Here is a 121,896-nt window from a genome sequence, read left to right as displayed (position 1 = left end):
CCACCCCACCTTGAAGGCAAATCGATACTAACCTTAATTAAAGTTAACAGAAAACGTGTGGGTCAGCACCCCACTTCGGGTCCCACCTAGGCCAGGTCACCAAAGCCCGCAGGTGAAGTCATGGCTTAGTTTGCGTTTGGTTACCCTGATCACACGTGTGCCAAGTGGGCAAGGGAAGGGAAATGAAGGACTGGGCTCTCTGCCCTCTTTCTTTTCGGTTCTCCTAGCGTGTCAAGTAAGAGCTCGTCGCTACACAGCGCGCTTTACTTGTGCAATTTTCTCATCGTAACCCCACCACAGCCCTTCCAGGTGGGTAGGGGAAGGTATTATTTCCTGGTGACAGAGGTGGAAACTGAGGCACGACCCGCTTCGGCAGGAAAAGAGCTTCGAGGTCTGACTCAGCATTGCGTTGCACCCCAGCCATTCATTGCCCATCCCCACCTCCGAGTCGAACCCAAAGGAGCTCGGTCGGTCCCGGCATACTAGCAAAGACCCCCGCTCTCCCAGCCCTCCCGTTTCAGTCCCTCATTCTCACGCTTTCCCTGCTCTCCCCCGCCTTCTCCTTCCCTCCCCCCCAGATAAGGAGCAGGTGGTAGGGCCCGCGCCCAGCGCGCAGGCGCAAGACGCGGAGGCGGGGCGTGCGCGGCATCGATTTCGGGCTACGGCGGGAGCAGGAGCAGCCGCCAGTCGCCCGTGGAGTGCGCAGGCGCTTGGCGGTTACCGGTCTAGCCATGGAGCGGAAAGGTGAGCTGCGGGGCGGCCTCCGACGGCCCGGGCCACGCGGGGAGCGGGTGGGGGAGGGCAACGGCCGCCTGTCCGGCCCAGGGTGGGGCGAGGGCAGATCGGAGACCCCGAGCTTTCATCGGACCCCCGAAGGCCTTGTCTCGGGGCGTGCACACCCCGCCCCTCCCACCTTTCCCCGGCTCCCTGAGCCGGCGGCACCCCGCTTCCCCTCGCCCCAGTCTCCCGATCCGCCCCGCGGGGTCCGGTCCCCCCGGTCCGGGTCCCCGCCCTCTCCGGTCCTGCGCCCCGCATCTCCCGCACACACCGCCCGCCCGGGGCCCCCTCGTGTCCCCCGTGGGCTCCGCTTCTGGCTGTTGGGGGCCGCCGGCGCGGCGTGCTCACCTGGCCGCCCTTCCCCACCCGGGTCCGCGCTCCACGTCACCTGGGTCCCCACCCTTCCACCGCGCTCCCCTTTCACGAACTCCTCTCTCCCGCAGTGCTTGCGCTCCAGGCCCGAAAGAAACGGACCAAGGCCAAGAAGGACAAAGCCCAAAGGAAGTGAGTCCTGTAAACAGTCCGCCCCTCCCCGCCCCCCGCCCCGCTGCTCTCCCCGTCTCCCGGGCGCCCCGCGGCACATGGCCTACCTAGCCTCCCGAGCCCGCGAGGGGCACGATCTGCCCCGGTTCGTGGCTTCGGGACCTCCGGCTGGGGCAGGCCGCCCGTGTCTTCCGTGGGCATTTGGGGAGGGGGGGGATGTCTTCCCTGACTTTGACCTCGCACCGGGACCTGGCGCGTCCTTAGTCATTCATTTCTGAGGCCCCGCGATCGTGCCACCCTGTGCGTGCCTCCCCTGCCAGCCAGTCTCCCCGGCGTTTTGCGCAGTGCCTGGGTAGAGTAGGCGGCCCAAGGAGATATTTTTAGGGTGAATCTTCAGGGTGGATTCCTCGCCTTGCCGGCGGGAAGGTCGGATTCCCTTCTTTCTGCGGGGTCTACGAAGTTGTCCAGGATAGGAAATTAACCCTTTGGAGCGCGCTCGGGTGCCTAGTACGTGTCTTGTAAGCCTCTTGAAGGCAGGGCCCGCCTTTGGCTTTAGTTGGGCTCCCCCCCTCGCCCTTTATGTGGCTTCTCTTATTATCTTGCAATATATACGTGTGTGTGTGTGTATACATATAGATAGATAGATAGATAGCAGAACTTCAGTATTTGTTTGGATTTTTTAAACTTCACTCCTCAAATACAAAGGACCAAATCGCTCCATATAGGAAGGTCAGTTATGGAAGAGTATCTAGTATGAAAGTTATTAATGAGAAATTTGTGATACTGATTCAGATTGTAATTTTCCCCCACTGGAATAGATAATCCTGGTTTAAACTTGTCCTGGGCAACATGCAGCAGTGTGGCTGCTTTCCGATACAGCTTCTACAGAAGAGGCTTGTTAATGAATTGTCTTGTACTAATATGTCAACGTGAAGGTCCATAAAAATAAGATTTTAAACAATTTGTATTCAGAAAATTAGCTCTTTATGGTGGTGTAGATGAATTCTTCAATATTCATTGTAGTCCTTGATATTTTCGCCATTGATCTTCCTGTTTTCATTTAGCTGGGTTTTTGTCGTTTCTTTGCATTAGTGGTTTTGGGGTTTGAGGTTTTTTGTTTTGTAGACTCTAGTTTTTGGATGATGTGTTGAGAATCCATTAGAGAACTTGTCAAATTACCTTCATACCTTCAGAAGCCCCCCCCCCCTTTTTTTTTTGGGAAGCCGGTAACAACTTCCAATTTTTAATTTGGTGTAGCTGGGTCATAATGATAGTAATCTTAGTCTCTTTGTCTGGCTTGGCTTACGGTACCCAACTTAAGGAGTATTTTCATTTTCCTTTGTGAAGTGCTTTCACTTATTAACACATTGTATACACATTTAAATTTGGTCCATATATGAATTATCAAAAACAATTTTTAACCAAATTGAGCGGAATAAAGTTACTGACACTAGCTGCTGCAGTTATGAGTAGGTGAGTCATTTAACCCTTCCATATTTTAGTTTTCCCAAATCTAAATAGGGATGATAATCATCGTAGATACTTCCAAGGTATGAGGTAAAGAGAATATACCTATGAATTAATCACCAAGCATTTATTAAATGCTCACTGTTTGCCAGCACTCTGCAGGAGATACCAAAGAAAAATAAACCAGCCTCTGCCAGCAAGGAGCTTATATTACTTTTGCGAGTTAGAAGACAAGTAGTTCTAAGGTTCTAGAGTTGCTATTCCCCATTCTACCCAGACTATATCGATGTGTATAGTAGAGCTTCGATATTTGTTTGAATTCAATTTATTTTTTACTCCTTAAATACATTTAAGCCCAAATAACTCTGCACAGGTCAGTTCTGGGTTTCAACTTCTGTTAGTTGGTATGTTGCCCTGAATTACAGACCAATGTTAATATTACCCTGAAAGAAATGTCATTTAATATGTATTCCACATCCTGGTATGTATTTGTCCTGTTATGTACTTATGCCATTATTCTGTATTGGTATAGGCAAATTCTAAGGTTAATTCTGCGTAGATAGCAATTGTTTGCCTTTGATGCAAGACTGTAACTTCCTTTAAGTCAGAGCCCCTGATTTATCTTCGTAACTTCTTCAAGGCTAGCATAGTGCCCTACATGTAAGAGTATACAATAGTCAGTTAAGTTGAATCTATGGAAGAAAAATCCAGTAATCATTATGGTACTTCATTTTATAGAAAGGTGTGAATAAGTACTGTCACTTTCTTATTGATTTAGTTTCAGAAAACTTTAAAAATTTTTGTCTGTAATTTCTCTTTACTTATTAGATACTCCTATCAGTTAAGCTTTACATTTTTATTTCCTCAGTTTTTCTAATTAGTAATGTTATGTTTGGTCTGCATTCCTGGCTCCCTCCAGCTCTATTCCACGTGCTCCATGTATACAGGGTGTGGCAGGACCAGGGGAAAAGAAAATAAGTGGATTAGTGGAAATTTAACGACTCAAAGCTTTACTCTTCTGCCTGTTCACTACCTGCCTGTATCATTTTTTTAAAAATCATTTGAAGGATTAATTTTGTAAAACTAAGAACTCCAGATAGTATAGATGACTGTGTCAGTGTGGTGCAGTGGAAAGAAACTGGATTTGGAATCAGGAGACCCTGGCCTTAATTCCATCTGGGCCACACTACTTATGTGGCCTTGGGCTCTTGTAGGGACCTTAACTTCCTTGTCTGTAAAAGGAGGGTAAATATCATTCACCATACCTCGTAAACATTTTTAAGTTTGAATAACAGCAATGCCAAAATATGTATCTTACTTGTTTGAAAATGAATACAATTAAAAAGGAAATCTTCAGGCTAAATTCTGGTTGGTCTGAAAAATAAACTATACTTCTAAATCAAGATCTCTCCCTTTCAAAAAGGAAAAAAGCATATACTTCAAAGTAAAATTGATAATAGACCAGGACTTGGGTTTTGTGGAGACAAGCTGTGGTCTACAGGTGGACCCTTGTGGGTAATGGAACTACATTGTTAGCTGGGATAATGTAGTGGATAGAGGGCTAGACTGCAAGGACCTGGGTTTGAAATCTGCTTTATATCTCACTTTCCTTTCCTCATTTGTTAAATGGGGAGAATGTCTTCCAACCCAAGGGTTGTTGAGAGGACCATGAGACTGTGTGTGTAATTATATTGAGCTTCCTAAGCTTAAAGCACTATGTAAATATTAACTACTCTTACCACTACTACTAGCACTGTCATCGTCATATGTAGAAGCTGCTGGTAAGCATCCTGAACCACATTAGTGAAGCCTTGGGGGCGGATCCTTGGTAGATAGTGCTCCTGTCACAACAGTTTCTACCTTTAAGGAGCTTATATTCTGCTAAGGGGAGACAACATGTTTGCAGATAAATAGATCCAGGAAGTAGTTTTTTAAAATACACGGTAATTCAGGGAGGCAGTAATAACTGCAAATCCTCTTGAAAGAGACCTCTTAAGTTGCGCCTCAGATGGAGTTAGGTGTTCCATGAGGAGAGCATTCTAGGCATGCAGGTTGGTATGTTCAGAGATAGATTGTTATATACAGAGAAGAAGCTAGCAGGTTCTTTTGGCTAGAGCATAGTGTGCTTTGGAGGGGTGGGTAGGAGAGTAATATGTAACAAGTTATAAAGGTAGGCTAGAGCCAGATTGTGATGGACGTGATGGGCGAGACAGAAGCCTTTGGAATTTATCTCAAAGGCAATGGAGAAGCACTAAATTTCAGTAATTGAGGAATGTGGCGTGATCCGACTCCCAGGTCCAGTCTCTCGCCTTAGTTTCACTCCTGTATCACCGATCCTTTTAGATACTTCCACCTGGCAGTTCCAGAGCCATCTTATACTTGTCGTGTCCATAACTGAACTCATTTTTCCCCCTGAATCTTTTCTTCCAGGCTTCCTTATTTCTGTCAAAGGTACCACCATCCTCACATTCTCTCAGGATCATAATCGTAGCATTATCCTGGACTCCTCTGTTCTCCCTCATCCTCCGTATCTAGTGAGGTGCCATATCTTGCTGTTTCTCCTTTCTCCACATCTCTTGTGGAGTGCCTCTTCACTCTACTCACACAGTTATGATCTCATTTGAGATTTTCCTCACTTCTGATCTAGATTATTGCAACAGCCTCTTAAAATGCTCTTTATTCTCCAGTCCATCCTACAGACTGCTACCAAAATGAATTTCCTGCAGTATGGCTCTGATCATGTAACTCTCTTACTCTGGTAGCTTCCTGTGCCTCTAGGAAGGAACAAATGTAAGCTCCTATTTAGCTGTTAAAGCTCTTCACTACCTCTTTCTAGCCTCACTGGACACCACTCCCTCCAGCACTCTGATTCAACCAAACTGGCATTTTCTTCGTTCTTCACACATGATGCCTCATCTTCTGTTCCCTGTCCTTGCATTTCTTGTTCACATAACTGGAATATACTCCCTCCTTCACTCTGCTGCACAGTCTCTTTTTTCCTTTAAGATTTGGCTCAAGCACCATGTTCTGCTTGAAGCTTTTGCTGGTTCCCTTTCCTCCTGAACCGCTAATACTCCCCCCACCCCTGCCCCACGACCTTGTATTTACTCACTTTATATTTATGCTATGTATTTGTATATGTGATTGTCTCATTAAAATATAAGAGCCTAGTGAACAGGGGTGGTTTTATTCTTGTTTTGTATCTCTTGCACCTAACACAGTGCCTGACTTGTGCTTTAAGACACAGCAGCTGTGTGGAGAATGAATTGGAAAGGAGAGAGAGCAGGATTCAGGTAACCCAATTAGGAGACTGTTGGAATAGTCCAGGGGAGGTGAAGCCTTGACTAGGTTGGTGGGTATGCATAGAGAGAAGGATGGGTTTGAGCCATGTTGGAGAGGTGTAATTGACAAGACTTAGCAACTCATTGGATATGGGGGCAGGCAGAGTAAAGGAGATTGAAGTCAAGGTTGGTGCTGAGCTTGCACACCTGAGTGACTAATAGACTGATGGTGCTTTTGACAGAAATGGAGACATTAGGAAGGATGGACTTAGGAGTAAAGATAGTTTTCTGTTTGAGATGCCTTTGAGACATCCACATAGAAGATGTCAAGCAGTCTGTTAAAGATGTGCTGGAGTTCAAAAATAGATTTTTGATTTGGGAGTTATCTGCTTAGAGATGATAATTGAATCCAAGGAAGGCGATAAGATCACCAAGGGAGGAGAGATTGAGCCCTACAGCTCAATACGCAAACACATCCGATAGGTCGTGGATGATAAACCTGCAAAGAAGGGCAGAAAGTATAAGCATGATATGTAGGAAGAAAACCATGTTAGAGAGTATCCTGAAAATCAGCGGTAGGAATGAGTATGTAGAAGGCAAATTCTGATCAACAGAAGTCAAGAAGTATGGAGACCAAGAAATGGTCATTTGAAGTGGCAGTTAGGAAATGATTGATAACTTTGGAGAGAGTGTTTCCCATTGAATGATGGGGTTGGAAGCCAAACTTCAAGTGTCTGAGAACTGGAAGTACGGAAGTGGAGTCAACAAAAGTTCTACTCCAGGACCTCGTTGTATAGTGGTGGTGAGTGACCGTGTGTCCTTGAGGGTGTGTCAGTAGTGTGCACTAGTGCAGTTACAGCAGTTGGTAGTACTTTATCTGTTTGAGAACCAAATTAGCAAAATTTGGAGAGGTTTGTCCTTGGCTGACTGTTTTTGGCTGCTGAATCTAATGAAACCTATCTGTGGAGATGTAGAGAGGTTGTGCTAGGTATTGGTGCAGGGGTACCCACAGTGAAGACTCCGTAAATCCATAAAGTATCATTAAGCAGTGAGCAAGTCCACGTCTAAATGTTCTGTTTTCAGTCACATGGGCTGTTTATTTAACTTCTTGTCCTTTTCTTAAGGACAGATTAGGAGCAGGATAGAGACCTAGAAGAGAGCCAATCTAGGTGTGACAAGTTTTATCTTCATGCTATAATAAATATTATTTAAGACAAAACTTTATATCTCAAAACTCAAATGCTTTTATCTCCTTGGTTGCTTTTCTTCATCTTTGAATATTTGCTTGTTTGTGCATGTTAACACAGTAGTAATTCTTGTTCTCGGTTTATATTTACCAAAGCATCTTAAGGATGTAACAGGATTTCATCCTTTCAAATTATTTCCCTTCAATCTAATTTCTTTTTTCTAAACAAGGTTACTGTATTTATTTGCTGCTGTAAATTGCATGTGTACTCTGTTCCGTCGATGTGGCTTTTTGTCTCTTAGCCAGTGCCAGGTATTTTTGATAATTACTGCCGTATAGTATAGTTTAAGGTATGGTACTGCTAGGCTCCATGGTATTTGAATGGTTTCTTTCTGGCTGCTTCAGGTATTTTCCCCTTGACCTGAGAGCTTGGGAATTTGGTTATGATATTTCGTTTTTTAAATATTTAATATTTTAGTTTTCAACATTGATTTCCACAAGATTTTGAGTTACAAATTTTTTCCCCATTTCTACCCTCCCCCCCATTCCAAGATGGCATACATTCTGATTGCCCATTCCCCAGTCAGCCCTGCCCTCTTTCACCTCCCCCCCCATCCTCTTTCCCCTTACTTTCTTGTAGAGCAGGATAGATTTCTATGCCCCATTCCCTACATATCTTATTTCCCAAGCAACTTTTTAAAATTTTTTTTAAGCATCTGCTTTTAAAACTTTGAGTTCCAAATTCTCTCCCCTCTTTCCTTCCTACCCACCCTCCCTAGGAAGGCAAGCAATTCAACATAGATCACACATGAATCATTATGTAAAACATTTCTACAATGCTCATGTTGTGAAAGGCTAACTATATTTCCTTCCATCCTATCCTGTCCCCCTTTATTCAGTTTTCTCCCTTGACCCTGTCCCTTTTCAAATGTGTTTGCTTTTGATTACCTCCTCCCCCCATCTGCCTTCCCTTCTATCTCCCCCCCCCCTTTTTTAGCCCCTTCCCCTTACTTTCCTGTGGAGTAAGATACCCAATTGAGTGTGTACGTTATTCCCTCCTCAAGTTGGATCCGATCAGAGTATGATTCACTTATTCCCCCGTACCTACCCCATCTTCCCTTCCAACAGAACTGCTTTTTCTTGCCACTTTTATGTGAGACAATTTTCCCCATTCTCTCTCTCCTTTTCTCCTTCTCTCAGTATATTCCTCTCTCACCCCTTAAATTTATTTCATTTTTTTAGATATCATCCCTTCATATTCAACTCATCTTGTGCCCTCTGTCTATATTCCCTTCAACTCCCCTAATGCTGAGAAAGGTCTCATGAATTACACACATCATCTTTCCCTGTAGGAATATAAACATAACAGTTCAACTTTAGTAAGTCCCTTTGAATTCTTTTTTGTTTACCTTTTCATGCTTCTCTTGATTCTTGTATTTGAAAGTCAGTTTTTCTATTCAGCTCTGGTCTTTTCATTGAGAAAGCTTGGAAGTCCTCTATTTTATTGAAAGTTAATATTTTGCCTTGGAGCATGATATTCAGTTTTGCTGGGTAGGTGATTCTTGGTTTTAATCCTAGCTTCATTAACCTCCAGAGTATCATATTCCAAGCCCTTCAATCCCTTAATGTGGAAGCTGCTAAATCTTGTGTTATCCTGATTGTTTTTCCACAATATTAAAATTGTTTCTTACTGCTTGCAATATTTTCTCCTTGACCTGGAAACTCTGGAATCTGGTGACAATATTCCTAGGAGTTTTCTTTTGGGGATCTTTTTCAAGAGGGGGATTCTTTCAATTTCTATTTTACCCTCTGGTTCTAGAATATCAGGGCAGTTTTCCTTGATAATTTCTTGAAAGATGATATCTAGGCTCTTCTTTTGATCATGGCTTTCAGGTAGTCCAATAATTTTTAAGTTCTCCTGGATCTATTCTCCAGGTCAGTGGTTTTTCCCATGAGATATTTCACATTGTCTTCCACTTTTTCATTCCTTTGGTTCTGTTTTATAATATCTTGATTTCTCATAAAGTCACTAGCTTCCACTTGCTCCAGTCTAATTTTTAAGGTAGTGTTTTCTTCATTGGTCTTTTGGACCTCCTTTTCCATTTGGCTAATTCTGCCTTTCAAGGCATTCTTCTCCTCATTGGCTTTTTGGAGCTCTTTTGCCATTTGAGTTAGTCTATTCTTTAAGGTGTTATTTTCTTCAGTATTTTTTTGGGTCTCCTTTAGCAAGTCATTGACTTGTTTTTCATGGTTTTCTTGCATCACTCTCATTTCTCTTCCCAATTTTTCCTCTATTTCTCTTACTTTCTTTTCCAAATCCTTTTTGAGCTCTTCCATGACCTGAGCCCAATTCATATTTTTCTTGGAGGCTTTTGATGTAGGCTCTTTGACTTTGTTGACTTTTTCTGGCTGTCTGTTTTGATCTTCTTTGTCACCAAAAAAAGATTCCTGAGTCTGAGTCCTTTTGTGCTGCCTGGCCACGTTCCCAGCCAACTACTTGACCCTTGAGCTTTTTGTCAAGGTATGACTGCTTGCAGAGAGTACTTTGTCCCAAGCTTTAGGGGCCTTGTGCTGCTGTTTTCAGAGCTACTTCTACTCCACCCGTCACCCCAGGCTCTGTCCCAGCAGCGCTCCTCCTCCCCCAAGAAGCGCCAACCAGGACCGCAATACAGATCCAAGCAGGGCCCAGCAAGAGAATCTGCCTTTGTGCCCACAAAGCGCCCCTTGCACTCCTGCTCTGATCCGCTGCTAGATTCCTCCCACTGTGTGAGCCAGGGACTCGGGAAGCAGCTGACGCTGGAGTTTTAGGAAGCAGCCTGAGGAGCTTCCTGCTGCTGCTACCACCACCGCTGCACCACCTCCTCCACCCCCCACCCCACCCCAGCTGGCAGCCCCACCGCTCTGAACTTGATCCCACAGTTTCCCCCTAACCTGCTCTTTGGCATTTGTGGCCTGAGAAGTCTGGTAACTCCCACAGCTCACTGTTTCATGGCCCCAAGGCCTCTTCCACCTGGCTGATTCCAGGTCTGTCCCGGGGCTGGGCTGCCCTCTGCTCTCGGCACTGTGAGATAGACCCTTCCCGGGACCGTCCAGGCTCTCATGGCCTGGAGACCTGTTTCTGTCTGCTATTTCATGGGTTCTGCAGCTCTAGAATTTGTTCAGAGCCATTTTTTACAGGTATTTGGAAGGATTTGGGGGAGAGCTTAAGCAAGTCCTTACTTTCCAGCAGCCATCTTGGTTCCCCCTTCTCAATCTAATTTCAAAGTGGAGTTTCACACCCTAATTAAATTTTAAGTAGGCCCTGAAAGCAGTTTGACCAATAGTGTATTTTGCAATTAAAAAAGCTTTAGGTTCAAGTGTAGTTGTTATAAACTTGTTACAAAACTTCTTCTCCTAATCCCTTTGTGTCATTCTGTGATTGGACTAGGAAAAGTGATAGTGAAGATAGTTTATCTGAATTGAAGAAAGGCTGTGCTTTCTAGAAATCCTCCCAGGTCACACAGCATTGGGGAAAGTTTTAGCTTTTAAAAAAGAGTAGTATATGACAAATGAATTTCATATTTTTAATACTCATTTTTTAACCTGCAAGGACCCAGTATGGAACAGATATGCAATAATTTTACTACAATTATGGAGCCAGAATCAGCTTAACCTCTTTTTAAGAATGGAAGACTGGATAAGATAGAGCATGGTCTTGTTGAAAAAGATCTTCATTTATGTATTACCACACCTAGAAGCTCGAAGTTACTGTTTGGAAGAGAAAATTAATTCTGGCGAGATTCAGAAGATAAGGGCTGAAGAAAAGAGGAATTTAAGAGGGCCAATTTGGTATTTATCTATTTTATTTACAGATTTTTTGAAATGACATTTCTTTAGAAGGGGCAGAAAGTTCTAGCATACTAGGAAATAATAGCCAAGATATATATAGATATATATATATGTATGTACAGGATAGAGACCTAAAAAAGAGCTAGTCTAGGTGTGACAAGCTCATACTGTAATAAATATTATTTAAGACAAAACTGTTCATATCTCAAAACTCAAATGCTTTTATCTCCTTGGTTGCTTGTCTTTGAGTATTTGCTGGTTTGTGCAATGTAACATAGTAGTAATTCTTTTTCTCAGTATACATATACACACTTAAGGAGAACTTAATGCCATTGCCTTCTTTAATGTAAGTGGATACTGACTATTCAAAACTAATTATAACGTGTCCTCGAATTCCACACAGTTTTGTTTTATAGGTTAGGACCTGTGATTTTGACAGTTTAGGAAACTTCCAGTGTGGAAATTCCTTCCACCAAATATAGCTCTGTAGCATAGCCTGTAAACTTTACTCTGAGAATTGCGTGGTACAAGTGACTTGCCCATGGACACACAGATAGTGTGTCAGAGGCAAAGCTTACACCAAAGTCTTCCTGACTCAAAGCCTAGTAGGCCTTTTGTCTACTATCCTGTACCACCTTAAACAGTTTTTGTTTTATTTTGTGGGGTGGGGGTGTGGGGTCCAAAACTGTAATTTCAGTGGCTTAAAGAACTCGTATTGAGGAAACTTCCTTGTACCTTTACAGATCAGTAACAATTTCTAGTTTCAGAGGATTGCCTGGGGTCACACAGCCCTACATGTGTGAGTGGTGGAACTTGAACCTAGGTCTTCTCAGTCAGTTCTCTACCCATTCTGCTCTATTGCCTGTCCATGCTGAAAAGTTGTTAAATTACTGCCAGAACGTTTTAAAATCTAACAGTATGCATTTTTAGTAGCCTATAAAATTGTTGTGCTTACCGTAGTGAAGAGGAATATTACTGCATTGAATATTAGTGACTGAAGAAATTCAGTGCTTAGTGCTGTCATCTTTTAGACTTCTAATAAAATTCTGCTCTGCATAGATTTTAATCTTATTCATTCCTTGGACCCGAAGTTCATTGTTAAGTTCACAGGGTGGAATTCTATCGCTTTTAAGACCTCTTTTGATTTTACTATATAAGAGGTCTCTACTGTGTTGACCTTTTTTCCAAACACTGAGGGTAACCTATTTTTCAAGCCATTATATCACTAATGAAACAACCTGAAGGCAGCCAACGGTCTTCCACTTTGCTGTTGGGTCATGTTCATATTTTTCAGAGCTTAAAAGTTTATTTGGAATGCCTCTCATTTTATGTTTATTTATTTTTGAATTTAAATAAAATTCAAAACTTAAACACCAAGTTAAATGAGCATTTCCATATCTAATAGAACATAAAAAGGATCATAATATGAAACTGTAGATGTGTTATGTGAAACCTGCTTTTATTTTAAAGTATATAATAAACTCACCACATCACTTTAAAAGCTGGCCTACTTGTGGTTCCTTCTAGAATTGGAAGAACTTTGTTTTACAAAGGAGTCTTCTATGTTTCTGAGGGCTGTTGTTTCTAGGCCTTTGCAAACAATCTTCCATCTCACTCTGGATTTCTTTCTTACACTTCCTGGATTAAGAGGTTAGCAGGAAGTATGCTTTATAATTTCTCCCTTCTAGTGTTAACATTGTAAGAGTAATATTAAGTAACTTTAATGTTTCTAGGATTAGGGTACAATTATGTATCAGTGCTTCCTATCCCCAAAATAGACTTCATTTTTTACATATTTGACATATCTTATTGTCTTACAGGGTTCACGTTTCTTATTCTTCTCTTCATATGTTCTTAATATTGTCAAATCCCACATCTGTCTTAGACAGTAAACAAAGAGAGAGCAAAGACAGTTTTTCTGTAACTGTCATCTTATAACACAAATAGGCACTTAATGAATATTTTTGGGTTATGGTGTGGTTTTGCATTTTTGCCTCAACATAGGGCCCTGTAGTGAAATCATTTTTAAGTTATTTTCTGGAAGTTATCAACTGGAAAGGAGAATATGGTCCCTTTAAAAGAAGATTTTTCTCTATCAGAGTTTGCATTTAATCCTGTCTACTAGCTCATTCAGCAAAGTTATTGAGGACCTTCTATAAAAGTGTAAGGAAATGTTACTAGAGATACAAAGATGAATAAGACACAGTATCTCACCTCAAAGTTACAATCCAATATGAGAAGATAAGTACACAAATTGGTTAAGTGCACTAAGACAGGGCTGTCCAAAATATAGCCTGCAGGCCCACAGTGCAGATTTTATGCAGCCGGCCTGTGGGTTTTAATTTTCACGAGTGAAAAAATAAAATAATAATTAGCATGGCGTGTGTGTATTGGTTTTTTTAATTCCATCACTAATAAATAATCTTGTTGACATTAATTTTCTTTGGTATTTTTAAGCAGTATTACAGGTGGAACATATCGCACAGAATTTTCAATCCATCTGTGGGATGCCCACCTACCTTTATGCTGTTGTGTTGTCACTTTGTTTCCCCCACTTTCTAAGATAACCTAAGGTTGGACAGCCCACCATGCCTTAGGGGCACGGAACAGAAGAGGTCACCAGTTGGAAGGTGGTAGTTTTGGAGGCTTTTGAAACGTGCTTAGGATTTTGCCAGGTGGAGGAGAACAGCTTTGAACAAAGGCACTGAGGCAGAAACTCAAGAGTCATGTTTAGGGAGCAAGGAGAAGCCAGTGGTTATGGAGAGTAGTGGGGGGAATAAGACTAGAAAAGTACCGTATTTCACCACGTAATAGTCACAGATTTTATGGTTTTGCAAAAGCTGGGGTGTAATCGTTATGTGAAGCTTTTAAAATTTGTGCTGGTATAATTTATTACTAAACTGTTTTTGATGCAAGAGTAGGATGCGTAGAATACTTGTGAATACGAGTTAAAGTTGGATACTGACAGTGTCCATGTGCTGAGAATTCGAGGGTCAAGGCTCAAAGTGCACAAGAGAGAGATGAGTATCCATATGCCACTGGTGAACATGCTGCCGCTCTGCCTACCTTTCGAGTGGCATGATGAACAGAATTATGCCATGCAAGGATTACTAGATGAAAGGTTATAAACCAAATTTTTTTTGGACTAAAACGGGATGCAACAGTTATGCGGTGAAATATGGAAGGTTGTGGGCATATTGTAAAGGACTTTGAACAGCACACTTAAGGAATTTGTACTTTAATAGTGTGGATCTGGTTTTGGTTAGGTAGGTCATGGGTTCAAACGGTGCCTTAAGAAGACCTAGTACTGATGGAGAAAACTAGGGTTAGCTGGGTCATAATTGCTAACAATATACCAGTGATATTAAGAATTAGTGAAAAGGGTGCCTATTTCTAGGCATCTGTGTATTGTATTGATTTACATTCTGGTCTGAATTCTGTATTATCCATTTACAGGTGTGCATAAAACAACAAGAATAAGAAAGTTTCATGAGGCTGTTTCTGTATTAAAACTTGTAAAGTTCTTAATTAGCTCAGGTCATTATGAAATATCTTCATTAGTGAATTATCTTCTGGCTTGAAGTATTGAGGGAAATATTTAAACATTTCATTAACATAGAATAGCTTTGAAAAGGAACATTCCCTAAATTGGAACCAGTTTTGTCTTTGAATTGTTTCATAGATCTGTCGGCATTGCATGTTCTCTTTTGGAAAAAACTTCCAAAGAAATTTATCTTAACACATTCTCCCACTTTGGTGGCCCTAATGGTTTTTTTCCTCCTACTTTTACACAGCCATAGCTACCATGAGAAAGCATCAGTCTAGCACACAACTGAAAACAGAATACTTTTCTCATCAGAGCAGACAGTTTAAAAGGAATTATGAACAACATCTGACTACCAATGTGGAGGTAGTGCACAGAGTGAATTAGCATTCATTTCTGCAGTCTCCTTCCTTCCTTTTTTGATCTGTCTTTTGGGCTGTTGGCACTGAGATTGATTGGTACTGGACTGTGGTAATTGCCACTAAGCAGAATTAACAGAGAAAAAAGTACCTTACGCTGTTGAGAGAGACCCAAATCGTTTTCTGGGTATGCAGGAATCCTTTCTAAACCAAAAACCAATCCTAAAACTTGAAAGGACATCTTTAAATGTAAACATTATGTTTTGCTCAGTATGTTCCTTCTCACATATATTGGCATACATGTAACCGATAATTTCATAAAGGTGGGCTTGTTCCTAATTATCTATTTAAAGGCTGTTTTGCTTTAAGCCTGAGGTTGTGGTAGAACTGTATCCAGGCGCTTATGTACTAGGCTCTTACAGAGTGCGCTGAACACAATAAGTTTGATAGTTTTTCTCCCTCCCCTCTGTTTCAGACTGAAATGGTAGTAGTAGACATTATTCAAGTAAATATATACGGTATGTTATGGGCCGTTTACAGATAGATACTCTTCATTCAGATAGCCAGGTGATGCTTGTCTTAAGTTTGTTTGAGAAAATTTAGGGCAATTCAGAACCATCAGGACCATTAATTCTGCCAAATCCAGCATTCTTCTCTTATCCCAGTGAGGACTAGTTTGGCTGCTCTAACCTCTCCTTCTGATCTCTACTCTCACATCCCAAGCTACCTCTTATCTTGAACTGGCTCTCCCTAGATACCTTAAACTCAGTATGACCAAAAACTGAATCCATTTTCTGTGCCCCTCCCAAGCCCTTCCTTTTCTCTAATCTCCTGTGTTCCTAACCTAGATTGATTCTTGACTCTTCACTCTCACCTCCCAAATCCAGTGTGTTTCCAAGGCCTGTCAATTTTTACTTTGATAACATCTTTTGATACTGCCAACACCCCATTGTATAGACCCTCATCACCTCATGCCTGTACTCTTAGAATAGCTTACTGGTTGGTCTCCCTGAATAAGCCTCTGTAGTCCATCCTCTACTCATACGTCAAAGTGATTTCCTAAAGTACAGGTCCGACCACATCAGCGAACTCCCTATCACCTCTAGGTTCAGATATAAAATTTTGTGACATTCAGAGTCTAGCCCCTTTCTGCCTTTCATAGTCTCCCTTACTTTGTGCCATGTACTCTGCAATCTGGTTACACGGGCCTTCTCACTGTTCTTCAAACAGGACACTGCAGGTATTTTCTGTGGCTGATTCCCATACTTGGAATATTCTCCCTCCTCATTTTAACCTCCTGGCCTCCTTTTCCATTCTTGGTTAGTTCTAGAACCTTTCTTCTGATGACTTACATTTTATGCTGGATCCGTCTTGGGTGTACGTAAGTTAGTTGTGTGCATATTGTCCCCGTTAAACGTTGAGCCCTTTGAAATCAGGGACCGTCTGTCGTTTTTCTTCCCATCCCCGGCGCTTAGCACCATGTTGGCGACGTTGTTGCTGTTCAGTCTTTTCAGCCCCATCTGACTTTTCATGACCCTGTTTGGGGTTTTCTTGGCAAAGATATGGGACTAGTTTACTTTTCCAGCTCATTTTACAGATGAGGAAACTGAGGCATGCAGGGTTAAAGTGACATGCCCGGGTTAAGTGTATGACCCAGGATCATACACCTGGTAAATGTCTGATGCCAGATTTGAACTTGGGAAGAGGAGTCTTTCTGATTGTAGGCCCTGTGCCACCTAGCTGCCCTTTATGTGTTGGCCCCATAGTAGGCACTTAATAAAGGTTTATTGACTGGCTGACTGTCAGATTGAGTAGAGCTTTGAAATCCTGAAGTTCTGTAATAAGTACCTGAGCAGGGAGCAGACCTTAGAGTAATGGTCCAGGCTCTCTCCCCTAGCCATAAGGGGCTGCCCCCTTATGCTTCCCCCTCTCCTGGTAAAGCCCCTGTGAGAGAATAGGATGGCCCAAAACTGATGGTGCATGGGAAGAAGACTCTTTTCAAATTAATGGGAATGAGTATCCTCTGTCCTTGTCTTCTAGGGAGGACCACCACCTTGTCCCACCCCCCCCTTGGTTATTACTAAGCCTTTCCAGGTGTCTGTCCTTCCTTGTGGAATCTGAACCCACTGGCTAGTTTAGCCAGCCCAGTACGCTCATAGGGGGAAAACTGCTTATCTTTAATAATATTAACATTTATACATCACTTTTAAGATTTTTAAAGTGTTTTGCATGCTCCCTCACTTGATCCTCAGAGTTTCCTTGTGGGGTAGCTGCTGTTCTCATTTTGCGGAAGAGGAAACTGAGGCTGAGAGAGGTTAAGTGACTTTGCCCAAGATTACACAGCTTAGTAACCAAGATCTGAAGGAAGATTTGAACTTGGATCTTGCTGACTTCCAAGTTCAGTGTTGTCTGCTATACCATCTAGCTGCCAAAAAGACAACTTGATCTTTGCATTATAATTTTTTAAGGTATGTTGACCCTAGCTTTGAATGGCTTTAATTAGTAGGTGGCCTCATCAGTAAATGGACAAGATTTAATATGCATAAAATGGACAACTTATATATACCTTTTTGAAGGTGACAACTGGGAGGGCTATCCTGTAGGAGGATGCCATATTTATGCCATATTTTAGAGGAAACTGGTTTTTTGTTAAACTTAACTGTTAATAAAAATTAATAAGCAAGCATACATAATAAGGAGAAAAGATCTTCAAACCTTCCTTAGCATTTAATGAAATGGAACCAAATTAATTAATGGATAATAAAAAACTAAAAAGAGGTTTTCTCTGGGTCCCTTTCCAGATGCATCTTGAATTCTACCCCTTGTCTTTGTTTGCCTTTATTATCATACTTGAAGCTGTTGTATGTCTAGTTTTAGTTTTGCCAGTCTCCCTTTGTCTATGTCCTCCTTATTTCCTTATACATGACATTTTTTACAGCACTCTAATATTGCATTGCGTTATTTTAAAAATATAATTCATGTAGTCCATTTCCAGTTAAGGTGTTTCTAGTTTTTTGTTTTGTTTTTGAAGCTAACAATATGCATGATATATCTGTGTTTTGGTTTTTTTCTTTTGTAATTTTTTTAAAGGATAAAGTCTTAGCTTTGGAATTACTAGATCAAAAGGTATAGGGAGTTTTATGGTTTCATATTGCATATCACCAAACTAGTTTCCAAAATTGTCATACAAAAAATTGATACTGAGGGTAAATAAGTGCTATTGGCAGGATTGTACTGAGACAGGCCTGCCTCACGCTGAATTTCACTTAAAGTGAATAGTTTTAGAGCAGAGGTATGGCTGTTTTGACACCAAAGACCCAGAACTACCAGTTCTGCGTGGGCTTCATCATTAGCTGGGGCAATCAGGAAAACAGGCAGGGAGATCTCCGGCTTGATGATCTTCAGATTTGCAGACCTCTGTCCTGCGAGAGTTGGTTGACAGATTTGGCACATTCAGGTCACCTCAAGTTTTCATCATTCTCCAGTCACTATACGCAGCTCACCCATGAACCAGGGCCATGGTTTTTACAGGGAGAGGTGGGTTCTTACTCAGGTACAATCTGATTGGTTATCCATTTCAGATACAGAAGGTTTCAGAAAAGGGACAGGGTTTAGGGTGGCATAACTAAGAATGAGGTGTGTCTTAGGACAGTCAACCTGGAATAGTCTGTGAATCTCGGGCCCCCAAATCTAGGTTATTACCTAGAGCTTTTCCAGAGTTCCATTTTTAGACCTCTTTCATTGATCTATCTTAACATTTCTCCCAGTGAACCAGGCATGCCAGTGATCCAGTAAAATAACTGTTAGTTTGCTTGAAAAGGCAAGCTGAGTGACAGTATGTTCTACTAAGTTTCAAATAGGAATACAAACACTAACCTGCAAAAGAGAGGCTGATTCTAGGCTTCAGGGAGAATTAACATCTGTAGATTATGGGATTTAGAGCCAAAAAGAACCACAGAGATCATCTAATCTAACCCACCCTCCCTCGTTTTACAGATGAGAAAACTAAGGCTCAAAGAGGTTAGATGACTTATCCCGGGTCTCACAAGCAGTAAGCAGAACCAAGATGATCAGAAAACTCGTAATTATTATATCTAAACTTGGAACATTTATACATTTTCTTTATAGAAAGTTTTTAAAAATATAAACGAAACATCCAAGAAAGTCCTATAAATTGATATGTAGAAATCCATTATGCCATGTTTTGAATGAACAGAATTTTAAGACTTCTTAGTAATTGCTTCTTGCCCCTCCTTCCACCCCAATTCTTCCCTATTTCTGTTGCTAACACCATGTCCTTTCTAGCTTTTTCCTCTCCTTTTGTGAGCCTTTTCTTTGTTTCTTTTGCTATTGCTGCTTCAAAGGAGAATTTGTCCCAGGTTCAGACATTCCCCTATTACCTCCTAGAATTAGCCCTGATCTCAGCTGCCTTCCTGGAACCCCTTCTCTGAAGGAAGCGTGGCCATCAGCTGGCTTTCTTGGAAGCCAGTTGAAACTTCGGAAGTCTTAGAAACTTTTAAAGAGTATGAAGCGCAGTAAGATGTAGGGATTTTTGGGGTTCCACTGAGTCCAACCTTGGTTTCCGTAGTAGAAGCTTGGGCAGTACTGTGGGGTATGCTGCTTCAGTTTGGATTGCTAGAGCACCAGACTTGGAGTTGGAGGACTGGGCTTTGAACTGCATCTCTTATGTGTTATTAACTGTCTAACCTGAAGTAATTTCACCTCTCCATTTCCTCTTGTTAAATGAAGAAAATGGCAATTATTTTTATCTATCAAATGCAATTATGAGCTAAGTGTATTTGTACATTAGCGATCACTACATATACACGTAATGTTATCAGAACAGCCTTCTAAGCAGAGCATTGAGCACAGTACAATGGGAGGAATGCTTGGATTTGGAGTTTGGACTTAAATTGAAGTCTCAGCTCTTCCATGTGTGTGAGCTTAGGCAGTACTCTTAACCTCTCTGGTCTAGTTCCCTCAGCAGATTGCCCCTAATCTCCTTCCTTTCCAGCTCTAAAGCTATATAATCTTAAGATCCTTTTCCTGCTTTGTACAAAAAGTGCTGTACTCCATGGGACTTAATCTTTCTTTCATTTCTAACCCTCTCTGTCAGAATACTCTTGTAGCATTCATTTGTTCCAGTGCACAGAAAGAGATAACCTCTGGTTTGGGAGGTGAAAGGATTGTTAGTTGTCGTGTAGCCACAAGGAAATGTTTGAAAGAATGGATAATAGTTACAGTAACGTACTTGCAGTAGCAACCATGACAGCATTAGCCTGTGTTTTGGTAAGAGCAGGAAAGCAGTCATTTTAATGGGAGAACTCGGAAAGGGTAGACGTGAGATGGCATACCCTGAGAAACAATCCTTGGTTTCTTTTTTAAAACACCTTTGTTGCCAACAGCTAGATTGTAAACAAAGTAAATTCCTGGAAAATGATTAATAGTGTGGTTACAAGCATTGACTGGCCCATTCGACTATGATTTCGTTACCTCTCAGTGTTGATTTGATTTGTTGTTGTAGTCAGCGCACCTAGACTTGGTCTCTCTGCCCTTCTCACATACCTCTCTCCTTAATTCTTCGTGTTCATCAATCCTTAGTCTAGTTCTTCTCCATTTCATTCATGGACCACAAATTCTTTAGCAGTGCCCCAGTTGTTTGGCATGTATTATGTTTCTAGAATTTTTTTTAAATGCTCTAATAGGCAGAATTTTGCTATTCAAACCAGCTGGGTGAGTTATATGTGAAGAGATTTATCTTTATTAGGTCAAATAGGAAATAACTTCCTGTTATAATGTCAACACTAGGCAGCTAGGTAGCACAGTGGGTAGAGTGCCAGGCTTGAAGTCCGGAAACCTCATCTTCCTGAGTTCAGATTTGGCCTCAGACACTTACTAGCTGTGTGACCCTGGGCAAGTCACTTAATCCAGCTTGCCCCAGTTTCCTCATCTGAAAAATGAGCTAGAGAAGGAAATGGCAAACTGCTTCAGTATCTCTGCCAATAAAACCCGAAATGGGGTCAAGAAGAGTCAGTCACAAAACTGAACAATAATAAATAGCCAGGTCCTGGTTAGCGTGAATAATAAATCCTTGAAGTGGTCATGTTATTCATATTTGTACTTCATATTTCTGACTGGAACCAATTACCATATTTTACATAATTATTATTTTGAAAGTGTGAATTGGAATATGTATGATCATTGGAATTCATTATTCACACCAGTTGGGACATAGCTGTAGGTCCTTTTCCTTTGGCTCTCTTTGGAGCATAAACTTAGTATTACTACATCAGAGGGATGGGGTGTGTGTGTGTGTGTGTGTGTGTGTGTCTGTATGTATGTGTATGTACTATTTTGAGGAAGATAATGCCAAATTGCATTCCATAATGTCTGGACCAGTGAACTGACATGCCTTTTTAAAAAAATCACCCTGTAGCATTTATCATTTTCCCTTTTTGTCAGCTTGACCAATCTGATGGTTGTGAGGTGGTACTTGAGAATTGTTTTAATTTCCATTTCTCTAATAATGATTTAGAGCTTTCTTTAAATATGGCTGTTTATTGCTAGCTTAGATTTCTTCCTCTGAAAACCTCCTATTTATATCCTTTGACCTTATTTCTTTTGGGGAATGGCTAGCAGTCTACAAGTGAATGCTCATCCAAATGCATGTCAAGACTTGGTTTTTCATTTATAGATTGCTAGAAAAATCTCATTTGGGTGACACTGGATCTCAGCTAAGGAAAGAGTATTGGTATTTCAGGTAATGCAATTGGTACAGGTCATTAGAAGGAAGGCAAGAAACAGGTAGGCATTTATTAAGCACCTACTGTGTGCCAGACACTGTGCTAAATGCTTTACAAATTTCAGCTGTCTCATCTGATCCTCACAGCAACCCTGGAAGATTAGTGATCTGATTATCCTCGTTTTATAGTTGAGGAACCTGAGGCAGACGAACATTAAGTGACTTGCCCAGAGTCACACAGCTAGTAAATGTCTGTGGTCAGATTTGAAACTTGGGTCTTCCTGAATCCAGATTCAGTGTTTTATCACCTGTACCATGGAGTCGAGGTATTTTGTACCGTATACCAAGAAGCCCTCTTCCTTTTAGATTTTACAGAGCGTATACCTCCTCCTCCTTTTATTTCTTGCTTGATTGATTGATGTTTTCTCTCTGGCTGAATCTCTACTAAGGAATCTTCTGTAACCTTGATGTGCAAGGGAGAGAACTTGCTGGAAGGCCCTCCCCCCCCCTTTTTTTTTTGCTGTAAAGTCAAGTAGTTTCTTATAACTAAGGGCAGTATAGACAGTGGTATTATCTTTCTCTACACCTCCGTCAGTTGAAGATGTGAGCTATTTGAAATACCATCTATATACTCATTTTATTGAGCGTGTTCTTGACACCTGTATATAAACCATTCTTACTGAGTATGGATCAGTAGCTGTCGGTGTTTTCTTCATTGCCTCCTTTGGGTGCTTATGGTACCGTCTAGGTGTTTTACAAGTCTTCTGGAATTTTGTCCTCTTTTAAATATCTTGAAAAAATTGATCTCAAAGTACCTCTAAAAATGTCACCTTCAGCAGATAGCTTCTGTATATTTGGTCAGGTCTGGCTCTAGATTTTGCACATTTATCTTTTCTATTTATAGAGCACCTCAGGTCCTGAGGCATGAAAGAGCCTGTTCTATTTTCATCGATGACTAGACTAGCTCACTACAAGCAGTGCCGTCAGAGCTGTTCTCTTTGATTTGCCTTCCTTCCACTTTTATCTGTACATTTTTATATGTTCCATAATAGGAGATGAAACTATCGCAGCAAGCTAAAATTGTGGACTAAATCAAATTGGGTGAATGTAAGAGAAAGAAATGTATAGTCCTGTACTTGGGTTCAAACAAGATCGTCCCCAGGAAGTGCAGGAAAATATGTCAGGACAGTAGTTACTGTTAAAAAAAAATGAGGGAATTTTAGTTTGGACTACAGATTCAGAATAAGTCATGGTAGCTCAAAAAGCTGAATTGATTCTAGACCACATGAGGTGCAGGGCATGGGGTCCAGAATTAGGAAGATTAATGTCCTGGTCTGTTCTCTCCTGGTTGGAGCACATATGGAGTGTAGGTTCAATTCAGGAAACAACATTTTAGGAAGAATTTTGACAAACTGGAATATATTCAGAGGAAAGTATCCAAAATAATGAGGGAACTGGAAACTGTGCCCTGTGAGATTCAGTTTTAGGGCTATTTTGGCTGGAGAAGAGAAGGGGCTAGGGGGAGAGCATCATATCCCAAATCTGTGAAAGAGTGTTATCACATGAAAGAGAAATTCTATTTCTGCTTGCTCTCAGAGGGAAGAATTAGGAGTCTTTTTTGTCTCTGTGACCACTCTCCATGAATGTTTGATGGGCTTGGGCTTGATACAAAGAAAACTGAACAATGAGAGCTATCTAGAAGTAGAATTGGGCTGTTTTGATATATAACAGGTTTCTCCTTGCTAGCAGTCTTACAGTGGTGGTTTCATTACCACTTGTCAAAAAGAAGTTAGAAGGGATTCATGTTCAGATGTGAATTAGACTAGTTTTTGAGGTTTCTTCCAACTCTGAGGAGGTTTTGTGGTACTGCCCTTGGAATGAACCCCTAACTTCATTTTCCTTTCCTCTGTTTTTTGCTGTTTTTGAGGCATTATTAATAATGCCTTATTCCTTCATTTCAGTATGTTCAGTATTTTTCTAGTCCTGGTCAGCATAGGGAGACAGTGGTATGTAGACACCAAGGACAGGTGTGCACGTGCCAGACCATTCCTGTGCCTGGGAACTGAAAAAAAACATAAAGGCTGTTCACCAAGGCAAGAAGAGGTTTCAGGCCAATTCAGGAGACCTTGACATTGTACACAGGTGCCAGTTGGCAGCTCTGTTGCTCACTACCAAGTTCCAGGTCTAAGGAAACTACAGAAGATTAAAAGGTGAGAATGATTGTAGGGATAATCTATAGAAAATGGAGGGTAATGTAGGTCAAGGAAATATGTAGAATGGGTGACCTTGGAAAGGAAAAGAGCCATCTCTTCATCAGGTACTGGGCTAAAGGGGGTGCGAATTCAAGGGATGATGTCAAGGGGTTTTGAGAGGTAGAGAAGGGGAGAACAAGGAACTCAAGGTGAATGGTAAAGTATGAGTTAAATCCTCAGCTGTGAGAGTGGAAGGAATAGGAAATGTGAGACTTTAAGAAGAGAAGAGATGGTTTGTAATAGTCTCTAGAGGGTGTGATAGTGAATTATTTGAAGTGGAATGTGGGGCCCCGGGTGATAATAGATAACAAATTTTTTAACGTAACTTTAATTTTATGTTACTTTTCATTAGTTAAGCATTAATTTTCTTATTGCCCCACCTATGGAGTAATTAGGATAATTTTTTAAAATAATAAATAGGATTACAAAGTTAATTGGTAAAATTGAAATAAAGATATAATTTTTTTTCCCATCCACATTAATAGGTCCCCTGACATCTATTGATGGAATTAGCCCAAGATAAGAATCCCCTGATCCCATCACTTCCCATCTTTTCCAACACATTTTTCCTACTCTTTATTATCTTAGGTCTTTTTCTACCTAATGACTTCTTTCTTACTGACTAGAGATGGCTTCATGTCTCCCATCCTTAGAAAACCCTCACTTCATCTTGTCATCTCTAATAAATCATCATCTTACCTGTACCCTCACTTTCTCAGCTACTTGAGAAAGTTGTCTTGTACACCAGGTACTTCCACTTCCTTTCCATTCTAAACCCTGTAGCCAGAATGGACTTTGTTTTCTTTGAATGACTCAGCTCGCCTCGTTGAGCTTCCCTGGACGCTGGGGCTTGCTCTTCCGGGGCAGGACCAGAGCTTCCTGTGCGATGAGTCGTGGCGCTGGCTGAGGGGAGGTGTGTTAACGTGGTCTACGCTGGGGGAGGGGCCAAGTCAAGAACCAATCGGCCCTGGTCGTTCAGGCGGCGCTTGATGATGTCAAAAACTCTATAAGAGGGGAGAGGACAGCTTGAAGATGCTCCTTTCCTTTTCCGGTTGGAGCCAGAGACGCCTACAGCCGAAGCTGAGCTGCCGGTAGCAGAGCTGACTGGAGGCTAGTGGGTAATCTTACCGTAGAGGGGAAGCATGTATACGATTTTGCCTTATACCATCTCGCTTCTCTGTGGCCTCCTGGTTACCCTTGTAAGGTGGACTTATTGGGCCTGGAAGCTTTAGATGAAAATATCAAAATGGGGACGCTGGTTTGTGGGCTTGTTACTGTGGAGTGTAAATACATGCTTTAGTTCTCCTGCCTTCTGCCTAGAGAATTCCTTATATCCTGCGGTTCCGGACCTTTTAGGCACATATGAGATTCTCTTTGAAATCATAAATTCTGCCTTCCTAATATATTTGGCGACGAGGTGGATGGGATCGCTAGATATAAGATCTCTGTTCAGAAGCAGAAGAACTTCAGAGGAAGAGATGAATATCCCAGGGTGGGAGGATCCTTTTTATTCCTCCTTAGCAAAGGAATTGGCTAAAAAAGCCGGACCCTGTGAAAACTGGGAACCAAGGCTACAGAGAGGAGATCCTAAGGATTTGGAAAGGTGTTTACAAGAGGTTGGGATTCAGTCAGGGGCATCACTATCTAGGCAAAGCTGGATAGTGTTATCAGCCTACCGGCTAGTATATGAAAGATTGAGATTAAGTGAAAGAGATGGGGGCACTCCTACCCCACAGCAAGAAGGGGAATCTCAGATAGCAGGAGAACAAATTGCTGCTCAAGAACCCACTGACTCAGATGAGAACTTTTCTATTAATGTGGCTAGGAGCAACAGGAGGCCAAATAAGCCAAGAGTGCATCCCAACTCAGCCCAGACCAAGCCTGACTGCCTGCTTTGTCCTTGCCATGGTGGCAGGGGAAGCGAGTGGGGGGAAAATGAGACAGTGTTAGGGGCTGAGACAGAAAACGCTACTAGGGTTCAGGAAATCCCTCGCACAGAGAATGGGAGATGGTTAAATACTCAGACAAGCGTTCGTCCCGTAGAGAGGAGGAGGACAGAAACCAGAGGTGGCAATTTAGTTACGAGGGAATTTCAGGAAGATTTCTCACCACAAGAGGTCACAGATATTTTGAGTAGATTCAGCCAAAGAGTAGGAGAACCATTAATATCTTGGATGGTAAGGCTCAGTGATCAAGGGGCCGGTGGAATATTAGTAGATAAGAGGGACTGTATGAGATTCATAGGTATCAGCCACGATCCTCTAGTTCAGCAAGCTTTTAGGGAACATCATCAGCGAGGAGATGATGCTAGCAGGACTACTCTGTTGGCGTTAGCTGCTGCAGGATGCAATAAGAGATATACTAATGATTCTATGTGGCCCACTGAGCACAGACCCTGGTATTCACTTAAAGATTGTATCATGAGACTAAAGGAGGAGGTAATGAAGACTGCTATTATGACAGGAACTGCAGACAAATATTACAATGATCCCATAGGAATCCCTCATAGGAATTTAATAATTAGGACAGCTCCCCCTGCTTATAAACAACTAATTTTGAATCTGTTACTTGGGGAAGTAGGGAGCCATCTTACAGAGGTGATAAATAAGATTTTACAGTTACATGACTTAGGAGACTGGGGAAGGGACAGATCTCCTCGAGAGAGAAGGGTGAACAGCCAGCAAACTTGGCGCCAAAATGGAGTGACAAGAAAAGAAATGTTCACTGCTCTATTGAGAGCAGGGGTGGGTTTTGAAATGATAGATGGCATTCCAACCAATGAATTGTACAGGATGTACCGAGATAAAGGACTCGATAACAGGAGAGATAGGGAAATAAGAACTGCTCCTGCAAATGCTACAGATGTTGAACCTTCATACCCAAGTGAATCACATGCTAGGGAATACTAGGAAACAGGCCAGGCCCCAGCCCAAATTAAGGAAATACGTAAGCTGGATTGCAGACCTCACATTAACTTGACCATATATTGGAAAAATGGGTCAAGTACAGTAACTAGGGCATTAATAGATACTGGGGCCGAGGCCACCCTTATCTATGGGAATCCAGACAAATTCAGCCATGGAACTCCTATTACCATCACAGGACTAGGAGGGACTGAAATATCAGCCAGACAAGTTAAATTGATGATGAAAATTGGACAGTTGCCCAAGAAAGAATATAGTGTGGTTATTGTGCCTATTCCTGAATACATCATTGGAATAGACATTTTGAAGGGTATGACCTTAAATTTACCTGAAGGGAAATACCAATTTGCTGTCAGGAAAATAGGCATTAATGCAGTCTTAGTGGGGAAAATCAAGATGGATCCAATCACTTTGCCCGAACCTTCTGAAGTAATTACTTTGAGGCAATATCGTGTGCCAGGTGGGCAAGATGAAATTGCCAACGCTATAAGAGAATGTGTTGAGGCAGGAGTGTTAGTCCCTACAACTACTCAATGGAACAACCCTGTCTGGCCAGTCCGAAAGTCAGATGGGACATGGAGGATGACAGTAGATTATAGACAGCTGAACAAAGTGACTCCTCCCTTGTATGCTGCTGTTCCAGACACAGTTACTTTAATAGAGAGAATACAAAAACATGAAGGGACTTGGTATGCAGTTATTGATTTGGCCAATGCCTTCTTTATGATCCCAATAGACCCCAAGCAATGGAACCAGTTTGCTTTTACTTGGCAAGGCCGACAGTATACATTTACACGCCTGCCACAAGGATATATTCATAGCCCAACTATTTGCCACAGGATTGTAGCTGAGCATTTGGATGAATTAAAGCTACCTGGTGTACAGCTGTTTACACATTACATAGATGATATCATGATACAGGGAAAGAATATAAAAGAAGTGGAGGAGAGTTTAGCATTATTAACTGACCATATGAAAAGCAAAGGATGGGAAATCAACCCCGCAAAGGTTCAGGGGCCAGCTCAAACTGTAAAATTCTTGGGGATACAGTGGAATAGAGGACTGCGAGAAATTCTCCCACAAGCTCGACAAAAAATTCAGGATTTTCCCACCCCTACTAATAAGAAAGAGGCCCAAAAGTTCATAGGGCTATTTGGTTATTGGAGACACCACATCCCACATTTGGGACAGATTTTAAAACCCTTGTATAAAGTCACCAGAAAGAAATATGAATTCGACTGGGGCCTTGAACAAAGTAGAGCTTTTGAGGAAGCAAAGGCTGCTATACAATTAGCTCTGGACTTATGGCCTATGCAAAATGGGCCAGTGGAGTTACAAGTGACTGTACAGGATGACTATGCAAATTGGAGTCTGTGGCAAAAACAACAGAGCCGAAGTGTACCTTTAGGCTTTTGGTCAAGGAAACTGCCCTCATCTGGAGTGCAGTATACACCTTTTGAGAAGCAGCTGTTAGCTGCATATTGGGCTTTAGTAGAAACTGAGCAACTAACCCTGGGCCATGAAGTGATATTAAGGCCTGGAATTCCAATTATGACTTGGGTAATGAGTACCCCAGCTTCTCACAGAATTGGACATGCACAAGAGGCGAGCATAATCAAATGGAAGTGGTATATTCAGAATAGGTCCAGAGCAGGCAAAAGTGGAGTTTCTGCTTTACATGAATCGGTGGCGAACATTGGCACTGAGAGAAATGAAAAACCCATTGAATCTAAGCAACAGATGGTGCCATCCTTAGTGAAATGGAATAATGGGTATGATGGACTAAGTGTAGAACAGAAGAAACACGCTTGGTTTACTGACGGAACAGCAAAATATTTAGGACAGAAGAGACATTGGAAAGCAGGAGCCTATAACGCCTGTACTAGGCGAACTCTGGAAAGTTCTGGGATAGGGGGAAGTAGCCAATATGCTGAACTGATGGCAGTACATCAGGCCATCAGAATGGAGAAGGGAGGACAGTGTCATATATTTACTGATTCATGGGCGGTAGCTAATGGATTAGCTACTTGGATGCCTGTATGGAGGAATCAGAATTGGGAGATTCATGGCAAACAAGTTTGGGGTAAAGAGTTATGGGAAAATATATGGGACATGTCTTTGGTTACAGATTTGTCAGTTTTTCATGTTGATGCTCACGCGACCCTGACCACACCAGAGCGTGAGTACAATGCACATGCGGATCGACTAGCAAAGATTGCCACTGAATGTATTGTCCCTACTCCAACTCCAACTGATGACTTAGCCTTAGCGAGATGGGTCCACCAGACCTCCGGCCATTTAGGGGTCCAGGCCACCCACTGATGGGTACAGGGTCGGGGTATCAGTATCTCTCATGCGTTGTTAAAACAAGTAACAGAGGGGTGTTGTATATGTCAATTAGAAAAAGAACGAACTCTTCCTAGGATAGTAACTGGAGAAATAGCAAGGGGAAAAGTTCCAGCCCAAATTTGGCAGATAGATTATATTGGCCCACTACCCCAGGATAAAGGATGTAAATATGTATGTACGTGTGTTGACACCTATTCAGGTGTCCTAGTGGCTTGTCCTTATAAGGATGCAACTCAGAAAAACACCTGTAAAACCCTAGATATTGTAAGTTTATACTATGGAACCCCAATGCAGATTCAAAGTGACAATGGGTCACATTTCAAGGGCAAAGAAGTGAAAAGATATTGTGTGTTGAATAATATAGAATGGATATATCATATTCCATATTACCCACAAGCATCTGGGCTGATTGAAAGAATGAATGGATTGTTGAAAGAACAGCTGAGAAAATTAAGCTCTAATAATTCATATCTACATTGGAAGGATAATTTGTCTATTGCCTTACGTAATTTGAACAATAGGCCCTTAGGGGGGAGTACACCTCTAGCCAGAATGATGACCCCAAATTTGCAGATTAGAGAACAGCAAACACGTGAGATCCAAAATATTGAATTTTGGACTGTGAGGGAAGATGTCCCCCTACCATGTCCAGGGACACCTGGTTCGGCAGGATATGATTTACATTGTATAGAGAATTTTAGGTTGAATAGGAAAGAGATAAGAAAAACCCCTACTGGAGTATGTATGAGAATCCCCAAGAATCATTTTGGACGGATATTACCTAAACCAGGATTAGCAGCTCAAGGAGTACATGTATTGGCTGGAGTGATAGATTCGAATTATCAAAAAGAAATTGTTGTGACACTCCAGAATTTGGGTGAAAAACCTGTACAATTTGGCAGGAATGATAGGATAGTTCAAGTGATTATTATCCCCTGTGAAAAAATACCCTTTGTGAAAACTGACCGTCCTCCCAGAATAACTACTAGAGGGGCAAAAGGGGCTTGCTCCATTGATAGAATAAAGTTGGGAGCTAAGGTATGGGTAAAACGGAAGCCAGATGATATTCCAAAGGCTGCAGAAGTCATAGCCCATGGGAAGAACAACACTGTAATAGTTGTCTATTCAGGGGAAGATAATTACCAAATCGTACCCCTGAACCATATATTTTACCGTGAATAGGGCTATAATATTAGATTCACGGACCCCACAGGTATGGCTGATGCTGGTAATTGACACAAGCCACTCAGAGGGAAGGTGACTTTGTGTGATTAACGAATAAAAGCTTGTACATCTGGGGAAAGTCTGGGAGGACAATCCTAGTCTATCTAGGATGGGATCTTCCTGGTTTCCCTTGTACATCTGGGGAAAGGCTGGGAGGACAATCCTGGTCTCCATCTAGGGTGGGATCTTCTTGGCTTAGTTTCCTCATTGTGTTCCGTTTAAAAAGAAACATTTCCCATCTGAGTTTGGCTCTGATATTGGATCTCTGCATAACTGAAATTTCAACTAAACTGGAGATGATTTTATTTAAAGGATAATAGCCCATACTTGCCTACTCTTTTTGTTTTCTGTTTTAGTTAACCTTGTCGCTAGTTCTGTCTCCTGCAGGTTTAAGCACCCTGCAGTTTCCGGTGACTGCCTAAGTACATAGCATTCTTGGAATTCCTGCCAGCTCGCTAAAGAACTGAACTCTGGAATGGGACTCTTTGGGGCAGGGACACCTCTACATCCAATTTCAGCAAGAAGAAGCTATGGAAAATGAGACCTTCACCCATTACCCCAAGATTTTGAGCCCCAATTGTTTGAGGGGGGGAATGATGATAGTGTTCTGTGTACTTATTTTGTGTTATCCTTGCTATATTGTTTTATTGTTATGATATTATTGATCCTATGTAATGGATACAAAGATCTAGGGGTGGACATTTAAATTATTAATGATTATTTTGGGATGATTGATTGAAGAGATTATCTGGCTGGGATCTAGGGGTGGATCACATTTGAATCGTAAACCAATATTTGGGAATGTCACTGAATGATATGTTTTGCTTTATTGTGAATGATATGTTTTAGTTTTCTGCATAATTGGATCACAATGTTCTGGGATATATAATTTAATTTGAATTATGATTGGATTGTGCATCCTAGAACATTGTGAGGGGTGGAGTGTAGCCAGAATGGACTTTGTTTTCTTTGAATGACTCAGCTCGCCTCGTTGAGCTTCCCTGGACGCTGGGGCTTGCTCTTCCGGGGCAGGACCAGAGCTTCCTGTGTGATGAGTCGTGGCGCTGGCTGAGGGGAGGTGTGTTAACGTGGTCTACGCTGGGGGAGGGGCCAAGTCAAGAACCAATCGGCCCTGGTCGTTCAGGCGGCGCTTGATGATGTCAAAAACTCTATAAGAGGGGAGAGGACAGCTTGAAGATCCTCCTTTCCTTTTCCGGTTGGAGCCAGAGACACCTACAGCTGAAGCTGAGCTGCCGGTAGCAGAGCTGACTGGAGGCTAGTGGGTAATCTTCTTACCGTAGAGGGGAAGCATGTATACGATTTTGCCTTATACCATCTTGCTTCTCTGTGGCCTCCTAGTTACTCTTGTGAGGCGGACTTATTGGGCCTGGAAGCTTTTGATGAAAATATCAAAATGGGGACGCTGGTTTGTGGGATTGTTACTGTGGAGTGTAAATACATGCTTTAGTTCTCCTGCCTTCTGCCTAGAGAATTCCTTATATCCTGCGGTTCCGGACCTTTTAGGCACATATGAGATTCTCTTTGAAATCATAAATTCTGCCTTCCTAATATAAACCCTGTGCATTTTGGCTTTCCAGCCTCATCATTCAACTGAAGATGTCCTCTCTGAAGTTACCAGTAAAATCTTAATTGCCAAATCCAGTAACCTTTTTCAGTCCTGACCCTCTTTGACCTCTCTGCATCCATCGACTGCGTCCCCTGTTGAGTACTTTCTTCTCTCTCCTGGTTCTTCTCTTACATGTAGGTGGGTGGGAGAAATGGAGGTACCAGAGGTCTCAAGCCAAGCCCCCCATGATGATCTCTCTGCATGTCCATTCTTCTAGAGGGTTTTTGTTATTGGGTGGGAGGACAAGGAGCACTGAGCTGAGGGGTAGAAGCTCAGAGAAATATGTAGTGCTGTACAGTAAAGTTGACATAGGTAATTTTGGAATATGAAGTTTTTTTCAGAATTCTTTACATAAAGTAGAAATTGCATATGCAAATTTATGTGAAGCGACAACTTTCTGTATGAGGCATATTTATATTATAAATGCAGAGATGATAAATAAAAATGGTAGTTGATTAAGTCAGTAAAATTACATAGAGAGAGTAGGGCCCAGTACAGTGCTTTGTGGAGCATCCATAGGACTATGTTCTAGAAAACGAGCCAACTAAGGAGGCTGAGGAGTTGACCAGACAGATGGGAGAACGAGAAGTATTGTCCTGAAAATCCAGAGAGTGGAGACCATGCAGGAGGAAAAGATAGCTAAATAGTGTCAAGTGTGAGAGAGGTAAAAAAGGATGAGGACTGGAAAAACTCCACCAGATTTAGCAATTAAGATTTTGGTCCTTAGTAATTTGAATAAAGTTGTTGTTTTTTTGTTTTTTTGTTTTGTTTTTTTTTTTTTACCGAAATTGTCTCTTTGTCTTTTGTAATCTCCTGTATGAAAGGGTAGTGTGCAGAGTGGATAAAGATCTGGCCTTGGAGTCAAGTCAGGAAACTATGTGACTATGGACAAGAAAGTTTACCTCTTCATGCTCCAAAGGAGCTCTTTCCAAGGCTATGAATTACGGATGAGTTGCCATTCTACGTTAGTAGGAGTCTTTGGAACTGTTGAAATCACAAATATACAGTGGAATAGAATAGGTACACAAAACAGTAGTGTATGACCATAGTGATCTAGTGTTTGATAAACCCAAAGACCCAGCTTCTGGAATAAGAACTACTTGACAAAAACTGCCTGGAAGACTGGCAGAAACTAGAGACCAACAGCTTACACTATATACCAAGATAAGGTCAAAATGGGTACATGATTTAGACATAAAGGGTGATAATATAAGCATATTTGGAGAGCAAGGAATAATTTACCTGTCATATCTGTGGAGAAGGGAAGAAATGAAATAGAGCATTACTAAAATGTGTAATTTTGATTATATTAAATTAAAAAGGTTTTGCACGAACAAAACCAATGCAACCAAGAATAGAAAAAAACCAAAAAGCTAGGAAACAATATTTACAGCAAATATCTGATAAAGGCCTCATATCAAATACATAGAGAACTGAGTCAAATTTATAAGCATACAAATCATTCCCCAATTGATAAATGGTCAGGGTGCCATCTCTAGTCATCCTGATCTATATCTTGCCACTGGACCCAGATGGCTCTGGAGGAGAGAGTGAGGCTGGTGACTTTGCAAAGCCCTTCCTCACTTAAATGCAATTCACTTGCAGATCATGGCATCATCTTCCTGACGTCGTGATTTGAGGTCACATAAGTTATAAGGAGTGGAGATGGATTAATACTCAGTTCTAAGTGCCCTTTTAAAGTATTAGCCCTCACTACATCCTATTCAAGATGCAGTTTTAACATAGCATGTGCCTGGAGATCTTTTCAAAACAATTAAGGAAAACTGATGAAGTGGTATTTTAGTGCTGTGCTTCTGTTCGTTGTAGCCCTTGGAGTAAGCCTGCATATTCCAGTATACCGTATTTCCCCATGTATAAAGATGCTCCCATGTATAAGATGCACCTTAATTTGGGGGCCCAAAATTTGAAAAAAAATGTATTACATATAATTATTGAGCTCAAGTTTTATTCATCTGCTCATAGCTTTCAGGCATCTTTTGGGCAAGTCTGGTGCATGTACGCACGCTTAGTCCATTCCGTTTCATGAACCTGAAGCACCAGTTGTGTCCTCCTTTGAAATCAGTAACTTCTTTTTCATAAGCAGTTCTTGCCTCATGCTGAACCATCTTCATGGACACAGGAATTCCAATTGCCCTTTGCTCCTCAGTCCACATCTTCAATTCCCTCTCTAAATCAAGCCGTTTTGCTGACTTGCCTCTCATGGCCTTCTTCTGCCGTGGTGTTTTCAGTAGGATTTCTTCTTCCTGAAGCCAGTCTCCTTTACAAACACTATCTGCAAATAGCATCCTTTCTCCATTTTATTGGGAAAAGCAGTCTATACTTGACCCTGCTGCCCCCTTGGACAAGTTAGCCATTTTTCTCACTTCTGGTATGGTCAGGTTTCTTAAACACACTGCCAGCTACTTGCTCCTTAAAGCCCTACACTGGGACTTCTGTACCTACCAAGAAGAGTAATGTGGACTAATAGTGGAAGTTTGAATTGGAATCAGATTCTCAAGGCCCTCTAATGCCCGGCTTAAATGGAATTGATCATCTCTGAAAAATTGTCACCGCTCACTGATTTACCTATTTCTTCCAATTTCGTTCTTTTTCCATCCTTTAAGGCTCCAAACCCTTCCCAAGGAGGCCAGAGTATAGTATTCTTCAAGCCTAAATTTGCTTCTTTTACCTGTTGCTAGTAGTGTGCTTTCTTGGCCCAAGATCAAATCTTCAACTCCTCCAAGCCGTCTGTGTTTTACCTTGTGTGTCCCTTCCCCCATTTGAACAGATTCTGTTTGTGTTTTTCCTTTGTATCTCCATTGCTTAGCACAGTGTCTGAAACACACGTAGTAGTTAATAAATAGGTGTTGATTTCAGGCCATTATTGTGTGAAAATTACCATAAATTGCCAGTATGAAATAGGTTCTAGGTATTTAAAATCACAAATTGAAACCATTTCTATTTCTTCCTATACCTTTTTCCATTTTAAGGGGGTGGCAAAGAGGATAGATTTTAGTTCCCCATACTAAATAACTGAAAAGTCTTACCATTAGCAAGTCATTAAACTTTTTTGAGTCTCAGTTTTCTCATCTGTAAAAAGATAATCATCTCTATTAGTACTTACCCTCCAGGGCTGTTGTAAAAATCAGAAACGTTTGTAAAGGGCTTTCTAAGGCACTTCACAAAACAGCCCTTCCTCGGAGTTCCTTTACCTGCCCTTTATGCACAGTTCTTGTATAAAGCGCTATCTAAATGTAAACTTTTGTTAATATTTTCTAAAATTTGAGGCTGTGATATTTCTGTTAGAAAAAGATTCAAGTATTTACAGGCTCTTCATTAGGAAATGGAAGTGTTAAAGTGATCATGTATTTTGAAATACCATTAGTAATTGAAGGTTAATCAGAAATAAAGATACAAAATCATTTCAGAGGTTCTAGGCACAATTTTATCCTAAATACCTCACTCCTTTTGATACCTCTTAATTTTCTCAGGTGAGGCAAAAAGAATTTTGCTTATTCCCCCCCCCCCCCCATTTGTACTGAAATTGTAGTTCTTTAATCAGTTAGATCCTCCCAATACCAGAGTTGTTCCCTGGGAAGAATAGGTATGAATTTAGAGTTATGGTTATGTGCCTCTGGAGCTATTTGTAATCACCATTAACCAGGTGTAATATTCGAGTGTAGAAATAAGAGGTCTTGTAGAGCCTCAGGTTGTGCTTGAAAGCCACCAGAGTATCAGTTGAAAAGCTTTGTATAAACCCCAGAATGGAAGTTGGTATCTTTTCTGTGCTAGGGCCTGATTTAGTAAATGAATGCTATAGATAGATATGTTCTAGCTCTTGGGGCTGAAACCAAATATTTGCTTAATTCACTCCTAGAGAATGATGTGGGCACTGGAAGAATCAATTTTGGTTTTGCCATTTTATCAGGTTGGCTGCATTTTGCCATTTTTTAAATGGTTTAATTTTCTTAAGCTAGCATTTATGTAGTACTTTAAAATTTGCACAGCACTTTACAAATATTATCTCATTTTATTCTTATCACAGTCCTGAGAAGTAGGTGCTGTTAAAATCATCTCCATTTTACAGATAAGGACACCAGGGCTAAGTGACTTCCCTGGCTTCACACAGCTAAAAAGTATCTGAGGTTGGATTTGAATTCAAGTCCTCGCAGTCCAGATCTAGCTTTCTCCAGTCAGCCACTAGCTGCCCCTAAATGTAAACAGTCTAATATAAAGACTATTTCTTTAAAAAATATTTTGCTTTTCTCTCAATTATGTGTAAAAACAATTTTTAATATCCATAGGTTTTTTCAGTTTTAAACTCCAAATTCTCTGCCTCCCTTCCCTCCTCTATACCTGAAATGGTAAGAAATTTGATATAGGTATACATGTGCAATCATGCAAAACATTTCCTTATTAGTGATGTGAAAAGAAAACACACAAAAAATAGTGGAAAATGGTATGCTTCGATCTGCATTCGAACTCTGTAATTCTTTCCCTGAAGGGAGACTTGTATATTAGAACTTTTTTTTTGGAGGGGGGAAGGCAGGGCAATTGGGATTAAGTGACTTGGCCAAAGTCACACAGCTAGTGTGTCAAGTATCTGAAGTTAGATTTGAACTTGGGTCCTCCTGACTCCAGGTCCAGTGCTCTACTCACTGCGCCACCTAGCTGCCTCCTAGAGCATATTTTTAAAGAAACTTAAACTCTTAAATAGAAGAAACCGTAAGAGGTCAACGTAGGTGTATTTCTTAGATCCCCATTTTAGAGCTAGAAAGGACTTCTGGTTGTCTGGTTAAACTGCCTCATGTAACAGATGAGAAAACGGTGTGATTATATTTTGTACAACAATAAATAAGATGAAATGAAAAATAACCCATTAGGGTGTGATAAATATTCAAAAGCCTTCATTAGAATCCTAACCTGCCTCATTGTGGCAGGCAAGTAGAAGCCATACCAGCCTCCTGGTAGGTGTTCTATGAATTACCAAGTATTGATCTGGTAGCAGGCTGTATGTTTATATATGCCTATTCCAGGACTGGCCTTGCTTTAGCAAAGCTTATCACCGTATTGACCCAATGAAGCCCTACTAAGTCATAGAAGATAAAAATATCATTGTATGAAAGCCTAGAATAGGGAATTTACAAGGAACTGATTCAAAATCAAAAGTATAAATTGGTGAGGGTAGTTTATAGATGAGCAATTTGCAAAAGAACAGATAATGAGCAGTTCGTAAATATAAATGTTTATCTCCACTTGTGAAAATTATAGTTTCCTAGTATCTCCCTGCACCAGTGAAATTGACCTCTAAAAAATATACTGAATTTAATGAAAGTACTTTAATGTACTAAATTTAGTGAAAGAACTAGAAATCCAAATAACTGTTTTAAAAGTTGAATATTGTGTGCATACTGGAATTTAAATTTTAAGTTAAAAAATTCATATAGTCTTGTTACAAGAATAAATAGGTCATATGCCTAGAATGTTTTGTGGGAGAGTTTTTATATATAGCCTGAGGTGCCAGTCTGTTGTGTGTCCTAGCCAATATGAAATTGCAAATATAAGGATTCAGGATTCATGAAAGTACTCTGTAGATTTGCTATAACCTGGTTTGGGGTAGCCCTCATTATTTCTTATCTTTGAAGAGATCGGTTGCAGTGATGATGTGCAAGATCCCTTGCAGCTCTAATGACTGATTCTGTGGTTTAAAAAAATTTGCAATGGTTGGCGTTTAAAGCAAACCTGTGTTGTACCAAATTCTGGTATTTGGACATACTTTTTTTGCATATTTTGGCTGTTGTTTTCAGAAAATTTTAAATTTTAATTGTCCTCACAAAAGCAGTGGGCTTTTGGCTTTTATGAAAATCTCAGTGGAGGCAATGAATGAATCCTGTTGACTATTGAATTTTTTAAAACAAAACACATTGGTGGTGGTTCCTGTTTAAGAAAAAAAACTTAACCGAAATTTGTAGGATTTTTTAAATACTTCCTGCAAATTAGCAGGAAAAGATGAGAACTTATTCAAGCTTGATAACTAAATTGACCTGGGAACCAAAAAGCCCTTCAGTTGTACTGTGAGTTCCGTCACCTGCAATGCAGTGCTGTGCATCTGCAGCTAGGTGGTGGAGACATAGCTTTTTTCATTCACAAGATCTGCCGTGTGCAGGAAAAAACAGCCTCTGCCTGCAGTGTGTGCGTGTTGGCTGATTAAACAAGCAGGTGCTTGATTGTTAATGGCTCTTTCTAAGACTGTTCAGCAATCTTTTGACCTGCTTCTGCCAATGGGAATCCGAGCTTCATGCAGGTATGTTAGATTACTTTTTTCTTTTGTTAATTTTTTTTCTCTTTATTTGATCCTTGTGGAAGAGCAAAGATGTCATTTTCTGAACGGGGCACTTGTGCAGAGCTCACAAAAGCTGATTCTGGCTTATATACAGAAGTGCAGATGTTTGCCTCCCTTGCAAATGTGATTTTAGGAACAGCAAAAGCATGCTACAAATGCAAGTCTTGTAATTAACAAGAGAAACTCATGTTGAAATTAAGAAACTAGTGATTTTATGTATATGAGAGCAGTGCTTTTTGGAAGCTGTTCAAGCTCTTGGTGACCAAATTCACGTATACCAACCTTGTAGAGTTGATCAGTTTTTAGAGATTTATTTTTAATGAATAGTTTGCTTGTTAAATATAAGTAAGCAGCTGAGTACTTTGTTTTCTTTTTGGTCTTCCTTCAGTAAGATAGTCTTCATCTGTGAAAAGAGGGAGGTAGTGTTTGTTCATACTAGTGCTTTTTTCCTTTTCCGGAGACCTGATTTTTAACAGTGCTTGAAGCCTGATAAATGGCGCTTCACTTTATGCCAGGTAAACTTTTTGCTTCTTGCAACTGTCCTATTAAGGGAGGGTACTGAAAATTGAAGCCCAAAGAGAAAAGAAGCAGCCTGCCAAAGGTCACACACAGCTAGTAAGTGACAGCAGAGGGAAAGCTTGCACTCCTTTTGTGGAGTTACTTAGTTCAGTGCTGTTCACAGTGCTTTTTGAGTAGTTATATGACTGAGGTGTCATAATTGTTTGATAACCTGTCTAAAAGAATTGATTTGCTGGGATAATGTTTTGGTTTTTGTTGTTTTCTGGCTTAGTGTTCTTCCTTGGGCTTCTTGATGTTGAGTGAGTAGGTCTGGTAAATAACACGTGATAAGTAACACAATAAGTTTATTCCATTTAGATGTTTGCGTTGTATGTGTGGCCTTGTTGAACATTTCTGGAAACTTCCAGAGGCATTAAATGCAGGGATCTTGTGCAGGATGATAGTAGGTGTTGCAAGGAAAACATTGACTATATAATAAAAGAAACCATTTCACTCACAACAGCCAGAAGCTTAATTTTAAGAAGACAAGTAATAACTATTTAAATGATCTTTAAAAAAAACCTTTCATTTTTACCTAGAAGATCTGACACCAAAAAGTCTCTTTTATTTAAAACAAATACTTTAATACAGTCATTAACATGTTCTTGTTGTGATACGGTAAAAGGAAAAAAGGGGAAAGTTTGAACAACCTGCTTGGTTTTGTGATAGTTGAAGGTGACTACAAATGGGTAAGATGGCCCACGGTTGAAGCTGAAAGATTTGAGATTCTGTGTCACAGTGGAGGATACTTGCTTCTCTAAGACATTGATACAACCAATTTGTATTCAAACTCCCCAGCCCAAGTTGGGAATATTTCATGTTCCAAATGTCACTTTCCCTACACACTCCTAACTCTTTGGTGAAATAGCTTTGAGGGACCATCATAAGGAGTATGCCTTCACTTTAGACACTTATGGTATTGGATACTGGAATGCTATAAGATAGGGATTGAATACCAGAGCAGATGAGAACAGGGTAGGAGTGAGATGAAGCCAAGAAATTGTGGAGGTTTAATGAGGTTTTGGGGACTCATGACAGCTTCTAACAGAATCATCCGTTATCAAGTTGTTCCACTTCTTCTGTGATGTCTAATTTCCTTGTTTTTAAAAAAAAGTGGTTTTTTTTTAATCATATTCTGTATCAAATCCAAACTCTTTATCCTGGTATTCAAAGCTCATAATTAGTCTAACAACCTTACACCTTCTCCAACTTCATCTCCTGTTTTCCCAACTTAACTACTGATCCAATCAAGGTTACTTGTTAACCCTCTGATAAAACTTGGAAAATTTAGACTCTGGAACTATTTTAATCCCATTCCCTCTTCCTGGGAATGTTCTATTTCCTCCTGTCCTCTCAACCTTGTTCCCACATGTTCATTAGCTCCCTTAAGAGAAATGACCTCTTGAAATTTACCTTCTGTAGGGAACCTTTCCTTATTATAACTGATGCTTTTTATTGTTCTTTCTCTCCCCCAACCCCAGTATTTAATTTCCATATTTACATTTTTTATTTGATAAGCTTTGTAATTCTTAAGTCATTTAATATAATTGTTTGCCCATTGAAGACAAAAATTGTCTTCTCCCTTTAACATATTAATTTGTACAATTTTTTTCCATTAAGTTCCTAGCATTTAGAGTAGGAAGGGCCTTTAGAGACCATATAATCACTTTGACACAAACATTTTTTTAAAAATCTTAAATGGAGAGATTCATTATGGTATAGTGGATAAAGAACTGGCCTCCAGGGGGTGGAGCCAAGATGGCAGCTGGAAAGCAGGGACTTGTCTAGGACTCTCCCCCAGGACCCTCCAAACACTTATAAAAATGGTTCTGAACAAGTTCTAGAACTGCGGAACCCACGAAATAACAGAGGGAAGCAGGGCTCCAGCCCAGGACAGCCTGGATGGTCTCAGGGTAAGGTGTATTACGCACGGAGCTGGGGGCGGAGCAGAGCCAAGCATGGGCTGCGCCCGAACCAACCAGACTTGGGAGCCGGGCAGAACAGGCCCTAGTGCCCTGAATCAGTGAGCTGTGGCAGTTACCAGACTTCTCAACCCACAAACACCGAAGACAACAGAGAAGGTTAGTGGGAAAAGCTGCTGGGGACAGAGTGAAAAGAGTTCCCGGTTCAGCCACTGCCCCAGGGGCAGCGGGGGTGGTGCAGCTACAGAACTACAGCTGCAGTTACTTCCAGCCCCAGGCCCACCTGGTGGGAGGAATTAAGTGGCAGATCTGAGCGGGAGTACAGAGTCAGCTTAGGTTTGAGTCCAGTCTGGGTTGGCAGTTCTTGGGGAGGAGGAGTGCTGGTGTGGCAGAGCTTGCTGTATAGAAATAGCTCTGAAAACAACAGTGCATCCCCTCAAGCTTAGAACAAAGTACTCTCTACAAATAGTCATACCCTGACGAAAAACTCAAGGGTCAAGTAGTTGGCTGGGAACATGGCCAGGCAGCGAAAACGCACTCAGATTCAGACTCAGACTTTGGAATCTTTCTTTGGTGACAAGGAAGACCAAAACATACCAGCTAGAAGTCAAAGAGCCTACATCAAAAGTCTCCAAGAAAAACATGAACTGGTCTCAGGCCATGGAGGAGCTCATAAAGGATTTAGAAAAGCAAGTTAGACAAGTAGAGGAAAAATTGTGACGGGAAATGAGAATGATGCAAGAAAACCATGAAAAGCAAGTCAATGACTTGCTGAAGGAAACCCAAAAAAATACTGAAGAAAACACCACCTTAAAAAATAGACTAACTCAAATGGCAAAAGAGCTCCAAAAAGCCAATGAGGAGAAGAATGCCTTGAAAGGCAGAATTAGCCAAATGGAAAAGGAGGTCCAAAAGACCACTGAAGAAAATACTACCTTAAAAATTAGACTGGAGCAAGTGGAAGCTAGTAACTTGATGAGAAATCAAGATATTATAAAACAGAACCAAAGGAATGAAAAAATGGAAGACAATCTCATTGCAAAAACCACTCACCTGGAGAATAGATCCAGGAGAGATAATTTAAAAATTATTGGACTACCTGAAAGTCATGATCAAAAAAAGAGCCTAGATATCATCTTTCAAGAAATTATCAAGGAGAACTGCCCTGATATTCTAGAGCTACAGGGCAAAATAGAAATTGAAAGAATCCACAGATCACCTCCTCAAATAGATCCCAAAAAGAAAACTCCTAGGAATATTGTAGCCAAATTCCAGAGTTCCCAGGTCAAGGAGAAAATACTGCAAGTGGCCAGAAAGAGTCAATTTGAGTATTGTGAAAACACAATCAGAATAACCCAAGAGCTAGCAGCTTCTACATTAAGGGATCGAAGGGCTTGGAATGTGATATTCCAGAAGTCAATGGAGCTAGGATTAAAACCAAGAATCACCTACCCAGCAAAACTGAGTATCATGCTCCAAGGCAAAATATGAACTTTCAATAAAATAGAGGACTTTCAAGCTTTCTCAGTGAAAAGACCAGAGCTGAATAGAAAAATTGACTTTCAAATACAAGAATCAAGAGAAGCATGAAAAGGTAAACAAGAAAGAGAAATCACAAGGGACTAATAAAGTTGAACTGTTTTGTTTACATTCCTACATGGAAAGATGATGTGTATAATTCATGAGACCTCAATATTAGGGTAGCTGAAGGGAATATATATATATATAGATATAGATATATAAACAGAGGGCACAGGGTGAGTTGAATATGAAGGGATCGTATCTAAAAAAATCAAATTAAGGGGTGAGAGGGGAATATATTGGGAGAGGGAGAAAGGGAGAGAAGATAGAATGGGGTAAATTATCTCACATAAAAGTGGCAAGAAAAAGCAGTTCTGTTGGGAGGGAAGAGGGGGCAGGTGAGGGGGAATAAGTGGATCTTGCTCTCGTCAGATTTGACCTGAGGAGGGAATAACATACACATTCAATTGGGTATCTTACCCCACAGGAAAGGAGGAAGGCGATTTAAAAAAAAGGGGGGGGACGATAGGAGGGAGGGTAGATAGGGAGAGTAGGTAATCAAAAGCAAACATTTTTGAAAAGGGACAGGGTCAAGGGAGAAAATTGGATAAAGGGTGATAGGATAGGAAGGAACAAAATATAGTTAGTCTTTCACAACATGAGTATTGTGGAAGGGTTTTGCATAATGATACACATGTGGCCTATGTTGAATTGTTTGCCTTCTTAGGGAGGGTGGGTGGGGAGGGAAGAGGGGAGAGAATTTGGAACTCAAAGTTTTAAAAGCAGATGTTTCAAAAAAAAAGTTTTTGCATGCAACTAGGAAATAAGATATACAGGCAGTGGGGCATAGAAATTTATCTTGCCCTACAAGAAAGTAAGGGAAAAGCGTATGGGGCGGGGAGTGGGGTGACAGAAGGGAGGGCTGACTGGGGAACAGGACAATCAGAATATGTGCCATCTTGGAGTGGGTGGGAGGGTAGAAATGGGGAAGAAATTTGTAATTCCAATTCTTGTGAAAATTAATGCCGAAAAATAAAAATATTAAATTAAAATAAAAGAAAAAAGAACTGGCCTCCAAATGAGGAAGACCTATGTTCAGGGCTCTTGTGGAGCTGTATGACCTTGGGCAAATCATTTAACTTCCCACTGCCCTTAAGTAACTCCTACTCTGAACTACAGGGCAACTGCTGATTCCCACTACTAGAAAGGTTTTCTCGGCAGTGGAATAATAGGACCAGACAAGCCAACCAAATTGAATGTTTTATTACTGCACTATCACCATCTGCTCCTACACAAGATAGTTTCTAATGCTATAGAAATAATATCATAGATTGTATGCGGTTTTTATCTCTTTAGTATTATATTTAGATTTGTTTACTTCTGCATTCAGTCAGAAATCTCTAATAGAGTAACTCTTTCTTACTAAGGTAATTATAATCAGTCTGGGGCAGTAATATCCTTGAAATTAATCTCTATAACCCAAGATTGAGTTAAGTGCTAAATTTGGCCTCTGCCTAAAGAAGTAAAAATATCAGTTCATAGGTTTTGCTGTCATCTGCTCACTAAAACTATGATAATGGCATTAATTCTATAGAGTCGTTTTTTAACAGAAGAAAATGCTATTCCTATCCAAATGGTGGAATTGATATTAGATCATGCGTTAGGTCAACACGTACTCCAACTGGGTGTAGATCGCTTTCTGTTTTTCAAAGATTACCTTCATGCTAGTTCTATTTATGCACAAAATAAAAAGCTCTAGTTTAGAGTTTCACCAGCCTTCAGAAAATGTACTTCCTTTATTGCCTTATTAGCTGATAAAATTTTTAAAAAAGGAGATAAAAATTTTCATGGATAAATATTAATCTGCTTCCTCTACCTTCAAATGAAATTGAACTGGAAATGGTTTGTTCTTTGATAGACCAGAAACTCAGCACAGAGGCCCTGTCTCTCATTCGGAGAATGATCTCCCGGAACAAGAGGAAGAAATCCTAGGGTCAGATGATGATGAACAAGAAGATCCTAACGATTATTGTAAAGGTAAGACCCTTTATGTAAGGAGGCATGCACTGCACCTATTTGATTCCATTTTCATGCTCTTAAAATATTTATTCTTCAAACAGATAGATTTCTGGTTGCTTCTATTTCCATTTCTCAGATACAAGAAACTGAATTTTCTGAATTTTAATAATTTTGCTAATTCAAACTTTTGTCTCTGTGGTTTCATTGATATAGGTATTGCCTCCACTGATACCAATCATAACCCATTATGGTCCTTTTCAACCTATAAGATTCTTGTCTGTGTCTCCATGTCTTTCCTCCCTACATAGGAAATCCACCCAGCCCACTGAAGACCTTTTCTGGTTCTTGCACTGCCCTAGAAGTAGAATGAACTTTAAATATGTTTTCTCATGCTCAATATATGACCAGCGCATCTCCTTTTCTGATCTCTCTCTCTCTGTCTTCCTCCCCCTCCCTCCCTCCTTCACACACACACACACACACACACACACACACACACACACACACGCATGCACAGAGTGCTGCTCCCTGCTTATTTCCCCATACATCTTTCCTTTTGTCCTTTGGCTTGATTGTAATTTGGATTCTTCCAAAGTCACAACATTCTATGATTCACAACCATATAGCATCACCAGGAAGATAAAATAATTGCTTCTTTTTGGCCATAGCTAGAGGGTATGTGCTTATATAATGGATATATAGTTAAGTACTTGAAAGATCCATGATCGCATGAATGTGAGTACTCACATCTTAATAGATAAGGTGTCATGAACTGCCGTGGCCAAAAGAAATCATTATTGATGGTCATTCCTCTGATAAGGAGTCTTTCCACACTTAGGTTAGTCTTTAGACAACAGACACAGTCTACTAGGTCCTTACTTTTAAAGTCTTTCCACTTGGTAGAAACTGTTGAAGCATATCTCCTCCTGGGCTATAACCTTTGGGACAATGTTCACCTCTCCCTAAGATTGAATGCCAGAATAGAACTTTAGGATAGATTTAACTGAAGGGGTTATTAATGAAAAGTATGAGTGTGTGAGATAAAGCCTTTAAAAATTTTTTTTAAATTAAATTTTATTTGATTTTCCGTTTTGAATTCTCTCCCTTCCCCTTCCCACCCCTAAACACCCTCTCCCCTCCCCCATTAGGAAGACAACCCCAGAGTCCATTATAAATATGTAAATTCATGGGTCAAAAGGTATTCACAGTTTAATAGTTTTTGGGTGGTATGCCAAATTGCTTTCCCAGTTTGGTTGGGCCAGTTCACAGTTCCATTTACATTGCATTAAGAGATCTGTATTTATACTTTGATAGATCCTGGATCTATAAAACCAATCTTTTGTCGATGACTTTAGTTTGAGGACAACTATCCTCTTCTCCCATTAAGCATTCTTAGACCTTTAAAGCATTTCTTATTATCATATGTAGCTTACCAGTATCATCTAACAAGTAGCTTGTCAAGGATTTCATCTGTTAAGTGTGTGTGTTAATAGAAATACATTGAAGAAGATTCTCTATTATATTGTCCGAATGAAACTTTTCTTCTGAAAGTGTACAGCTAATTGGAGGGAGGGGAATGGGTCTAAATTCCTATTTCTAAGTATTACAAAGAATTAGTTTTATCTCTTTTGGAAGGAGGTTGACTTTTCTCCCCTCCCTACCCTTGTTTCTTCCAGGAGGTTATCATCTTGTGAAAATTGGAGACCTGTTCAATGGCAGATACCATGTGATCCGAAAGCTGGGCTGGGGACATTTTTCAACAGTGTGGCTATCATGGGACATTCAGTAAGTTTTAGGAGTCAGTTTAGTCAGCTGTCTTGATTTTTTTTGTTGTTCTGGAGAAAACATTGGGTTCTCATTCTTAACATCTGCTTTTGATAAACTTTTTGCCTTTGGGCAAATAACTTAACCACTGCTTCTCTTCCTATAAAATGGGAATTTTAGTAACCTCAGAGACAAGAGGTAATTGAAAAAAGAGTCATGACATGTTTTGACCTCCTGAAAACATGAAATGTATAATTTGGTATGTAAATTAATAAAAACAATTCTTTCCCTCTAGCACTCCTAATTTGAGGCTAATTACTTTTCAAATGTACCAGGTGTCCAAAACAAGAGAAGTAGAAAAGAACATTCCCTGTCTTAGCATTTCCTCTTCCAATTTTGATTTTTTTCTAGGATAGAGTTGCTTGGCTACATGAATTAAACTTACTCCTGTAAAGTATTGACAGTGTTATGAGACTCCAAAATCAGCACCCAGATTATCAGTGAGCAAACTTGTTCTCCTCTTTTTAGTTACTTTTAGTGTGTGTTGGTGTTTTTTGGTTTGGTTTGGGTTTTTTAGGATTTTTAAAAATTATTAAATGATAGTCCCCAGGTGTCACAATTTTAACCATAGAAACAAGTGTTATATGATGAGATCTTTATAGCTACATGATCTGCTTTTGTCATGATGTAAAGTACTCATAGGTAAGGAAGATATCAGAGCTCATAGTGTTTTGCCATTTGGTACGTACTGCCTGCTTTGGGTCCACTTTTTTTTTTATTGTAGTAGCTGCCTTCAGGGTGAAGGGAGACATAAAGAATGTGGAAGTCAGTATATGGAGAAAATCTAAAAGAAGAAACAAAGCCCTGAGGACAAGATGGAAATAAAAACTGAATTGTGTACCTAGGAAGGGTAGTAGTTACCTCAGATAGAAAGCATTTGATTACAGAGGGAAAGCCACATCAGTATTTATAGTGATCTTTTATAAAGTCGTCTCTTAACTTCCTTCTACTGATTCTAACATGGTTTTGTCCCATTTTGGGATTAATTGGCTCTGTCTCTTCCACAGGGGGAAGAAGTTTGTGGCAATGAAGGTAGTGAAGAGTGCTGAGCATTACACTGAAACAGCCCTGGATGAAATCCGGCTGCTCAAATCCGTGAGTGTTGAGTCTCAATGCACGTGTTTGGTAGTGGAATTTTTGGTAATGGAATCTCAATGTTTAGATCTCAACCTAGCTAAAGGAGTAAAAGAAGAAAATTATCTGCATGTTCCATATATACAACACATGAAAAACAATATGGCTGTTTCTGGGCTCCCTATTGACATGTTACCTTTTTTTAAAATGTATTTTTACTGATATTTCTTGTTTTCATTTCACTTTAATTTGCCACTATATTTCTGCCTTTGTCACTAGCTAAAGAACCTTTCTTTGTAATAAAGAATAAAAAGACAAAAGAAAACAGTTCAGGGAAACTGATATACATAGTTCCCTACTTCTGCAGAGAAGGAAGGAAAGGGGGCATTTTTTTCCTCTTCGAAGCCAGTCTTAGTCATTATCATTGCACAACATCATTTCTTTTTGTTGTTTCCACTTAAATAGTTGAAATCTTCAATATTTTCCTGGCTTTTAATTTACTTTTACATTAATTCATGTGCGTCTTCTCATGCTTCTGAATTCTTTTTCATACTTTCTTACAGAACAATATTAGATTATTTTTCTTGTACTGCATTCTGTTTAACCATTTCCTAATTGACGCACATACTTTCTTTATAGTTCTTCACTGCGGTAGAAAGTGGTAGTATGTGTATTTTGGTATACATGGGACATTTCCTTCTGACTTGGACTTCTTGGAGGTATAGAAACATCTTATTCCATATTATTGAGATTCTAATATCAGCAAAGGTTTTCCTTGGATACCATCATTAAAGAGAGCTAACATTTGGTACTTCATCTAATGAATTTAATATGAAACCTTGAAAGATAATATAAAATTTTATTTCTAAGTTTATTTATAATTTGAAATGTTTTACACAGAAAATATTTTGATTTTTACATAAGTCTCATGTGAGTATCCCAGCCTATCATTGGCTTGGAAAAGCATACTCTGTCTTACGTGATCTGCATTCATTTATCTTCCTTCATATTTCAGCCAAATTACTACCCTCTTCCTGGTCTTAGTGCATCTTCTCTTTCTAACTTCAGTGCATTTGTGTAGACCAATCCCTCAGGTGTGGAGCATGTTTTTTTTTTTTTTATATCTGTGATTGTTTAAAGTCTTCCTTTTCCTTCAAGGCCCAGCTCAGGTGTAACCTGCTCCATAAATCCTTATCCAATTTTTCTGTGAACTCCAGCCTGTCCTAATCATTCATCCTATTCGAATCATTTCCTGTTGATGTCTCATGTTATAACCTATGGTAATTGCTTGTATATAAGTGGTATCCTACTCCTTTTAGCGCAGCTTCTGTGGGTTGATAGTTAACATTGTATCTCCAGTGCTAAGCACAAGCCCTGCAAAAACTAAATATTGAGCTCTGGCAGGAAAGTCAAATTAACTGTTTTAATGTGAATTAAAACTGTGTTTTAGAAACAGTCCTGGGTAAAGTCTGAAGTTGGAGAAGTTTGTCTAAAGAGGAACCCTAGGCATGGTTGGCCCTCCCTCTTGTCTGATCAAACTCATGGATTTGTCCTACTACAGTTGCCATTTTACAGAAGGGGAAGGTGAAATGGTAGGGGGCGGGGGGGCAGATGGCAGGAATGCTAAGGGTGGAATTTTAGGAAACTTTTACAAGCCAGTGGGGAAGATAATTTATGGAAGGTGATCTCTACTATCTTATGCTATAATGCTGCTAAGCAATTCTATGATTTCCTTTAAGCCTTTCAGCTATCCTCTAAGAAAAGGAGTACCTAGTGGTCTGGACTTGGAATCAGAGGACCTCTTCTACCTACCTGCTTGACCTTGAGCAAAATCGCTTCCTTGGACCTCAGTTTTGGTTCTAAATTTATGATCTGTGAACTTTCCGTAATTATTCTTTTTTAAAAATGTATTTAGTATTTTATTCCCAATTATGCATAAAAATTTTTAGCATTCATTTTGCAAACTTTGAGTTCCGAATTCTCTCCCTTCTTCCCTCACCATTCCCCCTCATTGAGAAGGCAAGCAGCTTGATACAGGTTAAACATGTGTAGTCATGTAGAACATTTCCATATTAATCATGTTGTGAAAGAAAACATAGACCAAAAGAAAAACCTTAAGAAAAATAAAGTTAAAAATATGCTTCAATCTGTATTCAGACACCATCAGTTCTTTCTCTGGAAATGGATAGCATTTTTTCATCATAAGTCCTTCAGAGTTCTTAGATTATTGTATTGCAGAGAATAGCTAAGCCATTCACAGCTGATCATCTTACAATATTTTTATGATTTCATATTTTGTTGAATATTTTACTTTTCAACATTGATTTCCACAAGATTTTGAGTTACAAATTTTCTCCCCACCTCTGCCCTACCCCCCACTCCAAGATGGCATATATTCTGATTGCCCTATTCCCCAGGCAGCCCTCCCTTCTGTCACCCCACTCCCCCACATCCCCTTCTTCCTTACTTTCTTGTAGGGCAAGATAGATGTTTATGCCCCATTGCCTGTATATCTTATTTCCTAGTTTCATGCAAAAACTTTTTTTTTGAACATCTTCTTTTAAAACTTTTGAGTTCCAAATTCTCTCCGCTCTTCCCTCCCCACCCACCCTCTCTAAGAAGGCAAGCAATTCAACATAGGCCACATGTGTATCATTTGATTCAAATCTCAATGCATAGTTACCAGAGTTTAACAAAGTCCCAAATCTGCGTTTACAAGCTGGAGGGCTCTTAACTACAGCTGCCCAGAGTCTCCACATCAGCACTCTGCCAAGAGTGAGAGTGCTAAGCAAATAGCTCTGTTCTCTATTTTTATGCATTCTTTTTGTTGTTGTTGTTGTTATTCATTTATTTTCTTTTTTTTATTTAATTTATTTAATATATTCAGTTTTCAGCATTGATTTTCACAAGAGTTTGAATTACGAATTTTCTCCCCATTTCTACCCTCCCCCCCACTCCAAGATGGCGTATATTCTGGTTGCCCCGTTCCCCAGTTAGCCCTCCCTTCTGTCACCCCACTCCCCTCCCATCCCCTTTTCCCTTCCTTTCAAGATAAATTTCTATGCCTCATTGCCTGTGTATCTTATTTCCCAGTTGCATGCAAAAACTTTTTTTTTTGTTTTTCAACATCTGTTTTTAAAAACTTTGATTTCCAGATTTTCTCCCCTCTTCCCTTCCCACCCACCCTCCCTAAGAAGTCAAGCAATTCAACATAGAACACATGCGTATCATTATGTAAAACCCTTCCACAATACTCATGTTGTGAAAGACTAACTATATTTTGTTCCTTCCTATCCTATCCCCCTTTATTGAATTTTCTCCCTTGACCCTGTCCTTTTTCAAAAGTTTTTGATTACCTCCATCCCCATCTGCCCTCCCTTCTATCATCCCCCCTTTTTTATCTTCTTCCTCTTTCTTTCCTGTGGGGTAAGATACTCAATTGAGTATGTGTGGTATTCCCTCTTCAGGTCAAATCCGATGAGAGCAAGATTTACTCATTCCCCCTCACCTGCCTTCTCTTCTGTTCCTACAGAACTACTTTTTCTTGCCACTTTTATGTGAGATAATTTACCCCATTCTATCTCTCCCTTTCTCCCTCTCTCAATATATTCCTCTCTCATCCCTTAATTTGATTTTATTTCTTTTAGATATCTTCCCTTCATCTTCAACTCTCCCTGTGCCCTCTGTCTATATACATACACACACACACCCGTGTATATATATGCATACTCCCTTCAGCTACCCTAATACTGACGTCTCATGAATCAAACACATCATTTTTCCATGTAGGAATGTAAACAAAACAGTTCCACTTTGGTAAGTCCCTTGCGATTTCTTGTTCTTGTTCTTTTTCTTGATTACCTTTTCTTGCTTCTCTTGATTCTTGTGTTTGAAAGTCAGATTTTCTATTCAGCTCTGGTCTTTTCACTGAGAAAGCTTGAAAGTCCTCTATTTTATTGAAAGTCCATATTTTGCCTTGGAGCATGATACTCAGTTTTGCTGGGTAGGTGATTCTTGGTTTTAATCCTAGCTCCACTGACTTCTGGAATATCATATTCCAAGCCCTTCGATCTCTTAATGTAAAAGCTGCTAGCTCTTGGGTTATTCTGATTGTGTTTTCACAATACTCAAATTGTTTCTTTCTGGCTGCTTGCACTATTTTCTCCTTGATCTGAGAGCTCTGAAATTTGGCAACAATATTCCTAGGCATTTTCTTTTTGGGATCTATTTGAGGAGGCGATCGATGGATTCTTTCAATTTCTATTTTGCCCTGTGGCTCTAGAATATCAGGGCAGTTCTCCTTGATAATTTCTTGAAAGATGATATCTAGGCTCTTTTTTTGATCATGGCTTTCAGGTAGTCCAACAATTTTTAAATTATCTCTCCTGGATCTATTTTCCAGGTCAGTGGTTTTTCCAATGAGATATTTCACATTGTCTTCCATTTTTTCATTTCTTTGGTTCTGTTTTATAAAATTTTGATTTCTCCTAAAGTCACTAGCTTCCACTTGTTCCAATCTAATTTTTAAGCTAGTACTTTCTTCAGTGGTCTTTTGGACCTCCTTTTCCATTTGGCTAATTCTGCCTTTCAAGGCATTCTTCTCCTCGTTGGCTTTTTGGAGCTCTTTTGCCATTTGAGTTAGTCTATTTTTTAAGGTGGTGTTTTCTTCAGTATTTTTTTGGGTCTCCTTTAGCAAGTCATTGACTTGTTTTTCATGGTTTTCTCGAATCCTTCTCATTTCTCGTCCCAATTTTTCCTCTACTTCTCTAAGTTGCTTTTCCAAATCCTTTTTGAGCTCTTCCATGGCCTGAGATCAGTTCATGTTTTTCTTGGAGGCTTTTGATGTAGGCTCTTTGACTTTTTCTGGCTGTCTGTTTTGATCTTCTTTGTTACCAAAAAAAGATTCCTGAGTTTGAGTCCTTTTGTGCTGCCTGGCCACGTTCCCAGCCAGCTACTTGACCCTTGAGCTTTTTGTCAGGGTATGACTGCTTGCAGAGAGTACTTTGTCCCAAGCTTTAGAGTTCAAGCACTGCTGTTTTCAGAGCTACTTCTACTCCACAGCAGCGCTCCTCCTCCCCCAAGAACTGCCAATGCGACCCAGATCCAAGTGTGGCAAAGCAAGCCCTGCACTCCCCCTCTCTTCTGTCGCTTGATTTCTCCCACCATTGGAGTCAGGGACTCCAGAAGCAGCTGATGCTGGAGTTCTGGAAGCAGCCACAGGAGCTTCCTGCTGCTGCTGCTGCTGCCCTCCCAGGGCTGGGGCCAGACCATTCTCACCCCTATACAGCAGTTTTCCCTCTAACCTGCTCCGTGATATTTGGTGTTTGTGGGTTGAGAAGTCTGGTAACTGCCACAGCTCAATGATTCATGGCCCTTGGGCCTGTTCTGCCTGACTCCCCTTCTGGTTGGTCCTGGTGTGGCCAACGCTGGGCTGCACTCCGTTCCCAGCATGGTGCAATAAACCCTTCCCAACGACCACCCAGGCTGTCCTGGGCTGGAGCCCTGCTTCCTTCTGCTATTTCATGGGTTCTGCAGATCTGGAATTTGTTTAGAGCCATGTTTTACAGGTGTTTGGAGGGATTTGGGGGACAGCTTAAACAAGTCCCTGCTTTCCAGCTGCCATCTTGTCTCTGCCCTCTGATCATCTTATAATATTGCTGTCAGTTTGTGCATAGTAAATTTATTTTGTATCATCTCATGTAAGTCTTTTTCTGAGAGCGTCCTGCTTATCATTTCTTATAGCACAGTAGTATTCCATCACAGTCACATGCCACAATTTGTTCAGCCATTCCCCATATGATAGGCATCTTCTCAGTTTCCAATGCTTTGCCACCAGAAAACAGCCACTATAAATATTTTTATACATATAGGTTCTTTTCCTTTTATTTTAATTCTCTTTTTGGATACAGACTTAGAAGTGGTATTGTTAGGTCAAAAGGTCTACAGGGTTTTATGGCCTTTGGGGCATAGTTCCAAATTGTTCTACAGAATTGTTGTTCACAACTTTGCCAGCAGTGCATTTATGTCTCATTTTTGCCACATGCCCTCCAACATTTGCTATTTTCCTTTTCTGTCCTATTAGCCAATCTAATAGGTATGAGGTAGTACTTTGGAATTGTTTTAATTTGCATTTCTCCAATCAATAATGAGTTAGAGCTTTTTTTCATATGGGTATACATAGCTTTGATTACTTAATCTGAAAACTTCATATCTCTTGATCATTTATCCACTGGAAAATAGCTCTTATTTTTATAAATTTGACTCAGTTCTCTATATGTTTGAGAAATGAGGCCTTTATCAGAAAGAATTGCTTCAAAATTTTTTTCGCAAGTTGTAAAAATACAACTAACTGTATTTTCCTCCATCCTATCCCCCCCTGCCCCCATTTATTCTTTTCTCTCTCTGACTTTCACCATTTCTCTCCTCAAAAATGAGTTTTTTCTGAATTACCCCCCTCAATCTGCCCTTCCCAATCCCACCTGCACTTCTCTTATCCCATTCTCTTCCTACTTTCTATGTTTGGATCAATCTTGTCACTGTAGTAACTTTTCATGGTCAGAATTTTTTCCTGTTGTTTGCTCATTTTTCCAGCCTATTTCTTGACATTTAACTCGTTGTCAAAGTTAGGCTCTGCTTCCAGGTTGGAGAGTGCATTGTCCCAAGTGTCAGTGGTTTTGTGCAGCTCTTTTCAGATATCTCTGGCATCTGTAAGTTTTCATTTCTTTCAAGGTGGTACAATCTCAGGAGAGATGTGTTTATTACTCTTCTGGTCTCTGCTGGTCTGTGAGCAACCACAAGCACTCTTTTATGCCATGGTACTATGATGAGGGTCCCCACTCCACTGTGGCCACAAGCTCTCATGTGCTAGTACTCCTTCTTACCCTGGGACTGCCACCCAGATCCAAGTATGGGCAGCTCAACTGAGTCCTGCCCCCAGTGTTAGCAAAGAGACCCCTGTAATCTTCTTCTGATTAGTTGTTCAACCTCCTTACCATCCTGTGGTCTGAGAGCTCTGGAAGCAGCTGTCGCCACTTGATTCAGTGGCTTCCAAGGCTGCTCCTGGTTTGCTGGTGCCAGCCTGCACTGGACTGTGTTCCACTCTTACTCAGGTGTGATAGACCTTTCCTGCCAACCGTCTAAGTTGTCTTTGGCTAGAGCATTAATTTAAAGGTTTTCGGAGGGGTTTTGGGGAGAGCTCAGGTGAGTTGCTGCCTTTTCTCTGCCATCTTGACTCCACCTCTTTTTTATAGTCATTCTTTATTGAATTTGTGTAACTAGCAAGTAAGAGAGAAGGGAGTTCAGAGAATTGTACTGAATTGGGCAATTTATGTAAATGTAGCATGTCATAAAACCTTAGAACAAATACCAATTAACTTTTTATATTTAGGATAATTCAGTTAACAGAATTAGAGTAACTTTGGCTCTGGTTAACATGACTTCTTGATCTGTCTCTGGGAATCTGAGTTGGAAAAGAATACCTGAGACCACGTAATCCAACCATAATCCAAACTGAAAAACATCACAGACAAGTGGTCATTTGCCCTTTGTTGAAAGTGTGGGGAACCCTGCTGCTGCTTTGTTTATCCTGGTCTACTGTGGACAGCTCTAATTATTAGAAAGGTTTGTCTTAAATTGAGCTAAAATCTACCTGTTGCTTGTGTCCTTCAGGCTGTGCAGAACATGTGTAATAAACCCTTGAAGTAATAGCCCTTTCACTACTTCAATAGCTACTGTAGTTCTTCTCTTCCCCTCAAGTCATCTCTTCAAGAACACCCCCAGTCCATTCATCATATATATGCTATGGTCTTTGCAATCCCTTCACTTTTCCAGGTTCCTTCTCGTGGAAGGCCTTCAGATTGCCAGTGTCCTTCCTAAATGTGGCACCCAGAACCGAACATAGTATTCAAGATGTGATTTGGCCAAGATAGAGCCCAGCGTTGCCTTAACTTGCTAATCCAGGACTCCATGCCTTTCGGTGCAGCCTAAGATCATATTGGCCTTACTTGTCCTTCCTTGTCACACTGTTGACTCATTGAACTGACAGGCCACTAAAATCCACTGTAGGCAAGCAGATCACTAGTGAATTCACTGATGTAAACATTTTTATTTTTAAGAAAATTCTTGGCCTCTCTTTACAGGGTAGCACCCAAAATATTTCTGGGACAAATTAAAATTTACTCAGACCTTAAATATGCTGAAAATATTTAAGTGCCCCCACTTCCCAAGATCTATAAAAAGTTAGAGGGTCACCTTTAGTATGATAATTCTTTTCCTGAGAATAGGTCCCCTCTGTGTCTGCCCATTACTTATTTTAAACTATGTTTTATTGATTCCTTTCGTTCTTTACATCACAGTTATTTCTGGAGAAAATGTCCCCAGCTCCAGTGAGTTTCCTTTTTAACAGAGAAAAATAGTTAGATACAACATACGCACACAGTGTGGGATCTGACAGTATGCATCATTCCCTACCTGTTGTCTCCCATATTTCCAGTGAAAGGAAGGTAATGCATTTCCTCACCATTCTTCTGGGACCAAGGCTGGTCATTATAATTGCAGATCACGTGCTTCTGTGGTTACTGTAGTAATTTTGTATATTGTTTTCCTGATTCTATTTATTTGACTCTTTACTAGTTCGTATCAGTCTTCCTTTGTTCCCGTGAATTCCTTATATTTATAATTTCTTATGGTACAGTAATGTTCCATTACATTTTGTTCGTTTCTCTGTCAATGAGAAATTTGGCTTCCTGTTTTTCATATAGCTCCATTCCTAATATCTTTCTCAAACTCCAGACATACTTCTTCAGCTGCTTATAGGACATCTCTACCTGAGAATCTCACCAAAACCTGCCCCAAACTGACTTTACTCTCTACCCCGAATCTGCTCTTCTTGTGGCAGTAATGTTTCTGTCAGTGGTTCCATCATTCAGAGCCCCCCATTGTGAAAACTTTCGTGTTATCTTTGACTCCTTATTCTCCCTCACCCCTTGTATCTTGTTGGATATTAGGTTCTATCCATACTTCCTTTGCCAACCTTCATTCTGACTTGACCACTACTGCTATCCTAGTCTAGGCCTGCTTGAATTTTTATAAGTACATAACAGTTCTTCTACCTCCAGTCCATCCCTCTGACTACTGCAGCAAAAATTTATCTTATGCATCCATCTACTCATTTTACTGCATTCAGAAGTCTTTAATGTTTCCATATAGTACCTCTTAAATTAAGTTGGGCCTTTTATTCAGGCCCTAAAGTCTGAAACTACTACTCTATTTTTTCAAGTTCTCCAACCTTGTGTCATAACAATACTGTTTCCTACCTTCTAGTGTGTGATTTATCTAAATCATAATAATTGCTTTCCCACAAATGTGCATCTCCGTGCTTTTGCATGCACTGTAATTTTGATCTGGCAGGTCTTTCCTTTCCTTCCTCATCTATAGAAGTTTGAAGTTGAACTCAGTCTATTGTGTCTATATGAAGCCTTCCCTGATCCCTATCCTTCTTCCCCTTGTAACTCACATAGCACTTTGTGCTTCTCTGCTATGGTTGTGTACTGTTATTTTGTATTGATTTGTAGACATGTGGCATTTCCCTGTTAGACTGTTCTATGAAATCGGGAATTTATGCCTTATCTCAACTTCTCCTTCAGCACCTATCACAATGCGTTTGCAGATAGGAAGCACTTAATGTAATTGTAAAGAAAAAAATGTTTCTATGCCACTATTTGTGCTATCTCGAATCGTTTAGTAATTGTTTTATGCATGTGAATCTTATCTCTCACGATAGTTTTTGTGAGCAGGAGCCGTGTCATGCATTTTTTATATTCAGCAGTGCTAGATATACAGTTGGCTCTCAATTTGATGATTGATTTTTATAAAATTAAAATTTTTAATTTAATTTTCCAGTTATCAATTTTTTCTGCAAAATAAATTCCCACATTCGCCATGTCCAAAAATGTGTCTGTCATTTGGCATATTACTCCATCATCTCTCTCTGTCCAGAAAAAGGCAGCATTATTTATCATTGGTCTTCTGGAATCATGAAGTCTTTCAAAAGGTTCATTTTCACAACGTTGCTGTCATAGTACAGATTGTTCTCCTTATGTCATTCTGCATCAGTTCATAGAAATCTTCCAAGGTTTCTTTGAAGCTGTCTTTAATTTATTACAGCATGATAGTATTCCATTACATTCATATACTGTCATTTATTCAGCCATTTCCCAGTTGATGGGAAGCCACTTAGTGTCAGTTTCTTTGTCCTAGAGTTGCTATTGATGTGTTGATAAATAACACAATCTAAAGAGACCCGCTGTGAAATTAAAGGAATTTCAGTGAGGTATAAAAGGACAGCATAAAGAGAAAAAAAGTGAATAAAGGACAGAGATGCTATTATCAGACAAGGCCAGTGCTACGTATGGCTTAAGCTTTTATCTGGCAACCTTAAATATTTAGCCATGTTTCCCTAAAAATCCTAAGTATTACTTAGTACTTCATTATAGAATTGTCTTTCATAAATTTCTCTAAGCCCTTTTTAAAAAATTTAAAAATAAAATTCTGAGCCTTTTTTGAAATGAGTTCATCCTTTCTCACTTATTAGGGTAATACATTTCATGAGCTAGATGGGTAATTTTATTTATTGTAAAGTAACTTCTCTGGCTTTAAGGCATACCCACTAGTATTAATATTCTAATAATTGGTATTTGTAAAGACTTTTTGAAATTTGAAATACCTTTGATTTATATATTATCCTTCATCCATATGTTCATTTCTTCCCTCCAAGTACTAGATTAATCAAATATTTTCTTTACCTCAATCGTGTTATCCTTCCCACTGTCACTTATATCTATATCTAATGAGCCTCTCCTTGGTTATGCATTCCACCAGTTTTCTGGTTGTGAAAGTGATACTAGTCCAAAGTGTACAGTATCTACAGTTTCTTATGGATGGGAGCTGCATTGGGTAGCTGTTTGTCTTCAGTGGTTTTTTTTTATATAAAGAAAAAATGAAGAATCCTTAGGGTATATAGGAATGATATATATATGTATGCTTATCCTTAGGAAAGAAGTATAGAATTTCCTTTTTTCAAAAAATATTTTATTTTCCAATTACACAAGAAAACAATTTTTGACATTTGTTTTTTAAATTTTTGAGTTCCAAATTTTCTCCCTAACTTCCACCCCCCTCCCACCCCCATCCACATTGAGAAAGCTGACAGTTCAATATGGGTTATACATTTGCAGTCATGCAAAATATATTTCCATCTTAGTCGTGTTTTGAAAGAAAACAGACAAAAAAATGAAAAAAAATTAAGGTAAAAAAATAGCATGTTTTGATTTGTGTTCAGACTCCATTGATTCTTTCTGTGGAGGTGGATAGCGTTTTTCATCATAAGTCCTTCAGAATTGCCTTGGATCTTTGTATCGCTGAGAATAGCTGAGTCATTCACAGTTGATCATTGTGTAACATTGCTATTACATGTGTGCAGTGATTTGGTTCTCCTCACTTTACTTTGCATCAGTTCACGTAACTCTTTCCAGGTTTTTGTGGAAGCATCCTGCTCACCATTTCTTATAGCACAATAGTATTCCATTACAATCATATGCCACAATTTGTTCAGCCATTCCCCTGTTGATGGGTATCCTCTCAATTTCCAATTCTTTGCCACCACAAAAAGAACTGTTAATATTTTTGTACATGTAGATCCTTCTCTCCCCCGCCCCTTTTAAAAAAACCTTTTTGGGTACAGACCTAGTAGTGGTATTGCTGGGTCAAAGGGTATGCACAGTTTATTATAGCCCTTTGGGTGTAGTTCAAAATTGTTCTCCAGAATGCTTGGACCAGTTCATAGCTCCACCAACAGTGCATTAGTGTGAGAATTCCCTTCCCTTCTAGTTATCCTTAGTCAAAGCTATATACTTACCTATAAGACAAGCCTAATCTAAGAAAATGGGTCTGGAAAACTTGTATGTTGAATACTTTACCCCATGCTAAGTGTAGCATGTAAAGTTTCTTCCTTCTTTTAAAAGATTTGGAGAGGTCCTAATAAGGCCCTTGGACTGAACTTAGTTGATGCGTTACCATGAGATACCTTTTAGCATAGGTGCCACTGTGAAGAGTTCTTGAAATTGACTTTTGTTCTGCTCCTTTGATGACTCAGTTTGACTGATTGCTCAGAGCATTACTGATGCCAGAGAGGTAAAAGATGCTCAGACCTTTAGATATCTGGCATCATATTAAATGCTTAAAAGGAGCCAGATAAATGCAGATCAATCAAGATAATCATTGGTTGTCTACCTTTTGACTAAATACTATCTTTCCTCCATATACATACAGGTTCGAAATACAGATCCTGATGACCCAAATAGAGAGATGGTTGTTCAACTTTTAGATGACTTCAAAATTTCGGGAGTGAATGGGACCCGTATCCTTTCAAGAAATTACTGTGGGATTGGATTTTCTTGTGTAGTAACAATTTCAGACCAGAGAAAAGAATGGTATTGGTACAGTGTATTTATTGTCAAACCAGAACTGTTCCTCTTCATCGACTTCTGATCACTTACAAGGAATGTGAATTAAGAAAGTTATTGCGGGGGAGCTGGGTCGTGCAGTGAGTAGAGCACAGGCCCTGGAGTCTAAAGGACTTGAGTTCAAATCCAGCCTCAGACACTTGACACATTTACTAGCTGTGTGACCTTGGGCAAATCACTTAACCCCAATCGCCTTGCCTTCCCACCTTCAAAAAAAAAAAAAAAAGAAAGTTATTGCATACTGTTTTCACATATTATTTGATTTTAGAGTATAGTTTGGAGAGAAGTGGTATGGTTTCCTGGTTGTTGTCTTTGGGATTTTTGTTCCATTATCTTTCCATATCATTAACTGCATCATTTGGTTAGAACTTTCAGCTAAATAGGCAGAAAGATTTACACAGGAGGGAAGAAATTTTCAGGCAATTAGGTGATTACTTTATCTACAATTTATAGCACAAATATCCAAGTATGAAACTTTTCTCCAGGGAATCTAGATGATAAATCATTTCTGAATATGAATCCAGAACTCTGCTTTGGTTGGAGCAGTCATCTGGATTTGAACACTTTTAAATATTCTATGTCTTCATTCTAGCTGAAGACAGCAAGCAGTTTGTTGACATTTGCATCCCTACTACAAACAAATCAAGTTTTGCCTTTACTTTATGGTGAGAAACTGAATTGCTCTAGATTTTATAGCTCAGAGAATCATACCATTTTAGAACTGGAAGGGTTCTTAAAGAGGATTAGTATCAACACTGCTGCCTAATGTCAGCATCTAAGCACAAGAGTAGTAAAGACCAAAAATCTATTTACAGGGTTGTCGCAGCGCATATATTTATGAAGAACTGAAATTGTTTGGGTTTAAGTAAGTATCCAAGACATGAAATTGTACTTCTTAATTGTATAGAGCACCAACAAAATATTGAGGTCATATTGTAACTAGCTTTTGAATAGCACTTTAAAGTTTGCAGAGCCTTTTAGAAATATTGTTTCATTTGATCCTCACAAGAACCTTGGGAGGTAGCTCCTACTATTATCTTCATTTTATAGGTGAGGAAATGGAGACAGAGATTAAGCGATTTGCCCAAGGTCACACAGCTTGTAAGTATCAGGTAGGATTTTAATTCATATCCTTCCATTTCCGCTCCACTAACTAGTTGGCGCCGATAGATCAAAGGGGATGAAATGGCTAGACATATTACTATCCATTTAAAAATTTTTCATGTCAGCATTTTCCTTTCACATATTACTGCAGTGAGTGATTTTTCTTTCCTCTCTCAGGGAAACAGATCTCAGACAGGACCGAAGCGGAGGCAGGGTGGGCGCTAGGAGTATAGGGTATGAGAGAAGTGGTGGTTATAGATGATGGAAGGAGTTTGAAGACTATGCATCAATGTATCAAGTTTCTCGCACCTCCGGGAAAAACCTCAGGAGCTCTAGTTGGATACTGAAGCCACCCTGTGTGTAGTTTTTTAAAATAGTGTATCAGGAAGGGAGACATCAAGAGAATTACATTTTTGAAGAGTTATGAAGATCTGTAGATGGAGCTTCGCCATCTTAAAAAAAAAACATGCTGAATTCTTGGACTAATTAGGGAAGATGTAAGTAAAATGGTAGAAGTATTCAGAATTTTATATTTAAAAATAACTATGCCTATTATTTCATTTTAAATTAAGCAAATAAAGATTCTTTTACAAGCTGCTAAAATAAATATAGAACATAACTTCATTTGGAAGTGTGCTCGCAGACAGCCATAAGCCTGTTAGATTTTGAGTTTGACTTCAAGGGAGGAATTGAGTCCTTCAGTGATATTTACTTACCATTAATCATAGCCACAGATCTGCAGTTGTCTGCACCCTCATTTTCTCTTTCTCCTGTCTGCCTCAGTTTGTCCTTCTCCCATTATCCATCTCTTTCTTCAGTACCCATCTCTGCTTGTCTTTCTGCTATCTTTACTTAAGACTATATGCCAGATAATGTTTCTTTTTCCTCATCTACTACCCTTCTGTCTTGCCCTCTGATGTCCCTCCGTTTATTCTGTCTCATCAGCACTTTTTCCTTAATTATGTAATGTTTTGGACTTTGCTTCTCCCCTTAAAAGTTAAGTGTAGCAACAGTACGCTTTAATAGCTTAATCATGTGTTTGTTGTGGTTTTTCTTGGAGGCCTAGATAGTGTTAATATTAGCTAACTGATTTCACCATTGGCTACTATTTAGTCTTTAGGGTATCAGTAGATCAAGCATTTTCTGAATTACACCTACTATGTGCCTAAATGGAAAATGCATTTAATTTTTCCTCCACATTTCTGTGATCAGTGTGCTTTCTATCTCTTGGTGTACCAGTATGCCTCTTCTTTTACATCCTTAATCAGCTCACAAGATATCTGTATGGTATTTGAAGTTTTGGGCCATCACCTGCTCAAGTGGATTATCAAGTCAAATTATCAGGGACTTCCACTTCCATGTGTCAAAAAAATCATCCAACAGGTGTGTATTCTGGTCTTGGTCCTTTTGCCATGGTCATCTTCTCTGGTGTATATTTGGATGCAAACGGGTTGATTTTGCATCATCTCATGCAAAGTTGATTGTCGAAGAAGAGTTAAGAGGAGAGGCTCATCATCTCCCCTCCCCCCACACATATACCTGCACACCTACATCCACACAAAACTTTGCGAAGGTGATAAACTAGGTATGGAACACAATATATGATGTAGGATTGTTTTGATAATTGAGCTAATGATGTTACACTTTTTTTTCCTTCTTTAATATAAACGATAGCCCTCTGAAGTGGAATAGGGGAGGGATGTATTGGAAAGTGTGGTTGATGAAGAAAACAAAAGATAGCAAAATTTTATTTTAAAAGTTAATTACAACATTCTAGGATAATAGATTTCAGAGTGGGAAAGGACCTTAAAGATCGTCTAAACCAGGGATTCTTCACCTGAGGTCCATGGACCTCCTAGGAGGGGAGATGTCAAGGGGTCTGTGAACTTGCACAGGGAAAAATGACATCTTTATTTGCACTAATTTAGCATTTCTTATGATTATGAAACTAGGCAACAAACGTTCTTAGAAGGGAAGGGCTAAGAATTCCTGATCTAATCCAACTCATAGCCATACATTTTTACAAATTAAGAAGCTATGATTTCTTTGAGGTCATTTGCCCAAAGCAAACAGGTAGTATGCAACAGAGCAGGGAAGATACATAGGCCTCTCGATTCCAAAACAGATATTCTTTACGTGCAAAGCCAGCGCTTGTGAAACATGTTATTGAGTCAAGTTTCTAATTTGTCCACTTTAAAATAGATATAGTTTATTAGGTACCTTACAAATTTATCCTGTGTATAAAGCTTTTGAATAACAGAGAAAAGGTTTTTTACTGTTACTTTTAGGAATTAGAGGGTGTTCCTTTTCAGAAAATGACAATTTCTTTCATAGAAAATAATGAACATGTTCATCATATTTTCCCGAAATGTTTGTGTAGTAAATAATTGTGACTATTAATTACTGAAACACCCCTACATTTAAAAAAAATTTACTGATGCATTTTGTTTTGGCACAGAAAACACACCTAAGCTAAGTACATGCCACAGTATATTCCACTCAAAACAGTATGTCAGTTGTTAATAGGAGAGTCACATACTTCGATGATGAATGGATGGTGCCAACCTTCCGTTGCTGTGATTTGAGCTTCATTCTTTCTTAGTATAAGAAGATTGAAGAACATTATGGATATTCATTGAATTTTTTAGTATCCTGGCCATTTAAAAATCCCACACAGAGAATTTTACATTCATGGGAAACTAAAATGCCCAAAGATTAGAATGCATCGTGAAGAGGGGCTATAGTGGAGTGTAGCACTAGGAAATAAAAAGACCTCTGTTCTTGTCTTGGCTTGGTTGCTGCTTAGTTGTGCTACCTTGAATCAATTGCTTCACTCCTCGAAACCTCAGCTTCCTTTGTAAGATGAAAGGGTGGGATTAGATTGGGTCTAAAATTCTGTAACTTCAGCCATTGGCAGTTCTGGGAAACAAATCTGTATCCTCTGGTGCCCCTTCTGATTTGTACAACTAAAATGAAGGACAACTATCACATATGGGTTCACATGCCCTGTCGCCCCTGAAATAACGTTGCCAAACAAAACGCGTTTGGAGAACTTGGGAAAAGTTCTTTGCCCCCAAATTCTTGTCATTATTACTGTAGTAATACCGAACTTTTCTTTTGAACCCATAATTTTATCCTTTGTAGCTGGAAATAATTTCTTGCACCACCATTTAATTCCCGTGGCTCTTTACAAAACTTCTATTCCTCCTTAATCTCAGGTTCTGCAGGGACTGGATTATCTACATACCAAGTGCCGTATTATCCACACTGACATCAAACCAGAAAACATCCTTCTTTCTGTAAACGAGCAATATATCCGAAGGCTGGCTGCGGAAGCAACAGAATGGCAGAGATCTGGAGCACCCCCACCTTCTGGCTCTGCAGGTTGTCTTTCTGTTTTTGGGATCTGCCTCTAGTAAGAGTTTACAGCATAAAGTCTGGTAGAGCATTCAAAGTCTTCTTCCCATCCTTTTACAATGTAGAACGTTCTGAAACCCATTTAAATTACAACAAAGTACCCTTCCCTACGAGAAACTAAAAAAAGGGAGAGGGGGCAATTTTTAGCAGACTGTTTCCTAGAAAAATTCTCATAAATAAGCTTTAAAATACCCAAGCGGATTTCTTAGGATTGTTCTAAGAAGTTTCAATTCTCTTATGATCTGATGTTATGTTAAATCTTGCTTTGTTTGCATCTTATCTTACTCTACAGTGTTTTAAATTCTTAAGTAATTGAGAGTTATGTGTAGCACTTGAGGTTTGTGGCTGCTGATTGTTGAAAATAAATAAATTTCAAGGAACTTCATTCATCTTCAAGTTGAAGCTTGCTCCTTAGCCTTAGGTTGAATGGACTTAACCTGGCAAACCTTTTGCCTAAGTGAGATTACTGTTTCCTGATTAAGCCCAACTAATGTATGCAAACACATCCAGTCCTGCCAGTTAATGTACTGTCTTTTGGGTTTTCCAGTAGTTTGTGATCTAACCATTAGAATTGTTTTCATCAGCAGCTCTTTTATCATAGGTCACAGATGTATTCAATGGAGACACTACCTGCATTTTGTACTTTTTAAGTATAGGTTTTACTATAGTATTTTAGCCTACTCTCATTTTATGTTGGCAGCTAAATGGTGTCGGAGGGCTTCCTAACCCTCATTTTTCCTTAGCTAGTGTTTCTTTCCTTCTTTCTTTTTTCCCTGTTTTTTCTCTTTTCCTTCCATTTCTTTTCTCTCTACCTCAACCCAGGAAAAATTTGTATTTTTTTAAAACGTCAAGAAAAATAAGAGTAATATGCAGTGTTTGATAGATACAGTAATACAGCATGTGCACAGGCAGCTTCTGTTCGTTTTATTTATATTTAACAGATTCTTTTTGAAATACGTACTCTGTCATTTCTTTCTCAAATATGTAATAGCCGTTTCTGGTGCATGGGGGTTTTTTGGTTCATGATACTAATGTACTTACTTGATTTTATTTTTGTTTTTTGTTTTTCAGTCAGTACTGCTCCCCAACCTAAACCAGTGAGTATGATGTATTTATATATTTATTTAGTTTATGGTCATGGAACTTTTTCTCTGGGGTAATAGTTTGGTTGTATTCTAACCATTCAGAATTTTCTGTCCTCTTGCATGGCTCCTTTTGCTGCCTCACGTGCAATTTGTGTTGCTATGGTCCATTCTCAAGGCCAAGATTTGTACTCATTCAGGGCACCATTCTTTAAAGTGGATGATGAAGCCATATTGAGAAATGCCTTGTTGGAGAAAGTGAAGTGAGAATTAAGATTCAAGACTAAAATGAACAGATCACTGTGTAATGGTAATGGGTTAGTCATTACCTTAGAGCATTTTCTTTCTGTAATCTCACTACAGGCAGACAAAATGTCCAAGAATAAGAAGAAGAAATTGAAGAAGAAGCAGAAACGCCAAGCTGAGTTACTGGAGAAACGAATGCAAGAAATAGAGGAAATGGAAAAAGAGTCAAGTCCTGGACAGAAAGAGCCAGAAAAGCAGGAAGACACTGAGAGCCCTGTTGAGAGAGTCTTGATAGAGAACACTCCAAGCAAAGAAGCCCAAGAAAAACTTGGTATGATCCAGTATTTACAAAAATAGTGTTGTAACATCAAGATGATTTCTCATTATATTGTTGGGTGGTTCTGGCAATTTCCAGATGCTGAATTTGTGGCTGTATAGTAAGTAAGTCTAGGGTGGTGGTACTCAAGCATTTGGGTCTCTCGACCAAAGAACTTTTGTCTATGGGTTATGTTTGTCAATAACTGCTATATTAGAAATTAAAACATCTTGTATCATTATGAAAATAATTTTGACCTTGTAGACCCCCTGAAAGATTCCAAGGGACCTCTTGACCATATTTTGAGAACAGCTAGTGGCCAGCACTTCTTAAACTGTTGGTCACGCCCCCATATGGGATTGCAACCCACAGTTGCACAGAAGCACTGAAGGAGTTGCGAGTGAAAAAGTTTGAAGAAGCCCTCATCTGTGTTGTCAATTGGTATGGATGATGATGACCCTTTCTCTTTAAGGAAGAGAATTTTAAAGATCACTCGGGTTTTCTTATCAGGCTATAGGCATTATAAATGTGGGTTTTTTTAACGTTCTTGTTTCTTATTGTAATTTTCTCTTCTGTTCTTCCTTTTTTGTGTTTGTGGTGTGTTTCCTAGAAGAGGAAAGTGTCATTGCCCATGAACAGACGCTTTTAATGGAAGGCAATACTGAGAATATTTCATCAGAAATCAATTGCAATGGAGTGATTGAAATAACTAATTATATTGAATGCAATAATGAAGAGTCAGTGAGGCTTAAGGAAGATCATCATAATGCCAATGATTGTGATGCCCAACCTTTGAAAGGGGAAGAAGATAGCTTCCCAAGCTCCCAAAATGGCAAGAGCAGTACATCTCAAGAAATAACAGACTCTTGTACAGCTTTCAATTCTGGGGCATCAGAAACCATGCTGTATCAGCCGTCTTCAAGTGATGGTCACTCAGTAGAGCAATCATTCAGTGAGCAGGAGATCAGCCAGCTGCAAGAGAGCATCCGGGCAGAACTACCCTCCGAAGATGAAAACGAAAATAATGGACCATTGGATAACAAAGGTACCCAAGGTAGCCCAAAGAGTGTAAAAACACTTTTTTTTCCTTTAACGACAACATTTGTTGTTCCTGCTGGAGCTGAAGCATAACCACCTGTGCTGTCTCCCAGAGGTGAACACAGACGTTGCAGAGCCAGTTGCAGTGTGTAAGCAGCCAGCTATCAATTTCAGGGGTTTTCACCTTCCACCAGCATGATCTCTGAAGGGGGCTACAGAGATGGGATGTTTTTTCATTGATGGTGAAATGTGTCACTTGCCATTCAGGGAAAACTAGAACCCATTGAATACTTGGTGGGTATAGTGGTTGCTTCCAAGGTGAAGGTGTTGAGTTCAGGATTCAGAGGAGTTCCAGTTCGATGCTCTCCATGTATTAGATATCCTAGTTATCAATCAGGAGGTGTGTTTGTTGTCTCGGTGAGAATTATGTGACAGATGGTATTGTTTCTAGGCTGATGTTAACTTGTACGTATTGTCTTCAGGAAAATCTTCTGCTGGGAACTTTCTTCTTAATCCCCTTGAGCCCAAAAATGCAGAAAAACTCAAAGTGAAGATTGCTGATCTCGGGAATGCGTGCTGGGTGGTGAGTTAAATGTGCTGCCTCCTGATAACCTTCTTGTCTTCTCTAGGAAGATGACGAGCTCCAGTTCCCTCTCTCCAACCACCTGTGAGATGCACACTCAAAATGGAGCTCATCTCTTCCCCTCAGACTATTTCTCTTCTTTGACTGTCTCATTTCTGTCTGGGGGAGGGGGGATACCGTGCTGTTGACCTAGACTGACCACCTCTCTACTCTCATTGCTCCTCCATATCCAGTCTGCTGCTGAAGCTAGTAAATGATGCTTTGATGACTCCCCCATGTCCATCCCCCTTTTCTCCGCTCATACCACAGCTGCACTGTGTGGGCCCGCCTCGCTTCTTTTGTGAACTAGCCTTCTCAGTGGTGCGTCTCTCTGTAGCCAGCCTCTCTCCAGTCCAGTGTCCAGACAACTGCTAAACAGTGATTCCTAAGCACGGGTTCTAGCAACTTCCAGAATTAAATCCTTTCACACTGTTATCTCCAGCCCATTCTATTTCCACCCTATCTTTCCAGAAATATTACTTATCTTTACTTCCTCTAAGTTCCAGGCAAATAAGCATCTTTGCTGTTTTTTCTCTGTGTGTATTTTGTCTCCTTTCTTTGACCCACAATGGTCCCCCCTCTTAGAATCACTAGCTCCCTTCAAGGTTCAGCTTAGGTACCCACAGCCTCCTACAAGAGGCTTTCCTTCCCCGGCCCCCCCCCCCCCCCACCAAAAGTTACTTTGTACTTATTTTTATCTATTGTATATAGTTTGTATTTACTTACCTGTGTTCATACCCTAACCCTTCCTGCGACCGTAGAACGCAGGCTCTTTGAGGGCATGGCCCATGTTTTATCTTTCCATCTCTGGCCCCTAGCACAGGGCCTAGCACACACTCTTCGTGCTTAACAAATTCTTTTGAAGTTGATTTGAGGATGTTTTGAGTCTGACTATCAGTGACAGAACTTTTGGAGAATTAGTCACTTGTGCACTGCCTTTCCCATTTCGTGTGTAAGTCACAAGACAATTGATTTTAATAGTGTTGCTTGCAGTTTGCCATAATAACCTTAGTACAGAGGCATTTAAGAGGTTTAAATGCCTACTATGGGCAGTGCTGTAACATGGTGAAGGAAGAGCTTAGAAATCAGATTATCAAATCTTGATAACTTGTTTTTAAAAATATAATGTAAAACTTACTTAAGCCTAGCCCACTGCTCTTACATACTTGAAGTGTACATCTTCTGTTGATAATTTTAGTAATCATCTTCATGGCCATCATGCCCAGACCTTCATCTTGAGCTCTCATCTCCAGTCCCACATCAGCTAGTGTACCTCTTGTTATGTGTTCTACCATCACTTCAAACTCAGTATGTCAGAGACTGCAGTGATCATTTACCCCTAAAGACCAGCTATTCCCAGCCATTGTCTTAGTGATTCCCGCATTCTCATAGCCTCCTGGGGTCACAGATTCTGATACCTTGCTGCCTCAGACTTGTTCTAGATTCATTGCTCTCCTTGGTACCCATATTCAGGAATTTACCAGGTTGCACCCAGTGGATTGTCAGATCTAACCAATTTCATCTCTCAGATTTGATTTGATTTGATTTGATGGTGATTCTTTGATCTGTGATTCTTTGCTCACTTCTTTAGTTCAACTCTTTATCATCACACCTGAAAAGTCTTTCTAGCTAGCATTCCTGTCAACATAGCTGCCATGTTAAACTTGCCCATAACACCATCTTCATTGAACAATAGTCGAGATACCTCTTTATCAGCTGTGAGATCAGATTGAAAGTCCACAGCTTGGTATTTGGTTTCCTTCATCTTATCTCTCTCTGTTTCTCTCTCTCTTTCTGTTTGTCTGGCTCTCTCTCTCCCTCGCCCCCTTTCCCTCTCTCCAGGATGAGCCCTTCTTGATCGTGCCTTCAGATCTTTACTCATTGTCTACTTGGCAGCTTTTCTCAGCACGTCTTAATATCCTATACCTCCTTTAAGACTCAGGACAAGACTGTCTTCCTACATAAGTGCTTTCCCCTCACTTGGACTCACAGTGATTCAATCCTTATTTTAATTTCTTCTGCACTTGTGTGTCTATTAGCATTTTATCACCGTTGATTTCAATAATATTTTAAGATTGCAGGTTTTCATGTGTCATGCATTTGAGGAATCTATACAAATTGTCAACCTTTTTTTTTTTTTTAACTATTCTGGGACATATTTAGTTTTCTTAAAAAAAAAAAAGCAGCATGTTTATTCCAGACTGTTTAATCTAAATTTGTATATTTTTAAAGGAAAATTCTGCTTAGAACTAATAAAACCAACATGCTGATTTAAGAAATGAGAGTAGATAGCATGATACAGTGGGAAGAACCCTGGAATTGGAGTTAGAGGATCTAGGTTCATCTCCCAGCTCTTCTGCTTGTTAGCTGTGTGTAATTAAGCAAGATCTTTAACATTTTAGGGGCTCGAATTTCTCATGCTTAAAGTGATGTACTTTGCAGTTACTCCCAGCTTATGCTTGTGTTAAACTTTATTGGAAAAGTTTTAAAAGCTCCCATTATGTGATCCACATGACATTGTCTAAGGATTAAATATATTTTAATGTACTTTTACCCCTGTTTGCTTTATTTTACCTCAGCACAAACATTTCACTGAAGATATTCAGACAAGGCAGTATCGATCCCTGGAAGTACTAATTGGATCTGGTTATAATACTCCTGCTGACATTTGGAGCACAGCATGTATGGTAAGTTTCGCCATTCCTGTTTGACTATATGTTTTGCCCTAGAATGACAGAGAAATCGATTAAAATAAGGATATGGTGGTTTTTTGACGTAGCTGCCGATATTGAAAATCCAGCATCTAGTCATTTAGGTTTGGATCTAAAAGCTATATCAGGAACATCTGGTGTGTGCCATTCACTGCCTTCCAAGTTCCCATTGAGATGAAAGAACCAAATAAACTTCAGCTGATGAAGCAGTTGCTGGGTGGGAGAGGTGATTGCAAGATTTGGTTCAGATGCCTTTATGTGCTCTCTACCTCCAACTCCGTGTTCTAAAAACCCTTGCAAAACAGTTTGCACCTTCCTGAACTGCCTACCAGAAATACAGTAAGGGTTCTTGGTAAGGCTTCATCAGTGAGTATTTATTTTTAAGAGCCACAGCGCTTATGGTCAGCCCTCAGGAGTATTTAATTGCTTGGCTATAATTATTAGTCAGTTTTTAAAGTGACGCTGACAGGTATTGAGTTTTTAAGAATGGTAATTAGGCTTTAGGATGTGACATGATGGTAGAAAGATATTCTTTCAAAGCGTTTCCATGAGAATTCTTTTTGTAGGAAGACACAAAGAAGAATGGTAAATAATAGTAGAATTTTTAAATGTTTGCAAATTCTGCCAAGTTATTAGTGGTGATATGAATTATTTATTTCATCAAAGGTGTGAGAGGTATTGCATCCAACCATCTTGGTCATTTTGGGAAATTTTTGAATTTTCAGAATTGTGCTGCTAGAGCAGAAAAAAACCAAAAAGAATCTTTCCTCTCTCTCTTCACTTGTCTTTCTTGGTAGCCCTACAAAGAAGCTCCTCCCCTCTAGTTTGCTCCCTTCTACCCAGAGGAAATAAAACTTGGGAGATCTGAGCTTTCCAGAAGATAGAGAGAATACCACTCCCACCTCAACCTGATCAGTCAGGCTATTCTTACTTATGTTCTGACTTCACTCCCCTCACTCTCTAATCTTGACCCTATAGTTCAGCAGTTCAACTCTACACGACATTCTTGAATCCTTTGTTCCCTTTGTTCATCCCTAGCCAACTGGTAGCACTGATTACTCCATTATCTGACGCGTCCACTCCTGCTCCTGTGCTTCTAAATAGAGATAAAGTAAATCACACAACTGTGCTGAGTTGGGTACACTATAAATCCATGTAATCCGACTTCAGCTGGGCCTTCAATACTGTCTGTTCATCAAGGCTGTCGATCCTTTTCTTTCCTAATTGATTCCTTACCTCACTCCCCACAAAAGCTGTTTTCAGATCTTCCCTTCTCAAACCTCCCACCTCTTGCCTTTTACTGAGGAAAATTCAACGTGAGAGCCCTTATCTTTGTCTCAAAACCCCCTATCGTCTTCTGCTTTCTCCTCCTTGGTCCTAGTCTCTAACAAAGATGTGACCCTTCTCCTCAATAGTACTATACTACCCCGTCTATATACGTCCATGTTTCAAATCCTGCTTCTAAAAGCTAGCAGCATGGCCGTGGGCAAAGCAGTTCCTCTCAGAGTCTTAACATACCTCTGATTGTTAGGGGCATTTTTCCTTGTATTATCCTTAAACCTGGTTCTTTCGATTCTTTTTTAAAATTCGTTTGATATGCTTCTGCCCACTCCTTTGAGGTGAAAGTGTTTCAAATATTTGAAGTCAGCCGTGTTATATTTTAATCTTTTCTAGGCTGAGTACCTCTGAGTCTTTCCATGAACTCTTGGTTTCGGGGGCTCTTCAACACTCTGATCGCCATCTTTTGGACATATTCAAGCTTATCAGTGTCTTTCCCAAAATCTGGTGCCTGAGTTAGTACTGAAAAATTTGTGGTTGCCATTCCTCCAGATATGATAGACAAAACAGCTAACAATCTTTAGGATGTATTACTTGAAATACAGTGTCCCTAGACAAGAGGAGTTAGGACTTTATTCTTGTACCTGTTAAATTTTTTTTTTTTACCTTTTTTTTAAAATTTATTTATTTATTTTAGTTTGCCACACACGGTTCTACATAGTTTTGAGTTCCAGATTTTCTCCCCTCCCTCCCCCCTCCCTCCCCAAGACGGCATGGAATCTCATATAACTGTCATGTATAACTTCGCATTGAATTAATTTATGCACTAGTCAAGTTGTGGAGAAAAATTTTGACCAAGGGAATGAATCATGAGAAAGAAGAAACAGAACCAAAAAAAAAAAACCAACCCAAAAACAAAAGAGAAGCAGAAAAGGCGAGCATGTAGTGCGCCTCGATCTGTATTAAAACTTTACAGTTATTTCTCTGGATGAAGATAGCATTCTCCATCGTGAGTCCCCTGGAGTTGTCCTTGCCCCTTAGGTTGCTGAGAAGAGCGCAGTATGTCAGGGTTGGTCCTCACGGAATCCATATATCTGTGGCTGTGCACAACGTTCTCCTGGCTCTGCTCCGCTCACTCAGCATTATGTCATGTAGATTTTTCCAGGTTGTTACGAAGTCTGCATCATCCCCGTTTCTTATGGCACAATAGTATTCCATCACCTTCATATACCACAGCTTGTTCAGCCATTCCCCAATTGATGGGCATCTCTTTGATTTCCAATTCTTGGCTACCACAAAAAGAGCTGCTATAAATATCCTTGTACATATGGGTCCTTTTCCCGCTTGTGTGATTTCTTTGGGATACAACCCTAGAAGTGGTATTGCTGGGTCAAAGGGTATGAACATTTCTATAGCCCTTTGGGCATAGTTCCAAACTGCTCTCCAAAATGACTGGATCAGCTCACATCTCCACCAGCAATGCAACAATGTTCCAATTTCCCCACATCCTTTCCAGCATTTATCATTTTCCTGTTTTGTTATTTTAGCCAATCTGACAGGAGAGATGTGATATCTAAGAGTTGTTTTGATTTGCATTCTCTAATCAGTAGTGATCCAGAGCATTTTTTCATATGCCTATAGATAGCTTTAATTTCTTCCTCTGAAAACTGCCTGTTCATATCCTTTGACCATTTCTCAATTGGGGAATGGCTTGTATTCCTATATATTTGGCTCAGTTCCCTGTATATTTTAGAAATGAGGCCTTTATCAGAGATACTTGTTGCAGAGATTTTCTCCCAATTTTCTGCTTCCCTCCTAATTCTTGTTGCATTGGCTTTTTTTGTACAAAAACATTTCAATTTGACATAATCAAAATTATCCATTTTGCATTTTGTAATGCTCTCTATCTCTTGTTGGGTCATGAATTCTTTTCTTTTCCATAAATCTGATAAGTAAACTATTCCTTGCTTTCCCAAATTACTTATAGTATCAGCTTTTACTCCTAAATCATGAACCCATTTTGACTTTATTTTGGTATATGGTGTAAGATATTGGTCTATGCCCAGTTTTTGCCCTACCATTTTCCAATTTTCCCAACAGTTTTTGTGAAATAGTGAATTATTAGCCCAGAAGCTGGCCTCTTTGGGTTTATCAAAGAGTAGATTGCTAAACTTGTTGACTTCTCCATGTTGTGTACCTATCCTATTCCACTGATCCACAACTCTGTTTCTTAACCAGTACCAGGCAGTTTTGATGACTGCTGCTGTGTAGTACAGTTTAATATCTGGTGTGGCTAAGCCACCTTCTCTAGCATGTCTTTTCATTAATACCCTAGATACTCTAGACCTCTTGTTTTTCCAGATGAATTTTGTTATTATTTTGTCCAGCTCAGTAAAATAATTTTTTGTTAGTTCGATTGGTATGGCACTGAATAGATAGATTAATTTAGGTAAAATTGTCATTTTTATTATATTAGCTCGGCCTAACCATGAGCAACTGATATTTTTCCATTTATTTAGATCTGATTTTATTCGCGTGAAAAGTGTTTCATAGTTATGTTCATATAGGCCCTGGGTTTGTCTTGGCAAATAGACTCCCAAATATTTTATAGTGCCTTCAGTAACTTTGAATGGAATTTCTCTTTCTATCTCTTGCTGTTGGGCTTTTTCAGTAATGTATAGGAATGCTGAGGATTTATGTGGGTTTATTTGATATCCTGCAACTTTGCTAAAGTTGTTTATTATTTCAAGTAGTTTTTTACTTGATTCTCTAGGATTCTCTAGATAAATCATCATATCATCTGCAAAAAGTGATAATTTAGTTTCTTCTTTTCCTATTCTAATTCCTTCAATTTCTTTTTCTTCTCTTATTGCTACAGCTAATGTTTCTAGTACCAAATTGAATAATAGGGGTGATAATGGACATCCTTGTTTCACCCCTGATCTTATTGGGAATGCATCTAGTTTGTCCCCATTACAAATAATGCTTGTCGATGGTTTTAGGTAGATGCTATTTATAATTCTGAGGAAGGTTCCACTTACTCCTATGCTTTCTAGTGTTTTTAATAGGAATGGGTGTTGTACTTTGTCAAAGGCCTTTTCTGCCTCTATTGAGATGATCATATGGTTTCTGCTAGTTTTGTTGTTGATATGGTCAATTATGCTAATAGTTTTCCTAATATTGAACCAGCCTTGCATTCCTGGAATAAATCCTACCTGGTCATAGCGTATTATTCTCGTGATGAGTTTCTGCAATCTTTTTGCTAATATTTTATTTAAAATTTTTGCATCAATATTCATTAGAGAAATGGGTCTATAATTTTCTTTCTCTGTTTTGGCTCTACCTGGTTTGGGTATTAGTACCATATTTGTGTCATAAAAAGAATTTGGTAGGACTCCTTCTTCACCTATTTTCCCAAATAGTCTACAAAGTATTGGAATTAGTTGTTCTTTAAATGTTTGATAGAATTCACATGTAAAACCATCTGGCCCTGGAGATTTTTTCCTAGGGAGTTCATTGATGGCAAGCCCAATTTTTTTTTCTGATATGGGGTTATTAAGAAATTTCACTTCCTTCTCTGTTAGCCTGGGCAGTTTATGTTTTTGTAGATATTCATCCATATCTCTAAGGTTGTCAAATTTATGGGCATACAGTTGGGCAAAATAATTCCTAATTATTGTTTTGATTTCCTCTTCATTAGAGATGACCTCACCCTTTTCATTTTTGATACTGCTAATTTGATTTTCTTCTTTCTTTTTTTTAATCAAATTGGCCAAAGGTTTATCAATTTTATTGGTTTTTTCATAAAACCAGCTCTTTGTTTTATTTATTAATTCAATAGTTTTCTTGGTTTCAATTTTATTAATCTCTCCTTTGATTTTCAGTATTTCTAATTTGGTATTTAATTGGGGGTTTTCAATTTGCTCTTTTTCTAGCTTTTTCAGCTGTATGCCCAGATCATTGATCTCCTCTTTCCCTATTTTATTCATGTAGGCATTTAGGGATATAAAACTTCCCCTAAGAACTGCTTTTGCTGCATCCCATAAGTTTTGGTATGTTGTTTCATTATTGTCATTCTCTTGAATGAAATTATTAATTGTTTCTCTGATTTGTTCTTTGGCCCACTCATTCTTTAGAATTAAATTATTTAGTTTCCAATTAGTTTTTAGCTTATCTTTCCATGGTACTTTATTAAAAATGATTCTTATTGCATTGTGATCTGAAAAGGATGCATTGACTACTTCTGCTTTTCTGCACTGGATTGTGAGGTTTTTATGCCCTAGTACATGGTCAATTTTTGAGTATGTGCCATGTACTTTTGAGAAGAAAGTATATTCCTTTTTATCCCCATTCAGTTTTCTCCAGAGGTCTATCATATGTGCCTTTTCTAAAATTCTGTTTACCTCCTTAACTTTTTTCTTATTTATTTTGAGGTTAGATTTATCAAGTTCAGAAAGGGGGAGGTTGAGGTCTCCCAATATTATAGTTTTGCTGTCTATTTCTTCCTGTAACTCCCTTAACCTCTCCTCTAAGAATTTGTATGCCTTACCACTTGGTGCATATATGTTAAGCAATGATATTGCTTCATTGTTTATGGTGCCTTTTAGCAGGATATAATGTCCTTCCTTATCTCTTTTAATTAAATCTATCTTTACTTTTGCTTTGTCTGAGATTAGGATTGCTACACCTGCCTTTTTTTACTTTAGCTGAGGCACAATATATTTTACTCCAGCCTTTTACCTTTACCCTATGTGTATCCCCCTGTTTCAAATGCGTTTCTTGTAAACAGCATATTGTAGGATTATGGTTTTTAATCCATTCTGCTGTCTGCTTCTGTTTTGTGAGAATGTTCATCCCCTGCACGTTCAGGGTTATGATTTCTGTCTGTGTCTTTTTCTCCATCCTAATTCCCCCTGTTTATGCTTTTATTTCTCCCTTTCCCCTTCTCCTCCTCAACAAAGTTTTGCTTTTGACCACCGCTTTCCTCAGTTAACCCTCCCTCTTTATTCCCCTCCCTTATCTTACCGTTACCCACTTGCTACTTCTCCTCTCCCTTCTGACCACCCCCCTCCCTTTTTCCTCCCTTATCCTGCCACTTCCCGTAGGACAAGTTAGATTTCTAAACTTATCAGAGTATGTTATTCCCTTCTTAAACTAGATTAGATGACAGTAAAGCTCAAATACTGCTCTTCTCCCTCCCTTCTTTCCCTCTACTATAATATGTTTTTGTGCCACTTCATTTGGTGTAATTTACCCTTTTCTACTACCTCCTTACTGCTTCCCTCATAGCCCTCCCTTTATATCTCTTACTTATATTTTGTATCTTTACATCAGTTAATTTATACAGGCATTCACAACCTATGTATATCCCTTTCAATTGTCATAATAGCTGTACCATTCACAAGAATGACTTATATGTATATATATAAGTGTATATATATATATATGTGTGTGTGTATATATAAACATACATAAGATGATATAATCCCACATAAAGATGTAAACAACCTGCCCTTATTGGTTAATAAGGTTTGTGGGGTTTTTCCCCCTGGTTACCTTTTTATGTCTCTCTTGAGTTTTGTATTTGGAGATCAAATTTTCCATTGAGTTCTGGCCTTTTCATCAGGAAGGTCTGGAATTCCCTTATTTCATTGAATGTCCATCGCCTTGCCTGGAAAATTATGCTTAGTTTTGCTGGGTAGTTGATCCTTGGTTGTAGTCCCAGCTCCTTTGCCCTTCGGAATATCATATTCCAATTTCTCCTGTCTTTTATTGTGGAAGCTGAGAGATCCTGCATGATCCTGACTGTAGTTCCACGATATTTGAATTGCTTCTTTTTGGCTGCTTGCAGTATTTTCTTCTTGAGTTTATAGCTCTGAAATTTGGCTATAATATTTCTTGGTGTTTTCAGTTTGGGATCTCTTTCAGGGGGTGATCGGTGAATTCTTTCAATGACTATTTTGCCCTCTGGTTCTAGGACCTCTGGGCAGTTGTCTTTGATAATTTCTTCGAAGATACTGTCAAGGCTCTTTTTTTCATCATGGATTTCCGGTAGACCAATAACTCTCAGATTGTCTCTCCTGGATCTATTTTCCAGGTCAGTTGTTTTGCCAATCAGATATTTCACATTTTTTTCTATTTTTTCATTCTTTACGTTTTGTTTTATTACTTCTTGGTGCCTCATAGATTCATTAACTTCCACTTGCTCAACTCTAATTTTTAATGAGTTAGTGTTTACATTTTGCTTTTGAGTCTCCTTTTCCAATTGGTTGATTTTGCCTCTCGCGGTGTCCTTTTCTCTCTCTAGATTCTGAATCTCCGTAGCCATTTCTCCAATCTTATTCTTTAGGGACTTAATTTCATCAGTGGATTTTTTTTCCCTTTCTTCCATTTTTTCCATATTTTCTTTTAGCTCCCTAATTTGGTTTTTAAAATCCTCCTTTAGCTCTTCCAGCAGTGCTTTTTGGGCTGGAGACCAGTTCATATTACCTTTTGAGGTATCTGATGTATCCACAGTATCGTTACTTCCCTCTTCCATATTTGTATTTTGATCCTGCCTGTCTCCATAAAAAGAATCTATTGTCCTCGGTTTTTTTGTGTTCTTCTTCATGTTGGTTTGCCTTTTGCTGGCTTTACAATGAATTTCTATCTGTGGGCCTCAGGGCTTTCTGTCCCAGCTTTCTAATTCTGGGGGTTGTGAGTCTAGAATTATAACCTTCAGTTTCCTGAGGTGTGGGGCAGGGGTCTGGCTTTCTGGCGTCACACTCCCTGTGGGTGCTCTTCAGCACTTGCTTTTCAGCAATGGTCTCAGCTGTTTGTTGTTTGAGCTGATGTCTGGCACTTCCCCTGGGGGAGCAAGGTTACGTCTGGGCTCCTGGCGTTGACCCCTGCCAACTCTGCCCCTATGGGACTAATGAACTTCTGCTATTTGATCACTGAAGCCCCACTACTTTCTGCTCAGTTCCAGCGTTCTTTTTTTTTGCCCTGAGGGATTCTCTGGGTGGGGAGGGGAGGGATTAGAGCTGTTTACCTGGCCATTAAACTTCCCGGGAGTTCAAGAAGCCACGTTTAATACGTTTGGGCTGCAAACTTCTGGAGACGGTGTTTCATGGGTGGCGTTGCGCTGCCTCTCATCGCTTCCACAGACTGCCGTCCTGTGTTGGGAGGCCTGGGGATCTCCGCCGGTTTCGGGTGCCCAGCTTTCTCCCAGCCCGTCTCCCACGTGGTTTTCCTGGCCAGCCCTTCTGCCTTGGTCTGGAGCAGCTCTGCACCGAGCACTCTCCGAGCCTACAGTTTCGTGCCTCCGGCCTTTCAGACTCTCCCGGCTCGGAAATTTGCCCCACGCAGACTGCTTGTGGTTTCTGACTCTCTCAAATCTGCTCAAATTCACTTTTTTATAGGAATCTGACAGACCTTGTGAGAGAGCTCCAGTAAGACGCTGCCTTCATGCAGCCATCTTGGCTCCGCCCCTCCTGTTAAATTTTTTAATATCACATATGGTCTATTCCAACCAGTTATGAGCATTTGGATCCTCCAGGGTAGTAGCTAACCCTACATACCATCTTCAGATCGGATAAGCAAGCCTCGTGTGTTTTCATTGAAGTAATTGATAAGTTTTACAGGGCTGAAGCAGGATCAGTAGGGTGCTTCATCTAAAATCTTACTTAAGGTTGATGTCCATTAATTACTGTTCTCTGGTTCCAGTTATTAAGCCGCTTCAGAATTCAATATGCTTAATTTATATTTATATTTATTATCATCTAGTCCACATATTTTCCACAGATACCATGAATAACTTTGTCTAGGAGGATGATACACAGCAGGTTGTGTTCAGTGTTTCCCTTCTAGAATACTATGAAATGTGGTCACTTTCTCCTAAAGAAGTCCCATCACTTCTCTTTCCCCAGTCAGTTCATCCTAAGTGGTCAGAATCAGAGTAGATTCACATTTTTCTGAAAGATAAAATGATTAACAGAACGTCCTTAAGCGTCCTTCCCAGTGTCATCGTCCTTTCCCTTTGCCACTTGAAGTGGCAGTGTGACAAAAACGTCATTGAACATGGTAGTAGTAGCAACAACAAAAAGGCAAAAGGCTATGAGAAATATAATTAGATTTGATTGACCCAGTGACCTTCCTAGGGAATGCTGAATGGTGGTTGGGAGGTAGCTATCATAGCTCACGTTCCCTATCGGTATTGCTGGGATTCCATTTCAGAGCCCATGGATGTCATTGGAAGTTGCTGCATTCTATGCAGTTCAGGTTCTGACACTTAAGCCCTTTGGTTTATTGAACCAGGCTGGGAAACCTCCAGCCTTGAGGCTACATATGGCCCCTCTGGGTCCTCAAGTGTGGCCTTTTGACTGAATCCAAACTTCACATGATAAAAGGATTTGTTCTGTAAAACTTGGGACTTAGTCAAAAGGCAGTACCCAAGACCCTAGAAGGCCATCCCTGATAGACCATCCACTTCCTCATATCAGGGATGGAATTTAAGGGGAGGGCATTTACAAGGACTTGAGGAGGAGGAGGATGTGATCTAGACCAGGGGTGCAGGACATGGATTTGGATTCAGTCGAAGAGCCACACTTGAGGACCTAGAGGGGCCATATGTAGCCTCAAGGCTGGAGGTTTCCCACCCCCAGACCTTAAAACATACCAAACATGTTTTTGCCATTCACAGCTAAGAAATCTGTTCATTTTATGGTACCACAAATTGCTGCTATGCTTACCTGGCAAGTGATCCATCTAATGGTCATATTGAGTTGTACTGAATGGACTTCTGTAAATGGTCCTTAGATTAAAACATCATATTTCTGTTTCCTGATAGATCCCCTACCATCTCGCTTAAAGGCAGATCAAATTACCATGCAAATGAGCACTCAGCTTAGACAGCAGAGTGGAGATTTACTTCTTCCCAATTCATTTTTCTTTAATCATTGTCACTTCCTAATGATTTCTCTACCATCTTCAGATAGAATCCTACCTTGCAGCAGTTGGGTGGAATAAATCACATTGGCCATGATTGACAGTTGAGTTCTTATTTTTATAAATACTGCACAATCTCTTTGACAAGAAAAGGTGTTCATATGTTTTAGCATCAGTCTTCTGAACTCACAGTTGGCACAGCATCAGTGACAGTTCTCTTGTTTTCCTTTACAAGGAAATCTTCTTGTTCTGCTTACTTTCTTACAGTGCAGGAAAACTTTCATCTCATTCAGTGAACACCCACTTTGCTTTCCACAAAAGAGCTTTTTGCCTTTTGCCACCACAAAAAGTGCTGCTGTAAATACTTTGGTGTATACTGAGACCTTTCCCTCTGTTTTTGATCTCTTTGGTGGGTGTGTGGGTATGTATGCCTATTAGTGGTATTACTGAGCCAAAAAATATGCATAGTTCAGTGACTTTTGGGGTATAATTCCAAATTCTTTCCAGAATGGCTGGACCAATTCACATCTCTACCCACGGTGTATTAGGATGCCTTGCCATGCCCCAACAACATTGACCATTCTTGTCCTTTGTTTTGTCTTTATCAGTTTTCTGTGTAGGAGTTGAAACTTCAGAGTCATTGTATTTTATATTTTACTTTTCATTGATTTGGAGCAGGCTTTCATATGATTATTTATTGCATTGCTCCTTTATTGCTTCATGTCTTTTTCTCTGTTTATCTATTGGGGAATGGCTCTTGTTCTTGTCTGTCTGTATTAATCATCTCTACGTCTTGGTTATCAGATCCTTAGCGGAGGAATTTGCTGCAAAGGTTTTTCCCATTTTACTGTTTCCATTCTAATTCCGACTGAATGTTGCTGTTTGTGCAGAATCTTTTTTTTCGCATCACAGTTGTCTTCATCTTTAAAGATCACCGCTCTCCCTTATTTGTTTAAGAATTCTCACACTAAATATGGTTATCTAAGGTATTGTCTACCTTCTAATTTTTTATAATGTGACCTTTTATATTTAGACCTTGTCATTATTTAGAGCTCATTGGTAGCATATGGTGAGATGTCATTCTAGACCTATCAAGATACAGTTCCAGTTTTCTGAGTAGTTTTTGTTGAATAAGGAGTCTTTGGTCCAGAAGTTTGTATTCTTGGATTTGTGAAAAACTGGGCTACTATCTAAGCTTCTAATGTATCTCATCTGCCTACCTTCTGAGCTTTTCTGTTTTGTTTGGTTTTTTAAAACACTATCAGGTAGTTTCAATAATTATTGAGAGTTGCCTTGGGCCCTACGAGGTTAAGGGACTCATGCAGGATGTGTCCAGTGCAGGACTTGAACTCAGATCTTTGTGATCCAAGACTAGCTCTGTATTTACCCTGTCACTGCCTTTTAGGTTTAATGGTTCATGTTTTCTCACTTTCCATTATATCCCTTTATATTCTTGACCTTTTTTTCCTTTGTAGTAACTAGCTAGTTTTTTTTATGATGCTTTAAGGTTTGCGATGCACTTTCCAGATAGCTCTAATTCAGGTAAATTTTGTCATTTCATTCTGGATCTGTGAAGTAACTTTTCAGCCCTTTTATGTGGCACTAAAGCTGTAAGTCAGTTTAGGCCGTGTTGTTGTTGTTTGTTGTCATCATCGTATCAGCTAAACACCCTCAGCCTTTGTAAGATTCTAGATTGTATCACTAAAATGGGAAGTTAGAGAAAGGAGACAAAAGTCACAAACTTTCTATCTGTGAGGTGCTGTTTCTGAGAAATTGGACTGATTTGGCCCTTTCTTCAATGTCTCTGATATCAGTAGTGTTACCGCCGTTCTCTTGAAGAGTTCGAAATTGTTTTTTTCCATTTCAGGTAGCTTATAGAATACTGTTCAAAAGTATAATATTCTTTATGCTTTGCTGGTTTCTTTTACCTGTCAGAACATGAAAATAGCCTTGTTTTCTATTTCTGGAGCACGACTACTTTGTTTTGACAGTGTAGCAATCGGATGCCTCCAGCAAACTGTTTCACTTCTTGCATCATTTTTTAGGCCCTAGAACCAAGGCAGAAGGTAAAACGACCATTATATGGCCACGAGTACAAAAAGACTTGCTAACCAGATTTATGGAATGCTTAACTTATGAGTAACGTCGGCACTTTTCGCACCCAAAGCCAGCTTCTTTTTTTGTTTTTCTTTCTGGTGGTTTTTCCTTTTTGTTCTGATTCTTCTCTCACGACATGACTAATGTGGAAATATGTTTAATATGATTGTACATGTGTAGCCTATATCCGATTGCATGCCTGCCATGCTGGGGAGGGGAAAGGGGAAGGAGAAAAAAAATTGGAGCTCAAAATCCTATAAAAGTGAATGTTGAAAACTAAAAAAAAATTGAAAGTAACCATCTAGCCTAAGATCACAAATAAGAAGAGTAAAATCTGCTTCATGTCAAGTAAGAAAAGTGTCCCTCTTGTCACGCATATCTTTTTACATCCATACTGCAATCATTGTTGAGGATTAGGGAATCATTCGGAGTGGTGGTTATTACAAAATGCATGTAGCGGATTCAGGAAGTCTTTTCCAAAAAGCTACAATAAATTCTTGTTCATTTGGTTTGACACCAATCCATGCTGCTTGGCTGACTGCCCAGCAAGGCCGCCTGAGGTCTCACCTAAGCACTGTTGCTATGTTATCTGCTTCAATCTTACTTGTACATCTTGGGGAACTGGGAGGAGTATGTTCTAAGAGAACAACCTAAATTAATTAATTGAGGGTGTAGTTATCATGGCCAACTGGCAGACTCTCCTACAGCCAGAGCCATCCACCACCATCACCACTGCCACCACCACCCCTTCCCCACCCCCCCCCCAAAAATCCTATTTTAATGAGAAGCAAAAGTAAAGGAGAATTGGAAAGCCATCAGATATAACTTAAGGATCGAATCTGAAAAAAGGGCTCTGAACATCTGAAAAAAGAATAGAAAAATATGGAAGCGCATCGGGCACGCACATAAATCAGACTTTTCCCTGGACTGCTAAACATTGGGATCAGCACACATAGGAGTAGAAGAAACAGGTTTTACTTGCAAGTAAACTGAGAACTTTTTAAGGTGGGCCATTATTTATGTTCCCAGATTGTCTCCCTTCCGATCCAGTTTCTCTGTTGAGTTGGTCCTCTCACATTACCACTCTACTCTCCTTCCCTTTCAATGTTGACTCTTGTGTCAGGCCTTATCAGCAGAGCTGCACTAGTCAGTAACTAGAGGAGATTGCAGAAAGCACTTTCCATAACAAGTCCTTCAGCCAGTCATGAATGATGTCATTGGCTAGGGAAGAGAGAGGATATAAGGATCTTGTCGGCATCCTTTCTTTTGCAGGGGTTTCCTTGTGTCACTATGTTTGGCTCTCCAGTGAAATCCCTTCTGATCAGTTTTTCTTCACAGAGACCTGTAAAACTCAAAAAGCTGTTTTTCCCCAGTGATATTTCTTTCTCCCACTGTTAGTATCCCAGTAAATCTCTTTAGGAGGAGTGGGGGGCGGGGGTTGGGGAACAGCACTGATGTGTATGAGAGATGACTGTATCCTATAGAAAGGGCTCTGAAACACTTGAAACTCCTATTAAATACACCATATGTTGCATTTAGTTCCAATTTCTACCATCCTACTAACATTCTCCCAAAGAATGTTTCTCCTAAATACATTGCTATGATTGCTTTCTGAAGTCCTACCAAAATGCCATTCGTTTAATATTACCCTTAGCAGTAGTCATCAAATGAAAGGATACAGTTTTACCAAGTGCCGTGTGGAGGTACAGTGTCCTGTGCTTCTCTGGAGGTAGTAGTCTGCTGCAAGCCAGACAGGTTCACAAATTTTCCTTTTTTTTTTTTTTTTTAAATCAAGTCTGCCTTTTTGATGAAGATTCAGTTCCCAGGCCTTTGGTGAAGAAGGTTAAGTAGTATAATTTGTTCTCTCTGAGAACAGCTCAGAAATGAAGTAGCTTAGCACACCTCTCGGAAGAAGCTGTCCCGTACTGTGGGCTGAGGGTGGGCGACTCTGAAAGAATGGTAGCGGTCCTGGGTCCCAAGTCCAGGAGTGGTTACGAGAATAATCCAGTGACAGGGAGGGTAATCCTGATATGGATGCAGGCTCAGAGCGACACACCCAGCTAGAAAATAGCATCTGGGCTCTGGCCTCACAGCACCTTTTGGAAGTGATTGTCCTTAATCTCTAGTCCTGTGTAGCTCTTCACAAGTAATTTAGGCACATCCAGAAAGAGTTTGCTTCATGATCTCAGCCCGCCCTTGCCTCATGAGACAAGGAGAGAATAAATTGAAACCTCAGATAGTCAGCCCTCTCCTTTCTCAAATTACTCCTCATTCCCCTCTTTGACTTTGTGTTCCCTTCACATCTGCAGCTATTCTCAGAAAATAATCTCTGTTCAATGTGAATTTTTCCCCCTCTTCCCTCAATTGTAGTAATTATACTTACAGATATTGGTAGCTCGAAGTCAGTTTCCAGAGCTAAGGAGTACTTGACTCAAGATGGAAGGGAAAGAGTACCTACATCATCTGAGTTCAGACAGTCCTTAACCAAGCTGAGCCGTTATTGTACGGGTCTAAGATGTAGGACAAGGATTGCCAGAGCAAGAGGGTGCATGGAGGGGAGGGAAAGAGCAGCTCCTTGTGTTAATTAGCTTCGATTATTCTTCCCTTTCATTCCACTGAACCTAGAAAAATGCGCTGCCTTCTTCTGCTGCCCCGTTGCAACGTCCAGAAACCTGTCTCTCTGATCTCTCAGGAGAGTTCCACATTGTTAGGTGATCCAAGCGACCTCCCTTACCTTTATATTCCAGGTGGTTGTGCTTTACAGGTCATTTACACCAGACATTTGAATTATTTCAGCATACTTAGGATATATTTTTAAATAAGCTACACTGAATGTCTTTTCTCTATTTTACATTGATAGGTTTTTATTAAACAAGATTTGAGTAAAACCTAGTGATTCTAATGTGGTTACAGGTAGATTATGTGTTCACCTTTTTATAGCTTCTGGAGTGGAGCTAAATATATTATTAATGTAAACAGGATAAGACCTTTTTGTTGGCTTTACCCAGTAATAATAACTATTTCTCCTCCCCAGATGCCTCTTGAAAAGAGTGCTCTGCGTTTGTAGCGGAAAACTAAACTTCCTTTTTTCCTTCTTTTAAACAGACTTTATCCTTCCAGCCTCCAGCCTTGCTCTGGAATTTTACTTCCCTCTGGTAGGGATTGTTGAAGAAAGGAAAATTTGACTCATCTGTTAATTCCTTTTTCCAAGATAACATGTCCAGCACTCCAGCCCTTCCTAAGTATTGTCAGATCTAAGACCAAAATCAGGGCCCTCAAGTTTTGTATATTGAGCACATCTACAGCTTGGGAAGCCCTCTCCAGGGATAAAGCATCAGGGTGGAACCTTAAAGACTCTACCCCGTGATTCACAGATCTGAGACTACCTCCTAACTACCAGGTGAGACAGTCAACCCACTAATAAAGATTGTTGGACATGTTATCTTAGAGAAAAGGACTTAGTGGGAGAATCATTATTTTCTTTTGGGCAAATCACTGCATGGCACTTTCTGACCACACGTTCATGTTGCCTGCAACATGCTATGTTTGCCTTATAAGCAGTATCAGGTTTCCCTTCTTCTGCATGTTAATTTCTGGTCCTGGATGTTTTGGTTAATTTGGATTTAAATTTTCAAATAAAATTTTTCATGTTGCCACCTGGATCAGGTTTCCCTAAGAAAATATTGGCTGAGAAAAATACAGAGGCTAGATTGCTAGACTTGGGGAGTCAAGTGTCTTGAATTTTATACTTGGCTTCTGCCACTATAACTTTCTGTCTGATGTAGAATGAGCAGTTTAGTCATCTTTTTGCTCCAGGTATCCTATTTGTAAAAATCTGTTAACCTCCCTGACGTGTTGTAAGCATGGGTAAAAATATTGTAGTGTGACTTAACACAGGAAATGTATGTTGAATTCAGGTCCTCCTGACTCCAGGCCCCGTGTTCTGCTCGGTTCTCTAGTTTTACCAAACCAAAAAACAGACTCTGAATGCGCCTGCACTAATGCAGCCCCCATTCATTTGGCATATAATCTTGTGGTATTTTTAAACTTGTCCTTGCTTTCAGAAAAATCACTCTTCTCTTGTACTTTTTGTTTCTGTGATTAGTAAAAGCAAACAGTTGTGGCAAATGTCTTTAAAGTGGAACACGTTAATGTAGAAAATTGCAGAGTTTCTTAGCCTAGAGACTTTAAAGAAGAGTTGTTAGTTCTCTGTCTGGCCAGGTTCAGTGTAGTCCCTCTTGGAGGTTACAGACAAGGATGGCATCTTGAAGCTCTTTCCAACACTAAAATTATTTGTTTACAAGGTATTTCTAGTGCTGACAAGTACTTTGCTTTTTATGGTAAGTCTCTTTTAAAAAAAAATGTTACCGGCTTGGTATTGAACTGGTGGCCTAGAACCCAGAACCATACATACAAAAAATATGTATGGGGTGTAATTTTCTTTTGAACTAGGACATGGGGAATTTGCTGCCTGGAGGTTATGCACTAAAATATGGAGCCATTTCAGAAACTAATCACTGAATATCTAAAGGGAATATAATTGGTAAAATTGCTGGATTAAAAAGCTGTTACTCTGGGAAGCAGCGACTTTAGCATCCAAGATGAGCCAGCAGCGCATGCCAAAGATTGCGATCCAAAAGAGGAAGCCCAGAAGGCTGTTTGCTGTTACTTACTCCTTCTATTCACATGGAATAATGATATGTTAGCATTAACAGAATTCTCACTCTTACCCCATCCATTTTACCAAGATACAGGTTTGTGGAAGGAGATCTTTTTTGGAATTGGCATTTTTCTAAAGGTATTTGCAGGAATTCAGCTGCTTAGAACTGCTCCAAATAGAAATGAGCAACACAATTTCCTCCTCCTGATCTCAAGCTCTCTCTTTTCTTTGATGCTTTAATATGCCACTGTCCTTTTTTTCTTAGGCCTTTGAATTAGCCACGGGAGACTATCTGTTTGAACCTCATTCAGGAGAAGAGTACACTCGAGACGAAGGTGAGTCCGTCTTTGGTACGTCCCCAACAGCCCAGTGGTTGGGGATTTTTAGTTATTTTTTAGAATTTGTGAACATTGTTGATGGTGAAAAGATCAGGTCTTTTCAGAATCCAAAAGGTGCCAAGTTTTAAGCCCCTTGCAGTTGGAGCGAGCAGCCGTTACAGCCAGGCTTACGTCCCCATGTGTTTGATGTAGATCCCACAATAGGTGAGAACACAGAAAAGGGTTATTCATTTAAAAAAGCCTTTAGGTCTTATTAGAGGCTATGGGGGAGTAGGAGAACTAGGTGAGGCTGAGGCCTCATTGCTTCTGTTTGGGCTCCTAATGATCTTTTGCTCTATCGTGTCTTTGCTGTTATTTAGTAGGTTTACATATTGATACATGTTACTACTTTACTGGCATCTTATGTAATTCTGAGATAGCATAGGTTCTGGTGCAATTCTTGTCTTACGTTCATGTCCTAATGACCTCCTTGTGTCATGGAGGCAGCCTGAAATTCCTGAAGGCTTTGCTCACGTAGCAAATGATCTGGCAGGTCCTACCAAATTGGACAACATAGGCCTGCGCCGAGGCACAGCCTTGTTGAGTTTGGAGAGGCTCCACGTGATAAATTCTTTTGGCCACAGCAACTCATGGAGACTTTGTTAAGGCTTGAACATTAGTTCAAAGCTCACCTGCATGAGTGAAATCATAGATCCTTGGAGTCATTAGTATATGATTTGTGTATAGTACTGAATTTTTATTGACACTCCCAAAAAGTCCCAAAAGAGGGAACACCAGCTGTTTGTCACTTCCATTTGGAAATGTACGTACATCACTTTATTTCATTTACTCCCGTATGTATCAGCATAGTCTATGAGGTTTTCCTTTTTAATAACTACGTAGTAAGGTCCCTCCTAGCTCTAATAATCCATTATTCTTTCTCATTAGATATTGTTCTATAGTCTATGCTGGGTCAAGTATTATCAGTTTATCGTGAGAGAGGGTATTAACAGTTCATTCTCCCAAATGTAAAAGGGGGGGTCCCCCCCACAAATCTCTTGCTTTTCTCATGTTGTCCACCTGGGCCTGTGCAGCTTGGGGCCCAAAAAGTGTTCTAGCTGATGCCTTAGCCAAGATCTCAGTTTCAGTAAGATGGGAGAGATGCCTGTTAGACATAGTTTATGTAGATGTAAACTTCAAAAGCTCTCTGGGGGAGTATCACTACAGAATCATTCTCCGGATTGGTCCCATCCTTTATCTGATACATGCTGAATATTTCCTCAGGAACTGCACACTTAAATAGTGCTGTAGAAATGCTTGGATCCCAGTGTTTGGCAGGAAGGAGATTTTTTTCCCCCTTAATTTACCAGTTATTCCTATAAACAAGTACTGATAATTCTGGTACATTTGAATCTCTTCAGCTTACCTGGTACTTAAATCTTGGGTTGCGTAATACCTTTATAATGCCCCAAAATTAAAGTTTAAAAAAGAATGTATTCATGGATGGAAAGCCCCAGATAAAGAAAGGAAAAAATAATAGACCTATTGTCCATAAAACTAGAAAATTCCAGCTCATTGCTTCTAAGGCTCATCATACCCCCCTCCAACAAATTTCAACCCGTATACTATTTCGTGAATGACACAAGGTAAAACGTTTTTTTAAATGCAGTTCATTTAGCAGTTATCAGTAAGCCCTGGCTACTCAGTCCTAGGAGTATGTATTTGACTATTTGCTACCTCCCCACCTTGACTTTTGGAGGTTATGTTTTCATGAACTTGCCTGGGTTCGTGTCTTTGAAAATGAGGTATTTTGCTTTGAAAGATCCTATAGCTATCCAGAAAGTAGATTCTCCCTCCCCTCCCCCAAGGGGATCACATCAGGTGGCCACAGTAGCCTCTTTCACAAGCGGATAGGAAGAGATTTTGCCACTGTGGGGTATGTTAGAAGAATCTGTTGGAGATGGAGAGAAAACAGGACTTAGGGAGGTATTTTGTTTACAAATGTACAAGACCCTGGATATTTTTGGAAGATAGGTAGATGTAGATATAGATTTACCTAAAGGAAAAGTCAATCCTGTCGATAACAGGTAAGTTAGAAACAAAGTGTTTGAATTAAACATAAAAGTGCAGCCTAAGGGTGAAATGGTATGTTGTGTCCCACCTAGGACCCTACCCACAACTTCCTCAGGAGCAGAAACAGTGGTTCTGATGTTGGCCCAAAAGCTCTTACCATTCTGTGGTACAATTGCTTCTTACATAAAATTATTTTGTTTCATGACATCTCTTTCTAATCTTTATTTAGCTGGAAAGAGACAGAAATTCCTTGCTGGAATTGATTTTTCTTTTTTATTCTGTACTTGTACTACCCAGAGTCCTAGACAGTATGTTAAATTGTCCTAGGATGGGGGGAAAGTTAATTTTTTTCCTACCTTGCCTAAGAATAGGACATTCCCAAGTATTTGCCTTCATGATATATTGAGCCAGCTGTGCCAGTGAGAGATTTCAAGATAGAAATGTATAAGCACTGTAAAAGTGGTCGGGGTTTGCCAAGTTCAGTGTGTTTGGTCCCCGCTCCCCAGCATGTGTTCTGTAGATAGCGCTCAACAGCCCTTGAAAAAGTGATTCTAGATTAAAGCGTGTTCTCAGCTCGCCCTTGATGCGATGCTGTCCTTCTGTTTTAGACCACATTGCGCATATTATAGAGCTGATAGGCAGAATTCCAAGACACTTTGCCCTCAGTGGGAAATATTCACAGGACTTCTTCAACCGCAGAGGTAGTATTGAATCATGTTAGTTTCTATACAGGCGTCAGGGACATACAGCCGTGGGAAGCAGAGCATTCACACCCAGGTATCATACTAGCCACCAGCCAGGGAGCCCTGCATGGGTACCTGGTGGTGTGGCTCTCAGGACTCTCCATCAGCTGAATCGAGTCCCTCCCTTACGTTGAGAAATGAAAATGGGCATTAGAAGCTCAGCCAAGTACAGAGGTGTGCATGCTGCTCTTTCTCCCATTCTCCAGAGCTGCATCTGCTGCTTGGCAGCAAGCGGGTCAGCCTTAGCCCTGTTATGGATGTCTTTTTCTTTCCTCTTTAAAATGTTTGGAACACACAGATCACATTGCATTGATCATAGAACTGCTGGGGAAGGTGCCTCGCAAGCTCATTGTGGCGGGAAAATATTCCAAGGAGTTTTTCACCAAAAAAGGTAAAAGACACATGTCATCGTTTAACCTCCTGACATTAGGGGAAAATGTTTTAATAAAACCTAAAAGGTAAGTATAGCCCCGCCGGAAACCATGGGGTCAAAGGAGCAACTCTGTCAAGTTTCTATGTGTTCTTTATATCTGTTGGGAGAAAATGCCAGTAAAGAGGACTGTGCTTGTGCTCAGCATCTCCTCACACCTATCAAATCCTGAGCTGGCATTCAGAGAGCCTTCGTTGTGACTTCTGTGTGGATTAAGAGCATTAATCTCTCTGATCTTCAGGTTCCTTCTCAGTAAAATAAGCACCTTGAGCCACATGATAGATCCTTGAACCTCTAATCTTAAGCTTCCACTTTGGGGAGTTTGATTTCTCAGAAAATAATGGTAATACTGAATACTTTTCTCCTCCCCTCAGTGGAGAGTTAATAATTTGTGTATAAGTTACTGGTAACTTGGAGGTAATGCACATTGGCATGGTCACCTCATTCGTATTAAATGCTGAGGTGCCAGGTGCCAAAAGAGCATATAATGTAAAAGGTTGGAAATTTGTTTTGAATGCTGTAGTTACAACTGAATATATATTACATGTGTGTGTGAAAGTTTAGAAATTCACTTTAAACAATAGAAGAAAAAGTACAAATCTGTCTCTGGAGGAGTATATAATTTACCTATACTGTCCTCTGATTTCTTCCAGTGCTGAGAAGAAATATCCCTCAAATAGCATGGCAGAGTAGGAGCAACAGTGGCCTAGGAGATCTGAAGCTCATTCATGTCTTTGCCATTGTAGGCATAGGGCCTGAACTGGTCACCCCACTCTGGGCTTCAGTTCCTCATCTGTAAAGTAGGGCAAATCTGTAAGCTTTGTTCCACCTCTGAAATGCAGATCTCTTTGGATTTTAGTTAAATGGGCTTTCAAAGGGTTTCCTTGATTCATGCAAAGAATAATAGGAAATTGAAAATCTACAAGGACAAGCAAATAGTTAAGTAAATACCACTTACCCAGGGAAGGGGAGATGTCATCAAATCAAGTTAGTAAATAGTATTTTTGTAGGACCATAAAATTGCAAACAAGATTGGAGGAAGAAGCCCCAAAGCCATATAAAATTACCTATTGCATGGAAAATTGTTGAGCCTTAGAGAGAGGATTAATTTGACATTTCTCTTGGCTTGCAGAATTGGATGGCATGTTATTTTGTTGTCAGATAAAGCTCATAGGATTTTATTTTTTGTTTTTGAAGATTTAACAATTCTTATACAAACTTTTTTTTAAGGAAACTTTGTATTAATGTGACACATCTTGAAGCCCAGAGAATTAGAATAGATGCGTGATAGAAGAATATGTAATTTTTTAATAATTTTTTGTTTTTTACACTACCTAAATTTCCTCCTGTATCCTTCCATTTTCTCTGTCTTGGACCCCTTCTCTCCAGTCCCGCCTCTGCAAAGGAGTTGGGGGAAGGAGCAATATGTTAATATCAGCCCAGAATTTCAGAGTTGGAAAGGACTTGAAAACTAATCTGGAGTCAGGTCTAACCCCAGACCCTTAAGTAGCTGTGTGGCCCTGAAGAAGTCGCTTCAACTCTGTCTACCTTAGTTTTCCCAACTATGAAACAGGTATAATAATCAAGCACCTATCTGCCAGGTTTACTGTGAAGATCAGTCAAGATATTTGTAAAGCGCTTAGCCCAGCACAGGCACTATGTAGGTGCAGTGTGATAATGCTTGTTTCCTTTCAGAACTTGCCTGCTAAGTGTTCAGCCCAGTCCTTGCCTAAAGGAAGAACCCATTATCTTCCAAAGCAGTCCATTTTTCTTAGGAAAGCTCAAATTATTAGGGAGATTTTCCTTACCTTAAGTCTAAATTTTTGCAGGTTTTGTCTATTTCCGGTTCTGCCCCCTGGGATCAGACAGATAGCATAGCTACCGTATTTCTCCCTTCTTTCTCTCTCTCTGTGTCTAGCAAAACACTATTTCCTTTAGCTGGACCTCATAAGGCATGAACTTGAGGTGTTTTACCATCCCGAGTGCTTTCCACTTATCTCCATCCTTATTAAAATGTAGTTCCTAGGACTGAGCAGGTAGGATATAGTAGGACTAGCCCCTCCTCATTTCTAGAAGTTATGCCTCTCTTAATACAGGCCAAAGAGCATATTCACTTTTTTAGCTCTCACTGACTTCTTAAGCTGGTAGTTGGTGAAAACCCATAGCTCTTTTGCAGGCAAGTCTCTTTAGATTTTGTTAGCTCTACCTCCAAGGCTGTTACGCAGTCTTGTAGTTAACAGAAGGTAAACAAAACATTTTCGTATCCTTTCCACCTTGGATGGGACTGTTTCATTTTTAGTGTTTGTATTCTCAGTGCCTGACACATAATAGGTACTTAATACTTGTACCAAAATACAGGTTGTTGAGTGGCTCTTGGCAATTTAGTGGACCAATTAGGTGTGCTATGAAATGAGAATTAATGCTCATCGCAAACTAATATGATTCCTCGGATCAGTTGAAGATGTTTTAAGAAGAGATAAAAAAAGAGTACAAAGCTTACTGAGTTCTAGATGCTTGCTGTTGTGGAAAAGTTAAAATCTTGCTATTCCGTACAAGTAGCAATGCCGGTAGCATTCTTGGTAGCTTCTGCCTGGATTGAAAAGTGGATTTACATGAAAGTAAGGCACTGTCTAGCCATCCTTTCTGGTGATTTTCGTTTATTCTCTTTTCCCCACAGGTGACCTGAAACACATCACCAAACTGAAGCCTTGGGGCCTTTTTGAAGTTCTGGTGGAGAAGTATGAGTGGTCTCAAGAAGAAGCAGCAGGCTTCACAGATTTCTTGTTGCCGATGTTGGAGCTGATTCCTGAGAAACGAGCTACAGCAGCAGAGTGTCTCAGACACCCCTGGCTTAACTCCTAAAGTCACTGACCCAACATCCTAGTCCTCTGGACTCTGGTTTGCAGCAGAGATTATACACTGACCCAGCTGTTCAGATTCTCCCCTTCCTTCCCTTTCCTTGCCATCCTTACTCCTCTTCCTGTCCCTTTCAAGCATTCTCCTTTCCCTTTTCAGGGTGAAGCTCTTCCTTCAAGGCTTCCTAGATTATTATTATTTTTTAATCTAATATGTTCATTTGGGTTTGCTTACTTGACCCTGTGGGAAACCCCACAGCCATTGGGCATCCTGAGTGAGTTTTGCCTTGGTTGGGCTCTGCCAAAGACTAATGGACTGGAATGTGAAACTGCCCATCATCTGCTCATTTCCATTAGAACATCCTCCTTTAAATTATAAGCATCCTTTTTTTAAGAGCGCAACAAAGATGTGTGAGCCCATCCTTAACCCACTGACTCTAAGAGTCAAATTTTCTAGTGCATGTTCTATTGCCAGCAGAAGGATGAGAAAAAGGTGTTAATTTAACGTGCAGCAAAGAGACACTGAACATGCTATATAAAGAGTGCATCCTGTTTCTGGATGGTTTGGGTTATTCTTTACAGTCACATTTTTTTCCTACAATTTTTTTGGCTTCTATCTTTGAAATGGGCTGTCAATCAAGACCAAGTTTTAGTACCGTTTTGCCACTGTTCAATCTCCATATTTACTTGGTGTAACTTTCACTCTCCTATGCCCGGATCTTCAGTAAGACTGTAATAGATACAGTGGAAATGGATGCCGAAACTGGAACCATTGACTAGAAATCCTTTCCAAAGGCAGGTGTGCCCTTTGTCTCCAGACAGGCGGTGATTTTTGTAAGCAGTGTTTCCTTACACATCTTCTGCGAGAGCAGAGGGTTTTGGTTTGGGGGTGTTTTTTTAAGGGGGGGGTGGGTAGGGGTATTGGTTTGATTGCTTTTTAAGACCCCAAACCCTGGCTGGCACTTTACTTGTACTGCTTGAGTTGAAACCCCACCCCCACCCCATCACTAAAGAATACAGGATGACTAACTATGAAAGAGCTCTGGGTTTTAGGTCCTTTGTTTCTGAGAAGAGAAAAAGATGTTGCCAGAGTTTCTGATTCTTTTGCAAACAATTCCTTAGAGGTACTTTCAGTCTTTCATCAATATTAATTTACCCGAGGTTCTGGCCTTGAAGTCCATTTCCCCATTTGGCTCTGCTTTTTTCTGTTTCTTAAGAGATTTGGCATTATGCCTAGGCATAACCCAAATATACAAGAACCAGGAGGGGGAGGTGTGGCTTATTCTCCCCCCCCCCCCAAAAAAAAAAAGATAGCCATTCTCTGCTGCTATTTTCTAGTATCAGCATACAGGTGGTTGCTCATATAGAGTATAATGTAAGCTTTGAACTTCAATAACTTCAGGAAGGTTGGGATGTACTTAAGGCTTGTGGGGGGTGGGGTGGGTTTTTTAAAAAAATTTTTTACAAGGAAAAGTTAAAACCTTCGTAGAATTTGCTAGTTTAAAGATGGGTCTCCCAGATTTACCCCCTCGTATTACGAGTCATAACCAAAAGCCAAAGTTCATCAGGCTTGGGATCACAGCAGCTCTTCCTCATTATGGACCAAAGGGCCTTGGCAATCAGTGCTCTCATAGAGGATGGATTCTGCTTCAGAACTATGGAATTTAGAGAAAGCCAAACAAGTGTAACTTGAGAGGAAATGTTTTTAGAACTGTTAGACTGTGACATGTGGTTTTCTTTGGGTTTGAAATCTAATGGCAAGGAAAGCGGCGATGCCACTGTGTGATCCATGTCAGATGTAAGCACCGTTCCCTTCATGTCCTTGTCTGGCTAGCCTATTCAGCGGATTCTTGCTTTGGGGTTACTTAGGAAATCACACGGTATTATTTCTCTAGGGGATTTCTGGGCTGGGCTACCTGTGTATATCTGAAGAATAAAGAGAATAGTAAAGCTCACCAAGCATTCATAATGGCAGGGAATTCCTTCAGCAACTTAATTTTTCCCTTGGTTGCCAGGTTTATCTGTATTTTTAGTGATAAACTAGGACTCTTGAGTTATATTTCTTTAAATGCCATTAAGCCATAACAGTAGGGTTAAAGGCATTTCAGGTGGCAGCATTGAAAAAGAAAAACGAGTCATTCCTTTACAACATATATCTGATAGGAATGGAATCATTCTGATGCAAAAGGAGTAACTTGTTATTATCATGGTGGAAAGATGAGTCCTGTAACTTAATTTCTGAAATGTTCCCCTACCAAATAAGGGCTTTTTTCCCTGACTCACTTAGGGAACCAGATGGATTAGAAGACAAGAGGCAACCGTCGAATCCAGTCTTCCAGTGCCCCCGTGCTTGCTCTCTTGAGCTTCCTCCTACGTTGAAATGGCCATAAAATGCTCACTAACGGATTTGTACTTGCTGTCAGTAAAAAGTAACAATACAACAACCCTGAAGGAAAATACATTTTTATTCTTTCTACTTGGGTGCACTGTCTGTTTTCTTTGTAAATGCAATACAATAAACAAATTATTTAATAATCTCTATGTTTCTAGGAAGCTTTTGTTTATTTGTTACAAGAGCTGCTCCTACTGAATTAGAGAATAGGGAAGAAAAGTAGGAAGGACCAATCTTGAAGTGAAAGTACCTAAAGGAAACTTCAGGACTCGGGTGATGATAATGTATTTTGTATTCTCTGCCTCTGGCCTGTACAATATTGACCTGGATGTGCTGATTCATGATCAGTGGTACCACCCCCCCCCCCCCCCCAATAAGTTATGCTGAAATGGAAAAGTTAATTTCATAAATACGTGGAACAGCATGAGCTCCGTTCAGCAACATTGGGCCAAGATCTACCCATTCCCCTGATCTCTCTCTAAAACACTGAGATACAAACAAACGTGAATATTAAACTGTAACTTTTTGAGTGCTGAGGTCTCAGGCTGGTCATGAGGATCTTGATTCTCCTTCAGCCTGAGGACCCTCTTTTCTAGGGGTTTGGTTTTTTTTTTTTTTGAGGGGGAAGGTAGGGCAATTGGGGTTAAGTGACTTGCCCAAGGTCACCCAGCTAGTAAGTGTGTCAAGTGTCTGAGGTCACATTTGAACTCAGGTCCTCCTGACTCCAGGGCTGGTGCTCTATTCCCTGTGCCCCCTAGCTGCCCAGACAGTGAGTTCTTCGTTCCAGCATCTGCCTTTAGCTTGCATCACCTTGAGAGGTCTGGCACTGGGGCAAAAGTTGAGAAAGTGTTGCACGTGTTTGTTGTTTAGGCGTGTCTGACTCTTTGTAACCCAATTTGAGGTTTTCTTGGCAAAAATACTGGAGTGATTTTCCTTCTCCAGAACACTGAGACAAACAGCGTTAAGTGACTTGCCCAGGGTCGCCCAGCTGGTACGTATGTGAGGCCAAATTTGAACTTAAGAAGGAGAGTCTTCCAGACTCTAGGCCTGGCACTCTATGCATTGCACCACCTCGCTGGGGCCATGTACTGCTTGATCAACTTGATTTATTTATTTTTGGTGTGTCATTAAATTGAAGCTTTACTGAGAAGATTTCTAGTTCAGCTTTTCTTCCCCTTTTTATAACTTAACGGACTTTGAATGGCACAGTAGAATTGTTGGATGTGAAAATACAACTTTTTTTATCAATGGATAGGCTTTTTAGAAATTGTGCTGTCCTGATTTAAGTAGAAAGGACTTGATGCGGCTGCGTTAACAATTCTATTTGCTGCTTTGGTTTTAGGTTAGGAAGTGGATTGCACTTGTTGCCAACTTAATGGACAATACTGTATTGAATAATTTTCACCTCTTCCTTGATAAATTAATTCTACAGCAGAGATTCTCAAACTGGAGCTACAGGGAGTACAAAAAGATTGTCTAGGAGGTATGGGAAATACTTGATAATGTTATCCTGTTGAAATTGACTTCTCATGTGTAAGCGCACAGCAAACACTAGAATTTATTTGTTTTTGTATTAAATACGGGATATGGTTGGCTTACCAAAAACCCAGATGCACAAGAACATGAGGACCTTTCGTTTTAGAGGAAGTGTTGTTACTGCACATTTTGTGGACCTCTGGATTTTGGTGCACTTCCCTCAGCAGCTCGTTAATTTGTCACCCCAGTTCTAGTCTGATTATGAAAGAACGTTGCTACACGGCTCCCAGAGAGAGTTGCAAGGTATTAGTGGCAAAGTGAATTGGAATCGAATTTCACTTTATGCCAGACAGGGTTGTTAAAAGCCCATTTAAATAATGACGTGGCCTGGGAAGTATGACAAGGTATGTTAATGATTTGCAGAGGACAGAGGAGGGACAAAAGCTGCAAAGCTGTGAAAATGTCATTTTGGGGAAGGTTTCCTTTCACGTTCAGGTTTGGGACCTGGGCACCTTTTGGTGCAGGCATCTGGTAACAGCCCCAGTCCAGTTCCTCCAGCATCTGTCTCTCTGCAAGGCTGGGTTTGAATCTCGAATGCCCTTGTCTCTGTAGTCCCATAGAGAAGGCAGTCAGTGGAGAGTTTAGCTGGCGCCGTTGATTGAGCCCTTTCTTGTGGCTAACGTCCTGGAACATCTGAGCTAAAAGACCTTAAAGTAGTCTGGGGAAGAGAAGCTGGGACATTTTGGTAATTCAGTTTTAATGTACTGGACTTCTTTTGTAATTCAGTGTATCTTAGGCATTTAAAAACATTCTGAGAAGGGGGCCATGTACAAAAAAGGTAAATCCCCGGATGCAGCCCAGTTCCTTTATTTTGTAACTGAGGCCTGTGGAAGGGAAGTGAGCCAAGTTAAGTAAGTGCTTGATAGTATCTGCTGGTTGTTCTTTAAGCAGAACCACAATTAAAATTACCAAGAATTTACTGAATTCTTAAAATGAGAAAAAGGAAAGAAGTAAATAAGATTACTCCAGAAAACATCACTCTGCTAGATTATTTGTTGAGTTTTGGAAATAACATCTTAAAGCTTCTGGTTTTGTTCAAGTAGGGGATGGGGGAAGGGTACGTGGGAGAATGTAATACTAATTAAAATAAATTGATTGTCTTTATGTTCACTTAGGGAATAGATATCGCCACCCCCTCAAGCTCCCCAGTTTTTTTGAGATCCATTTCATGTTCAGTCTTTTACATGAAACCTTCACTAATACCCCCCAGGTCTTAGTGCGTTGCCCTAAGATAATCCTTTATTCTGTATACATGTACCGGAAGTTCTTTGGGGGCGGAAACTTTGTTTTCTTTGTGTACTCAGCCTCTGGCCTATAGTAGGTGTCTGACAAATGCTTGTTAATTGATTAGTGAAATTTCTGATATAACACACTGGGAATTACGTTCACGGTTTACCTGACCTGGAGATAAGGCCTTTCTGTAGCAAGAGCGAGGTTCTTAGACTTCATTAGGCCAAGGAGGGGTGCAGAGGGCAGAATACCATCCTTTCTACTTTCCCAGTAGTTCCTAAGGTCATATGAATTGTATGTGCGTGAGCCCAAATATATTGAAGGATTGGGACAGTGATCAGTGTTTGAACAGAGGAGTTGGGAAGAGTTTCCAGTTAAGTTCAGCTGTACTCCCCTAGTCCAGAGTACAGAAAAATAAGTGCCTGCTACCTGGGGCAACAGCTGAAAAAAATAACCAGGATTATTCACCTCAAAGAATTCTTTGTAACCAGATCATTCGAGCACTGTTAATTCTGAGCCACTTCCCCAGACCCAGGACTGAGTTTACCAAACAAAGTGTGTCTTTGTACTGGTATGAAGCAATGAGGTTTTTACCTGCATTCAGACCTTCTGGAGACTTTTGTAAGGCATTCCATTCTGAATGCATTTTATTTCGTACATGGAAATGAATTTGTCCAGATTTAAAAGGTGAATTCCAGAACTGGTAGCCAGTTCCAGCTTCTGACGGCATTAATGTCATGGTTAGCGATGCCATGTGACTTATCTTTTACAAGGACAGTATAAATTCTACCAGTTTAGCAAGAAAAGCCAACTCAAATGTCCTTGCTGGGGTGGGGAGGGGGCCAGGATTCTAAGTTAATGAAAGTAAAAACTAACCTTTTGTAACAGTCCACAAGATTTTCACAATAATTCCTACAAATACTAGGTTAATTTGAATTTTCTCAGCCTACTAGTATATCCCTATATGAGGTATGCATTCTAGTGCAATAAAGGGAGCCAGAGAGAGAAGGAAAAGCTAAGCCTGTTATGGGTGTCACAGGGCCCCCACACCCCACAAACTGGATAATCAGCCCTTGAGTAAGCCAGAAAGAGTCACTTCTGAAAACTCTGCTGGAGTAGGCCTAGATGCCATTTTTAAATAGCCCTAATCTCAAAAACTTGAGTCCTTTAGACTTTCAAGGATTAGAAGAACTGAAAGGGGCCCTTAGAGATTGAATTCAACCCCTTCTTTTACAGGTGAGAAAACATCATCCATAGAAGTGAAATGACCTCCAGGGCACTTGGCTAGTTTGTAGTGGAGGTGGGCCGTGATAGAACCAAGTCTCCCAACTCCCGGCCCAGTACTCTTTATGTCAGCTGGTGGCCGCCCTTCCTTAGTTCTTCTGTAGCACCTGAAAAGCAGCACCATCATTGGGCTGTGTCTTCTCCAGCCGTGGTCAAGTCCCAAGTTCCGTGTTCATCGAGACTTAAGGACTCAAGCAGAGGAAGGTGGGCCAGTGGGGAAGGCATAAGGTTCTATCTGAGGAATCAGATTCTGTAACTTATATTGAAGTTGTGTGTGGGTTCTTTACAAGAAGCAGATGTCCTGTAATAGGAGAGAACGCTGCAATATAGATTTCCTCTTCCTGTCCCAGTCCCACACGTGCCAACCTCCCCATTCCCCTGGGCCAAAAGACAGATACAGATCTTCATTCTCCATGCCCTAACCCCAACATTAACAAATAGGTATCTCAGAAATTGTAGTAGCTTAAAATTGAGCACCCTGTATGGTGCAACAAATTATGTGCCTGTTTTGTTTTTGTGTGTTAACTTTTTCTTCAGACTTGGCTATTTGAGACACAAGCTTAACTAAGACTAGCTCCTCATTTGCTCAAATGAGGATCATGAGCGGTTATATTTGAGCCGTTTCCTCCTGCAATGGAAACTCTGGGAGTAGATGTAAGGGTCTGCTCTTCGCAACTTTGGAAGAAAGGTGTATCATTTTAAAGTTCATAGATTGGCCAAGAATTTAATTACTTACTCTGATGTCAAGCTGTTTCAAACTTCCTCTGTAAGGGAAAAGAAAGAAAAAAATGTGTTCACCATAAAGCCTTAGAATCAGGGTTAAAACACAGCTTAGGGGCAGTGAGGTGGCTCAGTGAGTAGAGAACAGGCCCTGGAATCAGGAGGACCTGAGTTCACATGTGGCCTCAGACACTTGACACACTTACTAGCTGTGTGACCTTGGGCAAGTCGCTTAACCCCAATTACCCTGCCTCCCCCACTCAAAAAAGAAAGATGTCTAAAACATACCTTAATAGGTCATTTCATCTAACTACCTTATTTAACAGATGAATATAAACTGAAAGCCAAAGTGGGGAAATGACTTGGCCAAGTTCACAAGGTGGTAAATCGTAATAAGGCCCGGATCAGAACCCAGGTTTCTTCCCTTCCAGGCCATTGCTTTTTTTCAATATTCTTTACCTGCCTTATAAAGTCATTTTCTTGCAGAATCAGGGAAAGAGCTTTCACACTTGTGCAAGAGCATGAGGTTTCTTTGGCCGAAAGCATGAATGAGGGAAATTGTTAAACTCATTGGAGTTATGGGGCTTCCGGAAAGGGGGGAACAAAGCAAGTCATTCATTTTTACATGATAGAGACAAAAACTCTATCGGATAAGTGGAAAGTGATGGCTCACAAAGCACTCTTCTCTTGTGAGACAGTAGTGTAAAAATGATTGGAGATAAGCATCTGAGATGAAGTGATTTCCCTAAAGTCCAGAGAGCCAGGATCAAGGAATTTAAAGGTGGAAGGCTCCTTCTAGGTCATCCATTCCAACCGTATCAGATGAGTAAATTGGTCTCGAGACGAAGCAGCTTATAGGATAGAAACCCAGGGCTCTGGGGTGCCTCCAGTCCCACAGTTGCTAAATACCAGTACTCTGGATTCCACCAGACTGGCTCTCTATGGGTCTTTGTGAAAAATCTAATTATTCTCATCTGGAATGGTTTGAGGTTCTCCTACATGGAATGCAAGAGGACTGTACAGGGTATCCTCCCCAGGTCCTTTTCTGCCTAAATATTCTATTGCCGAGGGAAGATCAAAACTTGATACCGAGGGAAGGGTACTAGCTGCTCGGGTGCAAGTAGGTGGTGTGGTGGATAGTGTGCCAGACCTGGAGTCAGGAAGACTCTTCTTCCTGAGTTCAAACTTGGCCTCAGATACTTACTAGCTGTGTGATCCTGGGTAAGTCACCCTGCTTGCCTCAGTTTTTTCCTCTATAAAATGATCTGGAGAAGGAAATGGCAAACCACTCCAGTGTCTTTGCCAAGAAACCCCCAAATGAGGTCATGGGGAGTTTGACACAACTGAACAACACTAGTTTACTCAATTTGTTTATGTTTCTGACTACGTAGCTCCTTGAGCGTGGGGGACCCAGCTGTTTAATGATATAGCTAATGTTTATGTAGCTCTTTAAGGTTTGCAAAGTGACACACATATGTTCTCATTTGATCCGACAACCATATGAGGAAGATGCTGTTATGACCTCCATTTTGCAGATGAGCAAGCTGAGGCAGACTAACGTGGTGACTTACCCAGGATCATTTGGATAAGAAATCTGAGGTGGAATTTTAATTTGGATCTTGCTTATTTCCAAGTCCAACACCAACCACTGTACCACCTAGCTAACTTTGGAAGGGTTTCCTAAATCAAATGTTGACTAGCAAAAAAAAAAAAAAAAAATTTGCTAGTTTTCCCCCTCCTCACCCCCTACTTCTCAACCCTACTAAGCTACTCCACCAGCAATTTGCATCAGTGTACATTATTCTTAAGTATGAGGCTCTCTCGCCCCTAGGAAGGGATCACCACTTCGGCTTGAATCTCTGCGATGTAAGCCTATTCTCTCAACATCTCTTCTCCTTTGGGAGGCTGAGGCACTGGAAGGAAGTCATGCGGGGCCGCCGTCTAAGGTGTCACAGACAGCCCAGCTGCGGTTGTTCAGGCTTGACTTTCTCAAGCTTGCAAACAGGGCTATAACTGGGAAGGAAAGCCTAACGAAAGAACACTTAATGCCCCCCAGATTCTACATCATTATTAGCCCGAGGTGGGAGAGGGTTACAGCTAGTGGGGCTTAACTTCTTGGTCTTGAAGCAAATGCTCAAGAGGAGATGATGTGATGTTGCCGAAGGGCAGCAAAATGGTTTTAGGGCTGCCATTAATGTGCTGTGTGGTGGTCCTCAAGTTAATTCCAAAGATCCAAAAGACAGACCTCAGTTTCCTCAGCAAAAGAAAGATTAAATTAGACAGATTAAATTAGATTAGGTTTTGCAAAGGGTTGTAGATTTAGAGCTGGAAGGGACCCTCAAAGTCATCTAGTCCAACACCCTCCTTTTATACATAAAGAGGGATTCCTTAACCAGGTTAGCTGAGTGGCTCAGCAAATGGAGCGCAGGGACTGAAGTCAGGAAAACTCTTCTTCCTATATTCGAAGCCAACCTCAGACACTTAACTAGCTGTGTGACCCTGGGCAAGTCACTTAACCTTGTTTGCCTCAGTTTCTTCATCTGTAAAATGAGCTGGAGAAAGAAATGGCAAACCGCTCTGGTATGTCTGCCAAGAAAACCCTAGATGGGTCACAGAGAGCCAGACAACAAAAGTCAGTGGGAGCTCAGTCTAGGGAGCAGAAGCATTGCATGAGCCTGCTTCTGGAAGGGTGTGTTACTGTGGAATGCGAGAGCATGACTCCCTGCTTTGGAGCATGCTCGAGTGTCCTGGGACTGTCTCCTGCCTGCTTACTGTTTGGTAGAAAATAGGCCTTTTGGCTTGCTGCTGAGCTGGTGCCTCAATGGAGAAACCTGCTTTTGTTTCCTTCTTGCTTGGCCACAAGATATAAGAATGAGTCTCTGGGCTCAGTAGCCAATAAAAGGGCCTCTTCCTTCCTGAAAGCAGACAGGAGGCAGTCACAGAATACCCATTCATGCCCCGGAGAGCTATACCCCTCTTCACACTTCCAGAAGCAGGATCATCCAAGGTGAAGGCTCCCAGCACTTGGGCTCTCGTTGGCCAGTCCCCCCTTCTGTATAGGTGAAAAAACTGGGGTCTGGAGGAGTGAAATCACTTGCCCATGGTCAAACTGGTACTAGGTACCAGAAATAATACTTGGATTCTGGTTTTCCCTCTGAATCAATTGCTCTTTTTGGTACACCACAATGGCCCCTTCCATCTCTGAACTAGGATTCTGAGAGTTGTTAGGAGGTGGGCAGGTAAGAATACTTATCATCTGCCCTCAGTCTTAATAAGGACAAGGGAAAGGAATGAGCTCTGGCCAGCATTTGAGGAGTTTTGCCAGGACCCAGGGACCCCAGGCAGCCAGTTGTAGGAATGAGGAATGAAATGGGTCATGTGCTACCATTTCCATCTGCTTTGTAGTCAGAGGGGAGGAGTTTGTCTTGCCGGTAACCGAGGACGAACGCCAGAAGGGAGAGGATGAGGGCATCCATGATGCTGATCATGGCGAGCAGGAAAGCCCAGCGGATGGTACAGGCACCCAGTGTGTACTTGTCTGTCTGGTCCCCACACATGCGCTTTACCTCACTGGAGTCCCAGCCATCTGGGTAGACCAGACAGCCAATCATTAAGCCTGTAGCTGCAGGAAAGGGAGAGAGATCGAGATAATTAGACACAAAGGGTTCCCACATGTTTTATTTCATTTGATATGCAAAATAGCATTCTGACATGGGCCTTCCATGAGAAAACTGAGGCCCATGGAGGTTGTCACCTCATCACTACATCTGTCTTCCTTCTCCAGTAGCCTATGGGATATCTTGAACTGGATATCCCATAGACATCTTAAACTCAACAAGTCCAAAACCAAACATCTTCCCCCACCCTCACTCTTCCCCTTCCAAACCTCTCTATTACTGTTAAGAACACCGTCCTCCCGGTCCCCCAGGCTTACCATGTAGACATCAATTTCTCGTTCTCACCTCACCTTCGCATATCCAATGTGTTGCCAAGACCTGTACATTTTACCTGTACAACGTCTCTCACATACACTCCTTTATGTCTGATGCTGTCACATCCCTGGGGCAAGCTCTCATTACCTCATATCTGGGCTAGCAATAAACATTTAAGTCAAGAAATGAATTTCAGGCATGATGGGAAAAATATCTGCATTACCTTAAAATTAGTCTCTCCGAGTCTCCTTTTCCTCATCCATAAAACAGATCATATTTGCACTTCCTGCCTAGGAGGGTTATCTTGAGGGTCAAATGAATAATCCTTCCCAACACCTTACTCGCTTCAAGTAGGCAACAACTTTCTCTACCTACTTCAAAAAGAAGACCCAGGGGTTAAATTACAGGCCAGAAAGGAAGGCAGTGCTGTTTGTAAAGCAGGCATTCAGCCTTCTTGCCAAGACGGATGGACAGATGGATGGATGAATGAACAAGAGACCACCCACTCTCATGGTACTGCAGAACCATAAAGTGACTCCTTCCACCTCATAATTACCCAAAAGGGAGTTAAATTTCTCATCAACCTCAAGGTTGGATGGCTTGTGGGTGCGACTGAAGATACCCCTATCCATAGCAAGGATGAGCAAAGGCTCCTCTAAGAAAGCTCTTGAGTGGTGGGAAACCCTCAAGGGGACTGTGGAAGCTATCAGTTGTGTCAGCAAGCAGTTCAGGTGCAGGATGGCACATACTGAGATAACTCGGGTCTAGAAACTCAGGGAAACTAAGCAGAGTAGCCCACCCCACCTAAAAATGCAGGAAAATGAGAAGCCTGGCCCTAGCACAAAGCCCCAGTTCAGTAATTAAGGCCGGAAAGATGAATGACCACAAGATATTGACCACTGTAAATTATAATAAATCCAGAGATACTCAAAAATACAACAAAAATAAGGGAACTCTGTAATATTATAAATAATAATTACACATATATAATTATGTTTGCAAGGAGAAATTCAAAGAAAAAAATGAATTTTACACCAGGACTATATGAATATCTAGAAAAAAGTGAGATTAAAAATGAAATAAAAGCTCTGGAAGGAATAATTGGAAGTGTAATAAGTAGGGATGGGCAGAAAGACACAAACCTCACCCAAGTAACAGACTCTTTTAAAGTTAGATTAAAAAATTAATGACTAAGAAACAATTAGAAAGATTGAAACAAAATCAAAAGACTAAAAAAACCCAAGAAAAATGAAAGATTTCATTTGTCAGAAACAACTGACCTGGAAAACAGGGCAAGAAAAGGCAATTTGAGAATGATTGTCAGACTCCTTAAAAACCATGATTTTTAAAAATCCTGGACATTGTATTTCAAGAAATCATAAATGAAAAGTGTCCAGACTTGTTAGAACCAGAATGCAAAGTAAAAATAGAGTCTACTTCCTGAGAGAAACCCCAAAAGGATAATTCCCAGGAATGTCATAGCCAAAATACAGAGCTTTAATGTCAAATAAAAAAAAATATCGTAAGCATCCAGAAAGAAAGAGTTCAAATACCAAAGTTGTTTGGTTGTCATCTTTAGTTCTCAAAGAGGCCCAAAACAATATCACTATGTTGGAGTTAAGGTACAGTGTGTGTCTGATTGGCTGATCAGACCAAAACTCTACTGCAAGTCGGGCACAAATAGCCCACCTGAACATTTGGAGTGGTGATGGCTCTAAATTTGCACATCTCACATTTCTTTTGAGCTACTACAAGCCTGCTTCACTCAGAGCACAGCGCCTTCTTTGATATGGGCATGCTGTGCTGGGTGGTCCTGTGCCACTGCCTCCCAGAGTTGTTTAGAATAACCTTGAGAGTATCCTCCATATGAATGCTTACCTTGTGTGAGTTTTCCAAAAGATAATCTTTTAGGCAAGCGTATGCTCGGCATTCAAACAATGTGGCTAGCTACGTAGATGACGAGGCTGATGCATGAACTGCTAGAGTTAGTTCAGTGTTTGGGAGGCTCCTAAATATTAGGCGGCCTACCAAACTGAAGGTCTACAGAGACATTGTGCTGACCTCGTTGTTGTATGCCTGTAAAACCTGGACAGTCTACCAGTGCCATGCCAGGAAAGTGAATTTATTCCATTTGAATTGTCTTAGGAAAATTCTGAAGATCATCTGACAAGATAAGGTACAGGATGCTGAGGTCCTTTCTTGAGTTGAACTGCCAAGCATTTAAACTCTATTGCAGAGAGTGCAAGTACCAAGTTCTACTATAAATGAGAGGCAGTCTTGGAAAATAGCATACAGTACCAAAAGGCACAAGAGATAGGCTGACAAACAAATATAACTTACTTTGTAGAGCTAAGTATAATTCTACAAAGAGGGAAATGGATCTTTAAGGGAACAGAGGACTCTCATGCATTCCTGCTGGAAAAAAAAAAACACACCTAGACAGAAATTTTGACAAGAGTCAAGAGAAAACAAAAAATGAATTTATTAAAGCAATTAGAAGGGGCTGGTGGATAGATTGATTCTTTTCAGAGATTTTTAAAAAAGAAAGGAAAAGAGAGGATAAAATGAATGCCCTAGTGTAGAAAGAAGGAGGCAGAATTTATTATTTCTCCTTTTTAGAGGGCATCAGAAGAAGAGAATTTAATACAGAGGAAGGTATAGGGGGGAGCAAACCTCAGATGAACCTTCCTCTTAGTTGAACTAACAAGTCTGATCAAAGCAATAAACAACCATGTCTCCAGAAGACTTACTGTTAAGTGACTTGTTTATATGAATGTTGATATAAGATAAAATAAAAGGTGGGCCATTGAAATATTATTAATAGTGCACAGAGTGGTAGAGAAGAAAGTTCAGAAAGAAGCACAGACCCAAGGAGGACAATTTTGGAAGTAATAGGTTGAATTTATTTTATTTTTTAAAAAATAAATAGTATGGAAGAGAGATTCACTTTCATATGCAATCTTCTCTTTTTGTTCCAAGCTTGGGCACACATCATGTAGCGTATGTTTTGGTTAACTGTACTTTTCTATTGTGATGAAGAGTTCTTTGGAGGAAGGACTGGGGGCAGAGAGAAAAACTATTGGGAAGTGAAAGCAATGTTTTAAAAAAAATCAATAAATTATCACCCTGGAACATCTAGGTGGTTCAGTGGATAGAGCACCTGCCCTGGAGTCAAGAAGACCCAAGTTCAAATCTAACCTCAAACATTTACTGTGTGACCCTGGGCAAGTCACTCAGCCCTATTTGCCTCAGTTTCCTCATCTGTAAAATTTGAAGAAGGAAATGGCAAACCACTCTAATCTTTGCCAAGAAAACCCCACATGACAGGAACAGGAACAGGAGGTAGTTCATTTCTCAACACTGGAGGTGGTTCAGCTTAGAACCTGAACAGCCACTATTCTGAGACATTATAGAAAGGAATTGTGTTTTGGTTCGGGGTTGGACAAAATGACCTCTGAGGGCCTGATAACTCTGCGGGTCACTGACTTTTATCAATCTAGAAGTATGTATTGAGCAATTAATATGAGCCAGCCCTGGGTGGCACAAGAAATACCAAAGAAGATACATGGGTACTACCCTCTAGAAAAAGTCTATTTGGAGAGATGAAACCTAAACGCTAAATGATTAGGGAACAATACAGTAGTGTAAAGCACCCTGGCCTAGGATTCAGGAAACCTGTGTTCCAGTCCTGCTTCTACTTACTGTGTGCTTTGGACAAGTCATGTCCACTCTCTGAGTCTCAGGCCCTGGGAGTGCAAGGATCATTATCTGTAGATTTCAGATGAAGAAACAGAGGTTCAGAGTGGAGAGGTGTCTTACCAGAGTTGGTGCTCAGTGAATGGTACAGACAGGAAAAGGCATAGAAGTATGGAGGAGGGACTGAGCCCTGTGAGCTGGGGTCATCAGGGAAGGCTTTGTAGAAATGATGGGGCTTTAAGAAAGATGGAAGGATTGGGAAAGGTTCTTTTAGTAATTAGAGAAACTTCATTATGCTAATCGAGTTTAGTCCAACTAGCATGAATGCATGCCCCAATAACCTTGCTGCTAGAGCACACCTTCACTGCCTCTTCCTTCGTCTGTGTCTAGTACTTTCTCCCTTCTGCCTTCCCCCACTGAGTGGAATCTGATGCCACCTACCTCTTTCTCCCTCATCAATATTTCATGGAGCACAGCCTGGCTAGCTCTGGTTTCAGTGTTTCCTCCCTCCAACCCAAATGGAATCTACCTCCTTTCCCATGCTCCCCAATCCTGTTAGCTGAGCAGAGTTAGGATAGGGTTCCTGCTCTGTCTCTCCCCCATGGCCACTGCTGTCCAGCTTCCTCCTTTCCTTCCATAGCGACATGGAGAACACGATACACCTACCTCTTCACCCCAATACATACTACATGGCCATGGGGGAGTGCATTGGATTTGGAGTCAGAAGACCTGGGTTTAAATCCTGGTTCTGTTGCTTACTAAGCTGTGTGGGCTTGGACAAATCCCCTCCTTTTTCTAGATCTCAGTTCATTCATCTGTAACTTGAGGGAGTTGGACTGGTTGACCCCTAATCACTTCCAGTTCTAATATCATGACCCTCAAATTCCTCAGAAGTCCCCTGACTACAGCTGAATCCTCCATCACAAGTCTTCTCACACACCAAGAAGCCAATTTTCACAGTTTAGGACAAATTAGGCAGAAATATCACTCCACCCCTATCTCATCCTTCCTCAGCACCCAAATATCATGTTCCCACTTGGTAACTGTTCGTTTTCATTAGAGCAGGCTTAGCTGGGAGCACAATAACATTGATGGAGTTCAACTTTGGTGCCCAGACCCTCCCCCTTTCAGGGCTCTCACATCCCCCAGTCCCCTCCAAACAGAGATAAAACCAATCCAATATAGTCACTTACAGTATAGGCTTAGGGATTTAATATACTACCCTCACCCCTTCGGGTATTTGCATTTTAAAAGAGCGACTAAGGGAGAGAATGATGCTGAGGAATGTAAGGAACTCTAAGGAGAAGTTATCTAGGAAGCTTGAGTTCTATCCCCACTCTACCACTAATTAACTATGTGACTTAGAGCCAATCAAATAACCTCTCTGGACCTCAGTTTCCTTATCTATGAAAGAGAAGGATGGCCCATTTTATCTCTAAGGGGTCCTCCATTTCTAACTTTCTGTGATTCAATGTACAGGGAACCAGTCTCAAAAATCTCTAGTGGGGACAATAGCTGGCTGCTCTCCTGGTCCTTTTGAGGGAACCACCATCCTTCCAGATACTCAAGTTCACAATCTAAGAAATATCCTCCACTCTTCACTCTCCCTCTCTCCCTCATCCAATCAGGCCCCAAGATTTGCTTCTACCTCCAAACATCTTTCATCCTTCCCTGACTCTCTGCTCACAGAGCTGCCGTCTTACTTCGGGCCCTTATTACCTTTCAGTTGGACCACTGCTCAGTCTTCCTGCTCCCATTCTCTCCTCACTCCAATCGACCCTCCACCTGCTGCCAAAATAAAGCCACGGATCTGACTATTTCCCTGCCTGCCCAGGAATCATCAGTGACTCCTTGTTGCTCATAGGGTACAGACACGATCTCTTCACCTTGATATTTAAAGCCCTCCACAGCCTGGCTCCGGCCTACCTTTCCAAACTGGTTTCCATTATTACTTTTTGTGAACTTGTTATGGCAGCCAAATTGGCCTCCTATCTCTTCCTCAAATTTGACAATTCATTTCTCACCTCCGTGCCTTAACACAGGCTGTCCCTGTGCCCACAATGGACTCCTTCAGCACTGACTTGCAGAATCCTTAGCTTTCTTCGAGGCTCAGTTAACGTCCTCCCTCTCACTGGAAGTTTTTCCTGATCCCCCTCCCAGTGATTCTAATTCCAGCAGTGCCTTCCTTCTTTGAATTATTTCCTATTTGTCCTGAATAGATCTTGCTTTGTACGTATCTGTTTTCATGTCGGCTCCTCCATTTGATTGTAAGCTCTGTGAGGGCAGGGACTATCTTTTACCTCTTTTTGTATCCCTAGCTCTTAGGACAGTGTTTGGCACATAGTAGGTGCTTAATAAATGTTTACTGATTGAAATAATAGCTAACATCTATGTGTTAAGATTTGTGAAATGCTTTAAAATGTATTCTCATTGAAGCCTCACAGCAACACTGTAACGTAGGTAGTATTATCATCCCTGTTTTGTACATGAGTAAACTGAGGCTAACCAGAGGTGATGTGACTTGCCCACGGTCACCAGGCTATGTCTTTGAGCTAAAATTCAAATTCGGCTCTTCTCAACGCCACATCCAGCCCTTTACCCTCCATGTGACTTAGCCGCCTCTCAATGCCCTCTCTCCTCAAACGATGTTCCCCTTATTTATCTGGGTCCTTGTTGTATCCCCTAGTAGAATATGAGCTCCTCAAGGGCAGGAACTATTTTTTTTTGTAAACCCAACACCTCGCCCAAGGCCTGTGGTTTGGGTGCTAGAACTCCCTCCACTGAAACAGGCAAACAACCTTCTAGTCTTCGAGTTGCTAGAGAGCCACAGAGATTCCATCAAACTCCTGCGGCGCTTGAACTGAAGAGCCTCAGGGCCAAAGCCCGCATTGTCTACGACCCTACCCTGTCTCTCACCTTTCGAATGACAGATGCTTAATAAATGTTTGTTGAATTGGACTTAATCTCCTCCCAACAGCCCTGTGAAACAACAATCTTTAAATTCCCTTCCAGCCCTAAATCCGGTTATCTTAATGGATGAAACACTAAAGGCAGGATTTCTGGCACTGAGGCACCCAGTTGGGGGAGATATTTTGAGAAGAGGGGCTTCCCAGTGTCCCTCAAATTATATCTTGTAGGTAACCCTGTCTATTTTATTCAGAAGCACCTAAGTAACATAGTGAATAAAATGCTCGGACGTGGAGTTAGGAAAAAGTGAATTCACACATGGCCTCAGATACTTACTAGCTGTGTGACCCTGGACAAGTCACTTGACCTCTATTTTCCTCAGTTTCCTCAACTATAAAAAGGGGATAATAATAGCACCTACTTCCCAGGATTGTTGCAAGGACCAAATGAGATAATATTTGTAAAGCACTTAGCACGTCTGGCACTTAGTAGGCATTTAATAAATGATTGTTTGCTTCCCTCTTTCCTTTCTTCTTTCTGCTAGGATAAGGCATCCTAGGTGTTTCAACCAGAGATCTCCCTCCCCTGACCCTGAAGGCCTGGCTCCACCACAGCATGCTTCCCTTCTTAAGTGGGGGGCGGTGTCCAACTTGCTAAGGCCCCAAACTCATTCACTACAAACATTATCACCAAACTCCAGAGCTGTCACAAGCCATAATCATCCTTTCTCTGTCTCCCTGATCATATCTTTGCTCCCTTCCCTAGACACTTCCTCTTTCCCATAACAAGCCTGCCCTTAGCAATGTAAGGCCCTTCATGACAGTCCTTCACCACCACACACAAGAGGTCTGAGAGGGATCACTGATTCATTTTCTTTTGGACCTGCTGGCTACTTTCTACTTTGTCTAGTGTCACTGACTAATTTTCTTGACCAAAATATGCAAGACTGCTTCACTATTTCCTATATTCTTTCCATTTTTGATAAGGTGTCTAAGTTTTAAGCAATGTCCAGGGAGTCATAATAATAACTAACATGTAAGGAGCCTTCTTCATACTCCAAAATAAGAAGCAATGATGCAGGAGTCTTCCAGGCCCCTTGATAGTATAGGGCAAGCAGGAAGACCCTGTGCCATGGAGGGAGCAGGAGGATCAAGCCCATACAGGGGCCAAGAGACTTGCCATAGAGCAGAGCCAGGGAGGAAGAGAAGGCCCCTTATTCAGGATAGCAAATGCCTGCCCATCATTTCTATAATTCCAGTAGCTGGTCAGGCCCTCCTACCCAGTTTTAGCTCTCCCCCAACTTCTCACTAAAGCCCAAAATACCTTGACCAAAGTCCAGAGCCTTCCATCCCACGATTAGAGCAAAGACTTCAACAGCGAACCCCTCAGATGGGAGGCACTCCGAGACTTATATTCACAATACTCACAGACCAGTGTGTCAGATCCTTTTCCAGAGCAGATTTTTTGGGGGATGAAGGAAAGGACTTGGAAGGCAAAGGACACCTGAGATTAAGGAGGGGGAAGAAGGAAAAGGCACTAAAAGGTGAAGCTGGGAGTGCCCCCAGACAAGGCCAGCCTTGAGCAGGAGAGAAAAACAGAGAAACAACCTGTCTTCTGTAGCTTCACAAAAGGCCTTATCTTCCTTTTGGGGTGAAAGTGTGTGTGTGTGTGTGTGTGTGTGTGTGTGTGTGGCTGGGGAGGGCACTGTCCCAATTCTACCATTAATTAATTAATTGACCATGGGCAGGTGGTTTCCCTTCTCTGAAATTCAGTTGTCTCATTTCAATAGAATATAAGTTCATTGAGGGCACAACTGTTAACTTTTATCTTTGTATTCCCAGGGCCTGGTATGTGGGAGACATTTAATAAATGTTACGTGACAAAATGAGGAAGCTGGACCACATGTTTTCTAAGGTCCCTTCCAGCTCTAACTTCTTCACTCAGTAATTCCTAATGGTGTAATAATAACCAAAGAGATTAAATTTTTTTTAGCTTTAATTTCAGAGTTATAATGCATGGTTCAATGAGAACAGTTTAAAGTTTAAAAAATGCTTTTCTCGCAAAAACACTGAGCAGTAATTAGTTCAACTTTAATTCCCATCTTACAGATAAGTAAACTAAAGCTCAAAGAGGAAGAATGACTTGCCTGTTGGCACTCAGTAATTGGAGGAGTTAGTGTCTAGTACAGTCCCTGGCATTTAGTAGGCACTGGAGAAATATTTGATTAATAGAGCTAGGGTTTGAATAGAGATCTTAATTCTAGCTTTAAAACTGTCCCTCCTGCTGTAGGATTACTGCTCCCCACGTCTCAGGAATGGAAACCACTGAAGTGACCATGGATGCTATGACGAAGATCCCCCCCCATGGAATAAAGAGCCCACACCTACCCCCCTTGCCCCCTCACCAGCTGCCAGCTGCATCCAGGCACAGATCTTGTAGACAGTAGCAGTGTTGCAGACAAAGAAGAGGCTGAAGCAGATGGTGGAACCAATGATGAGAAACATGGCAACAGCCACGAAGAACATGGCAGTCTTAAAGGCACCGGAGGGTATGGTCTTGAAGTCCAGAGGGCTGCCCTTGCAGATAAGCTCTGAAGTTAAGGCATTGCCCACACAGTAGGAGAAGAGGCCGAAGTAGCCGGCCTGGGGTGTGTTGATACTGTCTCCGATCCAATAAGGTTGAATAAACAGAGCCATGACCAGAACAGAGAAGCAGATAGTGAGGGTACCCCACATCACCCCCACTGCCCGGGCATTCCGCACATAGTTAGTGTGGTAGATCTTGGCTGCCTCTTGGGCAGGCAGCAGCTTCGTCATGGCGGGTAGGTAGGAGAGGGGACCCTAGAGGGAGAGAGACTGGAGGGGTAGCTTCAGGGATCCGGAGCCCAAGATTGGGCCCACAACCCCGACCTGGGGTAGGGAAGGCTCAAGGGTGGAGTCGTAGAGTAGTGCAGGAGATGGCCATGGGAGATTCCACTCCAGGGATAGTGTCGGGGTAGGAGAAGCAGAAAGTCATAGGGTTTCAGCAGGAGGGGAGATTTTCCCGGTTTCCGTGGCCGATCCTCCTGGGATATGTCTCCTTCTAGGCCCTGCTGAGTCTGCCTCCCCCGGAGCGTACCTCCCCACCTCTGCCCTGGCCCTCTTCTCCGCTCTCCTGCCTGCTCCTCCTCCCCCCCCTCCCCCCCCCCCGCCCCAACCGTCAACCTCGGCTCCGCCTTCAGAGTTGACCTCGGTTTCAGCACCACGGCCAGTGCCCAGCAGCTTTCAGGTCTGTAGACACGAGCAGGAGGGGCTGGAGTGGAGAGTTATGGGTAGGTAGGAGGACCTGAAAGAGGGTGGGAGGAACTGGCCAGTGGGAGAGAATGGGAGGGGGCTCGTTGAATTGGTTCTGGAACTGGAAAGGGAGTCCTCATACCTACTCAGCGTCCCAAGGGGTTTCTTCTGGGGAACCCATACGTTGACACTTCCCAGACGCAACACCTATCTCCCCTTTCCGCGCCCAATCCTGAGTGAGCTGATTTAGCAAGAACTGGGGAGAACGAGGCTGTAGCCTGTTCCCCACCCCCTCCCTCCTTCCGTTTGAAGACATAGGTAAAGCTTCCCTAGCCCACGCGGAGCACTGTACGGTCCCGAAACCACCTCCCCCTTTCTTCGTGAAGCAGCTAACTTTTTGAGGGTCGGCACGATTCTCTAATCATCCCTTCTGAGTCCCTGGTTTTCAAACCTCTGTCCCCCTTTGAAGATGACCTCCTTTCTGCTTCTCACCGTTCCAGTTCTTTTCCCTCACTCTAAAGGAGATTACAGCGAGCATACAACCCTAGTGTTTGGATGCTAGGTTCATCTGATCTCAGAGCTTTCTGTAATCCTCTTAAGAATTTGTCATTTTCTAATATGGATTGTTTTTATTTCTATGTCTTCATCTCTGAATCTCCCTTGCACCTAGCTCGCTACTGCGTGCAGGGTGCAACTTTTTGGTAAATGAAGGGACTCAGTTTCTTTACCTGTAACATGAAGGGTTGGCCTAGGTGAAGTTGGACTAGGTGATCTCAGTCCCCTTCCAAATCTATTATTTTATATGATTCTTTTCTGTATTCCCACAGTACCCCACCACAACTCTGGAAATATGTTGAGCACTCTATGTTTGTTGGTTGACTAATTAGTCCCATCCATTTTCATTCCCCTGAACAGGGCTCTAGGGCAGCCAATCCAGTGCCAGATGGATTGGAATGGTAGTGTTCTCTTTAGGGAAGGAAGTTCCACGGGGACCCACATTTAAGTACCTCTGACACCTGATGTCTAACTTCATGCTTCACACTGATGGAGTCAACGACATCCAGATGAAATGCATTTGGGAGTGGGCTAAAGAGCAGGCCATTCGTTTATTCACTCATTCAGCATTTACCAGGCACTAACTGGGTACTGGGAATACAAAGGAAAAAGGAAACTGTTACTGCCCTGAAAGAGTTCATTTTCCTGAGGAGAAACAGCATGGGCCGATAGGTGGCGCAGTGAATAAAAAAAGCACTAAGTCACAAGTCAGGAAGACCTGAGTTCAAATTTGACGTCAAACTCTAGCTGTGTGACCTTGGGCAAGTCACTTAACCTCTGTTTGCTTCAGTTTCCTCAACTGTAAAATGGGGACGATAATAAAACCTACCTCCCAGTGCGGTGAGGATCCAATGAGATAGTAACTGTAAAGCGCTCAGCACAGCGCCCGGCACAGTCACCCTACTGTTAGGCTTCTCTGCTCCTGCTTCTGGTCTGTGCTATATAAGTGCTAATTATCATCATGATTATTAAGGTTGTTATTGACTTCGAGGTTCAAAGGCAGCTCCAACAGACTCGTGATGGAAAAAGCTCCGCACTTCCGGAGAAAGGATCACGGAGTCTGAATGCACATGGAGGCCAACTATTTGCTCTCTTTTTTTTCCTTTTCATCTCCTCTTTCTCATGACTCATTCCATTGGTCATAACTCTTCTTTACAACTTGACTATTGTGTGAATAAGTTTAACGTGAAGGTATCTGTAGAACCTACATGGGATTCCATGCCGTCTTGGGGGGAGGGGAGAGGAGAGGAGAGGAGGGAGAGAACATTTGGAACCCAAACTCACGGAACCGAATGTTGTAAACTAAAAATAAAACCTAAATTTACTTTAAAATGTTACCATTGTCCCTGCTGCTGTTTGCACAAGTAAAGAAACACAAAATCCGTGCCGATCTAGGTGACGTTCTGGGGTGGAGCCTGTCTTTGGTGACCCACGAATCCTGTATCATTTTCCTGCAATCACAGAAAGCACCCAGATATAGTGGGGCACTAGAAACAAAAAAGGCATCTGACATTTATTCAGGAGCTTGCTGTGGGACCCTTAAATTCTCCCCAATACCTTCAACCAGTCAGCGTCAAAGCCAAGACTTCTCAGAGCCCACCGGGTGGGGTCTGACCCAGAGTTTAGAATTTACTATTACCCAAATCTATGATCACGAAGTTTGAAATTCTCCTTTCTAATCACTATCTCTTATACTTCCGCCTCTCTCTGCCTCACTCTTCCCAAATATATTCTTCATTATTACTGTGAGTGAATTAATGAATGAAGAAGCACTTTATTAAATGCCTATGATGTGACATTCTATCTAGACAGTGGGAGTACAAATACAAATACAAAAACGAGTTAGTCCCTGCCCTCAAGGAATTTGTGTTCTAATAAGGGGTACAATGCATATAGAGGACTGGGGGCCAAGGAAGGAAGTTTTGGTTTGCAGAATCACAAGGATTGTGAGTGGAAGCATGGAGCAGTTGATTGTCGTACTTTGTTTAGTAGCAGTGAATTTATTATTATTACCAGAGCCACGGTAAGAAGTCAAAGGGGAGTGAGAATTCACATGAGGTAGGAAGACACACTGGGTATTGATTTCCTGCTGGATGGCAGAATGGCATGTGAGATATTGTGCGGAGCCAGACAGACATAGTGGGTAGGTGAGTTTTAACTTACCCACCAATCAAAATAGTTCATCTCCAGGGCAGAGGGCCAAAACTGAGTCATTTAAATCCCACAGGACCAGGGTATTTGATCTGGAGGTTCATCTCCTTTGTCTCTCCCCTTTCTCCCAGTCTAATGCTCTGACCTCCCTTCCCCTCTTTTGGACCCTTTAGTTAACAAGCTAAATTCTTTGTTGTTCTCCATCTGGGACTGTGTTGCTCCCTTATCCTCCCACCATTCATGCCTTGCCAATCTCAACCCTGGGTTATCCCCACCATTAGTCTTCTCTGCTCCTACTCCCAATCTGCTGAATGCTCCTGGAAGGTCATGCATCTGTCCTGAGTACAATATAAATTCATGGGATCTCATCTCAGCTAAGCCCTCAAGGATGCATAGAAATTATTTTATGCCCTCCTTGACTTTCTATCAAGACTCTACAAAGTAGCTGATCCAAGCTTTTCCTCTCTTAAAGTTTCCAACGCTACACCCATATATCTGTTTCTTAGCAAATGACCTTTCCTCTTCCTTTACTGAAAAAATTAAGATCATCCTTCATAAACTTCCTCATTTCCCCTTCTCTACACTTCAAAACCCCTCTACACTTTAACTCCTCATCTCCCTCTGCCCCTTGCTTTAGTCTCTAAGGGAGCAGTAGACTTCCTCTTTATCAGAGCTGACTCTTCTGTTTATGCTTTTGATCCCACTTACTCCCACCTACTCTAAGAGCTTGCCTCTTCATTCTTTCCTTTTCTCTCTCTTGTCTTTCATCTCTTCCTTTCTTCTGGCTGCCTTCTCAATGACTACAAGCATGCTCGAGTCTCCCCACCACCCCACTTTAAAAACCCTTCTCTTGGCCCTACCACTTCCTTAAGCTATAGCTCACCTTCATTTTCCAGACTTCTAGAGAGATTTGTCTGTGTTTAGTGTCTCTATTTCCTCAGTTTACCTGCTTCTTAACCCCTTTCTGCTAACTGATCACTGACTCCATCACTCTACTAAAACTGCTCTCTCCAAGGTTGCCGATGATCTCCTAAGTGCCAAGTGTAATGTAATAGCCTCTCTCCTAAGTCTTCATCTTCCTTGATGTTTCTGCAGCTTTTGATACAGTCCATTACAAATATAGTAAGGCACATATGTAGGGATAGTGTGTGGCAAAGGAAAAACTCACAGTTCCTGGTTCCTGCAAATTTTCTTCTTCCTTCATAGAGTCCTCACGAAATTACCCTTAGACATAGCTCTCTGCTGTGTCCCAAGTGCCAGTACCTTTCTCCACAACTGACACTTCTCTCCATCATCAGGGCTCACAATCTCTGAAATTTCCTCTCTTCAGGGGACCTCAGGAATTTCCTCTTTCATAGATCACTACAAGTTCTGGTGGCCACTAGGACTGGCTTGAGTGAACTCTGCCACCAACTCCAGTCCCTGATGGAAACTGATAGCTTTGCTGGATCTCCCAAACTCACTCTCCTTCCCACAAGTGAATCATTCTCAGGGGCTTAGGTGGAGCTCTTCTACCTTTAGACTGACTTACTGGCTAGTCAATCCACAGCTCAGAACTGGCTTGCTATATTATGCATAGGCCCAGAGATGTGTCAGCCAATCACATGACATTTCTTGTGTGGTGTTGTCTGTCTTTAACCAATGATCAAAACACTTTATTCCTTTGAAATGGATTAAGGGTTTGTTCTAGATTAGTTTACACTTTCCATTGATTGATTTCACCCAACTGCTGTCTGGGCTTTACATGACATTATATTATGTCAATTACTTTACATTACTTGGGTTGGGATAGATCACCACAGACACAAACACACACACACACACACACACACACACACACACACACACACCCTTACATTTAGAATATATTCATTCCCTATCTCATCTTTCAAAATCTTGATCTTCCTTCTAGCTCTAGCTCATGTGTTACCTCTTCTGAAATGCCTTTCCTGACTTCTCCTGCCACCTGAGGCCTTTATTACATACCCTGACTGCCAGGAAGGCACACTATTCCCCTTCCCTCCAGCCTCCCCCTCCAAGACAGCAGAGGACTGAACCAGTAACATGTAAATAATTGCAATTTTTCAATTGATAACAGTTTCCTATTAAAGTATTCTCTGTCAGAAAACTCTCCCTTCACTACTTGTCGTCTTAATCTTAACAGATTTAGCCATAGCATAAGAAGGGAGTATAGGGTTCATTTTTTTAAATTTATTTTTTATCTTTAATTGAGTCTAACAATAGCTAGTTTTTAAATTTTGGTAATTAGTATGGGTGTAATGTTTCTTTTAAAGAAATTTTAAAAACCCTAACTTTGGAGCTGAGACATCATGAGACAGATCTATCATAGAGCAGATTGTAGGAGGCAACAAGTGTAGATTGCTTTTCCTAGGAATTTGGTTATGAAAGTTTGGCGACAGGGAGTAAGGAATATTCTGACCCTTCCTCCAGGGCCAGTGAGGCAGAGGTATGAGAGAAAAAGTAGTCAGGGCTGCAGAAGGTAGCCAGAGATGCAATACTGTCTGGAGAAAGCCTTCCCTGATCCTCCCAACTCTTCAATCTCTCCAACTCCCATCATCTACATCTCTATTCCACCTTAGCTGCAGTACACATATGCATGAGGTCTCAACATCACCCACAAGTGATCACCATCCTTCCCCATTCTCATTGCTAGTCTTTTCCATGACCCACATCTATTCCCACATCTTCCACTGTGCCCTCTGGAATTCTCATTCCTTAATTAGTGAAGTTCTCTTCATTTTCCCCCTCTTTCCCTCAGGCTCCTTCTATCTTTTGGTATACACAGAAAGTTAGCTTCCCCCAGATGACACCCCCTCCCCATCACCTCTGGCATTGGCTGCACTTTCATACACCATGAATCTTCCTGGAAGGAGAGTCCCGCTACCACTTCCAGACTCTCCCTCTTCTGGGATTACTCAGCAACCCTTCTTCACTGAGGTTCATTCCATCCAATAGAGATCCTAGTAGTTATCTACTCACCCTGAAGTCATTTTCCTTCCTTTTTGCAAGGACTTTAGGACCTGCATCACAATCTTCACTTAAACTCCTAGGGGATTTTAGCATTCATAGGGAGGTCCTCTTTAAGAGCCTCCCAGTTCCTCAGTCTCCTCAACTTCCATAGCCTTCTCCTCTGCCTCACCTCAGCTGTAACGTTCACATTCAACCTTGCCATCAACCACAGGTGTTCTGCTTTTAAAACTCTGGAATTCCTTTATCACATTAAAATCTTTTATTACTCCATTTCTCCTTATGCTTTACCTTTCCTAAACCTATTCTCCATTCTCACCGTAAAATCCAATTCCTCCAGCTGTCATCACTCTCCCAGGCCATCATCCCTTTTTTTCCTTTCCCAGTCTCAAACCTGTAGTTAACCAGTTCAGCTCGATTCTGCCTACTCCTCTCAATCTCTTGCCTCTCGTTCTATGGACACTCAGTCCTCACCAAACCCCAAAATCTGGATTATTTCTACTACCCACATTCTTTACTCCTACCCATATGTTGCTGAGTAGAGAGTCGTAGGAAATCACATGACCAAATTTAACTGGATCCATCACAAATTTATGTTATCTAATCTTGTATGAGCTTCATCATAGATTCAAATTTCTCATGTTTTTCAAAGCTGTTTTTAATTTGTAATGTTGTTTCACTTGACACCAATTCATATAAGTCTTTCGAGGTTTCTCTGAAACTATCCCCTTCATCATTTCTTTCACCATAATAATATTCCCTCACATTAATATACTATAACTTGTTCAGTCCTTCCTCAAATAATGGGCATCCTCTCAATTTCCAGTTCTTTGCTACATCAAAAAAGAACTGCTATCAATATTTTTGTACATATAGCTGCTTTTCATCTTTTTTATCTCTTTTAAGTATAGACCTGGTTGCAGTATTGCTGGATCAAAAGTTTAATATCTTTTCAGTCATAGTTCCAAATGTAAAATGACTTTCCTAAAGCATAAGTCTGACCATGTCACTTCTGTACTCAGTAAATTCTGACAGTTCCTATTGGCTTCTAAATCTACACACTTGTCCCAAACTACCATCAGCACTGATGATATATGTGTCCATGGGCAAGTTCCTTATTTAGCAATGACTTGCTAAAGGAGACCCAAAAAATACTGAAGAAAACAACATCTTAAAAAATAGATTAACTCAAATGGCAAAAGAGCTCCAAAAAGCCAATGAGGAGAAGAATGCCTTGAAAAGCAGAATTAGCCAAATGGAAAAGGAAGTCCAAAAGACCAATGAAGAAAATACTACCTTGAAAATGAGATTGGAGCAAGTGGAAGCTAGTGACTTGATGAGAAATCAAGATATTATCAAACAGAACCAAAGGAATGAAAAATGGAAGACAACGTGAAATATCTCATTGGAAAAATCACTGACCTGGAAAATAGATCCAGGAGAGATAATTTAAAAATTCTTGGACTACCTGAGAGCCATGATCAAAAATTTCTT

The 121,896-nt window shown here is 40.7% G+C and overlaps 2 protein-coding genes across 3 annotated transcripts; one reads left to right on the top strand and one right to left on the bottom strand.

Annotated features, from left to right (window-relative positions):
- The first annotated feature begins 639 nt into the window (after positions 1-639).
- SRPK1 (SRSF protein kinase 1) lies at positions 640-96,280 on the top strand. Of its 2 annotated transcripts, none has more exons than XM_036766817.1 (16): positions 640-744; positions 1,221-1,281; positions 44,306-44,424; positions 46,083-46,191; positions 47,238-47,325; positions 59,632-59,719; positions 62,206-62,312; positions 64,148-64,313; positions 65,418-65,443; positions 65,792-66,005; positions 66,601-67,035; positions 67,511-67,611; positions 70,230-70,337; positions 87,587-87,656; positions 90,753-90,845; positions 93,562-96,280. In XM_036766817.1, exons 1-16 carry the CDS (start codon positions 732-734, stop codon positions 93,744-93,746), a joined length of 1,983 nt encoding a protein of 660 aa, XP_036622712.1. In that variant the 5' UTR covers positions 640-731; the 3' UTR covers positions 93,747-96,280. The 2 variants fall into 2 exon arrangements, with proteins under 2 accessions (XP_036622712.1, XP_036622711.1); XM_036766816.1 differs by having other exon boundaries at positions 663-744; positions 66,601-67,044.
- Positions 96,281-104,275: 7,995 nt separating this feature from the next.
- On the bottom strand, positions 104,276-114,355 carry LHFPL5 (LHFPL tetraspan subfamily member 5). Its single transcript, XM_036768452.1, has 2 exons — positions 113,841-114,355; positions 104,276-104,523 (listed from the first exon to the last, which is right to left on the bottom strand). Exons 1-2 carry the CDS (start codon positions 114,250-114,252, stop codon positions 104,276-104,278), a joined length of 660 nt encoding a protein of 219 aa, XP_036624347.1. The 5' UTR covers positions 114,253-114,355.
- Between the last annotated feature and the right edge of the window lie 7,541 nt (positions 114,356-121,896).

The sequence above is a fragment of the Trichosurus vulpecula genome, chromosome 7, assembly GCF_011100635.1.
Source record: "Trichosurus vulpecula isolate mTriVul1 chromosome 7, mTriVul1.pri, whole genome shotgun sequence".
Lineage (NCBI taxonomy): Eukaryota > Metazoa > Chordata > Mammalia > Diprotodontia > Phalangeridae > Trichosurus > Trichosurus vulpecula.
This window is presented reverse-complemented; position numbering and strand designations above follow the sequence as displayed.

Excerpts from the sequence above, each read along its gene's own strand:
- SRPK1 (XM_036766816.1), top strand. Across the intron at positions 70,338-87,586 it reads TTTGGAGCACAGCATGTATG|GCCTTTGAATTAGCCACGGG; the intron begins GTAAGTTTCGCC and ends TTTTTTTCTTAG. Across the intron at positions 87,657-90,752 it reads AGAGTACACTCGAGACGAAG|ATCACATTGCATTGATCATA; the intron begins GTGAGTCCGTCT and ends TGGAACACACAG.
- LHFPL5 (XM_036768452.1), bottom strand. The coding sequence starts at position 114,252 with ATGACGAAGCTGCTGCCTGCCCAAGAGGCAGCCAAGATCTACCACACT. Across the intron at positions 104,524-113,840 it reads CTGGATGCAGCTGGCAGCTG|CTACAGGCTTAATGATTGGC; the intron begins GTGAGGGGGCAA and ends CCTTTCCTGCAG.